Raw genomic sequence first — 144,179 nt, 5'->3', positions numbered from 1 at the left:
TGTCGTATGATAGGTTGGTTAGGAGACCATTTTGTCGTGCGAAGTCTAATAAAGTGTCATTTGAGGTTGTTTTCTTGTACGAGAGCCATTCCTGACTCGTACGAGATGTTGTTTAACTATGTTTTGTTGTTTGAAAAACAGTGACCATTTTTGAAAGTGTAAACATGAAATTTTGCTTTGGCATTTGACTTAGTTGGATTTGCATGATGTTTAACTTCTCTTGTAGGATTATTTGGAATGTTTTCTGATGTTTCATTGTTGGATTGTTGCAAGTTTGCTTACCTCCTGTGCTCTTCAGATGTGTATATCCACCCACGATGGCTTTATTTCAAGATTTGTCTGAGGTTGAGCAGGCCCATATTGATATGTGTGGCTTTACCCACCTGATGAGGTTACCTGATATCCGTGTGAACCACGAGATGCTCACAGCGTTGGTAGAGTTATTTCATTCAAAGCATAACACCTTTCATTTTCCAGTTGGGGAGTTGACTATTACTCCCGAGGATGTGTACAGGATCCTTCGTATCCCTTTTGCTGGGGATAAGGTGGATTATGATACCGCATTGTTACCTGGACTGCAGGCACTGAGGAACATTTTTCAGGGATCCAGATATCTTGACTCGTTCTATGAGTTGGGATATATTGATGAGCAGGTACAGTGAGGAGTATCCTTTAGCATGTGTCCTAGCAGGTTTCATTAGTTGCTTCTTGATGCCAAACAGAAGGCAACAGGGTTTTCAGAGCGGATAGGGTCGTATGCTGGAGAGGTTGATAGAGAGCCCTTAGAGACTTGGCTAGGGTTCTTATTTACTGGCCCACATGTATCGAGAGATGCATGAGATAGTTTATAGAGAGGGGCGGAGCATGGCTGCTAGGGTATATATTTTGCAGGTGTGGGCTTGGGAGCACCTTCCCATGTGTCGGTCGATAGTGACAGACAGCAGGGAGCCAGGACAGCCTATTATCTACAAGTATGTCGGATATATTACGCAGCCCCATCTGGGAAAGACAGACTTTTGGAGATGACAGCTCGATGATCTGATAGCTGTCGTATGGAGACCATTAAGAGGATTGGAGTCATGGGATTACTGGCGAGTGGTTCGCAGGGACCTTTTTGTTACACGCCCACTGATTGGGAGATAGCAGACTGTTGTGGAGCGATTCGTCATTTCATGAGTGATGAGGCAGTATGGCCGGCCTCAGGGGATCTCACAGGAGTTTACAGCATATGCTAGGTATGCTAACAAGGAGAGGCAGGGTTGGGCACCTAGGCTATCTTATGCCTTGGTTATGCAGGAGCTGACAGGTTTACACCGCCTAAGGTGGGATTACCTGGATGATATAGAAGATGCGGGGGTATTGCCCCAGTACAGAGATTATTTTCAGCAGCATCCATTCCCTCGGTTTACGGATCCTGGAGAGCATGCTCCTCATATTGAGGATGTTAAGGATGATGTCCCTACACCGGCACAGGGACAGGCACAGAGACAGGGTCATAGGCAGGGACAGGGCCAAAGACCAGATGCTCCACAATGAACTGGTGGTGATCCTGGTGCCAGCAGCAGCGGAGTGTGAGCCGACAGTGGATAGCAAAGGGGTGAGGGTGGATCCCTTGGGAGAGTAGGCATGAGGGTGGGTGGGGGAGAGGAGGAGCGAGCAGCTCTGAGGCAGGTCTGTCAGCGGCGAGAGGAGCAGGGTGGAGTCACAGGTGGAGATGGTGGTGGAGATAGCGGCGGAGAGCCTGCGAGAGAGCAGGGGGCTGACACGAGTTGGTCAATGAGAGCACGCCTTGTAGAGCTGCAGTCACAGTTGATAGTGGCGCAGACTCAGCTGGCGGAGCGAGACCAAGAGCTGGCCGAGGTGAGGACTAAGCATGATCGCTAGATTGCGGCTTTGAGAGCAGAGTCGAGAGCAGAGATAGAGTCTCTACGATAGGAGGTCTTTCTCCATAGCAGTAGGGCATCTTATTATGTAGCAGCGTATAGTGTTGTAGTTCCTGTTGCACAGCAGGTGCAATCTTATTCGCAGTATATGGCCAAATCAGAGGGAGCACAAGCACCTCGACAGGATCCCGAGCATCAGGCTCCTCCTCCACCAGGCAATGAGGGAGAGGGTGCTAGCTATATTTTTCCTTTATAGCTCAGATTTTTTTTGTAGACACACCCATATTTTTGTAGCCTATACAATTCTTGCTCCGATGGGAGTTGGTACATGTCATTGGACATCATTTTGTACTCTTAGACTTAAGATGATATATATATATATACGAGATCCGATTTGACTTTATTGTACTTGTGTCAATTCGATTATGAGATGTTTCTATATGCTTTATTCTACATGTATGTATTTCTTTCAGCATGAATGTATGTATTGCAAATGATTATGGATGTCTATGTTTTTGTTCCTTTTCATATGCAAATAAATGAATGCAAATGAGTAATAATGAAATGAATGAATCTATATAAGATGTTTATGTATGCAGCTAACATCTCAAAACACAAGTACTCGATCGAAGAAATGATGAAGAAGAGACCACTTAGCGAAGAAATGGTGAAGCTTCCAACTCTAATTCAGCAAATGAAGAGATCATTATTATTACACCCAAAATCACTCTAAAGTCACAAAATGCAAAAGGAAATGCAAAATGATATGCGAAATGCAACCTAAACCTAGTCACTGGATTTAAAATGCTTAAGATTCATCATTGAGCATAACGAACACAACAGGAAGGTTAGAGTTCCTTTCTTTTTCAATGTGCAATATTAATTATCTTGTCCGCAATGACCCTTTTTTCGTTCATATCCTTGGACAGATTTCGCAGGGACCCAAATTGCATCATAAATAAATTCCCTCAAAATAGACAAAGAAATGATATGGACCTCCCTGTAGCATACAAATAAAAGGGGTTGAGGTATGTGAGGTGATTTCACCTTAATGCGAAGGCTCTTATCACAGACACCTAGCTAATTTATATGTTTCCAGATCATCGGTATCATTCCTACAAGCAGAAAACAAAGAAAATATTATGTCCCCAATCCTTGCTTCTCTTAGTCACAATAGACTTCCTCGAGTTACTCAAAGGGACATTAATCAAAGATCAATATAAAAGACAGCATACAAAGAAAATTTTCATTCATAACTCAAACTGTTTAGTAATTGTTTTTCATTATGTTGTTTTGCTTGTGAACTTAGTGATAAAAACTCTGTAGTAGTTAGGAGACAGGTGATTGACTCGAAGTGGATGACCAAGTTTCACTGACAGAATAATGACTTGGTTGACACTTCTTAGGCTATGTAATGTGCCATGTCGAGTAACCTAAGACTAGGACATTGATCGGTTTCAAGTCATGAAGGTTCCAACGAACCAGGATGTCACAAAAGTGATTGAAAATATGTTCAAGTGAAAGGAAAAGATACTTGAAAGCGGGAAATGCCAACATTGTGTTGATAGATGGAGCACTTGAGTACAAGAGGCACCTATTTGTTAGGTTTTCACCTGCTTGGCAAAGATTCATCATTTTTTTTTTCTTTTTTTTTTTCTTTTCTTCTTTTTCTAATTTTTTTTTGGATTTCTTCAGGACTTTTTCCAACTGTACAAGTTTGTTGGAGTAGAGAGTGCTAAGAAGAGAATTTCTTCAAGTGGATGGTGTTAATCGGTTCACAGAGCTATTCTCCTTTCGAGTTTGAGAGTTGATAGGCACTAGAGCCGAATACTGCAGTAACAATGTAGGGACCCAGCCAATTGGGTTCAAACTTCCCTTTGTTGTCTCGAAACTGTTGATTTTTTGGATTTTCTCTTAGTACTAGGTCTCCAACCTGAAATTCTTTTTGTCTAACCTTCTTGTTATATCCTCTGGACATTCTCTTTTGGTACACTCTGAGATGATCAAACGCCACTTGCCGATGTTCATCCAGCAATTCGAGTTCTTGCAATCTAGATATTCTACGATCTTCATCAGTAACAAGACCTTGCAACGAAACTCTTAGAGATGGTATTTCTACTTCAATGGGTAATACTACTTTTAGGACCCATACACCAAAGAAAAAGGTGTAGCCCCAATAGGTGTTCTGATACTGGTTCTGTAAGCCCATAGTGCAGGATTGAGCTGCAAATGCCAATCCTTCCCAAACTTGTTCACTATTCTATGCAAGATAGTCAGTAGGTTTTTGTTAGACACCTCAGCTTGTCCATTACCTTGAGGGTAATATACTGATGACTAGTGTTGCTTTATTTTGAATTTCTCACAAAGTTCATCCAGGTCTTTATTTTTGAATTGTCCTCCATTATCAGTCACGATGGACGAAGGTATCCCATACCTACAAATTATATAGTTTATGATGAATAAGGTGACTTGTTTACCAGTTGCCTTGGTGAGTGGAACTGCCTCTACCCACTTGGTGAAATAATCAGTGGTCGTTATGATGAATTTATGTCTGTTGGATGATGCGGGATATATCTGACCAATGAGATCAAAGGCCCATTGCTGAAAAGGCTAGTGTGTAATGAATGGTATGAGATCCCTCACCGGGGCGTGTATGAGATTTCCATGAAGCTGACATTTCTCACAAGTCTTAGCAAATTTTATGGCATCTTTTTCCATATCTAGCCAGTAGTAGCCAGCCCATAATAGTTTCCGAGCTAAAGTAAAACCATTTGAATGAGATCCACAAATACCTTCATGGACTTCCGATAATGCATGTTTAGACTCTTCAGTTTCTAGACATCTAAGCAATGTACCATCCAAACCTCATCTAAATAAATCATTAGCTATGATAACATACCGCGAAGCATTTCAAGTTAGGTTTCTTTTCTCATTTTGGGTAAGATTTTCAGGAATAACTTGGTCACGTAGATAGGAGTAGATGTGGCTATATCTTGATGAGTCGTGTCCAATAATAGAACAGACTATTTGGGTTTCAAGGGAATCATAAGCTGGGTAACGCAACTCTTCCACCAGGAATTCAAAGTGAGCATTGAACTCTTGTAACTCAGGTATGGATGCTAGAGTGGCCATAGCATCTGCTGCTCTGTTAACGGACCTTAGGATCTGCTGGAATGACACAAAAGCAAAGTACTTCTTGAGATCGTCCACCATTCTCTTGTAAGGCATCAACTTCTCATCTCGAGTCTGATATGTGTCGTTGATTTGATTGACGACCAGCTGAGAATCTCCATAAATATGTAATTCAGCAACCTTCCATTCAACGGCTAGCTTTATCCCATTTACTAAGGCTTCATATTCTGCAATATTGTTTGTGCAGGGAATAAAATCTTGTAAGATTTTGGGATGGAGTACTTTTGAGGAGTAATGAATAATATGCCAGCACCTGAACCATTTTGAGTAAAGGACCCATCAAAGAACATCTTCCAAGGTTGTTGAGTAAGATGCATTATTGATTCATCTGGGAACTCGATGTGTAGCGGTTGAGTATCCTCAAGTGGAGCTTCAGCAAGTTGATCAGCAATTACCTATCTTTTTATGGCTTTGCATTCCACATATTCAATGTCAAACTCTATAAGGATCATTACCCACTTTGCCAATCATCCGGTGAGTGTTGCTTTATTAAGAAGATACTTGAGTGGATCAATTTTAGCCACCAACTTGACTGAATGTGCTAGCATGTAGTGTCTTAGTTTTTGTGATGCAAAGACCAATGCTAAGCATGCTTTTTCTATTATAGTATAATTCATTTCATAAGACACCAATGTCCTGCTGATGTAATAGATAGCTCTTTCCTTTTTGTTGTCATCCTATTGCGCCAAAAGTGCCCCTAGTGATGAATCTATTGCTAATATATATATATATATATATATATATATATATATATATATATATATATATATATATATATATATATATAAGATTAGTGGTTTACCTTGAATAGGTGGCATTAAGATCGATGGATTTGACAGATACTCTTTGATTTGTTGAAGATGTTGCTCACATTCTTGATCTCAATTGTATAATACGCCTTTCCTTAGTACCTTTGTGAAAGGTTGAGCCTTGTCTGCTAGCTGAGAAATGAACCTTCTAATAGACTGGAGACGTCCTTGTAGACTTCTCATTTGACTGATATTCTTTGGAGGCGGCATTTCCATTATGGCTTGGACTTTCTCAGGATCAACTCCGATTCCTTTTTTTGAAATAATGTATCCAAGTAGCTAAAGTATCATCAACGTAGTCTTCCATATTCTTGTGCATCATATCATGAAAGATAGTTGTAACTGCTCTTTGATAGGTTGCTCCTGCGTTCTTTAACCCAAATGGCATAACGTTCCAGCAAAAGGTTCCACATGCAGAGGTGAACGCTGTCTTTTCTTGATCTCCAGGAACGATTTTAATCTAATTGTAGCCGGAAAATCCATCCATTAGTGATTACATCTCATACCTAGTTGTCATGTCGACTATCATATCAATATTTGGCAATGGAAAGTCATCTTTTGGACATGCTTTATTGAGATATCTAAAATTTGTACAAACTCTAATAGATTTATCTACCTTCAACACAGGTACTATGTTGGAAATCCATTCAGCATAATCTATTGCTCTGATAAATCCAGCTTTGAGTAGTTTCTCTAGTTCAACTTTGACCAATAGTGCGACATGCGGGTGCATCTTATGAAGTTTTTGTTTAACTGGTTTTACTCCTGGTGTGATTGAGAGATGGTGCATAATGAGATCAGGATCCAAGCCTGGCATATTAGAGTACGTCCATGCAAAATTTATTTTCTTCTCTAAGAATAGCTTAGTGAAATCCTTCAATTCCTCTGCTGATAGTGATTGAGCTACGTGAATAATTCGTGGTGTCTCTTGATTCCTGATATTCACTAGCTGAGTTGGCTCGATCAATATGGAAGATCGCTCTTGAAAATGGTTGGGCAGTATACCAAGTATCTCACCTTCAGGCGCCTTAGAGAGGTTTTCACCTTTAGGTACGTCCTTTATTTTCTCTTTTTTAGATTCTGACACCACCACTATATGGTTTTCGCCATCAGATCTTTTATTTTTATTTTTCTTGTTTTTGCGACTAAGATACTTGATATCCTCTTCAGTCATATTTTCACTCCATTCACTGGTGGAAGAGTTAATAGGTTCGACTACATTGAGATAATAGGATAATGTATAGTCATTGGCAAAAGTAGGTATATCCATGGGTTGATTCTGTAAAGTACAATCAATCAATTTAGGATGTATTAAGGATAAATTTTGGATAGGTTCAAGAGCATTCATGGTATTGTTATCACAGTTGTGGATCGAAAAGTCGAGTTCCAGAATGATACCTTGCATAAGTGTCTCGAGACCAGGAAGAGTCAGATCATGATTATTAAAGTTCACGTTAATATTTAATCAATCTAATCCAATAGACATACTTGTAACGTCGTTTACTAAGTCGGACTAGACGTCATGTCGTGGTTTAACAGCAATAAGACTAGTAGGCAATTTTTCATTATTTGTATCAGATGATTCAAAATTTGAGGATGAGTGGGTATCATCATGAACAGGACTATTATCAGAGTCCTCGGAATCATCAGATTTATCAGATGAAGTTTCCAAGTCTCTGTCAGGTGATTTAGTAAGCATATGTATGGTATCAATACTAACATCTTTAATGCTACAAATTCCTTCATATTGTAGTTCATTTGTCATTTGTATCTGACGCACTTGTTGACATGATCTCATTGTTTCTATGATTTTTTTTTCGTCTACTCCATTCAGCTTCTTCTGGACTGATAACTGGTTCTTGTTCTACAGCTTCTAACTCTTCCTGTGTAGTGCTATAACTGATTTGTTCTATTTTAGGATAAGGATACATAGATGAGAAGCTTTCTAGTATTGTTCCTTCTTTCAATGCTTGTTCATAATTTGCTTGCCTCTTTTGTCTAATTTCTTGTATTTCCCTCTCTAGTTTTATGCGCATCAGCTCTTGAGTATCATCTATGACACCACTAGATTCTTCTGGAGTTTCTGTAGTAGATGTGTCTAAAAGATAGTCAGGACCCCATTCATACTCATTTGAATCAGTCTCTGAATCATCTACTTGTTGCCTGCCAGTATATGTGACTAGAACTTTTAATGGTGCAAACAATTCTCTGATTCTTACAAATTCATCTCTTATATCCTCAGGAACCTCAACTTCTTGTATTATCGTAGCTGATATCATCGAAGCTTGAGCACTGGCTATTTTTTCTTTCTTGACTGTTGATTCCTCTTTCTCTTTTCTACACTCTTCTTTTGTTTGTTTAGTGTTTGCTTCATGTAATGTTAAAGGCGATATCTTTTTCAAGCCTTTAGACTTAGAGACATGTTTTTGTTCTGATGTCTTTTTAGGATTGTATCCCAGTCCAGCCTTATCATTTGTGGATTTGGTTTGTAGCTGAATTGGTTCAGTAATACCTTCTTTTTGTTTGCCCAAAGGACCAGTGCCTAAGTACCCCATGCACTGAATCATTTTGTAACCACGACCATATTGGTTTGAGGAAATCTCACAATGTCATACCTCCTCATTTGGACTATCTTCCTTAAAGAGACAGTTAAGCACAGCATCCTCTTCTATTTCATCCGCAGAGGAGGTAGAAGAATGTATGAAGAGACCATCATATATAGTATTCGGAACTGAATTTTGTGTTCTCATAGCCTCTGATGGCTTGCCCAACTCTTTTGGTGATGGAGGGAGAGAAACTAATGATAGTACCAGTTCTATCTTGTAGCCATCCATGCCAGTATTTGTAATCTTCAATCTCTTTTCTAAGTCTTTCATCAATGTTTCTGGATCTTCATTTGGAGAGGTTGCCCTATTATGAGGCACAAAAGTATCTGCATCTTTTGTCAATGCATTACAGATGACATTTGTATCAATGGGAATATTGACTTCAGCTCCATTATAAGGAAATTTTAAGCATTGGTAATATGTTGACGGTACTGCCTTCATTTCATGAATCCATGGCCTGCCCAGTAATATATTGTATGACAATGGAATTTTAAGAACCTGGAAAATGACATCTCTCTCTACCAGTCCCACTCTGATTGGTAATGATACCAAACCTTTGGAGGTCCTCTCTTCTTCATCATAGGCTTTAATTGTTATTTTCTTGCCTGGATCAATGACATTTTCAGAGAATCCTAGTTGTGTAAGCAGATGATAAGTACAGATATTCAACCCCATGCCTCCATCTATCAAAACATGTTTAACTTTGTGTTTGTGGATCATGGCTTCAATATGCAATGGTTGGTTATGTGGATGATTTAATGAATAGTCATCTTCCTTAGAGAAGGTCAAATAGTGAGGTGAAGTCAGATGACCCACCATAGACTGAAACCGATAAATGTCTAAATCTTTTGGAACGTTGGTAGTGAGTAATGCTTTGACTAGGATTTCCTTGTGAGCAGATGAGAACTGTAGCAATTCAAAAATTGAAATTTGAGCATTTGTCCTTTTCAAGTGTTCAACCACGTTGTATCCAGAGGATGATAATGAGGTTAATCTTTTAAATTTGTCCAAGGTTGATTCCTTTTGTTTGTTTGGCAAGGTTGTTGGATTTGATGTTTCCTGGGCCGGTTTGGAAGAACTAGCTCCTTGGAGGGTAACTTTCTTTTGAGATCTGATCAGAGCTTTTGCATATCGTGATTCATTTGGTTTATCTTGAACTATAATCACATTGTAGTATTCTGAGTGTGAAGGTTCAATAATGTTGATAACATTGTCCTGGCTGGCATAAGCATAATTTACCTTGGCACCTCCTTTGGTCTTTGAGGAATCACCTTGTTCATAAGCAGGCAAAGGGTCTATAAATGCTTTATGATCAGCATTGGTTGGATGATTCCCAACAACAACTTTACCAGCGTCTATGAGATCCTAAATCTCATGTTTTAGCTTCATGCAATTGTTTATGTTATGACCCTTATTCCAATGGAAGTCACAATATTCATTTTCTCTCCACCATCTTGGTTTGACATCTAGATCATATGGTCTAGAGTTATCTGGTAGTGTTATCAAGTTGTTTGTCAATAGAGTTTTGTATGAGCACATCTTCCATTCGAATGGCATTATCTACCATTTTGTTAAATGATGGGTGTACTTGCATTTGTACGCTATATTTCAATTTGGGGACCAAGTTATTGACAAATATATCCATTTTCTCAAAGTCTGGAATAGGTCGTGGGTACCTAGAGAACATCCTTCTCCAGCGTTGGAGAAAAGTAAGAAAAGGTTCCCCTGTTTTCTATTGAGTATTACAAAGATCAATCATAGTCATAGGATGTCGAATGTTGTATGAGTATTGTTGTAAAAACAGTTGGATTAGTTCTTCAAATGTTTTTATACCTTTGGGTAAACTTGAGAACCATTCTATTGCTTGACCCCCTAAACTCCTTGGGAAGAGACGCATGAGGTACGTTTGATCGTGCATGAATTCCATACAAGCAGCACTAAATTCCCTAACATGATCTTTAGGATCTGAGGTACCATCATATTTATCAAATTTTGGGATTTCCACTCGTGATGGGAATGGAGGCATGTGTAAATTCTTGTCAAATGGGAAGGGACATATTGCTTCCAGAGAATATTGTTTCGGGGACTTGTCCTTATTCTTCAGCTCTATGAGCTCTGTTTGCAAAGCTAGTAACTGTTTGTGTACCATGATTATAGGTGAGTCTTCCCTTTTAGTAACAAGTGTCTAAACATCATATCCAATAGGAAGTTTAGCAGCTTGATTTGCTAGTTCAAAGAAATAGTCTTCCTTTTCTCGGGTCATGATAGTTTTCATCATTTTTCTAAAGTCTTTGTCTTTCTGATAGTCAAGGATTTCTTTTTCTGGAGGTTCAACAACTTCGTCAATCTCACTTGATGATGAGGAGTCATTATGATTTTCAGGAATATTATGGTCGTTTTTGTTTCCATCATTGTACTCTATCTCATGTATAGTGGGAGATTTTGGTTCATCAAAAATTGGTCCGTCTGATGACGATGGCATGTCAGTGAGGGGATCCTTCACATAGAATGGATTATCTTGATAAGTGAAGGTTTTTCCTTTGCCTTTGGCTTGTTTCTTATGAGAACTCCTGGTTTGAATAGGCATTTTTATGGATTAGTGTGACCTAGAGTTGTTTTTGATGCAGAGGTCAAGATCAATTTCAGTGCTAGTTTGTTCGGTTTAAGTATTGTTTGAGAGAAACAACTAAGATTTAGTCTGGTTTCAGGAAAGATCTATCTTGTATAAGAGGTTTACCTGGGTTGATTCTAAAATAGTAACTAAAATTCAGTCTGATTCAGGAATGATATATCCTATGTAAGATGTTATCTAAGTGACTTGAGTTTGATAGGTAGTTTGATTGAACTAGCTGAAGGGTGATCAACCAAATCGTGCAACAAAAAAATGGCAGAGGTACACTATCTTGATCTGTTTTATGCTCGGGAAAATTTGATAACCAGTATTATGTTTGCGGTAGATTGTGTTTTTGGCAAGTTTGACTGTTCTGTCTGACAAAACCAGAGACTCGTACGACTGGGTTTTTTGAACCGGATGACAATTTAGCAATTATAGGACGACAGAAGTTCTGTTTCGTACGAGTTGCTGCCTTGTACCATATGACTGATGGGCATGTGTAGGACAATAAAAGACTGAGGTCGATTCTACCTCGTATGAGACAGAATACAGTACAGGATGATGAATGATTTAGACTCGTACGACAAAGAATCTGCTATAGGACGATAATTGAGTAGATTCATACAACACGGGACTGGTGCAGCACGATAAATTAGCAGACTCATACGACTATTCATAGGGTAGAGACTAAAAATTCTAAGTTTTCTGACTGCTGAGTATTGACAACTAAGTATGACAAATTCTGAGATGGACTGATTTTTTACCAGGATATACTAGTTTCTAACACGGACAGAGTTTTGACTTAGGATGGACTAGTTTCTGATACGGATAGAGTTTCGACTTAGGATGGACTAGTTTCTGACACGGACAGAGTTTTGACTTAGGATGGACTAGTTTCTGACATGGACACAGTTTTGACTCACTGAGTTTGTTTCTTGTCTTCTCCAATTTTGGTATTCCAAGTTTTGTTTCAGGGATGAAAACATAGAAAATGGGTAGTATGTATAGTACCTCCAATCACAGCATGCAAACCCTAAGGAACTTGGTGAGGCAAGAAAATCTTTGCTTGTAGACTCAGGTACACACCCAATAGCTAATCAAAGTACGGTCGCTAAGTCTCACGCAATGGATTCTCAACATCATATTATCTGACTCCAAACGCTAATGGGGACACGAAATGACAAGTATCTTGGGAGAGTTACTATCTCTCTTGCACAAAGATTATCTCCCTTTCAAAGGTGAACCGGGTAGCTTCTAATTTTAATTGGATTTAGTAAGGGGTCCGTTCGGCGCGTTGAGGTATAAACTCAATTAAGAGGTCTCCCAGCCTTGAAAACCAAAGTTTAATATACCCGAAGGTACAAAGGAGAGCTATTCCTGAGCACTGTCGTTGACTTGATTTTCATCAAATCACGTTTATTTTATAGTGAGTTGGAGTACTTGGTGTCTAGCCGTTCCCACTTAGGTCGTTCCCCTCTCACCAACCCTAAAGGCTATAGAGTTATTAGCTCCTCAGGAGGGCAGGCATGCTAAAGATGTTGTAATCAATCTTAAGAAAACATTTCAAGGGTCTAGATTTCTGATTGTCTAAAAGAAGACAAGAGAATACTCTCCTACCTCTCAGATTTTTCTAAAACACGAAAGACAGATTTTGTTCATTAACCAAATAGCAAGTTAGGTGCCTAAAAATGAATTTAAAGAATACACGATGTTTAGTCGATTCTCCTTAGGCAACCTGCAAAGACAACGAATCAGTAGTCATATTGTCTTTGTGCGACAAGCATATTCTTCGACAAGCGTTCTAAAAAAACTAGTTAGGTTGTGAAAACTTCTGAGACAAACAGATAAACAGTCAGGGTCAGTCGTCAGAATAATCAAAAAAATGATAAAATCATGAAATTTGCCTTTTTACCAGAGAATACAGAATCGTACGACAAAGTCTTGACTTGTACGAGATAGGATTCAGTATCACATGAAAGAAGATTGATGATGATGTTTGCTCGTACGACAGAGGATTTATGCTCGTACGACAGAAGATATGCTAGTATGATAGGATATGGAAATTCATGCGACACCTGCAGTTTATCGTTCAAGCCTGTGGGAATTGTCGTACGAGATGTACGGATGAAAAACCAAAAAAAATTGAAAAACCTGAAAAATAACAAAAATAAAAAAATAAAAATCAATCTTGGAGGCCGAAAAAGAAGTAGTCTTCGGCCCCACGTTGGGCGCCAGAAATGTGTGTGTGAAAAAGTGAACCTGTAGCTGCAGGCACAACACTTCAATTAAGTCATTATATGCATGGTTAGTAATCAATAATCAATAAAAATAAACCATAGCAAAGCGACCCATTGCCTTCTAAATGATGTGAGTATAAAATTGCTCTCAGTTTGTTATAAGCAATACCAGTGACTAGACTACACCAAGACGAAGGATTTAATCTATATGATATTAAGTTATATGGATACAAGATAAATGAATAATTCAAGCAATAATAACCAATTCAAGCAACAATGGATGCAAGCAATAATGAATATAAAATAGATGCAAGTAATCTAAAAAAAAGCAATAATAATCAATCAATGACTCCAGAGCCAAAATCAGTATAATAATGACGTATTCTCAAAAATCTCTAGGGTGAATTGGAATGAGAGCTGATGACTGAATTTATAGAGAATTACAGAGAGATGATGAAAAAGCTCAATTTAGGATTAATTGAAATAATTGAGAAATCAGGTTGAGTTAACCTTGAGATAGATTCCAATTATAGTTCAATTGAAATGCATTCGAATTAGAAGTCCAAGTTGCATTGGAAAACAATAATAAATCAATTCCATGCATTTGTGATAAAAATAGATAATTCTTCAATTTAATCAAGAAAAGAGTCTTCTTAATGCAACTGAACTTCTTTTCTAAAAGCTTTGAGTTCCAATTTAAGAGAATAATTAATAATTCAATTAATTGCTTTTCTGATTTCAAGTTCTCAATTTAGAAAAAGAAATAATATCTCAAATTTGATTTCTCTCTTAATTCAATTCTTTTTTTTAATTTTTGTTTCAATTCAACTCTTTGTAATAAATTAATTCATCTTTTGTAATAAATTAATCATTTCGCGTGATTGAATGGCAAATTTATTAATTTAATTAAATATGCAAGGATATTTAATAAATTAAAATGGGATAATTGATCAAAAAATGATATTCTTGGAAATGATTTGATTAATTAAATAAATATTTAATTAATGTTGAGTGGTTGATTTGCCATGTGATTTTTGATAATTAAAGAATTAATAATGTGCTCAAGATTGATTTAATTGCCTTTGGTTAGGACCTTGGTGATGTTGTCGAGATTAGGGGCCCATGGTTTAGATGACCAATTTTAGGGTATTACATCATGAAAGGCCCTCAATATCTTTTCCTTAATCTTTGATCCTCGCACCAAAAATATCCTATTCTTGTAATAGATCAGCTCATCAATAACTTTGTATCTATTATCATCCACTAACTCATGCAATATATTAGTGGCAAAGGAATCTTTAGCATACTTTGAAATTACGGAAACCTTCCAATCAGCAGAAATAGATGTTAAAGAACATAGAGTGGGCTTCCTTGAAAGAGCATCAACAACTACATTTTTCTTTCCTTTTACATACTCAATCTCAAAATCATAGGCTTGCAATTTACTCACCCATTTTTGTTGACAGTCATTCAAATCCCTTTGGTTTAAAAATAACTTGAGGCTATTATGATCTGTCTTCCCAACAAATCTCCCACATACCAAATATTGTCTGAATTTGTCAAGTGCATGCATGATAGCTAGCATTTCCTTGTCATCGATGGAATACCCTCTTTCTAGTTGATTCAATTTTCTACTCTCAAATGCTATTGGATGTCCCTTTTGAGTTAGGACAGCTCCTATACCTTCTCCAGAAGCATCACATTCAACAACAAAAGGTAAGGAGAAATCTGGAATTGCAAGTACGAGGCATGAACTCATCACCTCCTTAAGTTTATCAAATGTTTTATGTGCCATTTTTGTCCATACAAAGGCTCCTTTCTTAGTCAAATCAGTCAAAGGGGTAGCAAGCTAAGAAAATCCTTTGACAAACCTTCTATAGTAGCTACACAACCCAAAGAACCCCCTCAACTATGTAAGACTAGTGGGTGGTGGCCAATCCAAAATTGCTTGAATCTTTTGTTGATCAACCTGTACTCCCTTGCAGCTTATAACATGTCCCAAGTATAGAATATCAGTCAAACCAAACTCACATTTGGATAATTTAGCATAGAAGGATTTCTGCTCCAAGATGCCCAAAATAGTATCTATATGCTCTAAATGCTCTTTCCATGTTTTACTATAAATCAAAATATCATCAAAGAACACCAAAACAAATTTTCAAAGATGCTTGTTGAATACCTTATTCATACAAGATTGGAATGTTGCTAGTGCATTAGTAAGACCAAAGGGCATAACAAGAAATTCAAAGTGCCCATAGTGACATCTAAAAGTAGTTTTTTCCACATCTTCCTTCCTCATGCGAATCTGATGGTAACCTGATCTCAAGTCAATTTTCAAAAAGTATAACGCACCATATAACTCATCAATGAGCTCATCTATATGAGGTATGGGATACCTATTTTTTATAGTCTTCTTGTTTAGGGCCCCATAATCTATGCACATTCTCATTGTACCATCCTTTTTTTTCACAAGTACCACAGAAGATGCAAATGGGCTAGAGCTAGGCCTTATGAATCCCATGTCCAAGAGTTCCTTAATAGTATTTTCTATTTCCTCTTTATAACCCCTTGGATGGTGGTATGGAGTAGTTATAATAGGTTTTGCACCTTGTTCTAATTCTATAACATGCTCAAATCCCCTATCTAGTGGTAATCCTAGGGGCAAATCATTGAAAACTAGACTATGCTTATCAAGAATTTTCTGAATTTCATAATGGAAATTACCTTGTCCCTTGGAAGAGCTCGTGGGATGGATTATGATTCCTACTACCCATGCTACTTGTCCTCTTCGAAAGGTCCTCTCCATCCTCTTTGCAGTGACCACCCTGGGTGCTCCATTTGATAAGCCCCTTAGTAGGACTTCTTTCCCATTGGACTGGAACTTGAACTCCATTGTTTGATGGTTCATGTAATAGCCCCCAATAGAGTGTAACCATTGAACACCCAATACAATATCTGTTCCCCAATTCCAACAACATAGAAGTCATCACAAATCTCATAGTCTCCCAAAGTCATATTGAGTTGCTTTACCACATGTGTGCAAGGCATAGTGAATCCATCAGCTATAGTGACATTGAACCCTTCAAAATCTTCTACTTTAAGTCCTCTTTTTATGACAAACCCCCCATCTATAAAATTGTGAGTTGCCCCACTATCTAGAAGGATTGTCATCCTCTTCCCTGCTAATACCCCTCGGATGCGGAAAGGATGATATCTTGGGACTCCTGATAATGCTGTCAAAGTGCCACCCTTGCTGATTTCTTTGTCTTTCTCTTCTTCTTCTTCTTCCTTAGTGTCATGAAATTCCTCATTCTCATCTGAATCAAATTCTGAAGCAACCTCAATATAGTGCACTTGACCTTTTCCCAAACACCTATGTCCTAGAACCCATGGCTCCCTACAGGTGAAACAAAGCTTTTTCCTTCGAAATTCACTCTTAGTCTCTTCATCTACCTTCTTGTTTTCTATATTTGTCACATTCTTTGATGGTGGTGTTGGAAAAGTCTTTTTCTGAAAATTTCCCTTATGTTGCCAAAGATTTGGAGGCTTTTGATTTGTCATTGGTTTCTTAGGCATGGAAGTTTCAAGCTGCAAACTTCTTTTGATAGCTTCCTGTAAAGTTGACGGTGAGAAAGCCTTAACCAAGCCCTTAATTGGATCTTCAAGACCATCAAGGAAAAGATAAATGATTCTCTTTTCAGATATATCAGGTACCATAATAGCCACCTTTTGAAATTCTTCTACATACTCATTAACTGATTTGGTTTGTCTCAACTTTGATAATTGTTTAAAATACTCTTCCTCATCCTTGAGATCAAATCTATCTATCACTCTTTGACTAAAGTCATCAAAAGTAGTTACCTGACCATGTTCTTGAGTAGCCATTCCATGATACCACCAATCATAAGCTGCATCTTCCAAGTGTAGTGTTACAAACTGAACAGCATCATGCTCCTTCATAGGATTAAGAGTGAAGAAGGTTTGTAACTTTTGTAACCATGCTCTAGCAGAAATTTTGCTTGTTCCATCAAAGGTAGGGGCTGTGAATTTGCTTATTTTATTTTTGAGTTCTCTTCCACTTATGTCCTGCTCTCTCCTATACTCTTTCTTGGGCAGCAAAGTATTCATCATGTCCACATATTCTCTGAAAGGAACTGAACCCTTAAATTCATCATCCAAGCCATTATAAGTGGCCCTCAATGCAACCAGATTTCTAGTAACCTCTTCCATAGGATTAATAGTTGCATTTGATACTAGTGTCTCATCTACAGGTAAGAATATACTTTTTTCTGATTTAGAGGATGTAGGTTTCAAACCTTTTGGCCCCTCTGAAGTTCTTCCTCTCTCATTAGTAGACCCTACTTCTTGAAGTTTTTCTGTCAATAACCGCAGGGCTTCTCTAGTCTCAGCCAAACTATCTGCAGTTTTCTTTTGGTTATTCTGGAGTTCTAAGAAAAATTGTTTATGCATCTTCTCTGGGTCAGCCATTATTACCTTTTCTTTAGATTTTATATTTTTATCCTCAACCAAATATTTGTACAAAATCTCCTTGTTCTTCTGTCGCTGCAAATACCTTTTTTCTCGTTCACTTGGTTGCATGCAAAATGGTATAAACCCTCAGGCTGGCAAGATATTGGCTCAGATACCACTGTAATGTCCTCTTACTATTTTTTACATCAGATTTGATATTCTTTTTTATTTTTAATGCAATACAACAAAATTTCCACCAAATAAAGATTTCTTTGAAAACCGCCAAATCGGGTATACCTGAAACAATGCCAAAAGTAACACAACTTTAGATATTCTTCATAAATCTGAGAATAAAAATTTCCAGCAAAATTTCGGTAGCATAAAGGCCTATAAAATGACACTTCTAGATCTGCAAAAGAGTTTTACAAAATATCTCCAAAAATGGAGTTCAATACAAAGCTCAACAGGCTCCAAAACAACACAAAAATAGCCCGGAAACACCAAAATCACTATCAAACTCACACAGCAAAAGAATCATGACCCAACACACTTATTCCACTCTATTTTAACAGAAAAATGGTTGCAATACAGCAGCAAACCAAACTGATACATAAAACTTAACTGAAAACACAAACCCTTGCTGAAACACACTTGCGAACACACCCAAAACACACACAAATCTACACTGTTTGGCACAAAGGCAAACTCTGCATGAGCTTGCACATGGTAGAGCCTCAAACTCTTGTTCTTAGCCTTCTTGGAAACCTACAAACTCCCATCTTTGGGTCTCCTTCTCCACAGGTTTAGCAACCTCTGAAGAACAACAAAGCAATGAGCAAAAATCAAGTCCAAGAATAAGCCCAAAATGTTTCCAAACCCTCTAAAAAGAGTGCATAACCCTAACTCATGACCAAGAGGGTAGAATAATTATATTTTCAATGATATTTAATTCCTCTCATCCCATTGGTTGCCAAAAATTAGACACTTTTCCAAAAAATTTATTTAAAACACCTCACCGCCATAGGAAAAGTTATTAATTTGAATTGTTTTGAAAAGGGGACATGACAAAGGACTAGTGCAAGAAAGTTTCAAATTGGTGACATGGTGTTGCAATGGTATGCACAAGATCAAGACAAAGGCAAGCATAAGAAATTTGAATCACTATAGATAGGCCCTTTAATTGTTTGTGATATCAATGGAAAGGATTCATACGTCTTGCAAAGAATGAATGGCGAAGTACAGGAATTTCCAGTGCATGGACAATTCCTGATATATTACTTCTCTTGATCTGTTTCAGTCCATGCACAGTAGTTGTAGGCTGTATATATTTTAGATTTTCTTACATTAGGGTTTTGTTGGTTTGCATTCCAGAGTTTTTGCTAAATTTTTGTGTTGATCTGGAGATCAACCATCCCCAGTCAGAGCCACTGTTCGGACTCATAAAAATTTGGTGAATTTGAGGTTGTTTGTGGCAGTTTTTGAATTTTTGCCTTATCGGAAAGACCTACCCCGATCGGCAAGACTTGCCTCAATGAGAAAGCATAGGCATGCAGTCATTTCATGTTATCCTGATGACCCAATGGAAAGGCCCAGGCGTAGACCATTTATCCCACATTGGCAGCAAGGAGGAGCATTTCAGTATTTAAATGCATAGCTGCATATATCCTTAGTGCCAAAGATTGTGGGCTTTTGGCAAGAAGTGGTTCGTGGCCCAGTGGACCCCGCGTGTGCACGCATCTCAAGGCAACCAAATTTTGAAATAAAAGGGCAAATTAACGGGCGATCAAGTTGCAGATGATCAAACAGCCATCGCTATACTGCCATGTGAAAGTGATCGATTGTTAATCACCGCGACTTGGCAACTGGTGAGGTGGTAGGTCATGTGGAACCGAGGTGGACTCTGAGAAAATCATAAGGTGCCACGTGGTGACACGTAGCAGAACAGGTGGCATGTCATCAAAATGAATTTCGAACAAACCTCAGTCGTGATGGATCTCTAAATGGTTTCGTCGAAGGCATCGATTCCATCGACATAAGGTACATCGAAGAAATCCGAATTGGTCCCACCGATAAAATAAAGGTATCGATGAAACTATAGGTTCGATGAGGCATGTGAACGGTTCATCGAGGGAGGAAGTTTGGCCAAAAGACTGATGTCGAACAAACCAAAATGAAATGGTGGGTCTGGTGGTGCTGAAGTGGCGGATGAGGTAGTGCTCAGGTGGATCAAGTGGCAAACCAGGGGTTGACGCGTGGAAGGCCCGGCAGACAGGTGGTGCCCTGGCAGATCTCATAAGCGAATCAGGGGGTGCCATGTGGTGACACACGGCAGAAGGGAGCAGATCAGCCAAGGAAAAGGTCGAGCAAGTTGAGCAAATTGGACGGTGATCAAGAAAGATCTGACGATTGTCTCTATGTCACGATAGAAAGATAATCATTGAATACTCACGGCGAAGTGGCGACAAAGCACGTATGGAAAATGTGAGTGGCTCAGGTGTTAAGGATCGAGCAGGTTGAAAGTAGATCAATAGTCATTGCTATACCGTGAGATGAAGATGTTCGATAGTTATCCCCCGCGACATAGCGACTAGCGATGTTGCACTTAAGGTGGTAAGCAGGCCGGATACTCAGTGCAAATCAAGAAGTGACACGTGGCGGGCCTACTAGAAGAAAGAGTAGCCCAGGTGAATTAACGAGTGGGCAAGTCAAGAAAGATCTGACAATTGGATGGATGATCTGACGGTTGTCATCATGCCACGATGGAAAGATGCTCGATGGCTAAGTGGCACGACTTGGTGACCAAGTGGTGGAACCCGGTAGGAGAGTAGTCCAGAGGAAAGATAAACAACGGGCAATTTGGAAAGGATCCAATGGTGGTCGTTGATCCGCTATGCAGAGATGCATGATGAATAATCATCGTGGATCAGTGACAAAGAAAAGAGAAGGAAGAGCTTCATTTTGACAGTGAGTCCAGGTCGTGCTGAGGTGGCAGGACAGGGACCCTGGAGCCAATCAGGGGATACCACATGGTAGAGTGTGAAAAAAGAACCAAGTAGTGGAGCCCGTTCTAAGTGGATTACTCAGCTAAGTTAAAGGGCGTGCTAGTTTTCCATGATTGGATGGTTGTCGCTATACCGCAATGGAAACACGTCTGAACTTTAAAAGTCACGACATAGCGACTAAAGGAAAAGTGCTCAAAAGGAAAGCCTTCTTGGACCGTTGGCGCCAAAATTTAAAATAATTAATGGCAGAGGTCTACAAGTTACATCCGACATTGTTTTGAAGTGAAAAGTTGTTGAGAGGTATCCAAGGAGATTTGCAAAGAACATAATGGTGTGTGGCTGTGTGTTTTCTTAAGTGAAACCCATCAATGCTCTGGCATGAGATAATACACCGGCATTATGAAGTTGTCGGTGGTTGTAACCAATTTTGGGTAATAGGAACTTACCCTTTCGGCCATTTTCCAAATGAATTCCCAATGAATTAATGAAGCACGCATCCCAGAAAGAATGTTAAGTTTCTCCCTCAACTGCAACGCAACAGCAATATAACTTTTGGAGTAAATGACAGTTAGGGTAAGAGTTTTGTTCTAGGTAATTTGAAGCTTGTTGCATCCTGATTTCTATAAAAGGATACCAAGGCTACCTAGAAAAGGGACACAAATTTTGTAGCAAAACTTTGGCAAAAATTTAATACAAGCCTTTTTCTTATCAATTCTTGAGTCAGATATGAAGTACTTGTAACCTTTCGATAGAGGAATGAAATATACAGTCCAGAGAATTTAAACTCATATTTGTATTGTCTCCATGTCATTGTAGTGGTGTTCATTCCTTTTAAGTAATCAAGGATTTCTTATTTGAATGATTTGCTAGGCATCTAATTAAGTTGTTTTTAGTCTTTTTCTTAAGGAGGAAAATTTAAATATACTTTGAACAAAGTCATTGATATCAGTACTTTGATGTGGATTTGATGATGAAGTTTGGTGTAGATCAAGACTCTGTATATGTCAGGCATATTCAGAGTTGATAGATCATGAACTTGTGATTTGTGTACAAATTTCTTTTGTCAGGTTGCAGTCTGTTGTAGATGACTCTATTGCCCAGATAAGGCATTGGTTTACCTATTGGTTTTTTGGGTGCATTTTGTGATCCTTTTCAAAAGATAAAATCAACTTTCCATTTATGTTTTAGATATACCAGTCAGAAAGGAAATTTTACAAGAATTTACATTGGTTTTCTGTAAATCTTTTGCTATTTTTGTAAGAAAATAGTCTTAAAAGGGTTCACTTGCCCAAGCTTTTAAAGGCTTAAAGTGTAGAAGGTTTCCTCATTTGGAACCTCATATTGTTGTTTGTATTTCAAACTTTTTGTTGTTCTCTTCCATTGCAGCACAGAGGTAGTAGCTTTCACTTTTAAAGAGAAGAAACAGAAGTTTTGAAAATGGAGAACAACATGACATATCACAAGTCAAACACCACAACGTTGTGTGTTGCAATGGTCATAAATTTCGCATAAAAAAGTTGGATGACACGAAGAAAACTTGTGATTCTAGCATCACTACAGTCTTTGAGGTGACAAATATTTCATCGAGAAATGGCATACATCCTCAACAGTCTCAAAATCGATACTATGGCATTTTGGATGATTTACTTGAGTGTGACCTTAATTCCTTCAAATTAGTTTTGTTCGTCATCAAATGGTACAGGCTACGATTGAATAAAAATGATCCTGATAGAACTGTTATTGAACATGATAATGGTTTTACAATGGTTAATACAAGGTCATTTGAACCAGTTAGGGATGAGCCCTATGCTCTTCCAAGCCAATGTGAGCAGGTATTTTACTCAGAGGTTCCACATAAACTGGGTTGGTCATTTGTTGTTAGACATGATCCAAGAGGAAGGTCGATAAAGTATAATGTGATGGAAGAAGAAGATACCGAAGAAGTAGATGATGATCACGATAGACAGTTTCTCGATGATGATGATGATGATGATGATGATGAAGAAGAAGCTGATGATGGTGGTGGTGGTGGTGGTGGTGATGGTGATGGTGATGGTGATGGTGATGGTGATGGTGATGGTGATGGTGATGGTGATGGTGATGGTGATGGTGGTGATGACGATGATGATGACGAAGACGATGATGGTGGTGGTGATCATGATGATGAATGAAATGTATGAGGTATGCGATTAGCATATTATCTATTTAATATTGATTTCTTGATAGAATTTTTTTTACATAATTAATTCATTGTTTTGAATTCTAATGCCATTACATAATTAATTCATAATGCACCTTTTAATATGGAGATGGAGATAGGGAGAGTGACTATTTATGTGACATTTTTTAAACTTTGTGTTTATTTATGGAATTTGGATTGTTTATTAGCTATGTGATGGATGTTGATTTAAAATACATATGTGATGGATTACATGTTTATGATGATACATGTGACATTTTTTGAACTTTGTGTTTATTTATACAATGTGGATTGTTTACTACCTATATGATGGATGGTGATTTATGATACATATGTGATGGATTACATGTTTATGATGACACATATGTGATGCTAATTATGATGCTCAATTACATATATGATGATACATCATGTGATGCTCATGATGCTTATGCTATGTATGTATTTATTGTTTATCAACTCACAAATGTAGTAATGCTTATGATGCTCAATTGATGGTGTTGATTTCATGTATAGCCCCTGTGTGATGTTGTCACCCTTGGTGGGAATAGGTCATTGACTACGGACATCATCAACCATTTAGTTGAGGATCTTGCATAGTCTACATAAAGTAAAGGTAAGGAATTAAAAAATTTAAAATGATTTTGATGACAACATCTTTTTATTATTTAATACTCTTTTTGTCTACAAAGTTCATGTTGATCATGTTGTGTACTATGTAATTTTTAGCTAACATAAGATAATTGAATTACATGTGCAGGAACCTGAACCCCTTTGATGAGGATCTTGCACAGTCTCATGGATGGACATGTATAACTAGTCAATACACCCTATAAAAATAGTTTATTTTTAAAAAATCACTTGGAAAACAAACTTCCTTAGTTTTTCAAACCACGACATTAGAAGCAAATCTAATACAGTTATCAACACTTGAGGCCCCAGTTGGACTTATTCAAATTTTAATCCCAAAATCAACTTTAGGGCTGACTTCATCAACATTACCCTCATTTGCAAAATTTATCTCTCATTACCAATTAACTCTCTCATTTGATGGAGTGCAGGTACCCCAAAATAGGTATTTGTCAGATGTGTCTTCCTCAAGTGAGGGAAATGCAGGAATAGAAAATGAAAGTGAGACATGTAGTAGGTCTATAATAGGGATCAACAATAGGTCAAAAGATTAGAAGAAAATTCAATAAACGAATGAAATTTTTCCTTTCTCAAGGGGGGTCATGTTCTTATGATGATGAGACCAAAGGCGACATTGAGGTGCCATTGAGGTACAAACATCTACAAAAACAATGGATGCCCAAGGAACTTCCTCCAATAAACACCGATTTTGTGTTAACGATAGGATATATCGCATAGCACCTTCATCGTTACATGGTTTCAGCCTATTTTCCATGGATGGCATAAAGGTCTCTTACAACAAAGTTTCTGAATTGATGGAATTTGTCGGACCTTGTTACAATTACAATAATTGGATGCAGATTGTTTGATATAAAAAAGTATGCGTAGGTATGCACTGTCAAAAAATTATATACAACAGAAAGATAATGATCAAACTAAACGAGTGGTTGTATACATTGATGGTCGGCCAAAAGCAACAGGGAATATTGCAGGTTTTATAAATAGTACGTGACCTGGGTCAACTAATAAACAACCCAATTGCATATTTGAGGCGTGTGAGGGAAAACATGTATTCGTATGTGCGATAAAATCAATAAGTGCAGGCGATGAGCTTCTAATCGATTACAGTTTGAATCGTATAGATACAAACAAAGTTAATATCATGGGGGTGGTACATACTATATACCATTTAAATTAACCAACCTCGAATTAATGTATCCAATATACCATTTTATTATGAAGTTTTTTTGCTAAGTCTATTAGTTTAATTTCGCTAACGTTTTTTATATTTTTTCTTTGACATAGGGCAACATGGATCCATCACATAGCGCAAATAGGGATGTAGGTCGCGACACTTCTACCGAGCAGGTAAACCTCATTGTAATTGTATAAATTAGATAGAAGCAAACTATTACATTATTATGTTCTTTTTTTTAGTGATTTAGACTAATTTGTAATTGTTAATGATATTCTTGACACAGACGGATGTTTGGGGAAAGGGAAAGGGAGCTACAGTACCTGAGCACCTCTCTAGGGATGTGGACTCAACAGGATTAAGCGATGATGACCCTAAATATTTTACATGCCCTATGGAATTCATAAAAAGGCCTCTTAGAAAAATTAGTAAAGAGATTGTTGTTTTGGCAGTCATGCATCCTATGACTGTTGAGATACAAGAGAGGGTGCAAGTATTGATTCAGATAGTAGAAAACTTGCAAGTAAGCAGTAATAAGCTTTAATTATAACAAAAGTTCAATAATGGTTTATATTTTATTCTCTTTTATGTCATTAACTAAAATATGTATGTGTTGTTTTTACAGCAATTTATGCGCCCTTATGAAAGTGGTGGCCATGATCAAGGTGTTGCAAGTACTTCAGGTGATGACGATTTTCTTGGATTATCACTTTGAGTACCCAAAAAACATCATACTTGATACTGTCAATGTTCATAATAAAGGTTCATCCTTGTTTACAATTCTTGCACTTTTCATATATTTAATGTTTGATATATTTAATGTATTATTCTTCAAGTGTTGTCAATGTTCCTGTCCAAATGTCATCGCCGCCTCATCAGAGGTTAGCCCCACTTGTATTGTCGACTGCAATGTTGTCAACACGTAGCATGCAGACATCCTCTACTACATGTCATATTGGTCTGCCCACTGTTGGTAGATCCCTCTTTTGCTCTATCTTCTGTTATGTGTGTATTTCCCTTCAAGCGTTCTTTCTTGGGGGCATTTCATAGTGGATTCATTTTCTGCAGAAGGAGATGCACATGAGGATGCGCTAGAGGCAACTACTGCTGATAACATACCATCATTTCCTAGATCTTCCTGTATTGCTAGTATGGGAACGTTGCAGGCCACATTGGTGGTGAGCGACGAAGAAATGATTCCCTTAAAGATACAGAAGGTTCCAGGTACTTTAAAATTATTATTATATATAGTCTAATTGTAATTTAGTTTATGATCCCTCGTTTTGGACTAATGATCCCATAATTTTTTGTAGGAAATGATATTTTCTATAAACATATTAGTGACATTGCATTGCAGATATTTGGGCCCACCATACGTAAAAGGTGGTACATCATATGTGAACTAACCCTAATCCACTATTTTGATTTCATATCATTGCTAGAATAGTTTTCCTTTGATCCATTTCTTGAACTATAATAAATGTAGCTTCGGTTCATTTCTGAATCTAACAGGTTTCTTTTTGCTTTAAAAGGTGGAATGACCAAGAAAAAAGGTTAAAAGATGAATTGACAAACCAAATGGTTGAGTGGTTTGGAAATGACAGCTTTGACAAAACCAAGCTCCTTGAAAAAACTGGCACATATCTAAAGTATGTGAAGGACCAATACAGGACCCATTTAGAGAAGAACCTAAAGTACAAGTGTCCCCCCATGATTCCAGAGAGGGAGTGGAAGGACCTGATTTTGGATGCCAATGAGAGAATTGAAAGGAAAAAAGGAAATACACCACCAAATGCCAAAAGAAGGTACGAGATACTATTAAGAATGTAATTATGTACTAATTAATTACTCTTTATATTTATATAATCTAACATATTTCAAGCTTTTTAAAGACTGAATGACACGTCAAAGTATCTCATGTAAATGAAATATTGCATCAAAATATTAATAAATTGTAAAAGAATTTTTTTTTTATCAAACAATGCAAGCAAAATTCACGATACCAAGCAAAAATGCAGGGCTCTGAATTCAATAGAGTGCCCATAGAAGATGACAAGAGAATTTCCTACCAGCAAGGCTATACAGTCGTGGTTGATCGGCTACGAGAATTGAGTGGGCATACACAATATTTGACTGCATCCGTCACACAGGTAAAAAAGCTAAATGGAAATTGTTTCAAATTGAATACTTTACCAATAATCTAATTGATGTTGAGTTCCAACATAAAGTGACTATATTTGTTTTAAATAAGCAAGCAATGATAACAATGTGCATGGCATTGGAATGTAGCCTGCTAATCGTGAAACACCACCTACACATGAAGGTTCAGATGTGCATCCCAGTAGTGGAGGTATTCATTTTCCATTCAAATTTATTTATGTAGTTATTAATACAATTAAACATCTTAATTTGTAATTAGAGTAGTAATTAATGTAACCTTTTTTGTTAATATTTTAGAGCATGTAGTCGGTGGTGACCAAGTGGAGCATGATTTGGGTACACAACATCAGGAACATGATGTTCCCAAATCAGGTAAAGAGGGCCATTGTTATTCTTTTAAACAAATATAATTGCAATTGGTGTTTAGCATTAATCTAACCTTTAGTATTTCAACTCCAGATGATCTAGAGGGTGTTCAACATGTTGAGGTTGAGGCTAGACAAAATGATGTGGCCCCATCATGTAAAGAGCGGCGCAACAGTTATGTTCTCTAAATTAATGAAATACTTGTAACAATAATAAAAAATGTTTTGAATTTAACCCATTTCTTGTTATTGTAGAGGACCCCGCTTTGCTTCAATGTCCTCATCCTCAGTATAGGACTAGGCATACATCAAGATCATGAGCAGAGGGCGGAACAACTACAGAGGGGGGAAATGATGAAGAAACAGATGTTCCACTTAGTCTTTTCATAGCTTCAAAGAAAAAACAAAAAAAGAAATGATTGTAATCTACCTTATTTGATAATGACTGATTTTTATGTGTTAATGAATGTAATTATGTGCTAATTAATGGTTATGAATGATATGTGTTAATTAATATTGATGAATATTGTGTTTTAATTAATGTTAATGAATGTTATGTGATATTAATGAATGAATGTTATAAGATGTTAATGGAGAATTTAGAGTGATGTTGGGGGGGGGGGGGGCAAATGAGCTTCCACCTTCACATGGTTGGCCCTGTTAAGTAGAGAATATTAAACTATTCTCAAAACCAAGCGAAGCTCAACAAGATAACACACTTTTCAATATTTCATTATGTTGAATAGTTAATCTTATTGAATAATGTATATTGAATCTTAATTGCAGGGTCCAACAGAGCCAACACAAACAACAATAACACAAGTTGTTGGGTATAATGAACTCCCATATTATCTTTTATGTACACTAACAGTATGAGTTGCTTCTAGTGTTGATATCCATGGTGGGACTGCAAAAGTTATGAATATGCCTCATCCTTGTAAGTTTTTTTATTACTTATCATTTTCTTTAGCATTTTGTTACTTCATGAATGAGATGTTTTCAGATGTCTATTCCATGAATACCTCTCTATTGTATGCTTCATGATCGATGTGTCTTCAGCATGTCCACTCCATGAGAACCTTTCTCATATATGTTTGTACCTTATGTGTATTTATGTATTACTTAATGGTTTACATGTATGATTCATGCCTTGCATGTATTCATATGTATGGTTTGTGCTTTACATAGCTCATTCATGCCTTATGAGCATTACTTCATGCCTTGTAGTCTTCTCAAAATATTGCAAAATCATTGAACAAGAAAAAGAGTAGTAGAGGCTACATACCAAAATAAATTAGATCTCCCTCTTTATTTCTTCACTTTCTTCCCTATTTTCTTCCTCCCTTCTTTATCACTTCCCTTTTTCTTTATTTTTCCTTAATATAACTAACCTTTTCTCCTTAATGTTCTTCATGAATCCAAAGACTCCTTTACACTCCCCACTTTACATCCATGGCAAGTACCTCCATAACTTCACTTAGTGTGAAGTAATTATTCTCCTTACATATATCTTTCATATATCCTTCATATATCCTTACATGTATTACCATCCATATATATATCGACCTCATTCTAAGACTTTGAATCTACCTCTTCTACCTCATTATGTGACAACAAAATGTGAGGATTTAAGAGAAGCTTCAAATCATAATAGCCCTTAGCATTGGTTCAGAAAGAGTCTCATATTATGCCTCCTAGATTGGATGGCTCTGATCCTCATCACACTATTCGGCTTTGTCCTCCTCACTGGATTGTTTGCACTCGTGATGACAGAATTGTGAAGATTATATTTCAACAATTTTTTCAATTTTTTTTCTCGCTTCTAATTCAACTCTTTATATGTCCTAAAATTGTATGAGCCTAATAGCTTCTACTCTTGTTGATAGTTTGGTGGCTCTGAACAATGGCTCCTTCGAAGAAGCGTGATCCTTATAATTTTGGACCTCCTTGTAATTTCGGCCTTCCATGATGTGAAAAAGAGGTTATGTTATGAATAATGGTTAGATAATTTAGTTATTTCTTATTATGTTGAGTATGAGTAAATTTGGGCTTCCTTGGCTATGGTCATTATTTTGTACTAACTATTGTCATTTAGTGCGATTTGAGCATGGACTTCAAGTAATCATGAGGGTGGAAACAATCTTCAAGTGTTAGGGGGTACTTAGCCTTGACCAAGGGATGAAAGTATCAGGAAAGTACAAGTGATTAATGTGTAGATCAATGTATCACCTATTAATTCCTAGCAACATTCTCAAATAAACAAGCAAAGAGGTATGTTGAGTGCATATATACATTTTAAGTTGCCATGATATAAGTAAGATATCAAACATGTAACTTAGATTGATTTGTAATTTCATTCATAAATATTAGATCTTCCTTGTGGATTTTTGAATGCATAATGTATAGTTGATTTCAATATCTTTATTGCAAGTACTCTTTTCAGCATGAAACTCCACTCATTGAGGTCTCTGACTAAATGCAAGTCAGTTAACCTATCAATGATGATACGTTTTGCATGCATTTTATGGGGAAATCTTATTAATAGCTATGGTTGGGTTGTTAATTGTTTTGTGAAAATATATATAAGTAGATTGGGACATTAGAGTTATAAACATCGTAAATTGTGTTTGAGATTACTGTCCTAATTGTAACAGTCAACCACCATTGGCCCAAGGCCACACCAACACCGTTGTGACACCAAGGTTTGTGCATATTGGTGTAAGGGCTACTCTTAGGACATTTCATTACCATTACATATACACACCTAGTGGGATTTCCAAACACAACTTGTTTGAGTAGGCAGTATCACTGGTAAACTTGTGATTGTCACAATTGGTACCCTTAGGACAGTCATTAATATTTGGTTGAACGACACTTTTTTATGGCTTCTAAATGCTTCTATGGGGTGTGCAGGGGTCCCACACATCTCTTCCAACATTCCATCCAAGGCACTTCACTCTCACCTATCTTATATTCCACTTTCTCTATGTTGCTATCCCAGAGGTCCGATACATGTTGTTAACATTGCTTTGATAACTCCAAATTCATATCTAAGCTCATCCTAAGGTAACATGTTCATAATCAATCAATAAGTTTTCTCTATGTGATTTCAAGTAAGATATTGATCTATATAGTTAATTTTGTGATTTATTTGAAGGATAAATTCAATCTCAAACCTTAAGAAAATTTTGTTCCATATCCTAGATTTATTTTGTTTTAATTCTCAGTGAGTAATTTTCAATGGTAATAAAGTGGTATATATCCTTATATTTCAATGACAAAAGATCAGTTATTTGAATAAATACATATAAACATAAAACATATTTTTCAAATTGCTTTAATATATTATGTATAACAAATTCCTATGGTTGCAAATTGCTTTGATATATTATGTATAACAGATTGCTATAACCGAATTTTTGTGCTATACTCTTGGATCCAATACTCATGATTTTGGATTTTAGATAGCATGCCTCGCTAGATTATTTTGGACTATAGGTGTAGATTCATTGTGGTTTATGCTAAAAGAATTCAAACAATTGTACATAGTTTATGGGTAACTTCACTTAAGAAACTCATGTCTCATCTCAATTATGTTCAATTACATTGTCAATTTGAAGATTTGGTCAAGTTTGAGGTAGGAACTCAAATTCCTTCTTTGTTTTTCAATTGAAGTGATTTTAGTTTGTTGCAAATGAATTGTTGAGTGAATTAAAGTATTCTTCCAATTTAAATCTCTCCATTTGGATGATTATATGATTTGTATGAACCAAATTTGGAAATTATGAGTATATATGAGGTTATGTTGTTCAATTCTATTTGGGATGTTAAAATGACAAATCGAGGGAGTATTGTATTCTTGAGTTGATTAGAATCAAAAGGCTATTCTTGCATTTTCATTTTATGCACTTTGAAATTTCAAGGTTTTTGAGGTCCATCAGTTAAGGGTGTTTGTCTTGGTCCCATAGACTATTTAGTCTCATGGACATCATTAAAATCCTTCATTCATTCATTCATCAATGGTAACTGGCCTCATGGCTGGTTTTTGGTCCAAACTTGGGAATTATTGAAAAGTGGTATTTGATGATTTTGAGATGATATTCTATTATGGAATCATGATAACATATATGTGAATTTTGATAAGGGATCAATTGGGATCCGTTCTCTTGGTGTTGTGCCCAATTGAGTATGTCTTGCTTATGTATGAAAATGGAATTTTGCAATTGAGACAATTTGATGTATTTGAGATGTCTTGCATTTAGATATGGCATGAGTTTAGTCCTAAAGTGTGTCTAGGGAGTAGCTCCCACTCGTGTCCCTCATCTAAAAGTGGTACACTTGGCATTCGTGTTTGGAGATTGATGTAATTGAACATAATTGATATGGTTTATACTAACTTCACTTAAGTATATTATGGGCCCATAACCCATAGGTCCCAAGATAAATTTCATACCTAGAAAATAAGATATTTAAATGAGTTGAAAATTTTTAGGAGCAAACATGTGGGCATGTTGAACTACACAGTGGGAGAGATGACCTTTAAAATTTAATTTTTTTATACCAAATTTTAAATTCAAATACCCTAGTTACTTAAACAAAAGAAAGGTTGGAACTATTTTATATCAAGTGTTTTGTGGGTGGTCATAATCCATTTCTGTTTTCTTTTAAGATGCTAGTAACATTATTTTTAGTATTATCTTTACCTATTGTACTTTTCTATTGGACTCAATCAACCCAATAACCTTGTACATGTGATTTATTTTATTAAAGAGGATATTCGTGTAGTCTGGAATGCATGATTATCGTCTTTGAATATATGTTGAATATATAATAATGAGTGACTACTTAGTATGAGATATATACATGTAATTCAATAAGTATATGTCATGTATTGACATAGGATGACATTTTATATGAGATTATTAATTTGGGATATACTTATAAGAAATATGTGTATATATAGTAGATAAATTTATTTCATGTATATATATAGTAGACAAGTTTTGGTAGCTCCCAAGAACAACTAACTTAGATAAGGTAGATAAAGTAATTTCATCTCCCCGATTGGCTTTAAAGGCTCTTGTATTTGGGTTAGCTAATTCCCTATCAGCACCATTTTTAATAGGTTTACCAGTATTCACTGGTTCATACAGTCCTCTTAGGAGTTTGACCATCTCAACCATGGTGCGCCTGATCATATTAGCTTGAAACCAATGTGCCTCATATTAGCTTGAAACTTATGCCCCCTATTGGTAGCTGATGGGGATAGAATATCATTCATTGTACATATCAATGAGGTGTTCTTTACGTCTAGATAATAATAATTTATTTTTTTAAAATAAATAGCCATCGGAATTACGACGGATACTAAACTTTGCACCGACGTTGGAATCATCGCACCAACAGCATTCTCGTTGGTTCAAAGTTTCAGGATTTCGTTGAAATTCAGACCCCAACTAAACAAACATCCGACGAGGATGTTGTATGTCTGACAGCATTTCCTTGTCAGACGGTCGTTGATGCATATTAGTGGACCGATAACAAAATCGTCGGACCAACAGCATTCTCGTCGGTGCAAAGTTTCAAACTTTCATCGAAATTCTAACGCAATATAAACAAACATCCGACGAGGATGTTGTATGTCCGATGACTTTTTTGATCGGAAGAGCAATCATGTCCGCCATTGGTAGAGTCCATGGTGTCGTTGTAATGCTGACCTTCAAAGGCATTGTCGGAAAGTCTGACGACGAGTTTTCAACAGCTACTTTTGTTGGTAATCCGACAAAAAGTAGTCATAATTCCAACAAACAGCCATCAAAAATTAGCCCCGAATGTACTAGTGTGAAATTCCTTGCATACTATATTAGAAGCCTTTACCAACTTAGGAAGATCTTTCAATGCTTGGGTAAATTTTATCTTAACCATGCAATCAAAATTCACATGACACATCCTTTTATGCCATAACCAACTTTCATCAATCTGAGCAATCAAACAACTTTTACCATCGGCATTCAAGTGAAAGATATTACCTTTATTCTTTCTCCCTGATGCAATCTCAATTCTGAAACTACTTAAGATTTAACACTTCCCATTCTTGAATTGCAAATCATGTCCCTTGTCAACAATCTATCCAACACTCAAAAGATTATGCTTTAGACCTTCAACATACAAGACATCATCAGTATTCTTACCATCAAGAGAAATGGAACCTCTACCATGGATTATACCAACTTTGTCATCACCAAATCTTACTACACCACCATCATACTTTTCCATACTCACAAACTTACTCTTATCACCTGTCATATGATGAGAGCAGTTGTAGACGTTCAAAATCAATTAAATTAAATATTTAATTAATTTTATCCTTTCTACATAAATAATTTATTTAATTGTGTCAATTATTCCCTATTCTTCTAAAGTTATCTAATTATTTATTTCTTCTAAAAACCTCTTAGTTAATTAATCTAAATTAATTAGCTAAATCAAGTGATTCCTACAAATCACTTTTCTAAATCCTCAATTGCCTTAATTAATTCTTCTAGAATCCCTCATAATCATGCTTAACATTATTCTCCAATTTTTAATTCCTCCACTCATTCTCTCTCCTCTTGTCCAATCCTCCTACAAATCTCACTTATCCTCTAATCTCTCATTATCTCACCTAATCATCTTTTTAATCATTTGCTAGTGGCTAATCCCCATGATTAGCCACCATGTCAACTAATAGCCATAAATGGCTAAATCCACTTGTCCCCTCCCCACCTTCCACCTTAAATGCACCCAATTGGGTCATTTCAAGGATTTCAAAGTTTCACATTCTCTCACGCCTCTCACCTTCCCAAGGAATTTTAAATTCCTTTTCTCATTCCCTTAACCCATGTATTTCATTATTTAGGAATTTGTAATTCCTCATCCATTCCCGAAGGAATTTTTAATTATTTTTTGTCTTCCCAATGTACTTAAGGATCTCTTCCCCATGTACATTGTGGAGTGTGGAGACAAGAAATGCTTTTATGGAAAATCTCTTGGTCTCCACACTTGTCACCTCATGTCCTCTCAATCCATGCGATCTCCCTCCTTCAATCTCCACCCTTGATTCATCTTCAATCTTAACTGTCCATTCATCCCCTCTCAAATTTATAAATTGGGATCTCCTCCCCTTCATTTTCCATATCCAATCAAGTAATCTCATGATGTCAACATAGATCTAGAAATCCATCAAAAAGCATCATCATTATAGGCAAAAACCCATAGCATCCATATCCATCACTTGAGCATCCATCATCCAATCCCCTTTATCCATCATTGTTGTGCAACATTGGAGAGCAATCCACATCCCATCTTGGAGCCAATTCAATCAATTGGAGCATTTGGGGTGCATTCCACTTCATCAAATGCTCAATCCAAGGAACAATAGATTGTCTTCATGAAGGTATAATGGTTTTTTTGTGTGTTTTATGTTTATCTTGATTTAATCTAACCATTAACCCTCTTGTGGATTTTTCCCTTGGTTCATTTTGGCAAGCCCGATGGGACCCACGTCCCAATTTCTAACCTTTTGTGAGTTTATAGAGTTTCTAGCTCACAGATTGCCACTTCAGCGCGTCCACCTGCACTCCAACGCATCCACCCAACTGCTTCAGCGTGCCTGTCGCAGTTCAACACGTCCAGTTTAAATTTTAAATTTTTTGATGGCCATTTTTGCAAGTTTTGCAGATCAGCGTGTTCGCCCCTGCATTAGCGTATGTGCCACAGTGTCTTTTGACACTTATTTTTAAAGATAGATTTCAAATTTTCACTTTCTACTAACCAAAAAATCATAAAAACACTAAAAAATGATCTAAAAAGAACTTAACTTTAGGTGATTAGTTAAGTTCTTAGTTTTACAGGCGAATTGACGCCTGTGCAGGCGAATCAACGCTTGCACTCTAGTTCAGCGCCTCCGCTGAGCCAGCAAGCCCACCATTTTTCAAAATTTAAATTTTTTAATTTGGTTAACTAATTTTCTGTTGAGTAGCCCTTGCACACGTGCATCAATGCCTATGATATAGTTCAGCGCATGCAGATTAAGCAAATTTTGAATTTAAGTTGTATATATTTTATAATTTCAAAAATTTCCCGCTTTTTGTTTTGATAGGTGCGCGGATCCGCTCTAACACATACTCAAGCACTTCAACGCGTCTGCCTGTGGATCAGCACCTGCACTATATGTTTAGGAATTTTTTTCTATTGATTTAATTTTGCGTGGTTGCAGGTACTTTCGCTTGTCCAAGGCATAATCTCAAAACTACTAATTTGTTTTCTTGCAACACGCTTGTCCAAGACATCTTTTTCCACTAAAGTAGATTTGTTTTTGTTGCACTTTTAGTTAGAAAACCTTATTCATGTGGGACTAAAATGAACAATTATCTTTTTTGTCTTGTGCACTTGCACACTTAGTGCTGGGTGGACCCACCATTGTACTCTAGTATCCTCTCCCCTGGCCTTCACGAATCTTGGGTGTAAGAGAACGAGTGATCAACAACACTCTCTTTTTATTTTGGTAGTTGGGGGGTATTTCTTGATTGGATATTTCATCACCCCACAAGAGTATCTCGAATTGGAACACGTCGGGAATATTAAATCTCCCAGCATGATCTCAAGTGGGTTTTTCGAGCCGCTATATAAATAAGTCGGTCAGGCGACTAAAGTGTTGAGTGAATTCAATGTATGTGGGGGCCTTCCCTGCACTGATAAGCTCAGTTAGAGTCGTAAGTGGCTTGCTTCAAGAATCCATCGTTGGATTGGTGATCCCTCATAAATTAAACTAGACACCATTTTTAGTAGCCAAAATCCTACATTTGATAGTGCAGGGGACGCGGATCGTGCCCCGAAGTTACTCCTCATGTATCCGCTCAGAATGAGACATAAAATCTCCATGTAATAGATACTTGGATATTTGGGGTAATAGAATCTAGTATGCCCGAGAAGTGAGTGCCATGGAGTGGAGCCAGTGCTACCAGAATCTCTATTTGTCCACCTGAGTGAGGTATTGCTTATGCGAGGGGCCTATTAAGTGGTTTCCACTCTCCAGCCTAAATTGTGTTGTCTTCAAGTGTCTTCATTTGTGCTATAACCGTGAAATTACTTTGGGCTAATCTAGGCCCCCTCATCACTTGCCCACTCATTATTGAGCAGTACACTTGGCCAATGTGTTTACTATGCTTGATGTTTTCTTGCCAAGAGTAGATTGCAAAGCAACTTCCTCATCCTCCACATTTGACCAACATTCCAAACCCTAATTTTTGCACTTGCATACAAGTCCAAATCAAGTCCACCTCATTTCCACCTCATGTTCCATAAGTCTAAGTTGTACAAGCATCTCAAGAAGTCTATCCATCGTCCAATCAAGAAGAAGAAGAAGCTCACCCAAGCCCAACTCATTAGATGTCAAAAGTTTTGGTACACCAATCGCAAACTCTTGCTTAAACATAACACCTTTTTGCACCATTTCCACAATTATGTACATGGTCATAGCAATGAGTTTGATGCTAGTGATGAACTAAGAGTTTGTGCTCTACACCAAGGATCGGGCTTGTCTTTCAATACCCACTATAGTAGAAATCAGGGTGGTCGCATCCCTTCATATAATTTATCATCTGAACCTATCACTTATTGAGTCATTTCCTTGACAAGGATAACCTAGTCATCACTATCATCCCTCTTTGATCTTTCATCATCAACATTTTCTAGGGACTTAGCACATCAATCAATCCAATAATCAAACCTTAATCAAATCAATCCTCAATCAATCAAATCAATCCTTAATCAATCATCCAATCCTCCAATCAATCATCCAAATCAAATCAACCTCACTCTAAGGTTTGCACCTTGTGAAGTTTTATTTAGACCCCATCTATAATCAATTAGTCATTTGGCTTTTGTGCTTGGGAAAGAATATCACCCAAGTACCCTTTGCCTTATCCTTTGAGTCGATCAAGACTTTCAATCCCACGTCTTTATTTTTCTTTGGATCATTAGTCAATCCTTAGTAGGAAAGACTTTGTGATCATCATTTTAAGGTCTAAATTTCACCCAACTTGGTTGACACCTTGTTCATGGTTTTCAACACCAATATCCCCCACCTAAAATCCTCATCCAAGGACTAAGGTGTCATCTTAATCGACTTCGTCCTAATCTAAGGACTCAACCCATCATTCAATCAATTATCCAACTTCGTCAAATTTAAATCAAACCAAAATCCAAAATTTTTGCTAAGTCCTTTCATCAAGATTTTTCTTCCAATCAATATTCCCTAAGGTTATTCTTGTATGGTCACAACTAGATCTTAAAAGAAGAAGATGTCCAAACAACAATATGGCATGCCAGAAATTAGTGTCCTATATCAAGATCCTACACAAGATCCCATGAAAGGTCAAAATTTGTAACCCGACATTCAAGATCCACAACCACAAGTGGACCCTAACATGGTTGATCAAGATGATCTCCCCCCAAAAATGCGAACATTCCTAGAGGATTCATACAACCAATAAATGATGGAGAAATTCATCCGACACAATCCTAGTGGTTTGTTAAGGACCCTCATTGAAAATGGACTTCGTCTTCCCCCTAATTTTGATAGATCCATTCTTGATCAACAACCATAGGGAGAATTTGCTACTAGTCACATCATTGCTCCTATTCTTCATCCTCAATCCATAGCACCCACGGTATCCATCCCCATGATTTATGTCCAACCTTCTTCTTCCTTTTTAGCATCTATTCCATTATCCACCCCGATCACGTCTATTACTCAACATGATTCTATCTCATCTTCCTCTACGTGACCACATGTCTCTATTCCTCAATCTTCTATTCCCCTCAACAATATCGCTAATTTCATCAATGCTTCTCTCTCTCATGCTACCACAATATGCAGGTCGCAACCAATCATCACCTCTCAAGTCCCCATCACATTGGTCATCACATCTCATATCCCTATTTCTTCATCTTACTAATTTATTAGTGGTGGTGGTGTGTCATCCACGACTCACCAGATCCCCAGGGCAAACACAATCCATCGTGTTCAAGATCCACAACATGATATAATCAAGGAAATTTAGGACATGAATAGCATCATCAAAAACATGAAGGAAGGGACTAACAAAAGAAAACCTTATTCATTTGAGGAATTATGTCCTTGTTCCTCTGATCCATCAATATCAATCGCACCTTACCTACCAGGGTTTGAGATGCCTAAGTTCACAAAGTATGAAGGCAAGGGTGACCCTCGAGAACACGTATATGAGTTTCACATCTTATGTCAAGAGGTCTCTTATAGTGATTTATATCTTCGTAGACTCTTCCCCTGGAGTCTTACAGGAAACGCGCTTGTGTGGTTCTTATCCCTACCTCGAGGCTCTATCACTTCCCTCCTGAACTTTGCAGAAACGTTTGTGGCCCACTATGCTTACAATATTGTCAATGATGTTTCCATGATGGAGCTTTGTAACACAAAATAGAGGCCTAGAGAAACCTTTGCCAACTTCTTGCAAAGGTGGCAACATCTCATCAAACATTTTTGGTGGGATATGCTAGAGGAACACCAAATTGAATTATTTCAAAATAATCTAGTACCCGAACTATCAAAACTTTTGACAGCTCACTGTATTAAATCTTTCCAAAAGTTGACTAATAAAGGATTATCCCTTGAACAATTCTTGTTAGAGGAAGGAACTCTAAAGCATTATCATAAATCAAACCAGAACACTTCCTCTTATAATAATGATAAACCAAAATTTTAGTCCAAAAAAAAGAAAGTAGTCAAAGATGGTGTCACTGATGTAAAGCGGGTCCAAAATGTGGCCACCCCTCTAAAACCCACCACCGCTAACAATCAATTCAACAATTGGTAAAATAATCAAAATTAATCTCAAAGACCCCCCAACAATGTCTCCGTCCAGGGGCAACTGCTCAGATCTAATAGTTAGACTCCAAGGGAGTATACTCCTCTTGCTGATCCCATCGGGCTTGTGTTCCAAAAGCTTGTTCAGGCCAGTGCAGTTGTCTTTTCGATAACCCACCTATTTGATCCTAACCAAGCCAAACCTAGGTGGTATAATGAGAATGAGTATTGTGACTATCACTGCATCAATGGTCATGATACACGAAACTATATGAAACTAAAGAACTACATCCAAGATCTCATTGATAAGGGTGATATTGAGGTAACAACGGCAAAACCTAATAATAATAATGATAAACTCAAGATGTACCAGGAACCCTTCCCAAAGCTTGATAAAGGAAAGGCCTCATCATCTAATGTTGTGAACTATGATTAAACCAATTATATATTTGGCTTTGACTCCTTGGTGGGTCATATAGAGCCTGCAAATAACCATGTCAATGTAATCACTGTTCAGGGAGCTAACCCTCCCCCTTCGCAAAATAAACCTAGGGTCACTATTCAAGGTGGTCCTCCCCCTTCACAACTAGAAAGAAACCCCAATCCTGCCAAAATAGTCATTCAAGGCATCGTGCCTTCCACGTCCCATCCTTAGAATGGTTGTAATGTAACCACTTGTTGCGAAAGAGTAATTGTCCAAGGAGCTCATCCCCCACCTAATCCTCCCCCCATTTCATCCACCTATCGATATGACCTTCTAGAACACCTCAGAAAGACTCCTGCACAGATTTCCATCCTAGAGCTCCTAAAGACCTCTCTTGTTCACAAGGAGATTTTGGAACAAGCCCTCCTTGAATCACGTGTCCCTGACAACATTAATGTTGCTTAGTTCCAAGCCCTTATTGGAAACCCCGTTGCCTAGCACCACCTTGCTTTCACCTCCAATTATGCTCCCCCTGATGATGATCATAATAAGCCATTACAAATTGAAGCTCTTAGCCAGAAACACAAGGTCAAAAGCATCTTGATAGATGGTGGATCTGGACTCAATCTATGTACATACAAGTTAATAAAACAATTGGGACTTATTGAGGATCTGGTTGACCCATCAAGACAAATCACAATCAAAACCTATGGTGATGTAGAAAGGGTTTCCAAAGGCATGATCACTTTACCTCTTCAAGTGGGCCCTGTTACAATCAAGACCCCTTGCCAAGTCTTAGATCTTGACCTCCCATATAACATCCTCCTTGGTTGTCCATGGATTCATTCCCTTCAAGTCATCCCCTCCACTTACCACCATTTCCTTAAATTCCCCTTGAATGACAGAGAAATCATTATCAGAGGTGATCCACAACCTTTTCAGTATTGCAAGCTCTTAGAGGGTAACATCCATACCACTTCTCGTTAAATAGACCCACTCTACCTCATATATCTGATACATCTAAAGTTGCCTCCACTTCATCTCAAGAAGAACCTAAGGTCAAGATCATGGACAATGGCTGCGGAGAGTACAAACTCGAGGATGTCCTACTTGTGGGCAAGCTCCCCTTATCTTCCAAGTCATTTGGCAAGCCTAAAGAAATTAAGCCAAATCAAAAACCCACTATACAATGTAAAGACACCACCTTCCAGTAGTGGGGCCCACTTGATGAAGAGAGTCTCGAGACAAATGTTTCCTCCTAGCTGTATCGAGAAGAAGATGCATCCAAAAGCATCAGCCATAGTGGATAAGATGGGTTATAAAGGACACGGCCTGGGGCCGGAAGAAAAATGAATAAAGGACCAAGAAATCCCATCTCATACAAGTATAATAGGGGCTTGGGTTACACTCCAGTACCTAAGATCATTGTCGTTGGTACCCCTTCAGATTCCCCTTTGGATGTCGAAGACTCTGATGAAGAGGTATTTCATGAAATGTCTTTTGAATATCAAGATGACATCTTCTTTGAAACCCATATCAACACCATCACCCTTGTTACCTCTTCTACTTCATATGAGTTGCAACTTGTCCATCCCGAGATTATAGACTAGGACCAACGAGACAAACCTGCTTTGGACGTATGTCTCGATGATAATGCTCTCATGACTCTCCTGACTGTGTATGACTTGGAAGTCTACAATAGAGTTCATGGGATACAACTACATGAGAACGGATACTTTGGTAGTCAGATCAATGCCCTTGGTCGCAAAAAAGACAATAAAAAGAAAAATCATGATTCCTTAGGTGAAAACCTTTTTGAGGCACCTATGGATGAGAAAAAGGTAAAAATAAAGGGTGTATCCTCAAGTGAAAACCTAGATCAGGCACTTGAGGATGAGGAACTTGACCTCCCTACCATGGTTCCTCTGGAACAAGACAGGTCAACCCTGCTTATAGAGGAAACAGGCACTATCAATGTGAGCACTGAAGAAACTCCTGAGAACGTGCTCATTGCTAAGTCTCTATCGGATCAAGAAAAATAGAACTTCATCAAATTTCTCATAGAAACAAAGATTAACTTTGCCTGCTCATATGCTAACATGTCAGGCCTTGATCCAAACTTAGTAGTCCACAATCTTGTTGTATGTCCAGATGCCAAACCTGTAAAGTAGAAATTACGCAAGATGCATCCACATATTGCACTCCTTGTCAAGGTATAACTTCAAAAGATGTTGGATGTCGGATTCATAAAACCAATGGATTATCTTGAGTGGGTGTCCCAAATTGTCTCTGTCAGCAAAGCTATTGGGGGCATCCGAATTTACACAGATTTTTGATAATTGAATAAAGCATGCCCTAAGAATGATTTCCCGCTTCCCAACATAGACATGATCATAGATCTCACAGTGGGACATGAAATGATGTCACTTATGGATTGATTTTCTAGATACAATCAAATTAGGATAGCAGAAGAGGACCAACACAAAACAACATTCACAACACCTTGGGGCACCTTTTGTTATCGAGTCATGCCTTTTGGTCTCAAAAATGTTGGAGCAACCTATCAATAAGCAATGACAACAATCTTTCATGACCTCTTGCACAAAATCATGGAAGATTATGTGGATGATCTCTTAGGAAAATCAAAGACAAGAAACGAGCATATCCCTATCCTAAGGCAGATCTTTGAGAGATTGGAAAAATATAGGTTACACTTAAACCCTAAGAAGTGTGTCTTTGGTGTTACATCTAGGAAACTGTTGGGTTTCATTGTTTCTCGGAGAGGCATAGAAGTTGATCCTGCAAAGGTGAAAGCTATTATGGAAATTCCACCCCTGAAAAACTCTCAGACAATTGTGCAACCTTCAAGGAAAGCTCCAATCCATGAGGCGCTTCATTTTGTAGCTCACAGATAGATGTCACCCATTTGCACACTTACTATGCAATGATACCAAATTCAAATGGGACTGCCTATGTCAGAAGGCTTTTGAGAAACTCAAGGAATGCCTAGCATCAACTCCAGTTCGTATGCCTCCTATTCCAGGACAGCCACTCCTTTTGTACATATCAACAACCGCAGTGGCACTGGGGTCATTACTGGAATTGACAGATGATCAAGGAAAAGAGCATGTCATTTACTACATCAGTAACACTTTAGTAGGGTATGAACTCATTTATACCCCTATTGAAAGGGCATGCTTAGCACTTGTCTTCAGCACATAGAAACTCAAGCACTACATGCTTAACAACAAAACAAAATTGATTGCTAAGATTGACCCCCTCAAGTATCTCTTACCAAAGGTTGCTATCACAGGGAGAACTGCTAAATGGGTCATGTTACTAAGCAAGTTTGACATTGAGTATGTGGATAAAAAAGTAATCAAAGGACAAGTGATAGCAAATCAACTGGCAGATGCTCCGCTTCAGGGAAATCACCCTATCCTCACAGAATTCCCAGATGAATCCATAATGATTGTCACTATGTCCTCCACATGGTAGTTATATTTTGACGGTTCCTGTACACATAACGGATCGGGGGCAGGCATATTGTTGATAACACCACAAGGAGATTGCATCCCTAAATCATATAAGATGGCCTTTTCATGCACCAACAATATAGCAGAATACGAAGCATTAATCACTGGACTCCGCTTGGCTATCCAATGGAAGATATTGGAATTACATGTTTATGGTGATTCCCAACTTGTCATTAAACAGGTCAACGATGAATATCAAACAAAGGATGACAAGCTTCTTCCTTACCATAGTATGGTTGAGGATCTCAAGTAGCACTTTACATCAATCATTTTTTATCAAATTCCACACAAAAAAAATAGAGCTACAGATACAATGGCCACTATTGGTTCCCTCCTTCAGATGTTGGTACATAGTCAGAAATGTGAGTTTTTGGTCGAGCAACTCTTCATACTAGCATATGATCTACATGTCTAAAATGGTGTGTGTACTCGTTGGTCCTGAATCTCCTTGGTATCAAGAGACCTTCACCTACTTAAGATATAACATCATCCCTCCCCACCTCACCAAAACCCAACAATAAATCTTTATCCGTCAATGCACTCGTTACACCATCCTTGGAGACACCCTATTCAGAAGGCATTTCAATGGTTCCCTCCTAAGGTGTCTAGACAAACAAGAGGTTGAATGGGCACTGTGTGAAGTGCACGAGGGTATCTATGGGGAACACTCAAGTGGTATCACTTTGGCTAAAGAGCTCTTAAGAACGGGATACTACTGGCCTACAATGGAAGAAGATGCATATAATTATGTGAAGAAATGTATCCCTTGTCAAAAGCATGGCGACAAGATTCACACTCCATCACAAGATCTGTAGCCTTTTATCACACCTTGGCCCTTCTCACAGTGGGGGCTCAATCTCATTGGTAAAATCCACCCTGCATCCTCCAACGGTCATAAATTCATCATCACCGCCACTGAATACTTCACCAAGTGGGTGGAGGCCATTTCTTTTACCTTCACCACTGGGAAGAAGATCTCTAAATTCATTCTAAACTACTTAATCTGTCGTTATAGAATCCCCAAAGTTATCATCACGGATAATGGAAAACCTTTCATAAATCAGGATGGTAAAATCTCTGCTAGAAGTTTGATATCCAACACCGCTTCTCCATCTCGTACTACTCGCAAGGTAACGGTCAAGCTGAGGCTTCTAATAAAACCCCAATCAAAATCCTAAAAAAGACATTCAATGAATTTGGTTGTGATTGGCATCTCCCTCTCCATCCTACTCTTTGGGCTTACCGCACCTCCATTTGCACACCCATAGGTGTCACTCCATATTCCCTTGTCTTTAGCACTGAAGTTGTCCTTCCTCTTGAGATCGAGATGCCCTCCCTAAGGGTATCGCTGCAAAATATTATTCCTGATGAGGAATACATAGTTGCTAGGATGCAAGAGCTAACATTGTTGGATGAAAGGCACCTCAAGGCCTTAAAACATCTCCGAGTGTATCAAAATCACTTGTGCTTGAGCTACAACAAGAAATTCAGAACTCGGGATTTTGAAGTTGGTGATCTTGTCCTTATGGAAAATCAAAGAAACCTTCAAGACAGAGAAAAGAAAGGCAAGTTTGAACCTAATTGTCTTGGAACTTATGCGATCACAGCAAGGTATGGATCAGGTACATATCAGATGGCTACTCCCGAAGGTGATCCCTTGGATGAGCCTATGAACATCATGCACGTGAAGAGATTCTATGTCTAGTCCTCAGAAGGTCACCAGTTGTCTAAAAGCATAAAAAATAAAATCAAAATCAAAAAATTGGAAAAAGCAAAAAGTAAAGAAAAATCAATCCGTCCATTAGTGAAAACCACTTTGTGGCACTATGGGCAAGTACCTTGGTGAAAACTTGTTTACAGGCATAAAGGTATATAATCTGGATCCATCGTCTATCAAGTCAGACTCTATCTTCCCCACCCACCCACCTGATATCCACATTCCTTAAATCAAATATTCTGACGCCTTTTGCACTTCCCCGCACAACACCCAAGGATAGGAACATCTGTGCAGGAGATCGACCTATGCTCTAAATTGAAGGTGGTGAATTGATATACGTGCAGACAATCAATTAAAATATGCAAAATTAATTGACATGACTCAAGCAGTCAAATTCGTTGTGTCATACATGGCCTTACATACTCCTCTACATTCCACCTGCTCGCATGTAGCCAGTCATCTCCTTCATTCTTTCATCCATGCCACTGCATAAACCTTCTCTAATAGAATTTGTCCCCCTAATCGTTGTCGATTGTCTCCTTCATTCTACCAAGAAAATTGATCTGATGACCCTGTCAATCATCCCCTCCCCCAACAAAAGGAAAAGTAATAAGGTGTCCCTCACCACCTCCACAGATGTTGCAATTCATTTTAGTATCCTTCGCAACAGCCCTACCCGCTTTTCCCACCAAACTATCCTCAGCAGGCCAGTTATTCATTCCCCCCCAGCATATGATGATGAGTCTCTACCTGAATTATGAATAAGGATCAGCCCATCAAAACTGATCTTTCACCCCCATCAAGTTGAGCTTTTATCCCATCAAACTGAGCTTTCACCCATCACGTTGAGCTTAATCTCAAGTCCTGAGCTTGAGATTCTTCTTGACTTGCACGTTATTCAAACATTCATCCACATGTACTCCATCAAGTCTTTGCAGTCAAGTACCACATCCGCATTCATGTGTCCATGCCATTTGCTCTATTGTTTGTTTTGATCCATCAGTCACTCCTGCCCATTGGGATGTATCCTTCCCCTGTCTGGTAGCCCATCCAAAATCCTAAGTCCTACTCTTGGCAAGAGATATCAGTTGGCCTTGTGCATTTTGCTTGCATGATTTGGTCTGTTTGCTTTGATTTGTATCACTTTGTCCTATGATTTCTCCTACTTATGGCTGCCAGGATAAATCTATATCTTGGTATGTTACAAGTTGGGGCATGCTGGGGCATTTTTTTGTGGTATGGCATGTTTGAAGGTATCTCTTATACGAACCTGCAGTCTTGTATCTACATCTATATGGTGTTTACACAGTTGCATGCTAGAGATTCTTGTTTGTTTGAGAGTCAGTCCACGCCTTGGATTTTTCATAACATCTTGGTTCCTATAATCAATGGTGTAGACTATCCTTGGCAAAATCAAAACTAGGTTTTCTCTCCATATTTTTCACAACAAATCCCTCCACCTCCATCATCTGCATTTCATCCCACCAATATGCATTTCGGAGACTTGAATTTATTCATTTTTCTTAATTTCTTCTTATCCTATATTGTTGTACTATGGTTGGCACATTCCAAAAAAAAATCACTTCATTATGCATTATCATCTAACATTAATTGCAATGTCCATTTAAGTTGCATAATCATTAGTTGCATTATCACTTTATTATTAGCATAATCATTTTGTTCATTTAGTAGCATTTAATTGCATTATCAATTTCAAACATGCAAACTGATACATACAATCTTGACTATCTATCGAAATGTATCTGGCATGCATGTTCATAAATCACACATCTTTAGAATTGCAATCATTAATAATCACACCATTCAATACAAAACATTTGAAAATAATCACAATTTGACATTTTACTCAACACATCATGCATTAGAATCCCACAACCATTCATTTTGGAACATTTAACAAATGACAAGAAATTTAACAACCTAAAAGGTAAAATTCACATCGACAGTACCAGGTCACATCTACTGTCAAATCCCTGGTCTATGAGCAAAATAAATCAGATATAAGGAAAAGATGGACATTCGGGATAAGATATAAGAAAGATACTTAATGACGAAAGAATCACCCTATTTGTATTTACATTACAGATTATCAATCTGGTCCCAAAGTGTGTAGCCTCGGGGATATCTTCTTCACATTTCATCACATAAAAAATCCAAAATATGCACATCATGTCATCCACATGCATCTTGCATCCACAAACATGTCAGCAACATCACATATATACATATAATCATCCATCTTGCATCACAAATAAGTCAAGTAATCGCATGCACCACATCAAATCATAATATCACCATCCATCATATAATAAAATAATAATCAAAGTCCATCAAAGTCCATAATAAAGTGCATACATGCATATACACCACCAAAAATCATCTCGTATATATCAAAAATCAATGGATGTGTCAATCATGGTACAATGATATAAAATACCCAAAGCGTCAAAATACAATGTCACATACACCAGGGCTAGCCCACATTCCCTGTCTCCTCATCCTCATCTCCTCTCCCAGCGGAACCTCCTGATGGTCTTGCACCCCCTCTATGTGGCCTCATAGACACTAATCCTCTTGTCTATTGACTCTGGGTTTGGTGCTAACTCTGAGTCATGTGAGATCACATACCCTCGGTATACGATGCAGCTCTCTAGTCTGCCAGCACCACTCCATGGTACAAGCCTCTATAGTAGGTTGCCTCCCTAGTTGATCTCTCTGTCATGCCCCTGTACTCGGCGTACTCACTGAACACCTGTGAGAATCCTATGGGCTCTAATAATCATCGAGTTGCATCCTGCTCTGCCTGCTAACTCCCTGCATCTGCCTCTACTCTGCTTAGCCGACTGCAGAGAGCATCCATCTCTCCATCCATCCTCTTCATCTCTATCCTCAGTTTCCCGATGGCTCCCCCACTCCTACCCTCATCTAAGAGTCATTCGGTCTCATCCCTCTCCTCCCTCAAAGCTTCCACCTTCGCCCAAAAGGCCTCTAAGCTCTCCATCGGGTCATCTGCCTCTCTCCTCGGTCAGGTCACCTCTGTCTATAGGCTATCCACCCTAGCTCACTCCACCTATATATCCTCCTATGCCCTCATGTATCTCTCCCTGGCAGCATCCAATCCCTGCAACTCATCCTCTAGGCTCCTAGCCCTCGCCCAAGCACCATCCCTCTCTTATACGACCCTGTCATACTCATCCCTCGGCACCTTGTCCTCTATTGCCCCCTGAACCTATACTTGTATTGGTGCTCCCTCACCCTATACCTATATGTATGGGATGTCCATTAGTTGACCACCACCATCCCCTCCCTCTCCCTCTCCTCCAATCTATGTGGCTGGTTGCTAAACTAGTAGTGGCACCAACTACCTCCCTCAGCCCTGTCCTCTCCTCACCCCTCCACTCCTCTGTCGTTGGCCTCCATCCCCTCCCATTGTCGCTATTGCCCTGTCTGTAGGACCCTCATCCTCTCCTCCTAAGACCTCATCGATTGATGGTCGTAGCTCATCCTCCTCCAAAGCTTCGAGAATAGTGAGTCACACTAGTAGATGAGCCTCCCACCAGCCCCTATACGCGGCAGTCATGCCCGCATCGTCTCCCACCTCCCTCCTCTCATCCCACACCCTACTGGTTGCACCCTCCCAACTCACTCAAACCTCCAAAGGGCTAATATCTTGCCCCCATGTCTCGGTCTCTCGAGTGATCCTCAGATATAGCCACTCAGGCTCCACTGTATCCTGAATGTCCCCAAACTATCAAGCCACCCGATGTGGTACATAGTGCTCAATAACATGCATAGATCTACCAAATAGCCACATCTCTAATTGTGCCCAATGCAGCTACCAATCTGCTCTCCACCTCTCACAACCTAAATAAGGTCTCCATGTGAAGAACATCGGCTCATCGAAGACCCTCCAAAACCATATCGCTCCAAGCCTAGTGTAATGGAGAAACCCCGTGTACCGGTCCACATATGGGAACCGTCGCCACTTGTCTTATACCCCCACTAGTCATCTCACCGCGATGTGATCCCAGGCCCATACATGCAAGAGAGTCACTCCTGCAAAAATACTTTGATACTCTCAATACAAAACCAAATGCATGTCATGGTACAACTACCCTAGCATAGTCGCTCCCCATGCATACTCCATGCAATCATGTACCATGTAGTACACACACCTACTCCATCCTATCGGGAAGCCATGTCCACCAAGATCCTGCAGCACGTGTCCACTAATCAATCCACAAATAATAAGTAATAGGTGTGGAATGTGCCTAATCAGTATCGCCAGCCCAAGATGTAGTTGTGTCCCATCCATAGGCAACCTGTCATACTCACACACCTAGTGAAGGTAGTATCATGTTGCATCTAACCGATACTCAGGAATAATGTTGCGAATGGGGATCTTCAAGATCCTCCAGACATAGAGTAAAGTGATAGAGGCCTCTCATGTAGGCAGGTGAAAGGTACAGGTCCTACTATCCCACCTCTCCACTAATGCAGTCATCATGGTTGTATGTGCCCTGATCCTCGGCCATCGGTCGACAAAACCCAACCCAACCACGCTCAATATCTCTCCCTCATATTCTCTCAACTGCCTATATAGCCTCATGGTGGTCAGTCAGTGCTCACGTGATGGGAGTGGCCCTAGATCCTCCTGCACCCAATTAGTCCACTTCATTAGCCCTCATATTCTATCCTAATCCTCTCTTATTCTAGCCAATTCTAACCTATAACCTACTCTTGAGGCATCTATGTACCCCATTGATCCCTTCAATACCTATTCCCCCTATCATTTCCCCCTCCTCTATTCACCAAACGTGTGCGCTGATTCATTCAGGCACATGCACTAAAACCGTTGCGCATGCACTACGCCATAATCGGAAGCATTGATCCACAGAACTTCGCCCCCTTTGACAATGTTGACCTCTACTCACACTGACCAGCGCGAGTGCACGTGCTTACCGTGCACGCCTACCCCAATCCCCCTCTATTTACCCTAATATCATGCACGCAGGCACACATGCTAACCTAGAGCGGTGGCATTGAAACGGCAATCAGTGCCTACATCACGCTACCTTGTTAAATCCTATTTCTAGCCCTAAATTTCACTGTAATCTACCAAATCATTGGGTCGATCGAGACTACATATTGGTGGGCCATAGTGTGTTGGTCTCCCATGTCGTCGGACCCTCTCTGCGTGGTGCTCGTGAACGGGAATGTGTGCCATCTCTCTCTCCAAGGGCTCTGTGCTCTTTATACTCCAATAGGTGTATGTGACAATGACCCTTCCTTGGGCCCCTTGGGCCTTATATGAGGCCCCTTGTAGCCCTCTTTTGTCACTTTTCTCTTCTTTCTTCTGCTTTCTTCACTTCGTCATCTTTTTCATTTTTCTTCTCTCATTTGTCATTCTTCATTTTTTCGAGAATTTTCCCAAAAAATATTTAAAAATCCTAACTAAATTCTCGAGGGGGCATATACCACTCATGCTTTCATGCTGGGGCATTCCCTTCTTCTGTCTTTTACCCACTGCCAATTTTGTCGCTACGTAAAAGAGGGGCAAAATGTAGACATCCAAAATTAATTAAATTATTTAATTAATTAATTTCATCGTTTCTACATAATTAATTTATTTAATTATACTAGCCTTTATTCTTCTCAGTATTAATTAAATTTAATCATGTCACTATAGTCCGGATAATTGATTTTTTAATAAATCAATTATTCCCTATTCTTCTAAAGTTATATAATTATTTATTTCTTCTAAAATTCCCTTAGTTAATTAATCTAAATTAATTAGCTAAATGAAGTGATTCCTACAAATCACTTTTCTAAACCCTCAATTACCTTAATAAATTCTTCTAGAATCCCTCATAATCATGTTCAACATTATTCTTCAATTTTTAATTCCTCTGCTCATTCTCTCTCCTCTTGTCAAATCCTCCTACAAATCCACTTGTCCTCTAATCTCTCATTATCTCACCTAATCACCTTTTTAATCATTTGCTAGTGGCTAATCCCCATGATTAGCCACCAAGTCAACTCATAGCCATAAATGGCTAAATCCACTTGTCCCCTCCTCACATTCCACCTTAAATGCACCCAATTGGGTCATTTCAAGGATTTCAAAATTTCACATTCTCCCATGCCTCTCACCTTCCCAAGGACTTTTAAATTCCTTTTCTCATTCCCTTTCCCCGTGCATTTCATTATTTAGGAATTTTTAAGTCCTCATCCATCCCCCAAGAAATTTTTAATTCATTTTTGTCTCCCCAGTGTACTTAAGGATCTCTTCCCCATGTATATTGTGGACTATGGAGACAAGAAATGTCTTTATGGCAAATCTCTTGGTCTCCACACTTGTCACCTCATGTCCTCTCAATCCATGTGCTCTTCCTCCTTCAATCTCCACCCTTGATTCATCTTCAATCTTGATTGCCCATTCATCCCCTCTCAAATCTATAAATTGGGGTCTCCTCCCCTTCATTTTCCATCTCCAATCAAGTAATCTCATGTTGTCAACATAGCTCTAAAAATCCATCAAAAAGCATCATCATTATAGGCAAAAACTCATAGCATCCATATCCATCACTTGAGCATCCATCATCCAATCCCCTTTATCCATCATTGTTGTGCAACATTGGAGAGCAATCCACATCTCATCTTGGAGCCAATCCAATCAAGTGGAGCATTTGCGGTGCATTCCACTTCATCAAAGGCTCAATCCAAGGAACAAGAGATTGTCTTCATGAAGGTATAATGGTCTTTTTTGTGTGTTTTATGTTTATCTTGATTTAATCTAACCATTAACCCTCTTGTGGATTTTTCTCTTGGTTCAGCAGCCATTGTCAATAACGCATTCATCCATCTCTTTAACTTTAGCAGCCAAGGCTTTCTCCTCATTAATGCAGCTAGAAAAATCAGTAGGCGTTGGATCATCTTCCTTGATAGAAATAAATACCCATTCATCACCTGAATCTCCTTTCTTAGATTCATCATCAATCACACCTTCATCATCAGTCACACCTTCATCAATGACATAATAACATTTCTTTTGATATTTAGACTTATATGGCTTGTATGGCTTCTTAGCAACTCTTTCCCGACACCTTGAAGCAAAATGTCCTATCTTATTACATGAAAAATATTTAAGAGGCAATTTTCCTTCATACTTACCGACTCCTTTAAACAATCTTCAAGCAATAAGTGCTTCAAGATTCTCAAGCTTCCTTTCTTCTTCTTTCATCTCCTTCTCATATCTAGATACCCTTCTAGAATAAATTTATCTTAGATCATATCTCTGCTTTCAGGAAATAGAAGCTTTGAATGCAGATTCTATCTTTGGAATAGAAACAAAGTCACCAAACTCACTCAACTCAAAGGCAACTAGCTTGCCAATCAGCATGTCTCTAGTCGCATTAGTCTCAATCTGAATCTCCTCAATGGAAGCAGCTTTGTGCTTGTAAGTAGGAGGCAAGGATCTCAACACTTTAGCAACAATCTCTCATTCTTCCAATACTCCACTGGCACATATGATATTGCACACAAGATCATGCATAAAACAAGTAATGTTCTCATCTTCACCCATCTTCAACAACTCAGACTTTCCCTTCAAGCTCTACAGCTTGGCAATCTTCATATGGTTGTCACCTTCATACAAAGTCTCCAACTTCTTCCAGATCTCATGAGCAGTATGCAAATCCATCACATTAGTCATTTCAGAATCAGTCAAGGCACTCAACATTCCTTCCTTCGCTCTAATATTGTATTCAACTTCCTTAATCTTATCCGGAGTTGTAGGACCATTCAGGGGAACATTATACACATTTTTAGTAATCTTCACCTATACATCTCAAGTGACACTCCATCCATCTTTTCCAAAGAGTGTAGTTTGTTCCATCAAATATTGGACTACCCTTCTTATAAGATTCCATCCCAAATCACCTCAAGTGGTCAACCTTCTTTGAAGGAACCGGCTCTGATACCAATTATTGGCAACAAGGTAGAAAACTGAGAGGGGGGGGGTGAATCAGTTTTCTCAAAATCTTTACTGAACTCAAACACAATTTCAGATCTGATGAATAACAATGAGAGCATAAATCAACACCACATCAATAACACACATAACACTAAGATTTTTGACGTAGAAAACCTGGTCAAGGGAAAAACCACGGTGGGAACCTACCCACAATATGATGATACCTTGTTAGAGATATATGAAATATTACAATGGGAATTGCACATCCATTCAGGCACACTGCCTAGAGCTCACTTCTCAAAAACAACAATAACAAGGGCTACAATCCTAAGGAAGACTCATTGTCTTACAACAAGATTTGGATTACATCCAGAAGATCATGAACTGATAGAATAACATCTTCTCATGCCTGGTTACGGTTCCGGTTAGGAAAATATACTTCTCCTTCACATTTCTTCGCATTAATTCGCTGCTTCCGAAAGATCAAAACATTATTCGCACACACACTCTTCTCTCACGTGATTATTAAATTTATTGATACATATCATCAACCTATCTTTCAAGGTTGGCTCAACACATCACAAATTACAAAGATAAAACCATACACAGTACAAAACAATATGCGGACCAAAACAATGTCGGCTAAGACATAGTATGGACCTAAATCACTACCTCGAACAAGAAACACCTCCAAGAATTATGCCTTGAACATCTGCAACACGCTACAAACATCATGTCGGCCAAGAACATGAAGAACATCAACGGGATAAGGAAAATCATCAATAAAATGCACAACAATCAATGCGGACCACCAACACAAATAGAACACGATCCAGAAACATCCACAAGAATCATGAATTACCACAAGAACAACCACACCAACACCACTTACTTGAATCTTCGTCATCATTATACCGAACTTCAAGAACACTAACTGCAATGACTATCAAACTAAAATATTCACTTATGGACCTCCAAATCACGAACCATTCCAATTGAGAACACACCAAAATGTCCCAAACACTCTACCAAAACTACAAACCAAGATATTGCAACGCGAAGCAATGCGGAGCAAAATCGAAAACATTGATCTACACAGAACAACTAAAAAACCAACCACAATACCGGATCTCATAACTCAATCAAATCTTCATGCGGACCACTAAAACTTGAGTTGAATCAACTAGAGATACTTATCTCAAAACCCTTTAATCCACAACAACTCATCTACAACATACTGGCCAAACCAACTCACTTAATCTGACTGCAACACTGGAACACAGAGAGGTATATATTGACAGCAATGACAACACATCACTCAAACACATATTTGCACATCATCCCAACAGTTTATAAGGTGTAATAATTATTAATTTGGCACCCTCTTGTAGCTCTATGACATGCTCTAATCCTCTCTCTAGTGGAACCCTATGAGGAATACTTCCATACACCATGTTATGCTCTAATAGCAACTTTTGAATGTTTGAATCTATAACTATAGGCACGATAAGAAACTATGCTTCCCACTCCACCTAATTGTATCTAATCAACCAATCCATCCTCTTGAAAGATACAACTCTTGGACCTCCATCTGATAGTATTGTAAGCACTATCTTTTTCTCATTAGATTCAACTTCATTTGCATTTTCTAAAAATTGAAAAAGGACTCAACAAGAGATAACATCCAATTCATCCCTAAGACCACATCGGTGTACCCAATATTAACCACATATAATTCATCCTTCAACTCATGATCACCCAAATGTATGCTAAGATTAGAAATCTTATGAGTACAAGAGAATGTGTACCCATCAGCTACCATGACCTTAAAACCATCATGTTCTTATGTCTATAATCCTCTCCTAGCCACAAAGCCCTCATCAATGAAGTTATGATTCACACTCGTATCAATAAGAGTTATGATTCATTACCCCTGTAAAACACCTCTCACCTTAATTGTAATTGTCTTTTAAACACTAGAGAATTGGTCAATGGTACCATTACTCTTCTGATCCTCTCCTAATGATTTTTCCCCATCTCTACTCTCTAAATCTGACTATTGTTCTAATTTTTTTGATATAAATTCTTCAACAACAAAAAGTACTCTAATTGCTTATCTTTAACCTTCATATTGCACTTGTGAGATGGATCCCAAGGTTCTTTGCAATGTAAGCACAATTTTTTCATTCGAAGGTCATTAAGTTGCTCAATATCCAATCCATTGGACTTATTATGCAGTTAATGTTATTCCCTATGAAATTGTTTCTCATCCTTATATATTTCTTATGGGAGAATATTTTAGACTAAAATTTTCTCCTAGAAGTAAAAGCTTTCATGTCCATAGCTTTCTTGATGGCTTCCTACAAGGTAGGTGGATTGGGGGCTTTAATCCAACGTCTCAAGGGATCTATCAACCCATGCATAAAAAGAACCATGATTCTCCTCTCTAAAATGTATTAACTAGCATTGCAAGTCTCTAAAAATCAGCTACATATGTTTCTATAGAACCTTGTTGATTCAACTACGCCAATTCCTTAAAATACAACTCTGGATTTTTGTTAGCAAGCCTCTTAGTCAATCTCTCTGTGAACTCTACATATTAGGTAACCTAATCATGGCCCATGGTGATCATCCCATGTTGCCACCACTCATGTGCAATGCCATCCAGATGTCTTGTTGCTTAATTGCTTCTTCTTCCGGTATATGATTGAGCTCAAAATAGGTGTCTACTTTCTGAACCCAAGCTCTAGCTGAAGTCTTTCCATCAAAAGGATTAAGCTTCCCAACCTTTTTCTACAGATCATAGTGTCATGCTCTCTTTTATGCAGCCTATTACCCTCTAACACAAGAATCCATCAAATTCAAAAAAATGTGCTTCTCCTGGATCTTTAGGATCTCTGTTAGGCATGTTACCTATTCTATATCCTTCTATTACCCTTTGTTCCTTTGCAACCAAATTTGTATTTGACAAGTTCCTGCAAGTCTTATAATGATGTGTGAAAGGTTGTTGGTCCAATCCTGACATATCGCTACTCTATCATGTTGAACCCTTCAAGATGGCAAGATACACTTCTTTGATACAGCTATAACATACACCCATTTTTTTGGCTTTTTTTCTAAATTTTGGTGTGTGTAAAAACTCAAGAAATGATAATATTCAAAAAAACTCCACAGAAAGATATAACTCAAATTTATTTTCAAAATGAAGAGTACAGTATAACATTAAAATGGGCAACACTTAGATAGTTGAAATGATTTACAAATACATTTCAACCATACACATTAACTCCAACAATACATAAGTTTAAATCTAATATTGAAAATACAAAGTGGCATCAACTAGCTTGAATGTCATCCTCTAAATACTCTTTCCAAGTGAACAATTTGAATGTTTGTGATCAAGCCAACCTTGTATGCCTTCAAATAGCCATAAAATCTTTGTCAAACCCTATCGTTCTCCACTCCCATCTCTCATGCCGCTACTAGGGCCATAAACCAACAAGAAGAATGTACAGCTTGCTCAAAATGACCTCTAAAAACTACAAATAACTTAGCATCCCTTCTCAATCTACCTCTATGAACAATCTCTAATAATACAAAGTTCCAAAACTGAAGAAGGCTGAATCAAATCACCATTCATGCTCCAATATGATTCCTGAATGAAACCACTAGAATCCTCCAAATTTGGTTTTTCACCAATGTAGAAGATGATTCTGGCAAGGCATTTTGTCCTCATAAAGCCACAAGATGAACAAATTCAACTAGCAAAGAAGAATTCCAAAATATCAAATCAAGCATGGGAAATATACTCCTCAAACTCAACTTTATATCTCCCCAAAAAGCCACATCCTTTTTTGCCTTCACCTTTTTTATTTAATTTTTAAATCACTTGTCTCTCGAAGTGGCATCTAACCTCAAAAAGGCCCATTCATTAAATTTTAACACTTCTACTTTAATATTGGTCACCCATATAGTCCTTTATTAAATATATTAAAACAACAATAAAGTTAAATCTTTAATTTAACTTTATAATTTAATATGTTATAGTTATTTAATTTAAGAGCATTGGACTATATCAAATATTGAGATTATCATTAATCGTATCCATCTACCATACTAAAAATAGCAAAATTGAAAACTAGGGTGCCCAAAATTGACTTACTAAAAATAGTACGAGAAAATCATCAAATCCACTCCAAAAAGGTGTGTTGCACACATCTCAACCTCCCGCGCTTAAGGAAAAACTTGTCACTATTGGATCAAATTGCTTCATGAGCTCCCTAACTGTAATGTCCCCTTTCTCCAAGTGATCACCTAGAGGAGATAATTAGCCTATTTTATTCCAATGGGCTAATTAGATTGATGCAAGTGATTAAATTAATTAATTAATGTTAAATAGTCTCAAATCATTGGGATTATTTATATTTAATTAATTAGCAATTGGTCATAGTTTATTTTATAAAGTGATTTTATGATAATGTCAATGACAAATTATAAAGTCACTTTTGGAGGGAAAAGTAAAAAATAAAAAATAAAGTATTTTTTTTAAAAGGAAAAGTATTATAAAAGGAGGAAAAATTTAAATGAGAATTCATTCTTGAGTTTTTTATTTTTAAAGAAACTTTTCCTTGAGAGCTTGAGAGCTTTAGCTTGTAGGTTCAGTATGGTAACCATAGGACAAAAACCCTAGAGGTTTTGGCTATTTGTGCGGAAACCCAAATTAGCCCACTTGGTGAATTTATCTCAGGATTCACAATTGCACATCATCAATCAGTTTTCATGGAGATTCGATGATCTATCTTGTAGATTTTCAGAGGGTTTGTTATTTTATTTATGGCGGCATTCAGAGTATGTGTTGCCTGATGGCATTAGGCATTTTCTGATTTTTAACATGTGTTTGTAAACAACAATACATTTCTATATCAAAAGAATACCATTGGCTTATTTAGATTCTTTGTATTTCATTGATCGATTTCCTTGAAAACCTATATTATTCATCTTGCATGTTCAATTTGCATGTTTGCATCTCGCCATATTACATTATGATGAAACAAAACATGAGTAAAAAAGAAAACCCAAAATAGTTTTGAAGCATTATCCAAGTCTAGGATATTTTAGTGGTATAAAAGCTAGTTTTCCTGCCAGCCTATTGGGTTTGTCAATGCATGTCAGAGATTCTAGTTGCATGTGAGATAGCCACTCTTGCATGTCAGTTTGGAGGTGACCTAGGATCTTGCATGTTGTTTCCTATCTATGCATGTCTTTTATTCAAACACCTAGAGAGTTGCATGACAGTTTAGATCGGTTTTATGAAGTGGGTTTCTTTTGCATGCCATTTTCGAGTAGTACAGATTTGTGAGTTTGATTGCTTGGCAACTATGATCAGTTCTAGAAGGTGGGTTTACTTTGCATGTTAGATTTGAGATTACCCAGATGTTTGCACGTCCTTTTGGATCCTTGTATGTTAGTGGGTTGGAGTTACATGTTAGTATTTTGACTCATGTATGATAGTGAAAAACTCAAAGGTATATTGCTAGGGAATAGAGGAAACAATTTAAGTGGCCTAAACCTTATCCAAAACATGGCACATTATCAGAGGCTATAGCTGCAAGGCAATGACATACTGAGATTGGGACATCGAGCAAGATGGTTAACAAGAGAGATAATAGACCACCACATGATGATGATAGGGAAGCAAGGGAAATCTTGAGAGGTCTAGCAACATGACAACAACAAGTAACAAATGTTTTACAACAACTTACAACAGTCATTCAACAAATGAACATGGGTCCAAGGAGACATAATCGGGAGCAAGCAAACAATGATAGTGGAATTGCTACACCACGTGTGGAGAGGGCTCCTACACTTACTTTAGATAAACCTATATTGCCTACCTTCTTGTCCAGGAATGAAGCAAAAGAGGAGGTTGTTGATGTAGATGATGAGGTGACATTTACAAATAATGTTATGACTATGCACAATGAGTGGAATACTCTACCTCAACATGTCAAGGATATTTTACCCTTCCATCAATATATGGGACAATGAAGAGGGAGTAGAAGAACAAGGTAAGAACAAAGACCATGGCATTGAAACGAGGATCTTAAACATGCTACAAACAAACTTATTCTTCCTGCATTTGATGGTAGTGGAAGGACAAGTGCTAGAGCTTGGATTCACACATTAGACACCTTCTTGACTCGTAAGCCAATGAAAGAGGATGAGGCAATCAAGTTTACAACCATGCACCTAGAGGGTATTGTGTATGATTGGTGGCATCATGGTTTGATTCATTCCTATGAGGAGTTTAGCAACAAATTCATTGCTTGGCTTGATCGTAAGGATGTGGAGGTGTACTATAGAGAGTTGGCACAAATGAAGCAAAGTGGGTACTTGGATTCCTACATTAATGAGTTCCGAAATATCGTTGTCACGGTACCTAATATGACTGGAAAAAAGGTAATAATGTTGTTTATTGAAAGATCGAATGATAAAACAAAGGGACTTGTTAAGGTGCTTAAGCCTATAACTCTACATGATGCTATCCAATTGGTTTTAGACCTTGATACATCATCTTCTATAAATCAGCCACCTAAGAAAAACTTCAAGAACAACAAACCAGACGACAAATCAGATGAGAGAGTTTTCAATCAACTTAAGTCTACATCACCTAATTTAAACTTTGAGACGAGGAATGAGTTGCGTAGGAAGAAGTTGTGTTTTACTTGAAAGGAACCATGGGAACCTAGTCATAGTTGCCTTGGGAAAGGCAAAGTACATTACATTGAGGTCATTTCTGACAATGATGATATAGTAGTAAACACTAGTTTAGAAAGTGAAAATGCGGGGCAGCCACCACCATTGGAGCATGCTTAGCACAAGATACACTTGCTTTTCTTTCTAGTGTTCCTACATATAATCCTTTCATGTTAAAAGGAATTGTCAAAGGACAAAGAGTTATGTGTATAGTGGATAGTGGTGCTACACATAATTTTATTGATGAAGGCTTTGTAATCAAGAAAGGACTACAAGTAGAGAACTTTCTCGAATTCAATGTGATGTTGGCAAAAAGATTTAAAATTATTTGCACAAAAGGGATACCAAGGTTGAGTATACAATTAGATGGCTTTACATTTGATGATGAGTACTATGTAGTTGGTATTGGTGGTACCGAAGTGGTATTAGGGATACAATGGTTGAGGTCTCTTAAAAGATACATCCAAAATTTCAACGAGATGGAGCTTGAGTTCACACATGTGGGTAAGTAAATTATTTTGAAGGCAATCCCTAATGAAATAACCAAAGATGTGGTAGCCAAGGGTATGCAAGTTCAATTCAATGTTGAAGGCTTCAAAGGCAACATAAGGGAAGGTAATAGCAGCCCCAATTTTCTGATTTGGGACAGAAACACTTTACTTTTGCATAATCATGAGTTAGCAGCCCATACTGATGAAGAAGACAATATTTTGAAGTACCCCAATGATAGCACTCAAGTTTGGGAAGATAGTCATGAGACATTGGTTGATAATGCAACTAGTAAAATGATTGATTTTATACATTTTTGCATAGCTGATGCATAACAGTCCCAAAGAATGTGTGAAGAGTGGGTAGAGAGAGCTAGGAAAGCCAAGTGGCTGGTTGGCCAAGCCAAACTTCATCTTCAAAGGATCAAGGATCCACACAACTCCATGGATCAACTAAAACAAGAGCACTCAACTTTACATGATTCGGAAATTTCAGTTGGTGTTGACAACTCCAATGATGAAAATAATGTTTTTTTGGAGCATACACTTAGTGGACCAACCACTAATGACATGTCTTTATGTGTAGATGAAGACACACAAAATGCAGATTTGATTGAGATGCCTACTTTTGATTGGTATACTTCATTATAGGAATCATGGTGAGTTGTTTTACACCTTTGTTTTGGTGATGATTACATCATAGTAGAGCAACAGAAGTTTGGGTACAAGTGGTCATGCTTTAGAGACTTGGATTTGTATGTCATTCTTCATATTCATGTTGAAGAATACTTGCCACTGGATGATACTTTACATTATGCAAGTTTGCAATTGCTTGTGGGCAAGCAATCTTTGGGAAGGGAGGACTATAATGTCCACTTTCTCCAAGTGATCACCCAGAGGAGATTATTCGCCTATTTTATTTTCATGGGCTAATTAGATTTATGCATGGAATAAATTAATTAATTAAATGTTAAATATCCATAAGTCATTGGGATTATTTATATTAAATTAATTAGCAGTTGGTCATACTTTATTTTATAAAGTGACTTTATGATAATGCCAATGACAAATTATAAAATAAAATCACTTTTGGAGAAAAAAGTAAAAATAAAAAAACAAAATAAAGTACTACTTTCAAAAAGAAAAAGCATTATAAAAGGAGGAAAAAGTGAAATGAGGATTCATTCTTGAGTTGTTATTTTCAAATAAACTTTTCCTTGAGAGCTTTAGCTTGCAAGTAAAGTAAACCCTAGGACGGAAAACCTAGAGGTTTCGGCTATTTGGACAGAAACTCAGATCAGCCCACTTGGTGAATTCATCTCAAGATTTACAATTGCACATCATTGATGATTTTTTATGGAGATTCAATGATCTATCACACAGATTTTCAAAGGGTTTGTTATTTTATGTATGAAGGCATTCCAAATATGTGTTACTTGATGGCATTAGGCATAATTTGATTTGTAACAACATGTGTTTGTAAACAGCAATACATTTCTATATCAAATGAATACCACTGACTTATTTAGATTCTTTGTATATCATTGATTGATTTCCTTGAAAATCTATATTGTTCATCTTGCATGTTCAATCTACATGTTTGCATGTCGCAATATTACATTACGATGAAACAAAACATGAGTAAAAACGAAAACCCAAATCAGTTTTGAAGCCTTATCCGAGTTCAGGATATTTCACTAACCCAACATATTTGCCTATGGGAACCCACTGAATAGGCTAAGGGTGTGGTCCCATGAGGAGGCTTAAGTTTCTATTTTCATGGAGCAAGAGGTCCCATGAAACAAAAAAAATTATGCTACAGGTTTATTTAGAATCTTTTCCTAAAAAATAGCAGCCCCTACTTTTTAGGACTGCATATTTCAGCGGGTGAAATTGGGGTGGGGCTATAAATTGTCCCACTAGCTTAGGGATGATATCTGCCACTTGTCACATATTTAAGTTTAGATTGCTGTTAAAAGATAATTTTGGAAGGAAAATAAGTTTTTTAACTTGTTTTTCTTATTGCAGAAAGAATAGAAGACAAAGCTATGTATCCATGAGACCACCAGCTTCCTTAAATTTGGGAGCTTAAATTTTTAAGCAGAAGTGTGCTACAACTTTCATGGAACCACCTGCTTTAAAAAAATCCTAAAAAATCTCTGCAACACCCGCTCTATTTTTTAGCAAGCGCCCCTCCATGGAACCCATCCTAGTAGACCACCAAACTGAAATACTTAAAAGGGGACATTAGACATGTTTGATACAGCAGTTGAACAAACTATAATGTTGTAGATTTTAAAAATTAGACCTTTATCCATTTCTCCCCGGATTACAAGAACACTCTTAGAATGGTTGACAACAAATCTATCACTTATGACCAATATTAAGATAACACATAAACAGTTCGTGGCAGGACTAATGCACATCTCTAGTAGATGACTGACTGGTCCCAAAGAGCTACGCATCGCAGTTTGATTATGAAAATCTTCGTTTTAGAATGTATTGACGAGTTCACAGAATACTAGGGTTGACTTTGCCTACATGGTTGTCCGTAATGCAAGAAATTGATCCAAGTCATCTTGAAAAATTCAGGTAAATTATGTAAAATAGTTAATATCAGAACATATATTGCAACAGTGTATAATTTTAACCCATTTGAATTAATCTGGCAGAGGCAGCATCCCATTTCTATTTCTACTAAAATTCAATATAAATATAGCTTGGTTTAACTAAATAATTTACGTATAGCTCAGATATTTCAACGGAGGTGAGGAATGCACAAAGAAAGAAAATTGCACACTAAAACAGGGTGACTTGTCAAATGCAGTGAATGCGTTCAAGTTTTTGCCCATGCATGCCCTTTCTATACAAACTTAAAGAATCTTCCTGTTAATGAGAATTTTAAATATACTTATTATGGGTAGTGGGAAGTTATCACAAAATAGTTTCTTGATATCAAAGTGGTGAGCTTTGAAATGCCTAATTAACATCCGGGACTTTGTAAGGAAGTGAATTTAACCCATTTTGTTATCCGATCATGAATTCGAACACATTTTGATTCTCAACGAATCTGCAAAAGATAACTAAAATTCACATGAATGATAAAAAATGGCAAGCAAGAATTTTCCAAGAACAGACTTCACACGACAACCATAATAATCTCTGAATAGCCTATAAAAATAATAACACATTTAATCAAATGTTTATGGAATCTGTGAAATATAGTAATATCACAAATCGGGAAGATTTATTTTTTACTTTTTCTGCCAAGTGATGGAAAACCGCAACCAACAAGACAAAAAGATTTCCAATTATCTTCCACTGAACGGTCCATAATAGATAAGCAATGTGTCACCTTATAATAAAAGAATGATAGCACAGCTCTCATCAGGAACCTAGAGAAACACCTTTAAAGTGATTTTCAACAATTTCATCGAGTAATGAATCGCAAGCATCTTTCAGAATGTCTAAAACCTGCACCGAGGATAAAATTTCTATTTAAATTCAAAAGAAAATCTGCAGTTGATGTCAGTACAATGTCAAATACTATATTTATGAACAGCAAATGTAGTAAGAGTATCAATCAGTTCATATTGCTTAATAATAAATCGTAGAGGGGCCTAATAATTGACTGCATTGGTCATTAAAGACGATATTTTTTACTTCAAGGCTATTAGTTGTGATCTATGTTCCATGGCATTTCGGATGAGGGTTGGAACACATTTTGGGATGGCAGTCATAATTATGATGTTTAAAATTAAATTTTGATGTCATAGGCAACTTATAAAAAAATTCCTCTCAAAAACTATATATATATAATAGTGTGTGCATGTGTGTGTGTGTGTGTGAGAGAGAGAGAGAGGAAGAGAGAGCGCCAAGGTTTTATAAGTATGGCCATATGACATCAAAATTTAAGTTCAAACATTCATAATTCATCCAATGTATCAAAAAGTATAGCAGCAAGCATGTTCATTGATTAAAGTACAGCAGAAATATAATACAAATATTTGATTTCAAAGTTTCATTGTCTGACATCAAAAGGAAAATGCATAATTATGCTTCATTTGGGATATCAATATCAAAAGAGGCCTCTGACTCTAACCCGTTATGTATATCAAGTTATGACTCATCCAATGGAATCCTAACTAATCCTGGTTGCACCTCCTCCTAGTCAATCTATCTAGTATCTTCATGATCAACATTCCAACATGCAGCTGGAGTTGATACCCAAAAGCATATCAATCTTGACGTTGAAATGCACTATGAATTGCAACTAGATTCTTTGCTCATTTAGAGGTATGCCCATTCCTCTTGACCAAGTAGATGAAGTTGTAGGTGGATTAGTTCCTCTTTACAAAAAAGAAAAAATAGCAGACAATGAGTCCATGAATGGCAAACTGCCTTGTCTTTAGTGTATCCATCCCATGTCATGTCCACCATTCAACTCAATCGTTTTGAGCAAGAATGGGCCTATCCATCCTTGCGTCTAATTTGTTGAATGAAAGACCCTGATGAAAAATTAAATCCACTGCTCTCAAAGTCTTTCTACATCCTCAGTTTTATAGATCTTCTGAAGGGCATTTATAAACCCCTCATTTATCTCATCATCATCAGGAGGAACTCTATCAAGTCTAGGTGCATACCACCTATGATTAAGGGCATAGGAAACCATATGAAGTGGGATGTTCATTGTGTCCCTCTTTGTGACAGTAGGCCTAATATGCTCATCATAAAAATGCAATTCAAACTCTCTAACACAAATTGCTTGCCTCATTTAGTCAAGTATGTTATCAAACGTCTCATAAATCTCTCCATGGCTAGGAGACTTTGTATTGGCATACTTTATTACCTCACAATAAGTGATATAATAGAGTAAATATATTTGTGAGCATCATTTAAAAATTAATGAACAATATTTTAGAAACAAGTAAAATTGAATGCTAAAATTTATCAAATTGAAATAACAAATTAGAAGTTATATTTTAAAACTAAAAGTAACTTAGCAAAAATATTGAATTTCCTACCTCATGGTACACCACCAAGCATCAAGTACCTTTTGTCTCACCTTCTTCCCTCCGTATCAGTTTGGTTTAGCTCAATTTTTGCACTCCAAAAACTATCATGGATTTTAAAGCCTACTGCACCTCCAACATCCCCTCTAGAAAAATAAAATAGTTAGCATATCTGGCTTTCACTTGCTTGAGGAATGCCTTCTTTTAAAAATTCTAAATAATATAAGTGATATTTGGTGGTTACATATAAATATTTGTATATCTCTAGCTTCAGCCACCACTATCTTCACCCAATTTATTTTTCTAATGTTTTTCAATGCATGAACACCGGGGTCCAACAAATATAAGTGTTCCTACTCTATCAAGCGAACTAGCTTATAAATAAGAGCTAAATTGATTACAATTTGCACAACATTAGAAAGATCAATCCCCTATATGGCCTCGTTCAAGATTTGAAATTCTGCATCCTTGCATTTCTTAGAGCGATCGATAGTTCTAAGAAAGTAGGGGCCATAAGCATGCAACAACAATATTAATCAATAGTCGATGTTGAATATCTATCCACCCATCTATGATAATGGAGCAAACTATACTAATCCATGTTTGTTTCATGTCCATCAATATTTTCACCTTGGAATATTGTTTGTTGAGGGTGGATGCACACAATCTCTGTTCTCAAGGGGGGATAAGAAAATCCAATTGTGTTTGTTTTCTTTGACATGTCTTCGAATTATGGAAAGCAAACCACATGAAATGGAATGGCATGGACATAAAAGAGTTTAGTTATTGAATTATTGATATCCTCTCATGCACGCAAATTTAATAAATTTTCCATTGTATTTCAACCATCAATAGTAGAGGCCTTCCTCTTTCCTCTATTAGAACCCTCTCCTCTCACATCCCTATTAGCAACAGATGATGCATTGGAATACTTCAGAACACATTCTACTAATACACCTTCCATTTTCACTTTACTCTCCCCTTGAAATCCAGCCATTTCAACCGTCTTCCAAAGTTATGTCCTTATAGAACCTGATTCCATGTCTAAGCTCACCTTATAAATGTTGCACAACTCTGTTGTAACTCCCTTAGTTTTTGAAAGGGGATTTTGCATTTCATTGACAATTGTTGAAGGGCATGAAAAAGGATTCGGTGCAATAGTGCTTGCATTTTCGAAAAAACCCCAACATTTGGTTTAGCTTCACCCACAGTGTCATTCATTTCCTCATTCCCATTTCATACTAATTACTATTGTTCATTTTAATTAAGACAACACATTGAAGGGAAAAAAGGAAAAAAAAAAACCTAAGATATTTGACGAAACCAAAAAAATATGAAAAAAAACTAAAGCGAGTGTGGCCTTCATTTCGATGATCCTAGATGCCAAAAATGACTGATAATCTTTTTCTTTTGACCTTTCCTCTTCTTTCCTCATATTTTTCCTCAGCTGCAAAAAAATAAGAAACAAACAAATCAGTAGCAAGATATTGTTTTAGGGTAGTGAGTTTAGGGGAGAGAGACCAGTAGTTGTTAGGGCTAACTTTGTCAACATGTAGCCGTCACATGGAATATCATAAGACCTCCGGTTTTTTTTAGAAATGTAAAATGGACACTTAACTATCTATAACTAAGGTTTGAAGGCATGACTCATCATGCAACTCGTCAAAATAACACGTCTACTGCGAAGTGTCCAAAAAATGACTTTTTAAAGATTCGACCAAAACTTAATCTAAAAATCTCTAATAGTTGAATAAAAAAATAGCGGGTAGGAGGGCTTGTGGACCCCCCACGCCCTTTTTTACTTTTTGTTATAAAACAAAAATCCTTTTTTTTAAATGTGATTTTGATGTCTGGTGTCCAACCATCCTCAAGAGTCAAGACACTCAAGGAAGGTTTCAAACATCCTCATCCCTCTCGAGGATGTATAGAAATCCCACCCCCATGGATGGCATCTGTTGTGCGTAGCCCTACACGCCCCATCCGCAACAGGGACCCCCTGCCATAAGTCTGCCAATCTGCGAGGAAGGCTGAAGTTTGCCCGAGGCCAACATTGAAAGGGTCGAGGTCAAAGCGCGCAGCTTGGCAAAATCGTTTCTTTATCTGCTATGTCATCCCATTCGCCTTCAAGCACCGAGAGATTTGCGATAAGGCAAAGTCGAGTCCAATGAAAGTTTGAAAATGAGAAATCATTTTCATATCGCCTCAAAATGCTGATAAAAAGCCTAGGTCCTTCGACATAAGCACTTAAAGCATAGAAGTAGAAGCACAAATAGGGGAAGTTCGAACTTTTTCTTCTCGCTGCAAATTGCGATTTTTTCATTTCCTCTATAAAATCACTGAAAATCCCCAAGCCAAGGCAAAGGGCGAGGAAAGTAAAATCTTGCGACTTTGTGGCCAAAATACAAGGTGCAGGTTTTATGAATTCGCCTTTCAACCCCAAGAAATACCTTAAAATGCTTCACGCGAGTGCTTTCAAGCCAACTAAGCCCTAAGATGAATCCCTAAGCTGCTGAGAGAGGAGAGTTCTCGCAATTTTTAGGAGGTTGATTCAGTTTGCCTTTCATCATGCCTTGCAAAGCCGAAAATACCCCGATAATATTCCCAAGTGATCGGTGACGAAGGCCGAAATCCAAAATGAGAGCTCAAGCATTCATTTTAAATGGAAAATGATGAAATCCTTTTATATCATCTTGCCTTGCAAAGCCGAGAAAAGGCCCAATTAAAGGCCTTTATTCAGCAAGGTGAAATAAAATGAAAGTGGGGGCATTTTAAAGTATGAGGGGTTTCTATTTGCACATGGGCCTTATATCACCTAAATTTCCCATTCGAGTGGTGATATGATGAATTAAACAAAGTAGAGGTGGGACCAATATAAAGTTCGAAGTTCATTAAAAGAAGTCGATTTGCCTCAGAAAGCTCGGGTGTTAAAAGGCCAAAATCACGTTGCTATTATGCCCTCCAAATTGGGCCACAAAATACCGAACTTTTCCCTATTGAAATAAGTATAAAACAAAAGAAAGGGGGGAGTCAATAAAATATGAAAAGAGGAAGAGCGCTTTGGTGCAATTTGCATTTTTTCTCGAAATGTCGGCATTTCCCCTTCAAAGAGTGAAAGGTGAGCCAAGTAAAATAAAGGGTTCGATGGCTAAGTAGCAAGTTAAAAGATAAAGATGAAAAAGCGTTTTAAAATGCAAGGGCTCGTGTTTGCAGTTTACCTCACAAGCTGAGTTTTCCCCCTTTTTTCAAATCGGCTAAGAAAAAGAAGAAAAGGAGGAGTTGACTTTTCACAATTTCTCTAAAATAACCAAAATTTTCCCTTAGTGACCAAGTAATGAAGTGATGAATAAAGTTTAAGTAGGGTGTGAAAACTGAAATTACAAGGAGATGTTTTTAAACTTAAATTCATTACAAGGAGATGTTTTTAAACTTAAATTCACTCATTCTCCCTTGCAAACCCAAATTTCTCCCGTAGTTCCCAAACAAGTGAAAAGATGAAATAAAAATTGTGGGGCGAAAAAGAAAATAAAAGAGCATTCAAACTCGCAATTTGGCTTGCAAAGTCGAGTTTTCTTCAACAAAGGGCTAAAGGGCATTTAAAAAGTTGGTAAGTGTCTTTCGCATTTTGCCTCTCAAAGCCTAGCTTTTCCCTTTAAGTGGCGCGATTTTAAATCAAAAAGTGAAATGAGGGAAAGGGGATTCAAATTGTTTGAAAAGCAAACATCTTTCATTTTCAAAGCTTGGTGTTGCCTTAACGACACTTATTTGTTAAATTTACTTAAATTTTTTGAGGTGATTAATTCAGATTGAACTCGCTTGTGCAAATCGATGTCACTGGAAAGAGCTTAGGTGGCAACCTAGAGCACAGATTGAAGACATGATTGTGATTGATGTCGGGAAGCAAAGATGTAGTGTGCAATATCAAAATGGTGATCACAAAGCGCTGCCAATGAAGAGCGCACCACAGAGCTAAAAACAAAGCATAGAGATACGCGCCACCACCGGACAGCAAGTTGAAGTGCACTTGCAAGATTGAAGATAGAAGAATACATAGAATGCTACAAATGTATGCATACTCAGAAATACACAACTGGAATTGATTCCAGAAAATCAATTTTGTAAAACTGAACTGTTTTAATGTAAATAACCACATGTGGGCCCCTTATTAATGCAAAATAAAACAAGGGTACACAGATCAGTTATTCCTCCGCTACTTGGTTGACCAAATTGATGTCAAATAGTTGTTGGTAGATAAGGAGGTAGTTGGGAGGACAACTAAAAGTTACTAGGCATGGGTTAAAGCTACCAGGCTTCTAGAAGGCCAATCGCAGCCATTGGATGTAGTCAATCCTGACCATTTATCTGAAATGTAAAATCTATAAAAGGCCAGCGCCTCTCTTTGTCAAGGGTTAGAAGGTTAGATTTTTTTAGGAGTTAGAGGTTAGAATAGTTATGCAATTAGCAAATTAGGAGTAGAATAGGACTGTTGTAATAGTTGTTGTAATGATAATTGAAATCAATATATGAACATTGAAGTCTGGTGTTTGTTATTTTGGTTTTCTTCCATTTGCATGGTTTCTTCAGCTGGATAAGTAGAGTTTAATGATTTTAATGGTGAAATGTGGGGGGGTATTTGATGCATTTCAGGTTCATACCATTGGGGGCATGTTGACTGTAGGCCACCATGTATGGTTAGTCTGAACCTAAAGTTGTTCTTAGTTCAACCGTAGTGTTGTGACCTTTTTCACAAATCGCCCCATTGCAAATGGGGACCCTCTCTTTTCCTACTTTCTAGGGTTTTTGTTAGTATCCTGTGGCCTTCCGCTTCAGTTTTGCCAAGCCTTGCCCAGTTTTGAGCAACTCAGGTCCTAAGGATTGAAAGTTAATTTTTGCAAACCATGTGATTCCAGAGTGTGAACACCGCCAAAGTGCTTAGAAAGGCCAAAGAACGAAGATCGCAATTGATTTGGACGAATTTGGACAACTTTCTATTTTTAGAAAGTTTGTTTTTTTGTTTTTTCCTATTTTTTAGGAAGTTTCGTTTTTGGTGTTTTTAGCCCGATCTCTGATATGGCTATTTTTAGAAAGTTTTTCCTATTTTTTAGGGATGTCTGCTTTTTGCTTTTTCAGAATGGGAATCTAGGGTTTGCACTGATGCCACTCACCTGCCGTGACCGGGACACAAAATTTCCAAGTTTTGACCTAAAAAGCCAGTTCCCTACATTTTAGGGGTCACATTGCTTCAGATGGTTTCCCTGAGTATGGATTTCAAATTTCAAGTTAACCTGGTTAAATTTGGTTAAAATGTGAAATTTTGAAATTTTCCCAAATTTTTTTTTAGTATGGCTAATGGATAAGGTTGAGTGTTATGGCAGGTGCTCAGAAAGTCCGCCCAAGCAAAGGTCCGCTATGTTGGGGAGATGATCAAGGTTCGCCATGATTGGAAGCCACCAAAGTCCGCCATGATCAAGGGAAAGCAAAAGTCCGCCCATGGAGAGGTCATTCAAAAGTCCGCCCTATCATGGGGAAAGCTCAAAGTCTGCCTTGTAGAGATGTTCCAAAACTCCACTCTATGCCTTAGGTGGGGTCACCTTCAAAAAGTCTGCCATGTTAAAGAGGCCACAAAGAGGGAGCTCTAAACTCCGCCATGCCTTGAGAAACATCCAAAGTCTGCCTTGAAGAGGATGGGGTGAAGGCCTTCCAAAGTCAGCCATGCTTGGAGGAGATGTTTGAAAACTCCGCCCTAGGAAATGCTTGAGGAGTCCGCCTTGGTAGCCATGTCTCCAAAACTCCGCCCTCCTTGATGACCCTCCTAAACTCCGCCCAAGGAAATAGATGCAACGTTGAAGACCCCTCAAAGTCCGCCATGTAGAGATGTTCCTAAACTCCGCCTTGGGTAGTAAGTCCAAAAGTTTGCATTGACTAGGATATGTATCAAAGTCCGCCCAAGGAGAAGCCTTCAAACTCCGCCCTTGTTAACAAGATGTCAAAGTCCGCCATATATGTTAAAGAGGCTATGAAGGGAGCATAAACTCCGCCCTAGGCCTCACTTAAGGTAACATTAAACTCCGCCCTCCTAAAGTCCGCCTTGGAGAGGGAGTTGGAAAGTCCACCTTGATGGAGAAGTGTCAAAGTCCGCCTTAAGAGATGCATCAAAAGTCCACCCAAGGTGCTAATTATGATTGAAGACCCTCTTAAAACTCCACCCTATGCCTTGAAGAGGTAATGAAAGTCCGCCCAGGTTTGATAAAGAAGATGGTGGAGCCATAAAAGTCCGCCATGCATGGTAAGAAGAAGAAAGGCCGCCCATGAAGAGAGCCTCCAAAAGTCCGCCCAAACATGAAAGTCAAACAAAGTCAATAAAATTTTGAGTGATGTCATCAAATCTTCCAAGAAAATCGAACTCCTAATCAAATTAGAAAGTTGAAAAAAAAAGAGATTTCAAAGATTATTAAATTGGAAAGTCAAAATGGAAACTCAAAATTAAAATTGGAAAGTAGATATTTTGCAAAATCAAGAGGATTTTCTAACTGAGTTCTAAATTAGAAACTTTGGAAGATATTCTTTTATGAGCCTAGTTCGAATTAACCAACTGAAAACAAATTAGAAACTTGTATAATTGAAGGATTTTCGAACTAAAGAAGATGACAACATTTTCCCAAAATGCGAGTTAGAATTAGAAATATGAGGTGGAGGATTTTGCGTGTTTCTAATTGGGAATTCAACTTTATTTGCATATACTTCATTTGTAACTTCACTTTTACACACCAAGAAGTACGAAGTTTTGAGGAGAGCATAGTAAAGTGTTGGCAGATTGGAGTTCATCTGAAGAAAATTTTGATATTGCTTGTAGTTGGGCGAACTTCGAGACAAAGCATTCACAGATATTTTAGTGAAGCCAGCTGGTATAAGAAAGAATAGCTAATCCTTTTTGAGTGTTCTAAAGAGTTTTCCAGCCTTACTTCAATCTATTCGAAGGTGAAATTGAATTTATGATGCAGATTTGTGTATTTTATGAGTATTTTCAGAGTTATGGAAAATGATTTTTAGTGAATTTATTCGAATTTCTAGTGGAGGAAAATCATTTTTTTTGACTAAGTATAAGAAAGTTTTCGAAGTTATAACACTTGGTGTTGATTTATGATCACAATCATCCTTAGGATTGAAGAGTTGGCAGATGAAAATCCAATTTTTATGGCGAAGTACGAGAATAAAATGAAATTTTCAAACACTTAGCCACTCGCAGCCCTTATTTTCTTCAATTCACGAATTAATTTCTAACTTAAGCTTCATTGTTTACTTGCAGATTTTAGGCACTATGAAATTTCAAGTGGATAAAGACGCTCCTCCTGAATCAAGGATGACTTCGAAGTGGAAAAATGTTAGCGACACCAACCTCGGACACATCAATTTGAGGGAATTTAAGAAGCGGATGTTTGGTCTGGACAACCTTGTGCCTACCATAACCGCACGAAAGATGATGAAGAGTGGCATCGTGCATGCTGTTGGTTTTCTCCCCACCATGCAATGCACCGAATTAGTAGTTGAATGTGCTAAGCATTACAACCCCACCAGTAAGGAGATTGTTGCACCTGATGGAAGAGTGTTGGCGAACATCAGTGATGAGGCCATCAGAGAGGCCTTCAAGATCCCAGAGTATCACAAAACGGTGTATGTGACAAAGGATGAAGCTGATAGCATGTATCAAGACCACTTGGAGGAGTATGACGCCACCGTCAACCATTCCTGGCTAGACAAGCCAAGGAAAGGCGCCTCCAAACTTCAAAGGACGAGCTTAGTGAGAGCATACTTCAAGGAAGACATTGGAGACATGATCATTCTGCTGAACAGGATAATGGGAAATCCTCAAGGTGCTCCATTCGAGCCCTGGATGTATTAGTTCATTAATAAAATAATGAACAGAGTAAAAATGATAGACTGGGCCCGGATGATAAGTGACAACTTGGATGGTCAGCTGAGGAACCTAGAAGCAAATAGGACCTTCTTCATGAGCTTGTACCTGTTTTATTCCTTGGCCAGAACTTACAGATACCGAGGTCTCACTTGCAAAGGAGAAGTAGGGAACAAAGAGAACCAATTTCCAGTCTATGATTGCTATCCCCAGCTCCACATGGAAGAAAAGTTCCATTTTAAAAGAGTGAATGATACCTTCCTCACGCACATCATGCGGACGCTGCAAGGTGGAATGCACCAGAGACTCTCTCAAGAGTCTATGGATTTCATCAGTCGATTCGGATATTGGTATATCCAATATCCAAAGTTCACTTACCTTAGAATTCAGGGATTCTCTGGGTCTCCCTATAAGCTTCCAGCTTACCCTACCAACTGAGTTGTGTTACTCAAGGTTGTGAGGCAATTGGAGGGGTATATGGCGATTCAAAGGGATAAACAGAAGAAGGCAGGAACTTCCTCTCTTACAATTGGTGATGGCCTGGAAACATGTCCATCGTCACAAGCTGCTGCGACTGCTGAGAAGGAGCTGGCCTGGTATCCCTTTTATCAGTACAAGGCAAGAAGGAATTTCGATCCATTCCACAGAATAAAGAGGGTCGAAGGAATGACATTTGAACACAAGGCTGATCTAGAAGATTATTGGGCTAACGCAGCCGATAGTTTCGAGATCAGGAAGAGATTTTGGTCGAGGATTCCTTTGAGCATGGTAAGAGCAATAGAGGTATTCAAAGTTGCTGACCAAGTAGAGGATAGCCTTGAGCTTCAGTAGTCGGGCTTTGAAAAGATGAAGAATGAACCCCTAGTTTTGATAGATTGGGCAGAGAGAGAGAAATCAGATCTAGCCGACCCCATGAGGACGGTGGTTGAGTATTCTAGGTGGTGGATATCTGAAAGGACAAGGCAATTAAAGTCCAAAGGTGTGGCCTTGACCTATGAATTGATGTGAGTGGATGACTCTTTATCCTCCAATCCTTGTACCTCTGCAGGTAATGCCCGGGATCCAGAAAGTGTTGGGTCTCGGAAGAGGAAGGAGTTAGTTGGAAGCTCCGTAAAGGTCAAAGGAAAGAAGATTGTAGGGGAAAGAAGGGAGTCCAGCAAAGGCCAGTCCATCCTAAGTGTTGCTTCTATCGTACTTGATCAGAATGCAATTGAGGAGCAGGAGATGGACATATGCATGGTTAATGATGAAGTAAGAGTGCCTTCTCCTTTAATTGAGGATGTAATGAAGGAAGTTGTCCAAAGTCCGGACAAAGAGCAAATTGAAACGCCTACATCTCCCATAGTCTTCTTAGATGGCATAGTTGCAAACCCAGGAGGGACAAATGATGGATTTGATCAGAATACTGTAGAGCAATCAACTATCCCTGATTGGCTAAGGGAAAGAATAAAGGCTAAGGTCCCCAAGGAGGCTTGTTCTGAAGAAATCATAGCAGCATTTCTGGAGAAGGTGAATGAGCCAGCTATAGCTAAACCACCCAAGCCTACCAGAAAGTTTTCTTTGATTCAGAGAGACAGTACAGGATTCAGGACAGTCCAAATAGCGGTGCCTAAAGAAGGAAAAACTAGGGACAATATTGTCGCAGATGATTACAAGATCACAACTATAGAGCTGGGTAAGCCCACCCAAGACCAACAGGTCCAGTATTTCGATGACTCTTGTAACACCCTGAAGGCAAGTTTAGCTCATGAGAGAGAGAAGAGAAAGAAGGTTGAAGAAGAAAATCAGCAATGGAGGAAGTATGTTCTCCATCTTACCAGACCACTTAACCATGAGATCTCGGTTACCCCTTCACAGCCTCTTCAGCAGGAATTGATGAAGGATTATGAGGATATGAAGGGCACGTTCACACAGACCAAGGAGTGGATTTCAGATGCTTCAACACATGCTGACATACTGGTGGGAAATTTAGTGTCAGCACATGAGTCAGCCTCTTCGCTGGTCGGCCGTATTCAGGATCTAGCTACCAATTGGGAGGACGTGGAGGAAATTCAATATGAAATACTTCCGCATCTGAAGGTTATCCGAGGCTTGTCGAAGAGAAGTCTAGTGGATGCAAGTGTCCTACAGGCTGGAGATAGGTATGACTTCAACACCTGGTACTATGCCTTGGTCACCCGAATTGAAGTTTTGAAGAAATCTAAGACCAAGTGCTTTGAGACAAAGGAGAGTGTCAGGGAGATTTTGAGCAAGGTGTTTCATGTAGCATCTGAGATCTGGAAGAAAGAGAGTATAAGGGAGAAGCATTTGCAGGCAGAGAACCTGAGAGCCAGGATTCAGTCAAGCTTCTTCAAGGATTCAAGGATGATTGACAAGGGCGATCTTTCGAAGATTGCAAACTTTCTCTTCATCGATGAAAACTTTCTTGCCCAAGCGGTTGAGTGGGAAAGCATCCTTGCCACATGTACTGATGATGTGGACATCATCGACTTCCAGATTAGCAGTTTGCCAAGTGTCACTATGGAGGAGGTCAAGCTTATTGTGTCCAGGTACATCGAATCTGCGAAAGAGGAAAGTGGATGCTCACCTCAGTGAGATTAGCAGTTGTGCCACATGTCACTTTCTTATTCATTCAAGCTGATAGTGTTTTGGGAAACCCTAATTAGGGTTTATAGCTTTCAATCTTGGCCCTTGATCACTATTTGATCTCGGTCGTTCATTTATTTTGAAAAACTATATAAGGCTACCTCCTCTCATTTGGAGAGTGTGAGGTTTTTTATGTATTGTTGCGTAAGGTCATTTCCAGATAATATATTGCATGTGCACTTTCTCTTAAGGCTTTGTAATCCCTATTGTTTGAATGATTTGCATGGTTTCAATTTCCACAACACTTGGTTAAAATTAATTTAGATTTGCTTTCATTGTTGTTAATTTGAATGAAAGATTTGATAAGTGTCAATTAATGGTGTACCTCCGCTCATACTTTTGGTGAATGTATGATTTCCATTTCACCGTGCAAAGTTAGTCTGAGCCCATCCTCTGTGCATCCCAACATCTTAATCACAAGCACAATCCATTGAAGATTGCACCGGCTTTGTGTAGTTGTCCCTAGTGTGGCGAAGCAAAGTTTGGTTTCTCGAGAGCACCCAGTTGATACCGTCTCCAGAGTTCGTAGGATTAGATTAGCTTTCTCAAACCCTATCCCTTTTTCCCTTTTTGAAAGTCTAAAACTCAAAAAAATTTAAAAAAAAGAGAGCCTAAAATTGCTAAATCTATCTAAGTCCAACAGTTCAATAGACATTTGTTTAATATAAGTCCCCCTTGAGATTTTCAGCATACACTACCCAAGAAGCTATTCCACTAAAGTCGCTTGTTCGCACATATAGACCTTGGAATCAACAGTGATTTTTCAGGAGAGGATAGAATACCTTCGGGTATCCTATTCTAATGTTTGGTAGATGATAAAACAGACACCAACACGTAGGTACTTGCCTTAGGCTGCACCAAAATTGGATGCCTAAATGAGTACCTCCAGTCTGAAAAATCCTTCATTCCCTTGGAGCTTGCACTATCCTTGTTAAGTTGTGAGTATATCTCTGGCGAAGCAAGGGTTGGTTTATTCGAAATCTGTCTACCCGCAGTGCCAGCCATTACTACCATTGCACTTTGGATCCCTAAACCCTTCTCTTTTGCTTTTATTTTTCCCAATCTGAGAATCAGCATCGTCAGATGCAAGCCAGCTTGTTGTAAACGTAAGCCCCCCTATGCTACCAGCAAAACACATCAAACCGTTGAGTCATCCTGCAGTCAAGACCTAACATTTGGAACCTTAAGGTTATCCCCTTTGATCATCTAGAACAACATTAGGGATTTCCTTATTCAAGAGAGGATAGGATACGTAGCATTCTATTCTGTGTTGACCGAAGAGTTGATAATCCGACTTTGGCCACGTCAATAGCATCTAGATAGCATGTTTCTAATTTTCTCCAAGATAGGGAATGTCTAGGGGACATCTCTTGCTACCTTGTCGTCCCAATGATGTGGAGAGCAAGTGGGAGTGGGGAAACATCTTTGTGTAGTGTGTAACATAGGACATGTAACTCCTATGATAAATAATTGAATAAAAAGTACTTTTTTGAAAAGTCACATTATAAAAATCATGTGCTACAACATAGGCATGCCAAAAAGAATTGAATTAATACACAAGTAATATGCTAACATTTTTTTTGGTATTTTTTATGACAACTTGACAAAACATTGTTAGCCCTAAAACGTATTTTTATGACCCTCAAAGCACTTAACTTGCAAAGTATGGTGGTGTGAAAATTCAAGGGTCGTATGACTTGACATGTAGGACCTTGATGGATACAAAGTTAGCCATAATGACTAAGGGGTCTGATTTTTGCGTGCACTTTGAACTATCTTTTCCTTTCAAACAATTTTTAATTGCTTTTGGAAGAAGTCTAATGTATAATAGAAAGTAGCAAATAATAAAAATCGAGCTAGTGTTGAGGCTAACTTGATGAAATCAAGAGCACAAAAAGATGAAATTGTCTATGCCATGGATTCACATAAGAATGAAAAACTGAAATTGATACTCACTTGAATTTCAATTGGATGTTTCATCATTACAATCAATTGGCTTTTAAAAGCCTTATTTTTTGCTATGAAAACTGCCTATGGAAATAACTTCCCCAAAACTAACCTACCTAATTTAAACTATAAACTAACAAACTTAATGTAATAACCCAGCATTCACCCTCTTATTACATGACTCCAAACAAAGGGTGGAACACTACAAGAGTTGATCGCAACAACCCTTCTAGAGACTTTGATGAAACTATAAACAAACAAACTTAATGTAATAACCCAACATTGCCCCTCTTATTACATGACTCTAAACAAAGGGTGGAACACTACAAGAATTGATCGCAGCAACCCTTCTAGTGACTTTGATGAAGTTCCTTCAACAATTCTCTCCGCTCCCCCAAGAAATGCTAGACTAACTCCATCAGCAGATATCCTAACTGTAGAACCTATAAATCTCTAACAACATGAGAGAACACAAAGTGTCCCTAACCTCCTTGCACAATGAGAGAACGACTTTCCTTCAAAATTCTTCATCTCCTCCAAGTGTGTCAAATCCCTCCTCAATGTTGCACATGAGAGAACAACTCTCCTCCAAGAGTCTACATCTCCTCTGAGTGTGTTGAATCCCTCCAATGCTATGGAAACAATTCCTCCTCTATTGTACAAAACCTCAACCAACGTAGATACATCAAGTGCACACACAAGAAAATCCTAGCCCACCTTTCTCTGTGAAGAAACACAAATAGAAAAGGTGCTTCTCGTGCAATGAATCATCCTTGTGCAAGAAGCTAGCTTGGGATGATAGATGTCCTCATGCCTCCATTTCCTCCAATCTTCAATCAAGTTTTTCTTAGTCTTCACCCGCAAAAGGTAATGTTGTAATTTCCAAAAGCCCAATCAACATGAAAAAGATTTTTAAGTGTATTTGTGAAACTCATAATGCAATAAGATGTCAAGTTCAACTGATAATGCATCACTTATTGAACTATATGTTATGAATATTGGTGAGAAAAGATAAATGATAGATTTCTCAAAACTTCGAAGAATGCATCTGCACCATATTTTCTTCATACTTTGCAACTAACTCTCTATTGGTTACCTTATTACTCATCACCAGTAAGCATTATGCTAACTCTGGGTGCACATTCCAGAAGTTATGTTTTTGTTGATATAAACTGGAAATACAAATAAAAAAATACAATAGCATGTGCAAAGTATGACATTAAATATGCATGATCAATGGCAAACCCTTCCTATATAATCTGAATCTCAAGACAATAGATTTTGTAAAAAAACATACTTTGAATTGGTCATAACCAATCATAACTGTTACAATCATAGTATTCCATGAGTCATCGATTTATTCTTTCATATGATCAAAAACTTAATAGTCTTCCATTAACTTCTGCACTTGACAAAATTAACTTTGCACCAACGCTAAATCTCCAATTTTTAGTTTTTATCATTCAAGAGAAACTGATATTTCCTTCATTGTTATAGGTCAACAAAGAGACAAAAGACCTAATACTAGTGCATTTCTTGAATATAATTTGAAGAATTGGTGCAATCTTGAAATGCTATGCCTCTGTACTGTGCTTTCTTTTACAGATAGAATCCCACCTACCATTCAATGTCAACAATCTTCACTAAAATGTGCATATATTAAACACCCTCAAGTTTCATGGAGTGAACTGCAGATTCCCATGTCTTCTAAAGTCTTTCTCAGCAATTTCCAATGCCTTGGGTGCAAATAATGCTCTAATGCCTCCACTTCAAGCCTTAAATGCCTTATTCATCTGGATATTTTAAATACAAAACCTTATATTGCTGCACAACAAATCTTCTTGTCAATCTGCACACTAGTTTTCACAATTTTCTACTTGTTAAAATGTTGTCGATTACACTTACCTAGGGTCCTATCCTAAACTCCAATAACATCACTTCCCATTAGTTTTTGGTCCCAATTCCATTAGCCTTAAACACAAAATGCACAAATCTCTGGTGATACTTCCATCCAAAGTTACAAATAAACTGTATACAAATATATACCTCCAGCGGCAGCCATCTAATGTTTACAATAAAAGCATGAATGCACTACAAAAGAGCATAAATGATTAATATACTGCTGGAACAAGTCTGATATAATATTCGGATTACAAAATCATACTGCTGCAGTAACATAAATGAATCCCTCAAAAAGAGGAAGGAATATCATACCCAGAATGTGTGTTTATCAACCCAGATCAAATATGCATTGAAAAGTTGAAGGGAGAGGCTGATATAGTGCTGATACAACTTCGTACAAATCAAAACTGATGCATACTGAAAATACTCTGTAATCACCTTTAGATGCTGAAACAGCAATCCATTGGTGAAAGCAAACAAGCCTAACAACTGAAAATGTATCCCAAACACACCAAAATCTTACTATCAAATCATTTGAAAACTCAAGTAAATATAACCAAGAAAAACGAGCAACAAACATCTGCTAAAACTTAAAACGCATCAAAAATCTCCATCTGCAGCACCAACTGGAACAAACTTCACTTGCAGCACAAATGTGATCTCAAGGTGAAAACGCCGTATGCAACTAGTAGGGGTTTTGTCCCTGAAACTAGTATTCCAAGAGGATATTTGTCCTCAAGAAATATGTAGAGCTCATGTTCTTGCTCAAAGTATATGAAAATGACAAATAACTCAGTAACCCTTCTTCTAAAAACCTAACCTCCTTTAATAACCCTTTGGCAGCTAGTTTAGAAGGAAACAAATCCTTTTGCCGCTTTTTTGAAAAAGAATCTTTTCCTTTTTTGTTGCCTTTTTTGAGAAAAAAAAAATTGCTTAAACTGTTGCTTTTTCAAAAAAGAAGATTTCCTTAATAGTGTCCTTGCGAGCACTTTTCATCACTTTGAGCCTAGCGTCAATTTATCTGCACACGCAAAACACCTTTTTAAATAGTTAAATATAAGTTGTCATTTAATTTTTACTTTTCAAGAATTTTAATATTTAATTATATTTTGCACAACCACCAAAGTTAAGGAAAATAAAAAAAGAACCCAAAATAAGAATTATGACCACACAACCAATACCTTAAATACATAGGATATAAGTCTATATGAAAGTTGGCACTCTCCAAGGAGTGTGAAATGCTCCCAAAATGTCAAATTCACATATGGAAATTACCATTGTACTCAAGGGACATAATAGTAAGCATGATTTGTATAGGAAAAATAAACTACATGGCTTGATAAGGTTTGTATCTGCAATTGTAAGAACCCCAGCTAGTTCTAACCACTGAAAACTGTTTGTTTTTGGGTTTTTATTGTATTTCTGATTTTTTGGGGGTTTTTTCTCATAAAAAGCAATGCAAATAATAACATAAGAAATTTCTAGAAATTGAAACTAAGCTGATAATGAAAACATCAATGGCAGGAATCATTAATTATATGCATCATTAATTTTTGTAGGCTTTGTATACACATGCATACCTGATTTGTGAAGTATTGAATTCTTTTATTTTCTCCTGGTGAAAAGCAACCCCTCTTGGATCGATTTCTCTCACAATGGAATGGACTAACACTTTGCTCTTGATGTCCAAGTCTTCTATACTGCTGACCGCCTCCTTCCTCAATCTCTCACAATTTTTAAAAGCCTCCACAATGAAAATCGCACCTTTATGCTAACTGCCCCTTTGCTGCAGCTATGGGGTTTGAAAGGCAGGCCGTACAATCCTGGGATGAAGCCAAGAGTCCTCCTTAATCACAGCATTCAAACCCTCTAATATGCTGATTCAAGAAGAGATGAAAAACTCTGTGAATATGTCTCCAATCTGCACAATGATGAATTATGGATGAAGCCAATCCTGTAAGCTATCCTCAGATGGTATTTCACAGCCTCAGGCAGCTCCGACAATGAAGAATGCATGTTCTCCAATGTCTAAATCTCTGAAAATCTGCAGGAAACCCCTGTCTCTCCACAAACTCCAAAGCTCACAATATTCAAGAGAAATGATCATCAAACATAATGAATCGAATTTCTCATTCCAAGGTTTATATAGTCTCCAAGAGAAGTTCAAACTTCTCCAAGAAGGCATTTAAAAAAACATTTAAATGAAATGACATTTCATTAACTCCAATACTTTAATAAATACCTTAGCTTAGGCTTCCATAAATTAATTGAATAATTGGCCCCTTCCAATGATGACTCGACCCTCAACTTTAAGTGAAATTATAAAGTTAAATTATAACTTTATAATAAGCCATTTAATGATTTAATATTAATTTGGCCACTAAAATATTAATAACTCCCAAAATACTTAACATTTTGATATGTCGTCATCCTATTTTTCCCCATGTGACCATATGCTCTTTCTAAAAATAGAAAGGTCCTTCTCGATCAACTTCTGACTTACTATAAATAGTAATTATAGCAAATGAAGTCCAAATGATGCCAAACGAAAGCCAAACCAAAGCATACTGAATCCTGGAGTAGATACCAACTGAAAGAGACCCTCTGTGCACACTCATTAGCCTACGAGGGTCAGAATTATAGGCTAATCTACCTGATATTGATGACTAATTAGAAGGGGACATCACAGCAATTTAAGTCTTCTAGGATTCATTATGCAAAAGGAAATGATAAGTATCTCATTTTGACCCAACATTCATTATGTAGGTCTTATTGTGTCCTAAAAACAAGGTCATGAGGCCAACTACAAAATAAATAATCCAAAGTTTTAAAACTCGGACTCAGACTCGTGAAAGACTCGCAAAAGGACTCCGCAAAAACAAAACCGCAGTTTTACAAAACCAACATAAATAAATTAATACATTTAGAGAACATAAGAGCCATAATTGAAACATTACACGTCATATGATCTCCAAACACTCAATATTTGAAATTTCATCATTCATACTCATAGTTTCAAACTTTTAAATGTATAATAGTAGCATAAGTTTATAAATGTTTACAAAATTAAATATAATGATATGTCCAAATGTGAAAAACAACAATGAACAAACTAAAGAGAAGACTACATCTTCCTCTTCCCAGCTCTAGTGAAAACCAAGGGAGAGATAGAACTAGAGGGTCTAGTTCTAGGAGTCTGATGTGGCTTCTCCAGCTCACCAAAATTGGGTTGAGGATAGCACCACTTGTTGGGGTCTGAGGGTGAGAGAGAGGGGTAGAGAGATAGGTCTAGATCTTGGGGGAGAGAGGAGAGAGTGAGATAGAGAGTGGTAGAGAGCGAGGATAGAGGAAGATTGATAGGGAGATAGATAGGTCTAAAATTTGGGGCAAATAAAGTGAGTGAGATAGAGAGAGCAAGAGAATTCTAATAGGAGCCTACTGATTACTAAAATTTGACTGTCCGTAAATTTAAAAGATCTTCTAAAACCTAGAATTTGCATTATAACTCCTAGAGATCTGAAACCACTCTCAAACATCCTGCCAATATATGCGACTTTTACTTAAATGTTATATTTCATGTATATATTCTGATGAAGAGAATGAGGTTGTTTTAAATTTCCTCTCCTCCTTCAAACCCTACAAACCTGTTTTCACCAAGAAACAATGCCAAATAAGTGAAAAAAGTGAAAAAAAACCACTTAAAATCATGGTTGGGCGTGTTCCCTAAATCGCACGAGTCCAAGTGAAAGACTCGCATGAGTCCACTCAAAAAACTCGCGAGTCTTTGGGATGGACTCGCCTCGTGAGTCCTTGGCGAGTCGACTCGGCCCACCAATGGACTCGCGAGTCCATGGCGAGTCCACGAGTTTTAAAACTAATAATCTATTAGAAACTCGTGAATATCTTAAGATTGGACATCTTGAAAGCCAAAAGAAAAGTTCATGAATGTCTCATAAATTTCCTATTGCCAACATGTCGAGTTAAATTCTAACAGAGATGGCCATTAAAATTTGTCATAAACAACAAATCTAACTAAGACCTAATGCCTATAAGCTAATCACAAATCTATAGAATAAAAATACTAAATACTCAATGTAATGGAGCATATTAAAAAGAGTAACATTCAAATATATAGGCCTCTTGGATGCATGCATTGAGGAGATAATACGTCTAAGAGGTATGAGTTTAACTCTCAATCACTCCCAATTAGGAGGTGAGTTAGCTCAATCTAAGACAAATTTGGTCTTAATTAAATAGAGGTAGCACCTAACTACCATCCATCAAGAATTGATGAGGCAATGGTGGCACTCGTGTACCTCAAGTCAAGGTGAAAATATCATTATTAGCAACCTTGGTGAGGGAAATTAAAAGTTCCTATTGTCCTAAGCAAACTTAACAACCAGGTACAATATTACAATTAGGATAAACAGTATCCCAGGCGAAGTGAAATACTCACATCAACAGTCATTTATGTGCATATAAGTGCATATTGGAGTTCAAGTAAATTTTATAAATAGTTCAAATCACTCCCCTAAGAATGATTTGATGAAGGATTTTATGGTTGTGTCCATTAAATATTAAACTTCCAGGTCCAGGAGTCAATTGGCTGTCTTGATGAGTTTGTCACTGGTACCTAAGGTTATTTCATGCAATTGATCAGATAATAAACAAATTAGAAGTTAACTGCCAAGTAAAATGATAGAAATCATTTACTTATAACATTTATTACAAATTCCCATAAGTTTCATTAATGACTCAAATCATGAATACACGCCAAATTAATAAAAGATTACAGAACTCCTCCTTCCTCATATGGGTTGGTTTGAGATGTTTTTACAATGTTTTGGGGGGCACATATGTCTCGTATCTTCCATCCTCTTAAGGAAGAATTAGAAGTTTAGGTGTAAAGTAATTTTGGTCTTCTAGAATGAAGGGTGTTTTATCTCCCCTTCAATATTATATACTGTAATCATTATTATCTTTATAAATATATTATAGGCCTTGGCCTTTTGTCAAATAAATAAATAAATAAATAAAAGATTACAGAAAAAACATCAATTCTGCACCTTTTCAAAACCTTGTGGTCCACCATAGTATGGATCGGGAACTTCTGTTTCCTTGCATTGCTTACAGTATGTGCACATCAACTTCACCTGCAAGCTATATTCCATATCATCAAGTACTAATAAACAAATACTACTATGAAAAGATTACATCGCTTGCTCAGTATACATAGACTTAAGAGCATTCAAGTATAACTGATGAGAAGAGTTCAAAATAAGATTTCAAAATCTACAGGCATTTTATCATTTTGAATTGACAAAATATTTGTATAACTTCAATCATTTAAGACAACACTCTTTGAGCACCACACAATGTTATTTGATCTTCAGACAAATACATGTTTTAAACTCCCATTGAAACACATTTGTTCTTTACCTAATTGCACTAGTACAACAGTGACAGATAAAACGAATTGAAAGAAAAATGTTTTTAATATAATTCTACTTGTAATTTCAATAAAGCTTCTTCAATTAGAGTTGCCATGGCCTAATGAGTACCAATATGATACTATATCCAATATGGACAGAGCAGAGTTTTAGAAAATCTTGATTATGACTCAATTAGTATACAACAGGTTTATAGCCAAATTTATTGGAGTTAGTAAAGTATTAGAATAGAAAATCCAAAAAAACAGAAATTTGATAAATCTGATAATTTCCAGACAACTGGCCTCAAAAAAATGTCTGTTGAACAAAAGAACAACAAAGTCAAGTGGATTTCTGCCTCTCTTCCTCCTCTTAATGAAGTGTGTTCCATTTTCCTAAGGTTCCAAGATAATGTCCTGGCAGAGCGAGCTGCAGGCCAGGACATTTGGAAAGGGTACTTAGAAGGTGAAAGTGATTTTTTATTGTAAAAGGGGAAAATATCTACTTTGGAATGATAAAAAGTGCATTCCCAAAGTTAGTTATTTCTCCCCAACTACCAAAGTACAATTTCAGTTTTGAGCTCCGTGCAATGCACTTTTTGGGGGGACAGCTTTATAGCTATTAGTTGGTTAGTTAGTTGGGAGGTATGCTCCTTATTAACTAGGTATGGGTGGTCATGTTTTTGGGGATGAATCTGGGCCACTTGTTTTAGTTAATCCTGGCCATTCATCCAAATTTTGGAATTCTATTTAAAGGGACTGGTTTTCCCTTATTTTTGTAAGAAGTCTAGAATTTTTGCAAAAACTCTGCTGAAATATTTACAGAATTAGTGGATCTTCAAGCTGTAAATGTTTCTTGTGAGTGCATGGTTCCCTTCTTCCATATTTAAATTTGTGTAATGCATTTATTGTCATGTCCCCTCCTTGGTTCTTATATATATATATATATATATATATCCTAATAAAATAATTATTATTAATTAATATAATAATTACCAGCAAATTATTTATTACTTACATGAAACATAATTTATTATTTATTAATAATCTTAAATTAATATAATATTATTATAAATTAATAATATTATTTATTTATTAATAATCCGCCTTTTGCACATTCAAATTACTCGATAGTAATAATCAGGCATAGCTATTAATTAAAGCTGCCAGTTAATAATAACCAAAAGCTCTAGAGACATTATCATTGATGTCAAAGAATTGGCATCTACTTATAGCAGCAAATTTGAAGTAGACTAATGATCAGTTACTATATCTGCTTGTAATATATAGAAGACTCAGCCTACAGTATATACAGGTCATATTATATATATATATATATATAGAATACATACACATCTTGATGAAGATATATTCTACAGCACATATAGACTTTGTATTCTGCGTACAGAATACTCATACACTTTGTTGAAGACTCAGATACATATTCTGAGTACACAGTATATGAATATAATCTGCAATGTATAAATAAATACAGTCCGAGTATTATACACTGATGCATGCGGTAACCCAGACATAGATATATGGTTCTGTGTGACAGCTACGTAGTGAATAACTAATACGTAGTTCACAAAGTAGTGGTTCTTCTCTACACGGGAAAATAAGTGCCAGATCATGAATATCGTATTTATAATATGGAAAGAGCAGTCAACGGATATTTTGGAGAGGACCAAGTCATTCCCTAGAGGGTGGGAATTCACGAATTTGTTTAGCATTAACAAATCAATATAATCAAGGCCGATTCCTTAGTAGTAATCAATCCACTTGGATAAGGTGCGTCTCTTATAAAAGGATGTGTCTTTCTACATAGACACCAAGGTATAAATAACATTTGAAGATCGTAGGGAGAACATATTGGGGAATATATAATATGGGCAACCATGGAAGAGATTGAGAATTATAGTCTGTGTGGATAAAGGGGGTCCAGTTGCATCATTCTGATCGCCGTCAACCAGATCAGAACAGATCAGATCTGTTATTAAATTACTGGCAGTAACATCTTCGTTCTTGATGGTATGCATGGGATGTGCTTAATATATGAAGCCTGATGATATTCTTATGCAGAACTGAGTAATAAACAAATGTATATATATAATTATAAAGGATAACATAATGATTATAACTACTATAATATATAGTATATTACTATCTACGAATAAATTAATTATATATATATATATATATATATATATATGTTTAGAAGTAATAAATTAAATGAACAAGTAAAATTGAGATTATAAATCAGATTAAATTGTCAATTCGATATAAGGGAAAGATTATGATCGAATTCATGTCAAGAAGGTTTGTCTCCTAATCAATATAGTTTAAGTGAAAGAGTGTTGTGAAGGCTTAATTATGGTTTAAACAGCCCTAAAATTACTAGGGGACATTACATTTATTTACAAATAGTGTGTTTGGGAAGGCATTTTGATAGAAATTTTAAGTTCATACCATTAAGGATTGACTAACTGTCAATCACTTTATATGGTTAGTCTGAACATATTTATGAATTTAGTTCGGCTGTTGAATCCTAGTATGAATGCATGTTGTAGATTCAGCACTTGTATTTAATAGTTTGAAAATCTGATTTTCCTTTGAAGATTGCACCAAATTCTACTTAGTTGTGTCTAACCGGCAAGGTAGAATATGGTAATTTTAATATCTCCATCTCTTTACCCAAATTTGTTGTTTTAGTTAAAAATAGTTTAGTATCTCTCCCACATTATCTTTTTCCCTTTTTTTTTAAAATCTGCAGTTAATATCTATTAAGCAGCATCATGTTCAATGCAAATCTGATGAAAATGATACTTGAAGAGTCTTAGGGACACCTTGTAAGATCTCGAAGCTTATTCTATCCATTAATGCAAGTCCCCTCGTGTCTACCAGCAAGACACATGAACCATTGAGCTATCCCACAGTCAAGAACTGACAAATATGAACCTTGAGGTCGCCTTCCTATGATCATTCCAGTAGCACTAGAAGCCTCCCTATGCAAGAGAGAATGGGATTGTAACAAAATTCTATTTTGTGTTGACCGGAAGGAGTTGAGGCACGACTTCCGCCACATCAACAGATCCTTCTATGGATTCTCTTCATAATGATTGTTCTTGAGAAGGGAACACCATTGGGGGATCCTTCCATGGATTCTCCTCATAAGTATCCCTTTCTAATTCTCCACACTCTTTCATGTAATCTTTGAACATTTGGGTTTGTAAATAATTCAATTTTTATCCTAAACAAGTTCATATTGAACATATCCCAATACAAAGTTGTTAGTGGTCTCATCTTGAAGATGTCAAGGGTTACCCAAAACTATTTTAGAATATGGTTCAGAAAAAATTCATGTAGTGCACAATGTGATGCACCTTTGGACAATATCTCTCATGGACAACTATCTCATGGAAAATGCAAAAATTGCTTGTGTTATCATCAAGAGCTGCCTCTAAATCAAGCCTTGTAAGTAGAGGTAGCCTAAGTCTATCATTCTTATTGGAAAGACAACATTTATGTGTGGATATTCTTAGTAATGTTGAGCTAGACATTTTACTGAAGTTATCTATTCATGTTTGTCACATCACTTACCACCCTTTGAGAGGAGCAGCTAAACTCTAAATCATCAGCCTAAATTATCTTTTCTAATTTTGTTGGTGGAAATCATTTTTTCTTCTAACGCAACCACTTGTTCCTATGCATTAATTAAACTCAATAGGATCTTCAGAAAAGACTTCACAGTAGCATTGGTTTTATTGCAATATGGTGGAATCATGTGATGAACTATTATTGGCTCCTTATTCTCTTTCTTTGTATTCAAGCGTTGTACAAATAAGATATGGCCATCTTCAACTGGCTTTAAACGTGACAAAATTCTCATGCATGATCTCCCAACTAGTGATCAGACTTTTAGCAAGATAATGGAACCACTTTGTTGCATCTCCAAGCAAACTCTTGAAAAAAATGTCTGACTATGGCATCTTCATGTGCCGCTCCCACAATACTACATGCTATGATGGAGGCTTGTAATGTCCCCTTTTTAATTGGTTAGTTGAGAAGTAGATGGGCTGCGAAAGCACGTAAATTGAATATGTTCATAGTTACTTTCAATTTCAGCTACAAATGTTTATACTTTATTGTATTTTGGAGTAAGGTGGTTAAGTCTCTATGTCTTACCATCAAAGTAGCTATTGAGTCATGTAGTTTCTACTAGTAAGTCTATTTGTCCTCCAATTGGGCATTTAGTGAGACTTTTAGTTCCCACTAGTTAATGCCACTAATTTATTAGTGGATCGATCAATTATTTGCTACTGGTTTTCGGTTGCAGCTTGCAGGAAGTAGAGAAAATAGGAAGTGCTGAGAGGAAAGGGAATGCATCTTTTTTAAAATTACAAACCAAAAAACCCAACATTTCTTTAAGTAATCATCAATAAATGTAAATAAATATGATGATTTACCCTTAAAAATTGTTTGCATTGGACCAAAAATGCTGACTGGATAACAAGCTCTCCATGCACTGCCTTCAGTGAAAAATTCTCTTGCATGTTTGTCTTTAGCACATCCTTTGTGCTCAACTTTTCTCAAACCATAAACTAATTCTTATGATGTTAGTAACTTAAATTTTGAAATCCAACTGTCCATACCTCAGCTACCACAACCAACTCTTACCTTCAAATATCATACAGATAAAGCTATTACTCCGGTCTCCAAACTTCAATGAAAGCATCCTATTCTTGACATAGTGACAACTATAACAACTCTATTTTCTTATTTTTGTCATAAATTGTACATTGCTTACCATCACACATGACCATAGAGTTATTTTCACATAGTTGTGTGACAACAAATTGTATTTTAAATTTGAAACGTAATAATTATTACTGACAAGTTCCTTACCTTCATTTGTGTTCACCTCCATAGCTCCTTTTGCTACATCCTCAAAAGATTTCTCATCACCAAGCTCAAAAAAACTCATCATTGCCTAGCATGTGATTGGAACAGTTGGAATCTAAGTACCAAATTTTCTAAGGACTGTTTTCAACTTTGTCATATGAAATGTTCACCCCTCGTTTATTTTTATTTTATTGTGTTTTCTGATGTAAAGTTTGGCATGCAATGGTTTACCAACACAAAGGAATTGCGAGAAATAATCTGATTGGATTGTTTCCAAGAATTCAAAGCAAACATAAATCTATAGAAAGAAACTTAAACCTCATAAAAACTGAAATATAAGAGTTACAGGCACTGTTATTCATAAAATCAGAATTTCTTTGTCTTTCAACTTTGTAGCACAAGAAGAAAACCCTTGACAAGAAAGTCTAAGCATGAAATACCTTCGAAAAGGTAAATTTACTTGCTGTCTTAGGTCTGATACACCTTCACAATCCCTTTCAAAATGCTCATAAAAGTAGCTACAGATCTGCCATGAAGTTTCCAACTTATCACCAATCATAAACGCAATAGCCAAGGTACAAAATACTCAGAAATGTATCTCAGTAAGTCTGCAACAGAAAGCTGGGAGAAAAAAATCCACAGGAGCAATTCACCAAAGTGAAAGTAGAGATCACACTCAACCACCAATTGAACTAAGCTCTCATGGGCATACTTAGAGGACCTAGACATCACCCTTTAAGAACAATTTGCAAACCACAATACTCAGAAATCTCCATAATCAGCTCTCATGTGCCAAGGTAAGAATGGTGCTTTTCCCTAGGAGGGTGATTTGCAACAATAATTCATCCCTTCATCAAAATGAGCATATTATACCTTGAAAAGGGGCACCCAACAATAAGAAATGCTATGAACAACTGCCCAATATTCTTTTCACCCGATGAGCTATGAGCATAAATAAGGTTTCCTGTATCACTCAAAATAACGACCAGCACACTGAAAAAGCATCCAAACACCACAAAACTCAAATAGCACTCTCAAATTGAGCACACCACACAAAAAACTAAACAGCCACATCAGAAAACCTCAAAGAGATTAATCATTTTGAAACCCAAAACATCACTTGCAAGCCAAAGTCACTAAAAACTGAATTTCTCAACACACCAACCAGCTAGGGTGGATGTTTCAACACTGAAACCAGCAACACCGTAGAGGGTTTTCGTCCTCAACCAGCAAAGAGAGAACTCTCAGAGTTCATTCCAGCAGCATCTCCTTAAGTTGTCAATTTTGAATGTGCAAATGAGAGCTCAAAACGCATATTTATAATGTGAAGGGAAGAATTAGTGCAGCACTATTCAAATTTGAATTATTTTCCCTCACTTTTCACTTTAATAAGATATTGAAGCATCCTCTCATCTTGGCATCCCCTTTTGAGCTTATATAATAAACCTTTTGAACATAAGTTATGCCCCTCCTTCCCTAGGCATAGCATCTACGGACCTTTTATGAACACTGCACTTTTTCACTTAACTCATAAAGTAATTTTATAAAACACTTAAGTGAAATTAAACAATAATTATTCATCCAACCATAGAAATCACCAACGCACTGATTTCGAGATCACTTCATTCCAAACTAAGAGGAAAGAGAGATTGAGACCAAATGCCCAAAATGACACTAAAAATAGAAACTCTATTGAAACACACTGAAAACGCAGGCTTGAGATCTCCACCAAGCACTAAGTCCCCTAACCAACTCTGCTTAGCCTACAGGAACCTAAGGCAAAGGCTAACAGCAAGTCAAACTAACTAGGTGCAAGAAGGGGACATTACATCATATGATAAGAACAAGTTGTTTGAAAAATGTTCCTCATTCCCACCTGCATAATTAGCACTTCTACCTTCATTATCAACTTTTAATCTACATTATCTTTTGCAATTATCATACATGTTGGAATAATAACATTAGATGTTTCTTTTTTATCAAACTTTCCTCTTCTTGCAGCTAAACCTCTTCTTCTTCCTCATTTTCCTCTTAAAAAATTTTAATTTTGATTTTTGCCTTATCCTTGGATGTTTTTAGTTTTTACTGCTAGTGCTAGCATCTTCTTTCTTTGTGATCTTCACTTTTGAGGAAAAAGATTTTCTTTGCTTTCTCCATTTGTGTTTCTTTGTCTCTACCCTTGGGACATCAATAACCAAATAAATGATTAAACTCAAGAGTTGTTAAATCTTTACATTTTTCAATTGTTGTGACAACAAGGTTCCATCTCGATGTTAGAGTCAACAACTTTTTCGCAACTTCTTTGTTCATGATTTCTCCAACTCATTAGCTCTTACATAATAACTACTTACAGCTTCAGCTACTTGCATTCTCAAATTTTCAAATTATCTCTTCAAAGCCTACAACTCATCCACTTTAACTTGATCACGACCTTGGTAATTTTCTTCTTGAATCTTCTAAGCATCCTTGGCTATCTTGGCACCTACAATTCTTGAAAATTAGCTCTTGTCTAGAGTAAGCTGAATAGGAAACAAGCTTGAGAGTTCCTCTTGAATTCTTTTTTTTCTTTTCTTTCATCAGCTAGAACAATGGCCCAATCAACTAGCTCTTTATAACCAATTTCAAAAATCTCCATAAATATTTTCCTGTCAAAAGAGTCATCATCTTGATACTCCAATAGTCATAATCATGTCCATAAAATTATGGAAAGAAAGAAAGAGTTTGTTGTGATCAATTGTCAAAGAGATCTATGAAAAAAACCTACAACACATAAAACCCAACACCTAACCAAATGCTTTACCAAACAAAGATTTTAAATTGATCTCATTGTTCCTTTATGACAATTGAAAGCTCATCCATAGCAATAAAAAACTACTACTTGTAGCATATATCATCAACAAAACAAATAACTTGTCGCCATACACAAAACTGAATTTTGGGCAACCAACATTAGCTGAATTAATTATGAAAATCGTCTCTACATAAACTCATTACAAAACAACAATTGGAGGTTCTTATAGGGTTCAGAACCCCCAAAAACAACTGATGAGAAACAATTATAATATTCATCTTTCATGCATTGAATATATATTTGTTAAACTAGGAAATTAAAACACACTAAAATTGAGCAACTATAACAGCAATTGTGCTTTCCAAAAATAGCTTTTAAAACACTAGAAAAAAGCCTATGCAAAATTCGGCAACACACGCTTCTAAAAACCTATGACTTGATTATAAAACAAAAACCTAAAAATAGTCTTTAAAGTGGTGGGTCAAATCTGAAAAAAATCTGCTCAATAAAAATATGACCAAACTTTTTCATAAAAATACGACAAACTAAAGATTGCATGAAGATATCTTCAGTAACATCTGTTCAACTTCAACATCACTTATCCAACAAAGATAAGGCAAACTATTTTTCTTTGCCTCTCTCAGCTGTTTCTTATGTGTTTTGGAGGGCTGTGAGATATTGTAACTATAGGTAGTGAGTAGTTTAGACCATACCAGTTTCAGAGAAACCATAAACCTCAATGAGTTAAATATTACTAATACAAGAGAGGTTATTGGCATGTATATCCTGACCTTCTTGTGAGCATCATTAGGAAGAGAATACTTCACTTTCCATTCTTCATAAGCCCTCAAGATGTCGGCTACAAATGATAGCCAACAAAGGGTGTTAATCAGCATTTGCATATGATTTAGAACCATATAAATATGTTGTGCTTCATGCTTGAACAAATTTTGAAAAAAATGCTTTCAATAAATCTAATAGTACCACGTGCTTGTTAGATATGGTTTAAAATTTAGCAATTAAGATTACAGATTAAAAAATTAGCAGCTTTAATTGTTGTTTACCTTTATTTTGGTTGTCCATTGCAAGTATAAGATCAAATTCTTTAAAGTCTGAAGGTGATATGGGCCTTGAAATAGAAGTTATCTCTATTCCACGTTTCTTGGCTGCATTCCTCATCCGGGGATCCGCAGGATTGCCCTTACATCATTTAAAAGTTGAACGTTAATGCCCATCTATGACTGTATATTGAGTTAAAATATCAAATGAAGTGATCTTCAACCAATAATAACTTCAAAGTATCTACCTCATGATAGTCAATAGTTCCAGCAGAGTCAATTTTAAACATTGATGTCAATCCCCTTTTCTGCACAGCATCACGAAATACAGCCTCTGCAGTGGGGCTTCGACAAATATTTCCTTCATAGACATGTGAAGAGAAAATTACATTGCTGGACAAATTAACTAATAAGATTTCAAGAGTGCATTACAATTTGTTTTATCAACCCCACTCAAGAAAAAGGAAAACTTCTCTTGATTTTTCACGAGTTTGAAATTCATTAAAATCACTATTTCAAATAATTTTCTGGCATTACCTTCTTGACCTAAAAATTCAAGCCTTGAAACAAAGACATAGTAAGCATGGAGAGCACTACAATGACTACTCTGTAAAGAACAGAAACAGTAAAATGACCTTGAACAAGTGTAAAGGGTATGTTAGCGCATGTGATCGTCCTTCAAGCTTTAATTTCCTGCTAAATTCAACCTTCTATGATATTGCAAAAAGTAATCATGGTAAACTTGAATTTAAATATCAAACTGAAACATGTCACTCCGTCATCCCTTGCCAAAGTAATGGAATCACAAGTTCCAAAGCTGTTATGACTATAGCTTCCACTTTTTAAAGTATCTGAGGTATAACTAATGATAAAAATCAGAAGCATGACAAGTCACAATCTAATATGACTCCAGACCAGGTTCCCACTCACAATTTGCTATGAAACCAACAGCCACACATTCAAAAAATATATGAAACCCTTACATCTAGAGCCTCTAATGTCATCATGGTCTTTTTTCCAATTTCACATTAATTGAACTAATCTAGATAATTACAAATTGGTAGAAAGTAATCTGGATCATGGCAAGCCCAGTTTACTGTGGTAATCGCTACATGACTTAAGCCAATGTAAAGAAAATAAAGGCACATACAATCAGCAGATCTGCTAATCTTATAGACTCCCCTATACACATTAATTCTAGTTGAGCTTAATCACCAGTAGATGCTTGATTTCTGGTCTCTTACCAAATACCTGCAGTTTTGCAGAGATGCTCTTGCAGCATTTTTACTCCTAAGTAATTCAATCAGATTTGTGTGGCAGCATTTATATCATAGGGGGAAAAAATATTCAAATTGTTTTGATAAAGAGAACCAAATAAAAGTATAACTTGTGACACCAATCTCTTATTAGCCTTGTAGTTTGTGCAAGGATGAACTAAACATTCAAAATGACCTGTTCGGGGACAATTACGAAGCAGTCTTTTACATTGCACCATGCTCATCATTTTCCGCCACAATCTTATTATTATTATAAACATAGAGCATCTGATTCTAGATAATATTAATTTTTGACTGCTTATGGCACAAGCTATATCAATTTAATGGATCTAGAACTCCTATTAGTGTTGTATCACAGACCAAGGAAGCATAGTGAGAAAAGGGCCTCAAGTTGTCCAAAACTTTGGGAGAGAAAATGATAGTAAAGGTGGGTTTCAGACCCAGTGAAGCAATCTTATTATAATATGCAGATAAACTATATAGTGAGAAAAGGGCCTCAAGTTGTCCAAAACTTTGGGAGAGAAAATGATAGTAAAGGTGGGTTTCAGACCCAGTGAAGCAATCTTATTATAATATGCAGATAAACTATGTCCAAAGAAGGCAACCTGCAAGAAAACATTGTGCCTTTGTAACCCTAATGAACAAACTGGTTGTTAGTGATCAATCTGAAACTAGTCTTGTTATAAGTAAAAATAGAAACTTTCTTTGATTGTAACCCTAATGAACAAACTGATTGTTAGTGATCAATCTGAAACTAGTCTTGTGATTCCTTGGAAACATAAGGCTCTAGTTCTTTTAACCAAGTACAGTTACTAACAGGTCAGCCTCTAGCTAATATCTCTCCTACATAACTGGTATATCAAAGATGAAGACCTAAGCTGACTTCCAATCTAGATATGATTCGTTCATTATAGGAGTTTCAGGTCATGCAGCAATGGAGACCCAAGGGGTATGTAAGGAAGGATTGAATTCCTCAATCAGATGTGTAGCCCCACTAAATGGGGAAACAAAATGTTGGTTCAAATGAGAATGCTCATTTTGCACTCTATTCTAACATGTTGAAGGAGCCTGAACCACAATGGCATGCAGAAGTAAAGAGTGTAATTAAATGGGAGGATGCTAGGTAGATTGAATATGGTATCTTGATGAAAAATCATCCCTCTAAGTTGGTTGAATTGTCATCAAGCAAGAAACCTATTGGATGCAAATGGGTATACAAGATCAAATATAAAGTCAATAATACTTTGAACAACTACAAGGGTTGTCCTGTTGCAAAGGGCTAATCAGAATATGAGAGGATAAACTACAAGGAGACTTTTGCTCCTACAAAGAAGATAGTCACAATTTGGTTGCTTTTCTCCATATAAGCATAATTTGGTTGGAAGATATATCAAATGGATGTGAAGGATACATTCTTGAACATTGATTTGGATGAGGTCTACATGGGGAAGCCTAAAGATTTAAGGTGCTTGGTAGTGATTATTTGGTTTGTTGGCTTATCTTAGGTCTCTATATGGACTTACACAGGCTCTACAAGCTTGGAATATAAAAATTAATCAATATTTTCCTGATTTTGGATTTAAACTGTCTTTTTGAGCCAAATCTCTATGTGAAAGATAATGGTGATGACATTGTAATTCTTGTTTTCTAAGTTAATGATTATGCCATCACAAGTAGCAAGGCCATTGCACTGCGACGCATGAATCTAATCTGTGTTATGCTTTTGACATGACTAATTTAGACCTCCTATAGTATTCATTAGATGTAGAGTTCTTGCCATGACCATTTCATTTTCATAGCTCAAGTCAGGTAGCTACAAATCTTTTGAAATGGTTTTGTATGCTTGATTGTAATCCTTCCACTACAGCTATGTAGGCTAGGCTGACGTTGTCAACCTATGATGATTCATCACCAGTTGATGAATATTCTATGGATAATTGGTGGGTAGTTTGATATATCTTACATCAACGGGACTGGATCATTGTTTTGTTGTTAGTTGTCTCCCAAATTTTAGTAGCAAAATGAGTGTTGTGATATTCAAAGATACTCTTGACTTTAGTGTTCTTAATCTCTTGATCATTTGTCACCGTTTTGGAGTTCTTTTTTGTTGGAATCTTGTTTTTTGTGATTACCAGGCATTGCCCTTGGGTTTGAGGTCTGGAAATAGTCATTTGTTCAATCTATGCCCAAGAAAACAACATTTTTTTTGGACTACAATGAAAAATAGGACAACATTGCAGTATTTGGACCCCAATCCAATTTTCAAATGCCAATGCATTTTCAGGGCTCTAACGCATTTTTAGGACACGAGTATTAGCGTGCTAATGCCCTTCTAGCAAACTAGTGTCCTTTAGGCATGCCGTAGTCCTTCGCTTCAACAAACAATGGGAATTTCTAACCACTTTCCACAAAAACTTTGTATATGAAAGGTGTTCCCCTTAGCCTAGTAAGTTTCCAATGTTGTTAATTCATTGATAAGGGTCATAATTTGAGAGTTTTCAAATTTTGTATTGGGAAGCATATCATTGCACAAAAACATGTTCTCATTCTCGTTGTTGGAAGGCTTGTACTTCCTAGTGATGCAAACTCTTGTGGAAGTTTGTCCCTTGTGTTTGGGAGTTCTTGCTGCAAGATTTCCCACCTTTGCATTTGTAAGTGTGCTATGTCTCCAAGGAAACAGTGGTTGTACCGTCTAGTCAAGCTATGATAGCTCCTAATCGACCCATCTCTTGCTTAGGTTTCCTATAGTGTCATGAATGTCATTGTGTGTGTGCAGGAGATGTACTTGAGATAGCTATTTCCTTCATCCTATCCTTGTGTTGTGTTCATAAGAGAACACAATCCTATAATTAGGACTCAGTTGTCGTGTTTTAGTTCCACTCTCTTATAGGATCATCATAGTGATTTCATCCGCTGATTGGTAAGTCTTCCACTTGTGCCACCTTGCTTGGTGCAATGGTGAGATCATCCATGTTGTCAATGTCCTTGTGTAGTGCTTTATAGGGCACTTGTGTGTGTTAGTGTGCAACGTGACATGTTAATGTCTATCATGAACAATGAAGTCGTCTGTGTTGTTCTTTCAAAGGAAAATTGTTCGTATGGTTAATGTCCTAGGTGTGCAGCTTGGAGCATTACATATATCGTGATAAGGATTTGCCTCCTATCAAACTTTAAATAGTTGTCCTCATACCCCGGAAGGCATATGAATAGAGAAACTTTTTTAGCAAATGTGAATGTCAAACATTAACCTAATATATGGTATGTTCCCACTTTGAAGAAGAAGCCCCTTTCTTTAATCATAATCAAGAAGCTAGAGCACCAAATTGTATTGGAAAAGGGCCTTGTTTATTTCAATTTGATTAAAAATGGGTGCTAACAGTGTATACAGGATATGAAGATGAAAATCTTGCTCAATTGCATTGCAAAGTAATCCCCCAATATCAAGAAACTAATCACATGTCTCCACTAACAACTTGTAAATTGTACTATAAAATCCTAAAGTGCAATGTCGCTTCGAATCGCCCCGTGGGCTAGGGCTTCTTCTTCCCCTGGTCGAGAGGCCCAAAGTTGGGCGTCTGTAGCGAAGGGGGGTAGGTTTCGTTCCCGACTGGGTGTGGAGTCATCAGGAGGATCTACGGCGGCTCTAAACCAAGATCGATTCGCTGCTCGAGATGAAGGGTTTCGTTAGGATTTTGGTTTTCATTCCTGCTCTCGGCCCATTCCAGAGAATTCTCGGTGGGTGGGGGGAAGTAAAAGGCGAGCGTTGGTTCAGAGGGATTACCATCAACCGCCGAGAGGTGTGTCTCATAGCACGGGTAACCCAGCCCTTGCTGCAACGACTTTGGTTCCCACAGCCAAATCCGCTTTTGTTATTCTATCGGAGGAGGTTGAGAAAGAAGTTGAGCATAATGAAGTGGTTTTTTCAGAGTTGGGGCTTATTGGGTGCTTTATAGGTAGATGGCCAAGTCTTGGTGAGTTGCACAAATGGATCTCAGTTAATTGGGAACCCTTGGTGGAGGATTTTGTGCAAATTTACCCACATGCTCGTGGCTTTTTCGTTGTGGTTTTCCAAAGTATGGCAGATAGAAACAAAGTCCTCAGCGGTGGTCAATGGAGTTGGGAGGACAAACACATGTTGATGCTGAAACCGTGGCATCCGGCTTTCAACCCTGAATCGGAGTCCTTCGATCAGACTCCTCTTTGGATCAGACTTCTAAACCTTCCAATGCAGTATTAGTTTGACTCCTGTTTTGAAGCTGTCGGGAACTCCTTAGGTACATTTTTAATGGCTGATGATGACTCTTTAAATTTGTTGCATACTACTTTCGCTCGTTTGTTGGTTGTGGTGGATGTTTCCATGGGCCTCCCTTCTGAAATTTCTATTACATCCTCCAAAGGGAGTTGGCTTCAATCTGTGGATTATGAAGGGATTCCTTTCAAATGTAGGAGATGTTTTAAGACTGGGCACAATGTTGATTCTTGCACTAGGCTTAGAGTGAAGCGTACAGCGTCTTGGTGGAAAGAGGTTACTCCACATTTTTATACGGTGGATAAGGAGGTAGGAGATCATTCTCCCCCCCATATTGTGGGGGATCTTTCCAGTGATAAGGGTTTGGACCCAACTAATATTATGCAAAGGGCAGTCGGAGGTTTGGGTTGTGCAAAAATGGAGGCTCTCATTTGGGTGGTAGCTCTACACAGGCTGGTTGTGCGTCCGGTCAGAAGTTGGTGGGTGAAGTCGTGTCTGAACTAAGGATGGAGGGTGGATCTGGTTTTCAAGGAGATCGTGTTGTAGGTTTTGGGGATGAGTACCATGCAATTCAGAAAGTGGAGTATGCTGGGGTCCATAATTTGAAGTTACTAGAGAATTCTCAAGCGGATGGATGGATTGAGGTGAAACGGAAGAAAGGTAAGAAGGGTTTGGTCGGGAGTGTATGTATTGACCCTTTGCTGAAGGGTGAAGGTGTTCCTGGGGAGGTGGCTCCCTAATTGTAGCCACCACTGATTCGGGCCAGTTTCAATCCCGGATCTATTAATAAAATAATCTTATTACCGACCAAAAAAAAAACTTGTAAATTGCCTTCCACCACAAGCTTTTGAACACCCAATTACTTAGCTAATGTACAACTGCCTTCCACTAGATTGTTCGTTTCACAACTGAGTGAGTGAGAGAGAGAGAGAGAGCACCATATCATTCCCTCAAACTTCAATTGATAATTTCTTCTGTCCCAACAAGACCATGATTGTTCTTTGACAGCTCATCAAAATACAACTTCTTGAAGCAAAAAGGAGGAGTTCACATGAGAAGATTATGATCCCTGTGTTTACCTTTTCCATTACGATTAAACCTTTTATCAGGGCCATGTTTGTTATCTTTTTCTATTTTCTGCAATTTACATTTGAGTACTGAGCGTTACAGAGTAAGACGTACTGGAAACCATTACTTATTGCAAGTAGATTTTATTGTAATGCAAAAAAATTCTGTTGGTGAATTATCTAGTGGAATATTCAAGGAAATTACAAATCATATTGGTAGGAGCAAGTTGTCGCAGTGGCTTGTAAGTAGTATACTGAAGGTATATGCTTAGCAGAAAGAAGAAAGAACATGAAGGCGCTGTTGTTTTGCCTAGATAATCTGAAGTTGGGACAAAGAAGTGGAAGCCTCTGTTTAGAGTTTCACTTACAACTGTACAGATTCTAGTTTGGATCCTAATGAAGTATGAACGATGAGTTTGCATGGCTTCATTTACTTAATCCTCCCTAAGCAATGGCTTTACTTTTATATTCTATCTTTCCTCTAAAAAACTTAAGCTTTATCCTCATCCTATGACTAGGCATAGACTTTATTCTAAACATACGTTCACACATAAAATTCTCTTGTGAAGCATATTGGGCTAATTAGATCAATGAATTCATTTTCTTAACATTGTGCTAAGAAAATTCCAGCATGCAAATATACAGTCTCTGTTGCAAAAGAAAAATGCAACTATTATGTGGTCAATACTGTAATCAGTAATTTGGCTTGAGTCAGCCTGGAAGCTTAAACCCTGAAACAGTACACTGTGTATAGGTCAACCCGTAAGAAATAGTTCCAATGCCAAGCTACAAGATAAACTATAATTTTTTGGACTCTTTTAGTTATCTCAAACATTGACATATTATAGAATCCCAAAACGTTCTTACGAGATGATTTCCAATGATTTTATCACAATACCATGGTGATGTTGATAATTTCCTTCAATCCCTTGAGCTTTGTTACCAGAAATAGAACAGGGTTGCTTTGCACCATCTCATTGTTGTTTCCAATGTGAAAGCAGACTGAAAAGGTCACGTCCTCCATAATTTATAAATTGAACATAGGTTTGTTAGATATTGTTGGAATTCTTCTGGGTTATGCATTACAATAGTCTAAAGGGAGTGTATATTGTAAAATTTCTAAATTCACAGAAGTATCACAGAAGTAGATCTCTGATTCTGAGCTTAGGATGGTCTTTCCAATTAGCTGTCAAAAAAGAAATATTTTAGCATAGGTATTATGATTGCAGAGTTTTCAGAAGGAAAGGTATTGTTGGTAGAGAGCTTCTGAGTAGTAGTTGAATCTTCTCCAATATAATATACTCCAACATCATTAACAGTTGTCCCTGTTCTTTAGCTTCTGTGAGTTCAGCAGTATTTGCATTTTGTGTGAATGTCACTGAAAAGAAAGGGACAAATGAAATCTCCATTAAATATGTTTTAACAAATCTATGATGTCAACTTGAACCAAAGATATAATTTTTAAGAGAGTCTGAGGAATCAGTTATCTGAGGCAGTGGGGTCATAATCTGTAAGGTGCAAAAGAGGATTAAAAGAGAAAACTTCAACTACACCATAATACTACCTGTTTAGAGAGAATTTTGTTCCACTTTTCCAGCTATCATGACCAGAGATAGTATTATGAAAAATAAGAACATTGAATGATTACCAAGATATTCAATATTTCCAAAGGAGCGAAAGTCTTCTTAAATAAGAGTTAAAAAAGATCTATCCGTAAAGGATAAGATCGACAACTAATAAAGCAAAGGATAAGAACTTAAATAAAAGAGTAAAGAATATCGCTAAAGTATATCCTAACAACTTAATTGACCATTAGCAACTATATATTAAATTATTACTTTAACACACTCCCTTAATGGTTAATCTACTAACTACAGCAAGTTTATCCTGAAATTTTACAATTTATCAGGACTCAAGGACTTGTTAAGAATGTTTACAATTTGATTCTCAATTAGACAATATTGCAACATCATGGATCCATCTACTACAAATTGCCGGATGAAATGACAATGAAGCTCCACATGTTTGGTAGGCTCATGGAAGCCTAGATTCTTGGCAAGCTTTAGCATCCCTTCATTGTCACAAAACAAGGGTGAAGTCCCTGCTTGAGACATATGCATGTCTGAAAACATCCTTCAAAGCCATATTGCCTCACATGCTGCTTTGCTTGTTCCCTGATATTCTGCTTCTACTGAGGAAAGAGCTATTGCTTCCTGCTTCTTACTAGTTTGTGTGACTACACCTGTGCCAAGAATGAAAACATACCCACAAGTAAATTTTCTATCATCAATAGAACCTGCCCAAATTGAATCTATGAACCCAACCACTCTAGGATCTTTGCTTTTGTTGTATAGAATGCCAAAATCAAGTGTCCCTTTCACATATGTCAGCACTCACTTCACTGCAACCCAATGTTCTTCCTTTGGTGAGGGCATGAAACAAGAAATGTAACTCACAACATAGCTCAAATCACATCTAGTGGCTGCAAGATAGATAAGGCTGCCCACTAGTTGCCTAAATGCTGACTCATTTATTACATTTGAGTTTTTTTTGGCTTAAAGCTTTAGCCCTTCTCCATAGGTGACAAGATTTTGCAATCTATCATTCTAAACTTGTTGAGCAAATTCCCGACATATTTAGATTAAAAAATAAAAATACCATCACCTGTTTGCCAAACCTCTGCACCTATGCAATAATGAAGAAGGCCTAAATCTATCATGTCAAAAGCGTTACTCAAATTACATTTGATTTGTTCAATCAATTGTGCTTCTAATGATGATATCATCTCCGATGACCAATACAATGATCTCATTGCCAATGCTTTTGTAAAATAGATTTGGATCTTAAGGACTTCTCTAGAATGATGAACCAAATACTTGTCAATCTTAATGTACCATGCCCTGGGTGCTTGCTTCAAGCCATATACAGCTTTCGTTAGTCTGCATAACTGATGCTCCTTTCCTACAACCTGAAAACACTAAGGTTGAGGCATGTACAATTCTTCCTCGTAGTCACCATTGAGGAAAGCACTTTTTACATCCATTTGATGGACTTTCCAACCAAATTGTGATGCCATAGAAAGAACTAGATGGATGGTTCTCATCTTTGCTATAGGAGCAAAGGTTTCCCCATAGTTAATACCTTCTCTTTGCGAGGACCCTTTTGCCACCAGCTATGCTTTGTACTTGTCAAGTGTGCCATCAACTTTGTAGTTGACTTTGTACACCCATTTACAACCAATGGGTTTCTTCCCTAGTGGAAAATCTGAAAGAGCCCAACTCTTATTTTTCATTAGACTCTAATGTTTGGTTTCCATGGCCTTTGCCCATTTAGGTTTACATTTTGCTTCCTCAAACACCTATGGCTTGTAAATTTCCTAAATGCTAGAAAGAAGAGCAAAGTTAACTATGTTCTACTTCCTTTTGCTTCTGGATGATCTACCCTCAATCCTTTCATCATCTAGAACATCACCAATGAGTTTTTCCCATCATTTTGGTCTCTTTTGAGAATCCTCTCCAGCCAAATCATGACTTGGGATGCCTAGTTCTATATCATTTAGATGCTGATCCATGTTCTCTTGAATAAAATCTTTAGGTATTGGTACTTGAATGAGAGATTCTAAACAAAATGAGGGTCCTCATGTTCAAAATTGTCAAAGTACCCCCTTCAAGTGCAGCTATTAGAAGTCGTACACCTAAATATTTAGCCTTCAAAGGCTAATCTTCAATACTCTTGATCTTTGAAGAGAATTGAAAAGGCCCAACTTCATCAATCACAAAATCCTTGTTGAATGTCAAGTGGTCAATGTTAAGATCAATCAGCCTATAGGCTTTTGATTGTCATTGTGCCTTGTTAGCATCAACTTTTGACTCTTTGAGTCCAACTTGGTTCTCTTTGCATCTGGAATCCAGACAAATGTAGTAGAACCAAAAACCTTAAGATGACTCATCTTCAATTTCCTCCCAGACCAAGCTTCCTATAGGGCCTTCTCCTTAACTGCATGTGTCGGAGACTTGTTGAGAAGATAACCTGCAATGTAAACTGCCTCAACCCAAAACTTCTTAATTACACTTAGTTCTCCAAAACACACCGGGTTATCTTTGGAATAGTACGATTCCTTCCCTCAACTACTCCAATCTACTGTAGAGTATTGGGTGTTGTGTATTGTCATTTAACAATGTATTTAGCACAAAAGTCGTTGAATTCATTTTAATAGAATTCACCTCCATTATCAAATCTAAGAGTTATGATGTCAAATCTTAACTCTTTTTCAACTAATGATTTGAACTTCCAAAATGCCTTAAACAAATCTAATTTTGACTTCAAGAAAAACATCCACATTTTCCTACCGAAATCATCAACAAACAAAAGAAAGTACTCGGCACCAATGACTAATGTCATATTCATTGTTCCACAAACATTTGCATGAACTAGCTATAGGACTCTTGAGGCTCTCCAAGCCTGTCTATCTAAAAACAGAGTTTTGTACTACTTCCCTACTTGGCAAACTCTATAAACACCATATATCTATTAATGTATATTGTTACCCTAAAAATTTTGAAATTTTTGGTCACCCTCTTTATAACGCAAGTTCTCGTTTGAAGATTGTCCTTTAGCATAGCCTCACCTTCATTTGCCACTAAGTCATGTCTCCTAATCGCCCCTATGTCCAAATGTTGTACCAAGTCGGCAAACTTTCAAACAAAAGTTCACAAAAATGCCGACCACCCGATCGCTCTTTGCTTTAAGTCCTTATTATTGATCATGTATGCTAAGAAGTCTTTGTGTCGATCAAGTGCGTTTCGAACCTTTACCTCCTTTCATTTATATGGTTCATGAGCTCTTAAGTCCGCCATCCATCCGACTACTCTTTAGGATATCTTGACGTTGGCCCCCTACATTGGTCTTGTCTCTCTAGTCGACAAGTTGGCAGCTTCCCAAACCCCAACACCCATTATCAGTGATGGTTCAGGAGTTCAAAAATTCATCGACGTCCTGACTTAAGAGGTTTTTCATCCCCCCAAGGAGCGGTCATTCCAAAGTACTTACAAGTACGAGGCATTAATGATTGGTTAGGTGGCGAAAGTAATGCAAGTATGTTTGCACAATTTTCAAAGGAGAATGAAGGTGCTCCTGCCACCAAAATTAAATGAATTTAATGCCCCTTCTTAAAAAGGGTGATATCATTTCGAAAAATTCATTTCGACTCAAGAGCTAGCAAGAAGAAGCTTTGAGTTTTCGTGGTAGAAGAAAATTGCAGGTGGACACGAACAAGTCGAGTTAAAAGATTTCTTTTCTTTTCCTCTCTTTCTTGAATTAAAGGTCAAGCCTCCTCAGAAGTCTAGCCACTATGGTAAATTGAGAATCCCCTCATGAGTCTACTTGATGAGACTCTAGTATATGGTCACCCCTTGCCAACCAATGTTGCAGAGCTTTTCCTAAATTGCCTTTTATATCACCAGTTCCAAACCCTTGTTTCCTCCATGTCTCCTAGTATAGAAAATGGCTTGGATGGTGTAGCAAACACAAAGCTAGGTGATGTGAGTCTGCATGGCATTCTAAGAAGAATGAGAGAAGAGTGTGCCTTTCCTATTGCCAAGAAAGTTGTAGAAAGTGGCCTCCTCAAAACCAACAATTTCCCACATGTTGTCCCTTGTCTTGAGTTAATTGTCTCTTGTGCTAATCACTACCACCCTGAATCCCACAAAATTTGAACCTTCAATGGTTCGGTGCTTGCCGAAATTGATTTTGAAATCATGTCTCAAGTGCTCAGGCTTCCTGAACGGGAGCAGTTTGTGAATATTGCCGTGGCATCCAGGTGGGATTATTTTTCAGATAAAAAGCAATGGTACCTGAACCGAATTGTGACCAGTTTGTTAAAGGTTAAGAAGAAAGGTAAATCAAAACTCCCTTCATTGCTAAAAAACCAGGTTGTGGGAAGTGCTGAAGCAAAAGAATTTGCATTCTGGATGTGCCAATTTATGATTGTTATCTGTGACAATAATTCATACATTGATTGGGCAAGACTTATAAGCCAGCATTTACATGAGCAGCTGGTCGGTTATCGACAAAGGGCATCTTTTCATATGTGTTCATTATTGATATATATCCTCGCTAGCAGAAAAGTGTCCTTGCCGAGATTGCAAACCCTAAGCTCCCTATTGGCAGATGTGCCCGTATATGATTATTTCCTAAAGTTGCAAAAGAAGTTGGGGATGAAAGATTATCTCTGTGTCAATGACGCTTTCTTGTGGAGCGTGATTAAAAGAATTAAAGATTTGCTTGAAAGAAGATTATCCTTGGAAGCTGCAGCTCTTGTAACCCAATTTGGCAACTATTTTAGTCAATTTGACAATTTCTCATATCTAAGGATTGGGGGTTATGAAGATACCCCATACAAATTATCCAAGTGTGTCTCTGATTATTTTGTGCTACTAGAAGTTTGTCGCCAAATGGCAAAGGTGAATGTTAAATATATAAAGCACTTGAAGAAGAAAGTGTATTCTTTTCCCATTTCCTTGTCTGATTTTTCTTGTAGGAGAAATGAGGCTGCCAAGACAGTAGGTAAAATTTTAGCTAAGTTCAATTTTCAGTTTCTATCACATAGACCTCATAATGACACAAAAGGGGCTCATTTTCATAGAGCAAAAACATATCTACATCTACCATGATTAGAGGACTACTGGGAAGATTGTCTGGATATCAAAGAAGTACAGAAGCAAGACTACATGAGGTTGACCCTAGCTCAAGTCAGGGCCTTTGAGCTACCTTTGTTTATCCCCAAGGGTTTGGTTGTCAAGGCCTTTGAGCTACCTCTATTTATCCCTAAGGGTTTGGTTGATGACATTTTTGAGATGACTGATGAGATTTATCAAAATGTTGCTCTGGTACCCCTTCTTTAGTCATCCTGGTCAAATAAGAATAACATAGACATTAAGAAGAAAACCTTGCATGTCTTGGAGAGAACAAAAAGGTGGATTGAGAAGAAAACAAGGGAATGCGTTCGTTCCTCCACACAAAAAGGGGCACCAAACCCAAAACATAGTGCATCTCAAATTCCCAACACCTATAAAACTGCAACCATCTCAACTCCTACACCCCAAAGGAGTAATTCTCAATCCAGAGGAGATGGAGAGCAACCAAAGGATAATACGAAGCTGAAATCTATGTGTGAAGAAGATGCACCGACCTCCTCTAAGGGAAAGGTGGACAAAGAAGCTTTTGTCCTTGTTACCCCCACCTCTGACAACCTGTCAACTATTGTAGGCGATGCCCGAGAAAATGTTTCTCTTATCTTCAACCAAATCGAAGGAGATAACATTGCCAATACTTATTTTGATAGTACTGATTTCTCCTTGGTGATTCTGCCCCTACTAATTTTGTACTTCCACCACCAACGAATGCAATAACCAATGTTCCTAGTTCATCCACAGTCGCCTCACCTCCATGGTTGAAGAAAGTCATGGAAAAGAAAAAGAGATATACATCTATGCTTGATACAAAAATAGACACAGTGGCTAAATTATTGCAAGGAAGTCCCAAGCCTAAAAAGGCTAGAAGAATGTCCAGAAGGATTGTCGGCCCTATTTCAGGCCATAGACTTTTGGAGATTGCAGACCCCATTGATGACAAAAATGAACAAGAAGTCACGGAATTGGACTTCAACTTAATTAGAGTGGATATGGGTCCGGCTACAATTGAAGGAGGCATTTATCATGCCAAATTCTCTATAGATAGGAGCTCTATCAAAAAGGGTCAAGCTTGAAGTACAAAAGACTTTGGTGCTACAAAAGCAAGTACTTTGACTTCATCCAATCCATTTTGCAAACAAATGATCAATCTACTGGCCAAATTGAGAATGTTCCTATTAAGGGGTTGGATCCCAGTAAGTTAAAGCAAATTAAAAGAAATCAATTTGTCACTTTAGCTGTAGATAATTGGGCCAGCAAAGTTATATTGGATGGAATAGCATGCATAGAAGAATTTATGAGAGCTTATACTCTAATATCAGAGAAAATGAAGGCTTGGAACAATGAGTTAGAGAATGTGAAAAGAAAGAAAAACAATTTGTCCATGATCCTTCATGAGTTGCAGGAAGTTTCAAAGTTTGCCCCTGGCCCTTTTGATCAATGAAGGGATAATCAGCAATCAAGGCAAGAATGAATCGGCCTCATGGGTAGATATGCTTGAGTGGAAAATCTCCATAATTGATGAGTTGGATACCCAAATAAGATCAATCCTAGCACAATTCAACCAGACATCAAAGAATTAAGGAATCACTTGTTAACTGTCAAGGTAAACATATTTGAGGAAGATGGAGATAAGCTACGAAGGAATACAAATGTAATCTAGAGCTTTAGGGCAAAAATAAATAAAGAGTTGACTGCTGAAAGAGTGAGTGAGAAGACAATGGAAACTCTAAAGAACCTAGCATCCTACCTCCTAGGTTTTAAAAACTAGATTGATGATGTACGTTCGAAGGTTGTAAAGGCAAATCGAAAGTTGGGCAAGTATAAATTAAGGGTGAATATTATAGGCAACCCAAACGCTAGAACAACCACACCGATCATTTCCAACTAAGTTACCGATTCTTCTCAGAAAATCCTTGGTCCTAATTCTGATTCTGCCCCGGTCCTAGTCCAAGCCTGATTTCGGGTGGATTCCTCCCGGGTCCTTCCCAGGTGGCTAGGTCCTCTGTGGGTCCCCAGCCACCTATGAAGGACCCGGGAGGAATCCACAGGGAACCCAGGTGGACCCAGGTGGAGCAAGGCCTATGGGTTCCCCAAAACAGGACCCACAAGCCATAAAGATGCAAAAAACAATAAAAAAAACATTTTTGTATATTTTTTTAACATCACATATATTATGGATTTATGATTTATCATTAATCATTTATGTATGTGTTGATGTGTCTTTTGTACACGACCAAACACAGAATAAAATACCCAGAGGTATCTTATCCTCTCTTGAATAAAGCTCCCCGAATGCTGAAGATTTCGCAGAAGGATCAATCAGAGCAACTCCAAGGTTATGTTATGTAGGTTCTCTACTTGTGGATAAGCACCAGGGCAAGTGCAAGGTAATGAGTTACAAATTCGCGGAAGTCCATGCATTGGAAAACGCGCTCTTAAAAACGGGGCCCCGTTTATGCTTCAAGCTCCCGAGCCGAAAGGTAATGGGGGCCCGAAGCGAAAATAAACGGGCCCCCATTTTGTTCTAAAACGAGGGCCCACTTTTAAACAAAACGGGGGCCCGCCCCCGTTTCTAAATCATATTTTACCCTTTTTTTCCACAAGCCGCCCTTGTTTGAAAACGGAGGCCCGTTCTATGGAAGTTGATTCCACAACCTGCCACTTGGCTCAGGATTAGGCCCGGGATAGGCCTGGGATGGCCACACTTGAGATATGGACCTGCAAATTCAAATCTCCATGAATGAAAGCACAAATATGAACTTCTGAAATAGTTTACGTGCCTGTAATTAGAGAATTTTTATACGAAATTAAAACCCATTTCAAATTATACTTGTCTAGATTCTAAATATGTAAATTTATTTAAAAATTGATTATTTTAACTATTTTTCATTTAATTTATACTAAATCGGGTCCATAAACTTGAAATATTAACTAATTTTGTTAATTTAATAACTTTTTTATTTTAATGAATTTTGAAAAAAAAATTATGTCATCAATCTACACAAAATTCTTTTCTATTTAAAAATAAAAATAAAAATAAAATGTTAAGTTTACGTCAAATTATGTGGGCCATACACATCAAATTTTTAAAAAGATAATTACGGTCATTAAAAAATTAATTAAAAAAAATATTTAAAAAAAAATACAGAAAAATATGCTCATCAATCTTCAGTGTGTTACAAACCATTTCCCAAAATGGTTTGAGAAAATAATTTTAATTGTGTCAAAAAGTGTGGGTCATACACATGCATGGTATGGTCCTGAAACATGCATTTTTAAAACATAGTTTTTAGAACTCCATTCCGAAAGTTATTTTTTATTATGTGGGTATTAAAATAAATTACATATTTGGAAAGTACACTCAAAGGGCTATCTTTTGTATTACTGACTTTTTCCAAGGTTCAATCTCCAAGTGTTTCAAAATTTAAGCTCAAATGAGAGAAAATCTGAAAATCAGGGAAAACACTTCCACTTTTTGGCCAAAAAGTGGACTCAGCTTCTTGCACTGACCCACCAATGGTCGTTGTGTTTTCTGTTTTACAAGGGGCCTTACGTACTTTCTAAGAAAGCTTGTTCTTGCAACTACTTTTCAATGAGGAAACTAAATTCTCCTAATACTAACTAATGTTTCAAAAAAAAAGGCAAAAGGTAAGGGTTTTAAGGAGGCGATACTAAACTAATCCTAGGAATGACTAAATGAGGACTGGTCTTGATAAAACTTCACCAATTTCAGTATTGCCAAAAGATTACAACTCTATTGGAATTGGTGTGATCTTCTAAGGGGATTCAATGATTTTCGAATCATCAATGGGATAGATACTATCACTAAGATACATATCAATATCTCCAATAACGATTGAACTCTTAAACAATCTTAATATCTCCAGTTGACCACACAAGGCGTGCTTACAATCAGTAAGGAGCTAGTGATTTGGACTGTGAGTTTTACCAAAGATCAAACACAACATTCATCCTTCAATCTAATTCTAAAACTTAAATACTCTCTCTACTAAGAGTGATTCAAGAAGATAAACCACCATGAAAATAGCCACAAGGATTGCAATAAAACACCATAACTTCAATATTTCATTGATCTCATAGCAAAATAAAACAACAATTGTTCAACTTTCTTTCTTCGCTACTTCTTTCTCTGCTGCTAACAATCTTAATCCTTTTATCTCTTTTTCTCTAACTCTAACTTTTTAAAATGAATTGAGTGAGGGCTTATATAGCACTCTCAAATACAATGAACAGCCTGGATCTAAAGAAGATCAAAGGCTGAGATTTTGACACCTAAACCCTAATTAGGGTTTGTTACAAAAAGGACCCCGTTTAGATAAACATTATCAATCCATAGCCAATAGAAATTGGCACAAATAACAAGGAAACATAGCCCAATGGGAATAGAGTTGCCACATCATCTTATAACAACTTCTCATCTAGAATTTTGTTCCCTTTTCTATGTTCTTTTATGGCATATTCAATGAATCTGGACGTAATCCCCTCTATCTCAGCAATGGGAATCTCATGTCGGTTCTTCATCTGTTCTTCCAAGTGAAGGACTTGATCAAAAGCTGCAAGAAGGGTCATCTCCCATCCAGGCTCCAACTCTTTTGTTTTCTCGATCAGGAACACAGTAGCATACATCTGATCTCGCTGCTTTTCTGTGACCATGTTTTCCTCTTTGCAAAAAATAATCTTGATCCTGTCTTCCAATTCTTGGACATCCACATCTATTTCGATCTCTATCCTTCTATCAAGGATTGTACATAATACATCAAACACCTTATCGTGAATAGGATGGATGGTGCCCTCAACTCGGCTGCATCTATTATTGATGTCTTCGAAAAGAACTTCCTTCATTTGGAGCAAAGTTGACCGTTGCAGAAGGTTATGGGTTCTTCCATCCATTATCTTCTCTTGTGCTAAAATCTGCCTTGGTGTCCTTATCACTTGTAAGACCGGGATGACAATGTCTCCAGTGTGAGTAAATGCATCCACAGTTATCAATAGATTATGAATGATCTCAAGGACTTGGATAGCCTTGTGGACTGTCTTCATCATTCTTGCTACAAATTCAATGGCTACCTTGTAAGATTCATCAATCCATGAACTCATGAGTTGGGCTAAGTTCTTCATCTTTTCTGCCTCACTTATTGATTCAGGAGGAAGTGCATGCAAAGGTGATATTGCTGGATCTTGTCGCCTTAATGGTTGATTAAGGTGGCTAAAATAATTCCTCCAAGCGCTAACCTCCCTTTCTAGCCTCTTATTCTTTTCCATTTCTTCCTTGAGTTTATCATTAAGTGCTCTCACTGAATCAGTCACTTCTTCCATAGCCTGCTCGGAGGTAAGTGGACCAAGATCAAATGTTTCTAAATCATATTCCTCTGCCATAATCTCATCCTCATACTTGTCCCCTATAGGTGTGGCTACCTGTATCTTCCTGGATCCTGCATCATCTCTAATTACCTTTGACATCTTTGTAGCCTTCTTCTTTTCGATTTCTTCTTGGGAATTCCCTATGAGACTTTCCAAATCAAATACTTGTTCTTCGTCTTCAACTACAACTACCCTCGTCAGTCTTTCTTTTAGCCAATCCGAAATGGAAGACTTTATTTCCCTTACCTGTATTTCCTTAGGCAGAGGTCTATCGTCTCTGAAAGGAGATGTTGCTTCATCATCATTCTTTTCTTCTTGTTGTTCATTAGCACCAACCTGGAGAGGGAGAGATTGACTTGATGAGTGATGAGGTGTTGGTCCTCTGCCTTGTTGATCATTCTGCACCATGGATTCCATAGACTCATCAATTTCATACACTATCTCTCTTTTTCATCCTCTCCTTGACTTATCTCCTTTTCGTGTCTAGAAGAAGTACTCGATGGACGATCAGGATTCACCTTTTGTTTCTTCTTGTAGGGTTCTCTCTTCTCAAGACATTCTTTTCTCTTCGACCCTTTGGAATGAGAAGTGTTCTCACTCACACTTGCTTCTCCTTCTTTTGTTCTTGTTTCTAGGGTGAATGTCATGGCTATATTCTGCTCCTTCAATTTTTGATGTTGTACGTCCACCCATCTGCGAGTGCAATTTAAAACAGGGTCCATCAATGCTCTCAGGTCTGCAACTTCTTGCTTCATTCCAATCTATCTTCACTTCTTTATCTTCCTTCTCATAGGATGATTGGAGATATCTACCACTGTCCTAGGCTTGATCGGCTACTCTATAAACTTTACATTTCCTGATAAGATCCAAGGGTAATCTAGAATGCATCTTTCTTTTCACCTCCACATCATCTTGAACATTCATCCAGAAGTCCTCTACTTGAAACGCATGTATGTACTTCTTCCCAACTGTCTCTTCCATATGACCATGAGGATCGAAATTCTCTCTTGAGGCAAAGGATGTGAATGAATACAGAGATAATTCCTTTTCTGCATCTTCGGTGGCTTGAGAATTAGGACACACTTCAATTGAATTTCCCAATAAAATAGGTACGAGGATACCATTTCCATGCTTATGTCTTGATGCTTTAGCATAAGCTGCCAACTGTCTAGTCACTTCAAGTAATGTTATTTTGTCTGTAGGATACCTTGGCAACATATAGGGAGGTGAAGGGCATCCATGGACCCTGATGTAGGTGAATTTTGGAAATTGAATGAACCATGCACCATGTTTCTTCACGAGCTCCTGTGCCTCCGAGACAGTCGATGGTGAATCCCTCCTTGCAATGTCCTAGTGATATACATTGTGAAGGTGTCATTGACTAGCTTGTAGTCATTCTTAGGTGGATGATGCAATTGAATATAAGAATCACATGCTCTTATCTCTTTTGTCCCTCTCCCAACAACTCCTCTGTGGTAGCCCTGCATACTCAAAACTTCTGACTAAAGAATATATAACATACGAACTCATGTGGAATGACTTAGTAGGGACTAGCCTCCTCAATTGCACGTCTAGGTTGTTGCTAATGATTATAATCCAATTGAGCATTCCTTTTCCTTGGACGATCACTTGAATAAAGAAGAACATCCCTTGTCGAAGAAGAAGGCCTGAGAGGCACCTATAACCCGATTGAGCATGGTTATCAAGTCCCTGAATTCCTCTTGGAAATCAATTCTATGTGGCGTATCAGGTATCTTGTTCAAGCGAGGCCTACTCTTGAGTAACCAATTCTTATTGATGAAGTTCAGACAAGTATCAGGATCATCTTCGTTGATAGACGTAGCTCCTTCCAAGCTCTTATAGATCATATCTCTCGACTCCGGGAGATGAAAGGCTTCACTTATAGCTTCTTCTGAAAGATAGGCTGGGACAGTTCCATCCTCGGCTATGATTGTCCTTGAATGCGAATCATAGTGTCGGGCACATTCAATCATCAGCTCGTGACATTTGAGTGCGGGAGGGAAGCCTACGGCCTTGATGATGCCACTCTCAATTATCTTCTTGGCTACGGGTGATGGCTTGCCTATGTAGGGGGCTTCTCGAAACTTCTTCACATTGAAGTTCTCTAAGTTGGTGTCTCTGATATTGCTCCATTTGGACACGATCTTGGTCTCCAAATCAACGTTCTTTTGATCTTCTTTGATGAGAGCCTGCCAAGTAGCGGATCCGCTCGCCTTGGGGGTCACAATTTGCTACCTACAAAAAGGGACTTAAGTTAAGTTTAAGTGTAGAATCTTAGCTAGGTGATTTGAGATTCCTTAAAAATTAAGAATTTTCAAACTAGGGACCACCTAGAAATTAAACTAGATATAGAAGACCTAACCTTAAGAAATTTTAAAAAGAAACTTGAATTAGATCTTCAATACCTTGCCTAAAAAATCAGATTAAACACCTTACCTTCGATTTCCACTTATTAATTTGAAAAGATGGATAAAAAATGAAGATTTCTGTTGGGTGAAAGGTCTTTGATCTGCACTTAGGTTCGCCCTTGATGATTTAGCCTTTAATCAGCCTTTAATCAGCCTTAATGGATCAGAAATTCGCCTTCCTTTTTGCAATCTGCTCTGCTATTTCTGCTCCTAAAATTTGCTTTAGGAAAGACACAAATGAATGAATGATTAAAACTTCACCAACCTCCTTCCCTTTATATGGCGACTTCCTAATTTCCTCAAGAGGCCGACCTCTTGGAGGAACAAATAAAATTTAAAAAATCACCTTCAAGGTGGCCGACCTAGCCATAAGATTTTAAAAAATATATAATTGGGCGGCAAAGGATAATTTTTTTAATTTTAAGACTTAAAAATCAATTTACCCATTTGATAAGTGTCTAATTTAGGCGGATTTGCATTACTTATCCAAATGAGGTTTGATTGGCAATTAATGAGAGGGAAAATGTGTCTTGAATATGGCTTAATTTGCGAATTTCTTGAGAGGGTATAGGCAAGCCTAGCAGATATTGATGCTTTTTAATGTTTGCCATTTTCTCCAATTTTCATTATCATTCCACCATCTTGATCCTTCTTATAATGTTTTTGCCATCATGAGTTTTGCCTTTAATTATGATGAAAAATGAGGATCTCTAAAGACTTCGCCCTGGACCCTTTGGAAGGGTCAGGAGCGATTTCCATGATTAGGTCTCAATTGTCTCACTCCTTCACTCTGAATTGCTTCTCAAGGTAAGCATATGCTAGTCTTAGCTCTTCCAAAGCCTAGGGATTCATTTTTTAGCCTCCATCATGGGTGAATTAGGTGATCTTGAGAATTTCGCTCTGGACACCCTTTGGAAAGGTCGGGAGCGAAATTCATCCCTTAGACTTGATATTTCATTTCCTTCACTTCAATCCATCTTGCAAGGCAAAAATTCATCACTCTTCCTCCAATCATGCCATAGGGATCAAAGTTTTGGCTTCACTCAAGGAGAAAATAGGTGGTTTGAAGAATTTCGCTCTGGACCCTTTGGAAGAGTCAGGAGCGAAATTCATTCCTTGCTTGTCTTCTCTTACTTAGCTCCATTCTTCTCACTTTGTTTCCTCTTGACTCCCTCATTTGGATCCATCTCTCATCCTGACAATATTTGCTTGACCCCCAAAAGGCCTTAAAGGGAAAATTCACTCAAAATCATGGCCAAGGACAGGACCTATCTAGGATTTCGCTCTGGACCCTTTGGAAGGGTCAAGAGCAAAATCCTTGTCCTAGCCTAAAATCTTCATTTTTGGTGGCCAAAACCCATTCAAGGGCAATCCTAGGGGCATCTCCCAACTTCTCTCACCTTTGTCTAGGATTGGCTTGGCACAAATTTTGGAAGATAGAATAGGTTTTAGGATTTTTGCTCTAGACCGTTTGGAAGGGTCAGGAGCGAAATCCTTGCTCTTGAGCTTATTCCTTCATTCTTCCATTTCAATTCACCTCAAAGGCCAAGAAAACATTACCCCATTCCTATCTTGGCCATAAGAACCAAAAGTTTGATTTGTTTTGAAGGGGAAATAAGTGATCTTAGGAATTTCGCTCTGGACCCTTTGGAAGGGTCAGGAGCGAAATTCTTGTCTTGGTCAAAAATCCTTAACTCTTTCACATTCCATCACCTCAAAAGGCAAAGATACAACATTTACTCCCGCCATGTCCAAGGAACAAGACTTTTAGTGCAAACAAAGAGGAAAAAGGTCTCTTCTAAGAATTTCGCTCTGGACCCTTTGGAAGGGTCAAGAGCGAAATTCTAGTTTTGCTTGATTTCCTACCTCTTTCATCCAATCCATCTTCAAAATTTGGTCAAATTTGCTCTCCTCTCGCCACACCCAAGTCCATTTGCCATCCACTTGGCTCTAAAGTCTTCATTTTCAATGCCTTAGTCCAAAATTGAGGATCAAATGAGGATTTCGCTCTGGACCCTTTGGAAGGGTCAAGAGCGAAATCCTAGTTTTAGGCCAGTCTTTCACCTCTTTTCTCCTTTCTACGTCTTGGACACACTTTGTTAGGCTTCCTTCCATCATGATCATGCAAATTTGCTCTTCAAGTCAACATATAACTCAAGTTTTTTTGCAAAATAGGGTTTTACATGAATTTCGCTCTGGACCCTTTGGAAGGGTCAGGAGCGAAATTCAAGTTTGGCCATGATCCTGACTTTATTTTTCTCATTTCCTCATTCAAACAAGTGTTTTTACCTTCCTTCAAGCCTAGGAATGGGCTAGCTCAGAGTTTGGGTCAGGATGGAGTGTCTTGTGGAGGAATTCGCTCTAGACCCTTTGGAAGGGTCAGGAGCAAAATCCTAGTCTTGGCATGATTTCCTCCAAGATTGACCTGACTTTACCTCCAGACTCATCCCTTGATGCATAACTTATCCATTTCCTTGCCAATTCGCTCAACAATTCTTAAAATCGCCTCCGGAATCTTCACTTTGCCACTGGCTCTGTTTAATCGACTCCGACTCGACAGAAGACAAGACTTTGACTCGAAAACCAACAACCCTGACCTATCTCGACTTACGACTTTTATCCCTTTTGCACAATTTATCCATTTTCTATCTCCTGAAAGGCAAGACCCTTCTAAGATAACACTAGGGCATTGGCAGACAACATATGACTTCTCCAAGCCCAGGTTAAATTTAGCTCTGAAAGAAACCCTGGATGAGTTTTTTAGAAGGAAACCCTAATCTACCCAGCCCAGGCGACCACTAACTCACTCAAAACACCTAGCAAGCAGAGAAAAAACCTAGCTAAGGGAAAGCAAAACCCAAGAAAAAAGAGGGGGTCCCCATCCTGATGGGGCGATGTGTGAAATGGTCACAACAGTATGGAAAGTCACATTGTATATTTCATATTTGTATGGATCGTATCATTGTAATAATCAATAATGGTAGTGATAGTTTATAAATTATATAATAATATTTTATAATTTTGATGTTTGAACATATATATAATATATGTACGTATATATATAATTAAAATATATATATATGTGTACGGACATACCCATACCCGTACCCAAGGAAAAAAAAATTTGTCGGATCTGTGAATCTATACCAGATTCTACCAGATTCTATATCCATATCCATACCCGAATCGGTAACTTAGATTTCCAAATACAGAGCATATAGATCAAAGATGCTAGGGCGAACAACAAAAGAGAGATCTGTGAATAATGTTGCAGACGAAGCGCCACGTGGAGGAGCTGAAGATGGAGGGGCCATTGTTATTTCATGAATCTTGTTTTATTGCTTTTTCCTTATTTCTTCCCTGATGTGGTGCTCAATAACTATTGGCTCTGGAGGGTCATTATCTTGTTTAATTTGCATTATGAGTTTTAGTTGCTTTTGAAAACAGTCGTCTTTGGAAGACCGTTGGTTTTCAAGGTTATGAGGCTATCTTTATATGTTAGATGGGTGCTTGTAAAAGGGATCTTTTTTTCTTTTTGGGTTGTTTTCCCATATACTTAAGTCTTTTGAATGGATATGAAGGAAAGGAAATTTGAATACAGATTCATGGATCGTAAACTTTGAGTTATAGTTGATGAATTAGATGATCTTCTTACGTTGAGTTCTTTGTTATTTGGATCATCTACTCTGAATATTTGTTATATGGTTTATGCAAATTAGTATGTGCACATTACTATGGATATGTTTGGCTTTGAACAAATGGAGCAATGATGGTTTGAATATTATGAATCTTAGTATTTTCAGGTAGAATCTTTGCATTCTATTCAATTATAATTTTGTTATCATTACATCTGTCTCAACTGTTAGTTTTTAGTTGCCACTTCCATGGGCAACAGAATATAGAGTTGGGTGGCAAATATGTCAAACAACATAGTAGCTCGTCTACCAAATTCTTTTGATCCAACTAAGAGAGGCGGGTTAGGTTGGGGTGCCCATACCGCCAATGCCATGATGCACTCTTGGTTGCCAATGCACACTCCATAACCTCTCCAATATCAACAAGCCAATACAAAACATGATCTTCCATTCCAACAGTGATGCTTTTCTTGGATTCTACATTTTTGGTTGCTAAATATGACATCAAAGTGGGCCAATGGCGCATAATCTAACTCATAAAGAGCAAATTGAGCTCCATTCCAAGTACATAATAGTTAATAAACATTGAGAAAAATGAGATTTTTCCCTCCAGAAGTAATTTGCACATTCCCTCTACCAACAACTACTGTGTACTTCTCACAACCACTGAAGATCACTAGATACGAGCAAGTCGTGTACTTCATGAACCAATCTTCCCCGATGAATGAAATGTCAATATGCTCCATAATAGATGTACCATGCAGAAGACTTGATTGATCTACTAGTCATTTGGGCATGAAAACATAGAAAGGTGATTCATTTTGCTCAAAATGATCTACGACATGAACTTTTGGTGGAGGCCCTCCCAAGTTGGATTTCTTTTCAACCAACCTCTTCCTACAATGCTTCTTCATATGACCAAGTTTACCACAATAGTGACGCGATATCTTTCAAATTCTTGGAAGTATCTTCATTATTCCCTTGACCTTTTTTTTGAGTCCACTTGTCATTGCCCTTGTCCTTGGCTGCAAAGGCCTGTTCCACACTCAATATATCACTATTGCTACCAAACTACTTCTCCCATATGTCTTGCTACAATAGCTTGTTGCACAAGTCTTCAAACTTCAAGTCAAAATTGAAAGATGTAATGTTGAGTGTCTCAATAAAATGTTTATAGGTCCATGGAAAGCTTTCAGTGTAATAACCACCATATCTTCTTCTTGCATCATGCAACCTATGGCTTGCAATTGATTGTGAAGGTCTTGGATCTTCATCAAGTGATCCTATAAAGACATCTTCTCATCCACCATGATTGAGAACAGAATATTCTTCAAGAAGAAGGCCTTAATCTGATGTCTCATACAAATCTTGCAAGTGCTTCCAAATTTCCCCAAAGGTTTTTCTTGATGGAACCTCCAAAAGTATTTTATTTGTTATTGATAACTTGATGGGTAATGTGGCTTCTCAATTACGCTCATCAAATTTGTCTTGGTCTTTACCTACAACCATTGATCGAGTGTCAATACCAAGGACAATCTTGTTGATGCACCTCTACTCGAAGATCATGAGCATGTGCTATTTCTAGATGTTGTAATTCTTGCCAATGAAATGTTGGCTGCCTTCCAACATGATGTTAGGTAATGAAGCTATCCCTCCCACAATCCAAGTTACAAAGAATAAAGAAAAAGTAGCTGCCTTAAAAGAAAACCGCAAAAAAAGTTAAAGGAAAAAAATTCAAAACCATAGGCAGCAACACCACCCACAATTTTAACATAAAATCATCAAAACTTGCAATAAAAATTCTGGAAAATTCTAGAAAAAATTTGGCTGAAAGACTAGCCGCCCATATTTTTTGGAAAAAATTCAAAAAATCTTCTATAATTTGCCAAGGGTACCCTTTCCCATCATGGATTTGGCAAAGACAGTTAAAATATCACACAATTTTATAAAAAATCGTCCCAAAATCTTCAAAAATGCCCACCTTAAATGTAGGCAAGTTACAAATTCTGCCCTAGCAAAGACAACTATAAAAGAACCATGATTTTGAATCAAAAATTGCCAAAAAACACTATGAAACCTTCAAAAAACCACACATTTTCCAAAAAACTAGGCCACATGATTTTTACCAAAGAAAAAAACTGCATTTTTTTAGTAAAAAAATGGCATGATTTAACAAAAAATTAACCCGCAATTTTGCAGAAAAGTGACAATTTCACCAAAAAAACCCACACAAATCTCCAACAAACAGTTGGCACAAGTTTACTAAAATAAACCCACGATTGCAAAAGAAAAAAGAAAATTATGATCTTAACATATTAAAAAATCCTCAATTTTCTTCCCTAGCCGATCCATATGACATTGTACTGTGTTGTACAATGTCCTTTTGGTACTTTTTGTGGTGTGTATGTGATTTGCCACTCCAACAATTTGTAGAATTTCATACCTTCACCGATCTCAAGAAATTTTCATAGACGCTCTGCTACCATATTACAAAAAATAAGAACACAAAATGATTACCAAGATATTTGATAATAACAAAGGAGTGAAAGTTTCCTTAAATAAGATTTACAAAAGATCTATCCATAAAGAATAAGATCGACAACTATAATAGCAAAGTATAAGAACTTAGCTAAAAGAATAAAGAATATTCCTAAAGTGTATCCTAATAACTTGATGACCATTATAAACTGCATATTACAATATTACTTTAATAGATAGGACTTGGAAATCAAGTCAACGACGAATTGAATGATATCAGATTGTTGGAACTACATCATATAGTAATAAGTAGGGTCTCCAAGCCTATTAATGGGCTTTCTCAAGTTAATCCTGAGGAGCAGACTGATCTAAAAGAGCAATGGGAATGTCCAGATTTAGGTTGGACGAAAGTGAATTTTGATGGAGCATCCAAGGGTAACCCTAGCCCATCAGGTGCAAGGTTCGTTGCTAGAGATTCGCAAGCGAACCTTCTGGCTATTGGCGCGAAACAACTCAGTGATGGAACCAATAATGAGGCAGAAGTACAAGTTGCTTGGGAAGCCATTCAAATGGCAAAAAAACTGTTGGTTGAAAATTTTGTACACTTAGGAAAATATACAAAATTGTGGTTTCAACCACAGTGTGAGTAAAACTATCCTAATTAAGGGAAGGCTCCCCCTATCTATATCTAATCTAAAACTAAACAGGATGAGACAGCAATCTTTCTTCTTTCTTCAAGAAAGCCACTATCCTTTTCTCTTCACAGAAAAATGATAGCAAGTTAATTTAAACCAGCAATGACAACCTTTTGAAATAAGATGAGAGAAAGGAAATGAAGTTTCCTGAAAGCTCAAAGACTTCCGTCACTTCCTTCAAGACGGGACAGTAATATCAAGCTCAAAGACTTGAATATATGAAGTCTTATCTACCCTTTTCTATGCTAATGATATCAAGAACAAATTATAGCAGCACAAAGTCTGAAATATCTTATTCCCTTCTACACAAAACAGTAAGAACTAGTATGAGCTCAAAAACTCACAACTATTTCTTATCATAAAATCTATTTCTAATCTCTCTCTCAAGAATAAGTGTGAACACAAAGACTTACAACTCTTTTGAAGAGAATATTTATTTTAATTTATATTAACCTCCAATACTTGCAGCACAAAGACTACAAATCAAATTCGATTAAGCTCTCTAAAAAACACTTGCAAGAAAGATAATATGGAACATAAACTCAAGAATGTAGCACAAAGACTCAACATTTGAGTAATCTTCTTCTATTTCTTTCAATTCTTCAATTTACACATAAAAGCTCAGAGACTTTCTTGCTACAAACTTGGCAGAGTTTTTGCATGCTTTCTCCAAGATAAGGAAAATACAATAGACCCCTCAAGTATTTATGGGAGAGGAGTCTTGAGAAAAAGGTGGGAGGATCCTAACTAACTTGAGAAATTCTCTCAACCACCAAGACTTATTCAACAACTAACTATGACTTATTCAAAGTTACAAGTCCTATTCTAAATTGACTTGTAACTTGTCTACTTGTAATTACAAAAGTGCAAGTAATGACTTAACTTGCAAGTTACAAAAATGGTTTTACGAGTAAACATGTCAAAAGAGAAACTGCAACTGAGAAATTACAATTCTGAAAATGCAACTAAGTGTTGAAAAAGACTTATGTTGCAGCATGTGTAGACATGAATCCTTCAAACTTCTGGATGATCATTTGCAGCTCATCAGGATTCGGTTCATGGGTATTCTTTGTCACGATCATGGTCTTCACAATAACATCGCTGCAACGAAGAATTGTGGCATTATTCTTCTCAAAGGAAGACTGAATTTCCTGTAAAAAAACTTGGTATGTAACCAAAGCTTGAATAGATACAGCTGAAAATGGTTCACTCTTCCACACATGATGAATCTTCAACTGTAGATCTGAGAGAACCCTTTCTTCAAATAATAATTCCCCATTCTGATTTATGATATTACAAGAAGCTTTCTCACAACGAAAAACAATATCTTGAAATATTTCCACTCGCAATCTCATGGCATCATCAATGTCTTCAACAAGTGACTTGAGAACAAGGACTTTGTTCTCCAAGAGCTCTTGGTATTCTAGATACACAACCCTCGAAGGAATAACCTGATGTTCTAGAAGAACACTTAACTTTTGTTGAAGAATCTTGAGCCAAGTTGTCAAGCTATCTTCCACCTTTCCCAAGTTCTGTTTGAAAGTGTCAGAAACCTGGTTCAATTGTTCCTCAATGGTCTTCAATTTGACCATCATTTGAAAAACCTCCTTCAAGACCTGTGCACACAAATCATGAAGTTGATCTACCCAAGATTCCAATGCTTGTACCTTTTGAGCCACTCTCTCAACTCCTTGAATTGATTCTTGTGGGCCGGAAGAACTTGAAGGATTGCTCCCTTCACTAGTGGATTTAGTGATCTTTTGAACAGCTGCAACAAGTTGCCTATTCTCCTCTTCTAGCTTGTCCTTCTTCGCTAGAAGCTCATCATATCGATGTACTAGTGAAGCTACGGACTGTTGGGCATCATGCTTGACTACATGTGTTTGCTTACCCAATTCTATCCTTGTGACCCTGTAATCAGCAGCTTGCAATTCCTCATGTGGCTTGTCTATAAGAGGTTCAACAATTCCAGCCACCTTCATTTTGTTGTTGTCAACAATTACCCTTGAAATTGTCTTGGCTCTTTTTGCAACCTTGGGCCTAGATTGCTTAAGCTGTTGATAATCAAAGACATTAAGAGAAATTTCCTGCTTCTTTCTCTTGGAAGTGAAAGAACTGAGGCATGGAGGTAAAGCCATTAGCTCTCCTTCAGTAGTAGCTGAAAGCAAAGGAGAAGCAATTTCTATTTGAACAACCGTGGTCACCCTGGGGAAAGTATCTGTCTGGATGGCAACCATGGCTTGCTTAGTAACCAAACGGCATGAACATTGTCTCATAAACTCCTCAAAGCCGGAAGTAGAGGTATCAATTTCTAACAAATGAATACATGCAAGAGTATCCTCGAAGATTTCCAGCAAACTCTCTTGTTGATGATCAAGAGGTGGCTCAACTGCTGAAATGGGAATGGCGTTTTGAGGAGACTCATCCACTACTATAAGAACATCATGAATAGTGGAAGAAGCATCCACATCTATGTCAGGAGGAGATAAAGGTAGCTCCATGGGGATTGAGGAAGGGACCTCATGAAGTGACTCTGAAGCTGGTGACTTAGGAGCATCATCTAAATGTTGTTCTTCCTCTGGATTTTCAGGATCATCCACATGAATATGAAGCTGGGATTTTTCCTTCCACGAATTGTCTCCTCCTCAGGAGGAAGTACCATTGCTCGACTAACCCGCTACTTGATTCTTATGCCCGAAGATGATGCACCTTCCTTGTTATCTATCTAGATATCAAACTTACGTCCGAGAGGTCTTGTAGAATCATCTTCTTTTCCAACCTTGATCTTGATGAGTCTAACACCGTTATTTTTGAGCCAAGTGTTAGTGTTAGCTAAGATGCGCTGAAATCTGTCAAGAATGGAAGTACCCTCCTTATGTGACCAATGAATTGATGAAAGTAGTGCTTCATCAACTCTCTTTTCAACATACTCTGAATCGAGTACATTTCCATCATCAATCATTCCTTGCGGAATGTCCACCAGGTTTAGATCAACAATTTGCTCAAGGATGAGCCTGCAATAATCCATCTTACGGACTTCTTTCTTTGTACGGAGATCCACCCAAATATCCTCTATGCGATGCACATGTATGAAGGACTTTTTGATCCTCTCCTTCATACCCCGGTAGTCGAAATCTGCTCTTGACTTGAACCTTTTGAGTTTTATCTCCTGCATTTCAGTCTCCATGGCTTTGGCTTTGGTGGATGTAATGAGGGAGTACCGGCCAATCTTCAATGGCTTAGTTGTAGAAATCCCCATCCCAACCTTATGCCTGACAGATTGATGTGCATGAACAGCCATGATCTATCTTTCCAACTCCATAAGAATCATCTTATCAGTTGGGAATCTAGGAAGCATGTACGGCTGCCCACTGTAACATCCAACTCTCATGTAAGTGAAAGTCGGGAATTGAAGGAATAAGCAGCCATATTCATTCACATTTTCCCATGCCTCATCTAATACTCTTCTATTCTTTAGTGTCTTGTCGAATTGACACATAAAATAAACAAAGAATGCATCCTGAACCCTCCTGTAATGCAATCTACTGGGTCTCAAAAGCAGCTAATCATAGTAATCCCATACAGCTAGGTATAAGCGAGCGATCACCCTTGGTAGAAAGACCAGGGAAGTGTCTAAGTGATGCTGCTAGATACACCAGATATGGTTCATGTAGAATATCATGGTGATAAGGACTGACACAATTTGTTCACACAAAGCATCACTGATGATTTCACCCCATGAGATGTGATGGGACTGCCTTATAAACATGATAAACTGATACATCCAAGGTTCGAACACATTAGAATGCTCTAGACCCAACATCCTGCTGAGGAGAGTAATGATGTCTCCAATTTCCCACTTGAAGTCGCAATGGTATAACTTAGCCCACCTTGTGAAAGTGGCTCGTGGCTCATGGCTCCACCTGTTAATGTGGCGTTTGCAATCCTTTTCCCTTGAAACATAATATCCAGGTGCACTATCTTTGGAAATCTCCATATACACAGGCTGATGGTATTTTGAAAACTTTCTCAATGGTATCTGCATCAAGACGGATTATCACCTCCCCATCATCATTTTTTATAGTTCTTGTCTCTTTATCAAAATGGTGAGCACAAGCAAGAACAAACTCAAGTTCTAGGGTAGCCACCGGAAAAGAAGCATGGTGAATGTGGCTGTCCAACAATCGCTGCATATTGCTATCCTTTGGATCCTCCACCCTTTTGATGAAATCTAACATGTCAACATGCCCTATTTCCCTATCCTTGATATGATCCATAGGAGAGGAAGCTTGTGAAGGGGAGACCTCATTCTGGTACTTATCAAATTTGTATTTCATCTTCTTTGGAATGGAAGATGATGGTAAATCTAACATTGAAGAACAACCTAGTATGCTGCAATGAAGACTAAAAGTGTCAAAGCAACATCAAGATCAGCTGCAACTATCATCTTTCTTCTTCAAATGGGAAAAAATTCTAACTCTTGCACTTCACAACTTTGTGAGAGAAAGATGGGAAATAAATAGGGATGCTTGGAACTTGGCTTTTGACCAATTTCGGATCTTGGGGAACGTTTTACAAGTATACAAGTAGGGAAGAACAAATGTGCAATCGGGCTTTTGAAACCCGAATGCAAGTATACTTGTAAAAAGGAAAATGGAGTAGTGGGTGAAAAATGAGATTTTGACATGTAGCAAATGGTGGGAATGGTATATACGGATGGTAGCAATGAATATGAGTAAAAATCATCTTGATGAAAATGGGAAGAACTTTCTGTTGGCTTTATGGATGAATTGATTATGTGTTGCATTGATGTTTTGTCATTGATGTCAACAATAGCTGATATGGTTGGTTACCGGCACCGGTAGACAAGTTTTGGCTACTGGCAGAAGATCTAGTGTTACCGGCAGATGAGACTATCTATTGGACACTTCCGGTATGTTTGGATCTATGGGATATGTTTTATTTCATGTGGTACGTGCTCCTGGAGCATGTCTTGGTCAGTTGGTATGGACTTGGTAATCGAATGCTATCATACACTCTGGTAAACCCTTACCGGCATTGGTTCAAGGCTTTACCGGCAGAACTTTCACTGAGGAATCTTGACAAGATGCATAAGTGGTGTTGGTGCAGCTTCTAGATGGATTTCAGGATGCTGAAGAAGTTCTTTGATCGTGCTTCAACTGCTTGAAGATATTGCTTTGGCATGGTGGACCTAGAATAGGTCTGGTACCTATCTAGGTTATGGACCGATATCATGATAACGTGTTCTCTACACGTTACCGGGATGTTTTATGGATTGGTTATTGTTGTTTTGGTCTTGAGCCGACATGGCATATTATTGTAAATGGATTTATGTATTGATCTTATTGTAATATCTTTTAGGTGGCCGACCTAATTGGTTTAGGCCTTAGGGTTTGTAAAAATAAGGGGTAGAAACTCTTTGTAAAGTATCATGGTTATTGGAAAGGTCATGGTCAAGGATTGTAATGTGTGAATATTGTAATATCATTCAGGCAGAGGATTTGGTCGATCATTGGTGATCGAATTGGGATCAAGGAAGAGGATTTAGTCCTCCGGTATTGAGCTTAACCAGGACTAAAATCAAGCATGATAGATGCTATCTCTGGCAGTTCACTCTATTGGATTGTTGTCCATTTATCTTGAGAAGGTTGTAGCCTCTCTATAGTCAGTGAGACTCTTTTTGTAATGAGCAATACGCTCTAGGCAGTGTACCTTCCTGCATGTGCAGGCCCCTCATTGTAACACATACTTCCCACTGTGGTTTTTCCCTTTCCAGGTTTTCCACGTACAAATCATGGTGTTATGTGGTATGGTTGCTTTGCATTGATTATTTGTTTATTTGTTAAGTTGCAGAGTTTACCGGTATCTGTTTCAACTTTTTGCCTTACCGGTACTTAATTTGGTTAAAGGTTATTGAGTGGATTAAATGCTATAATCTGTTAACAACTGATTCACCCACCCCCCCCCCCCCACCACCCTCTCAGTTGTTCACCGGTTATCCTAACACTTTCAACTTGTAATCAAGTTTTACAAACACGATTTTGAAAGGATGAGTATTTTTTCAACTTTGAAACTTGGAATTTCAACAAAAGATAGTTGAGATTTTTCAACCAAAGGGGTAGATCAACTATTTTCATCTCACTTGCAATAGGGTTTTTTAACCCCGAATGCAAGTAAAGAGGGAAAATGGGGAAAGACAATGTGATTCACAAATTGCTTTGCAAACTTGGAACAAAGGGGGAAATCTCTCACAAAAACCAATTTTAGGCAAGAGCAAAACAAAACTAAGATATATACAACTTGATCAAGGAAACTAAAACAAACTAAAACAAGAAAGGAAAGCAAGAACAAGAGAAGAAAGCATACCTTGATCAACAAAAACGACCTCCCAAGAACAAGAGGCAATCCTTGAAAGAAGAGATTGAATCTCTTAAATAGAAAAAAGAAGAAGATTCAAACCCTAGCCACGTTTTTTCAAAAACGCCATATGTAGCAAAATGCCTAACAAATTCATGAAGAATCGGTCAAATGAAGCTTCCAATCTCCACACCTAGGTAAGAGAAGTCAAAACGACTTAGGAGAAGGAAGATTCATGGCTTTTCATGAGGTAAATCATGGCATTTCAAAAACACGTGTTTGTTGTTTGAATGCCTTTAAATCAGCAAAATGACTTCCAAATGGCACAAAAAGAGTTTCAAAATGCATGAGAATAGGTTAGGAATCAAAACGTTTTTCTCCTCCTAAAATTTCTCCACAAAAATCATTTGAATCCTTCAACAAATTTCACTTCTATAGTTGGTCGGGTTCTTGAAAAAGGGCAACAAGTTTAAAATTTGCAAAGAACATGATATTGGGTTTTTAAAACCCATTTGCAAGTTTTAATATGTTCACTTTTCATGCATTAAGGCAAAATCGGGTTTGTGAGAGAAAACTACAAGTTTAAAATGCATGTAAAAGGGAAATAAAACTCTCTTTACAAGTTTTAAACAACTCAACAAAAGACTGGTAAAGAGAAAATAAAATTCCTTTAACAAGTCATAAATAACTTAAAAATAAAATTTGTAATAGAGAAACAAAATCCCTATTACAACTTCAAGTGACTTTATAAAACTTGTAATGGAGGAGAAAAACCCCTACCATAACTTAAAATCACTTAAGTGAAACTTTTTAAATAAATTAAAGGTTTTATTTTAACTTTACAATTTAAAGTTCACTTGTAATATGTTCAAAAAGTTCCTACAATGACTAAAAAAATAAAAAGCAACAAGGGGGGAATAAAAAGTAAGTTACAAGTTTAAAAATTACATAAAGTGCACTTGTAATTGACTTAAAATTTCTCTACAACACTAAAACAAGAGAAAATTAAAACTTGCAACTTAAGGAAAATTTCCCACCTGCAGTCAGGGAGAAAAAACCCGAAATTGAAAGAAAAACAAAGCAAACGAACTCGAAATGCGATTAAATTTAAAACGTGGTTTGAGGATGGACTGAGGATTAGTCTAGTCCAGGGGTAGAGCAATATTCTACCTCAAGAAGCGTGCCTTAGAGTAAAATTTTCATTTTTTGACAAAAATTTCAATGTAATAGTCCGTATTTTTGAAAACAAAAATGAGGACAACAAAAACTAAGTGTCAACCACATCCATTTGGAGGGGGACTCGTTAATGGTGATCAATGCAATTGCAAAAGGGAAAACAAGTGCCTAGAGCTTAAATAAATATATTAAATTAATTTCATTTGCCCTTTCCTCTTTTGAGGATTTCAAAATCTCACATGTGAGAAGGAGTGGCAACCAGCTGGTTGACACGTTATCGAATATTGCCATGTCATCAGTAAACTTTAGTTGTCCAGAGTTATTTGAAGATTTTCAGGAGATTTGTAATCAAGAACTGGAGTTGCATTTTGGCAGCTTATAGTACCATCATTAAATGGTATGACAGGCGACTAGAGCTAGTTAAATGCCTTGTTTTATACCCCCGAGTGAACAATTGTCTCACGTCATTTGTAAAGTCCCCATTTTAGCATACATGGTTTTTGGGTGATTAGCCTTCATTCTGACCTTCGTAAGCTAACGAGTATGGATAGAGGGTCTCCCGAGGCTTGTATCGTCTCCAAAGTTCAGTGCGTTTCGATCTGGCTTTCGTTTGGTATCATTTGGACTTCATTTGCTATACTTACTATTTATAGTAAGTTTGAGATGTTAGAGATGGACCCCTACTATTTTTAGTAAAGGGGTATGGTCATATGCAGCTTCATCATGTCAACTCCCAGTTCAGACGGCGTTCAAAAAAGTTCAGTATTAATGGAGATATTAATGTTTATTTAGTTTAAATAAACAGTAATGTTTTGAGCTTATATTATTAAGTTATAATATAATTTTATATTATAACTTAAGGGTCCAAGTATCATTAAAGGGGACCATTTAATTAATTAATTGTGGCTCTTTTACCAAGGTGAAATATTAAATGACAAAGTGAAAATATTATATCATTAAATGTCATTTAATATCATTAATGGATTTAATGCCTTATTGGAGAAAATCGAACCTTCATGGGAAATATATATAAGGCTTTTGAAAAGAAGAGGAGGGATTGATCATTGTTATTGTTGATGAGAAGACTTGTCTCTTGGCTTTGGAGAAGAAGTTGGGGTTTCTGCAGCTTGTCCAGAGTATCGGCATTGGAAAACGTGAAGCCTTCATTGCATCAGCAATCTGAGGCTGTGAGATATTCATCTGAAGTTGCTCCTAGGGTTGGCTTCATCCAAGAGTTGACATTGTGCTGATTGGAGATTTATTTTCAGATTTATTGGCATAGCTGAGGGCATATGTATATGACAAACTGAGAACATCATACAGAGGGTTTATTTGCTGCTACAGTGTCGTGAACAGTGCTCGTGAACAGTGTCCATGAACAGTGCACATGAACAATGCGCTATAGTGGTTCGAATTCTATAGAAGGGAATTTAGAAAGGTGAACAGCTATATATATTTGACAAGGGCTTTGCATATGAGGAGAATCAAACCAATATATCAAGGCAGCCATTGAAATTCCAGGTTTTCTATCTATGGTCGTCGTATTAGAAAATCATTACTTCATTGCATCATTTGCTATTATGATTATATCATGAAATACTTGGAGGTTGCATATGTTTAATGGAGATATAAGTTGCATATTCCACATTTATGGTGACATTCAACATTGATCAGCCACTTAGCTTTCATACCAATCGTTTGCTTAAACGCCTAATGGCTGTAGGTGTACTTTGGGATGCATGACAAGTGTTTGTCTTAATGTCTACTAGCTGTACTAGTTAATTTCAGTCATTACATGTGTGTGTAAAGGTCTAAAACAGCCAGCATATCATTTCTATAACAACTTTGCATTGTTAGAAGCTTTCCATAACTTCATTTGCAGCCTACAAACCCAAAGAAGACAAATAACGAATTCACCACAGCGGCTTCAAACATTGTATGCCACGTATTGGACAATATTCCTTGAGGTTCAAATAAGCTAAACAGGGTCAAATTAGCCAAGGAATAGTACATCATTGCCGTGAGTTGATGCTTTCAGCTGAGGGTGGGAGACAGGTGCCATGGAGGCGAATTTTACACTGGTCACACTGAGACAGCAGCAATGCTTCCATGGCAAAATTATAGGGAAGCGACTTCTCAGTGCTTTTACAATTGATGAACCTCTTTTCTGGCAGATTATAGAACTAATCTTGGGTGACAAATTTTTTAAGTCGGAACATTGCTATCGTTCTTCAGCCTTTATGGCTTGGGAACTGGAATTGGAATCCAAGGAGGAAGTGTTGAGAGCAATGAAGGAGTGTGTGAAGCCGGAGTGTTGTGGTGGGATGACTGTAATTCTAGCAATGGTGGAGCCTGGTGTAGGTTTGTGGGCCCGTCATGGATATTGGCAGCAATTCGGCCATGTGAAGACACCAATGCGACCGTTTCTTATTTGTAGCATGTTTGGCAACCAAGACGAGCGTCAGGCTAAAGCCCAAATGGGTTGGGAATTGTTGAAGGATTTCTTGAACGCTTGGGAGCTGGAACAAAAGACTTTGCAATTGGAATGGGACAATGTGCGTGGAAAAAAGAAAAAGGATGGCCCAGAGGACCAAGTGTCTAGTGGCTCAATGGGGAAGATGTAGAAGACCTAGCTGGTGTGGCCATTTTGGATTGTTCCTTTGTTTTTTTGGTGTTTCAAAGTTGAATGTCATTGTTTAGGGTTCGTTGAGGAACCCATTGAAATCTGAATATGGGGATTTTATGTTTATATGTATGTAATTTTGGGGCTTAGTAGGTTCATGGGCATTGCACGTTTTGGAGCCTGCCTTTTTTTGTTCTCTGCTCTTGGGTAGTCTGTGTCTGGTGCTGCAGTAATGGCAGGCTTAATGAGACGAGGTGGTAGGGTTTGCCTCAGACTCTTCTGTTATTTTTATACTTGAAATGTACCTCGTTTCAGCTAATTAATATAATACCAAATATTACCGATCAAAAAAATAAATATGTAGGGTCTCCAAAAACATTTTAGCTTCCATATCTCATATTTGGCCTGGATGCTATCATCTAGAACACAATCAGAAATCCCAAACTTGAAGTTCATATTTGTATATTGAAATGACTTTTTCACTTGTCCATAAACATTGTTAGACATAGACCTTTTTTTTCACAAGAAGATTAGTACAGCTTGTTCAGGGGAATAAATGGAGTATTCAATGGCCGCTTGCAAAGGCAAGAACAAAAGGTTACTGCAGAAACGCTCAAATTTAGATGAAGGCATGACTTGGAATGGAGAAATGCTAATTCATAGGCCATGGAACGGTTGGGCTTTAAGCTGAAGAAGGAAGAACATGTGTTAAGGAGAAGCAGCAGAGATGGTACCTCAAAAATGTTCCCCCAATCACCTTGGCAATCATTATATAGATGCAATCTCTACCAGAACTCGTTATAAGAAAAAGACAGGAATACTGGATAACTTAGACGAGTTAGATGGTAATGCCTCTATACTCAATTTTAGTTGAATGGGCACTAGTTCTAGTTTAACAGTGAAATGTTATTTCAAAGAATCTACTTGCAGCATTTAAGCATAGGGTTCACACAGCCTGTTGCAGAGCCAGGAAGACATATACGATTAAAGGAGATAAAGAAATGAAATTAATAAATCCACGGATTATGGCCAAGAAGTTTGCCAAACTGAATTTCAGAGAGGTTGGAGCCCTGGCTTCAGCCTGTGAAAACTTCAAGGAGGGTGTTGTGCGCGTTGCCAGACTCAGCTTCCTTTCAGTACGATTATTTTGTATATTACACATAAGGTAGACTCTAAACAGCCTAGCTGTTTAATGATTGATGCAACTAAGAAAGTTGGGCCCTTGAATTATAAGCAATATTAAATTCATGGCTGTCCTACTGATTAGTGTCCTATTATGGACACACGACACTAGATCTGCTATGCTCCAGGAATTGATATCAATATTACATTAACATGATTATCATTTTTTAAGTTATTAGATTGTGTAATGCGGAATTATTTAAATCTTTTATTTTATGGTTCTAGGTGAAATATTGTAATATTCTAGTCATCGCTTCAAATAATATATTCTATGATTAGCCATTGCCTCAATGACCTATAGTAATCCCAAGTCAGGGAATCAAGTATTAAAATACTCCATATAGTGAAGTCATGCTTACATTCAATGTCAAGTTTTATCTTCTAGTGGACACTAAGTAGCAATATGTTATGAATTTTATTACTGAAGAATTTCCAGCCCAAACAGTATCTTGCAATATGATCTAAGTTGATTGGGAATAGAAAAATGAGTTTCTTATAGCCCGTGTGTACTCCAGGGGTTTACTTAATTTTAATTATTTGATAATAAGAATTCTGCTGCGTGCGTACAGAAATCTTGTACAGTTGAATTAATTGCTGCCCAAAAACTAAAGATAGAAAAAGAAAAGCATCAGAAGAGAATAAAGTAGTTACCAAGGCAAACAAAGAGTGTTCCGAAGGGCTTGGAGGAGGCAGATGATTCAGAAGCCGCCATTGGCACCACTGCTAATCCACCTCTTCTTTTCCTTATCCTGCGATTCTTCTGGATTATACTGTCCCAGCTTTGAATTAAAATGCAGGCACTTGTGCTAAATTGGAATGGTTTTAGTATGATATGGGTCGCGACTGAATGCGTCGAACACAGCAAATTCCGGGATGGGCTATGACGAATAATAGTGTAGCTATGGTGAATTGGAGTGCCCACACACAGCCTCATTTCCTTAACACCCCCACCAACTGATGGGGTTCCCACCTTAATGTTTCAACGCAAATAGAAAATTCTTCTATATAACTAACATCAGTATAGATGCATGAGTTACACAATGTGTATTAACTAGGATTAAATATGTTTCTTTTAGGTGATATATGTATATAGTGTTGGCATTTTTGATGTTCATGTTGTGATTGTCATTGATGGACACACATTTGATTAAGATCATTTTCATATGTGTGAGTTAGAGCACAATCGGTATTTGTTCCAACCGGTATGTTGTATTATAGTCTTTAGACTATTGATGTTTTGCAGAATGTGTTTACCGGTTTGAAGCGGCATGTCGACCCCAAGCGGTTCGTGGATACCAAGCGGTATGAGGGATTAAAGCGGCATAACACATTTTTACCAGTCTTCATTTTGACAAACCGGCAACCGGTATTTTGTATGAACCGGTAATACTCTGTGATGAGTTACCATCCACTGATCATTTGATGGTGCCGACTCTCTGGCGGTGTTTTTTGTGTCGTGTTACCAGATATGTCCAGATGCATTGAACCTAGGAAATTGTATTGTAATCCTATTGGACCTACATGAAATCAGATTCATTTATAAGGACATCATGTCTAGGATTCTAAGGTTGTTGTTGTTGTTGAGGTTGATGTTGTTGCTAGGGTTCAAGGTAACTGAAGAGTTAGAGAGAGTATGAATGTGTAGAAGATTGAAGTAATGATGTAATGCATTAAGATCGAGCTCTTAAGGATCTAACCAAGCAATCTGTGCTATTTGCTAGATCACTCACTTGTTGATTACTCACATCTTCGACAAGTCTGTAGCCCTTAACTGGGTAGGCTCAAAAGCCTCTTGTAAATCCTCTAACAAGGTGGTTCACATATGTGGATCTAAAATCCTCTAGCAAGGTAATCTTTAATTGGACTTATCTCCTAACAGAGATTGAGATTCCTAACAGGATCTGTTCTGGTGAAGAACGTTGTAAGACCTTAGCCGGTCTGACCTTAACCGGTCTGGTTTCTATTCTGCAGATAGTTACTTGTGAGTTCCATCTCACCGTGGTTTTTCCCATTTGGGTTTCCACGTCAAAATCTCTTGTGTTATGGTGTTTGTGCTTCTGTGGGTGAATGTATTATTAGCTATTTGGTTTGCATGTTTGTTAATCGGTTTGTCTGCTAAATTGTTTTACCGGTTTACTGTCAGTCTTGCAAAGTGTTTAAGTGCAAAGATTTTTGGCATACTAATTCACGCCCCTCCCCCCCTCCTTAGTATTCATCATAGAGATTGATGGTGGTGAATCCTACAATTTATAATGGATATATAATTGTGATATAGAATCTTTTTATTTTGTAATAAAGTCATATTTATAATATATTTATAATGTATTAAAAATATGTAGATTATTATTCTACAAATTGATATATAATAAAATAAAATATTTGATTTGTAGCAATTGTGATATCTAATTTGAAAAAGTCAAAAAAAAAAAAAAAAACTTTTCATATTTGATTTTCACAGTAGGAAGTGAAGATTATGTTGAAGGTGTGGTTGGGTTTGTGATAGTCCTGCTGAATATGGGTAGAATTTATCATTTGCTTGTGGTAAATTTGTCAAGTAATCCAACCTAGCATAGGTACCTATTGAGTAATCAAGGTTGTATCGTGTGAGAGATAGAACACACCTATCCTCTAAAGAATCAAATCTAGCTCATCGCGGCCTAGTATGTCATCAATTATTTTGAGCTTTGGATATGGTAGTTAACATCATTAGTATAATTTTATCAACTATTGGCTATGTGTTTTTCTTTTAATAAAGTGAGAAAATATCAAATATCTTTGTACAATTACCTAATATAATTTAGTGCATGTGGTGCATTTTAAAGAACATAAGGCCATTTCTCTTTAGTTATGGATTGCTTCTATGAAAATATGTGAAGTCATACTCCCTTATATAAGATTGACTACTACCAACAATGTCTTTAGAAGGTCCAATTGCCTTGTGTTTTGAAGTACGCCCTTGTTTTGTATTTCAATGCTTGTGTGTTCATGTTTACTCCAAGTAAATTGACTTGACACCCTACACCATGCCCTAAAACTTACCTCTCCCATGCATTTTGCATAGTGGGATTTCTTGAACACATTTTTTCATTATATGTAAAAGCCCATACCCATAATTATAATAGCTTAATCTTGGCAATGTTATGGTACCATCCTCTATATGTTCTTCTTTGAATGTTGACTATGTCAATGAAAGGATCGAAGCTATGGAAGTACATGGGTAAGGAGAAAATGGAGAGGAAAGATATAAATATTTTGATAAACAAGTAGTGAGAGATTTATAACAACTAGAGGGATGTGATTTCAAGTGCCCAACTTTGTCTTTTTTGGGACAAGTGACAAAGAATTTGTTATTGGTTCTCATTGTATTGATGGACCCTACCTTAAGGTCTCTTCCATCAATTGCATAATTGCTTGTGAAGTATCCAATATGTGTAAATTTTGATAAATGCCTATATTTGTATATAAATGCTAAAATTTGTACTTGATGAAGCAAAATTGGATAGTTATGTAAGTCATCTAGTCTAGTTGTGTGATGTTTTAATTTATTTAAAGTGAGTTGTTAGTTAACTACTATAAATGTGTGAACATAAAATTGTTGCATGTGGAAGTAAATGGCCTAGATGGCCAATTATCTCTACTCTCATCTCAATTATATCTAGTCCTTTTCACAAAGAGATTAATGAAGAAGTCATTTATGAGCTTTACATGTAAACTAAAATAAAAACAAGTAAAGAACTAATAGGAGATTTTATTGGTGGGAGGCATTACACAAAGCAACGTTTTTTGTAGTACCTATTCTTGAAACTTGGCACAAATATGTGATGCTAGTTCCACCCAAATTTATCATTCAAGAGTCTCATTTTTGCTTCTAACTGCAAACATGCTTACATACACAATAAATAGATTAATATATAATAGAGCTTGTGGAGGGAAAATTATTCTACAAATTTTGGGTGATAGCCACATAGGTTTCTAAAAGGGGAGAAAAACAATTCAAAAGTCTAAAGAGAAAAAAAAAGTGTTCCCAAATGTACATAGTTTTCTTAGAATAGAAGAAATGTGAATTAACGCTTAAAGCCACAATTAGAATTACTATAATAGTAGCATCTAAACTCAATGGATCAATAATTTTAGAGACGACAATTATATTTGTAAATGATCTAACAAATCTAAGAAAGTTGGAGGAAGAACGTGCACTTAGAATGTAATAATGACTTGATATTTATTTGAATGCATTTATGTGTATCTTAACAAAGATGATGAGTGTAATTATGTTTCGAATAAGAATATATAGTTCATTCTCAAAAAGGGATTGAATGTTTACTTACTAATCATTTAAATATGTTGCAAGAAAAGTTTGGCAAGAAAGAAATGGGCAAAAGCACGAAGTTGAGTCCACTTTGTTGAACATTACCGAAAGTTGAGAGGGGGGAGTGAACCAACATATACATTTAAACTTGATCTCATTTAAGCTATTGAACAATAACATTCACCCAAACACTTATGCATAAAAGTAAGCAACTAAATCATCTAAAGCATCTGTTGGTGTAATTATTTATTCTTGTAGGATATAATTACACTTTTCTTAAGTTGACTTAGGATAATGCATTTCGTCATAGTTTGGATATGAGACATTTAGGGAAGTGTGCACATAAGGATGTAGCTTGTAGGAGAAATTCCACCTTTTATGGTCTTATCTTGCTGTTACAATCTACATTCGGTGGGTCATCCACCTCTCGTGAAATATTATATTATTTCTCCTACCCACCCCTACTTTTTCTTACCTACCCTTGTTTCTCATTGAGTCACATGTCATGATTGTGTGCTCACATATCCATTTGGCCTTGCCTATATATGCAGGCCTATATTCATTGTATTGGTTAATCCAGTTGATCATTTGTATATTGATGAAAATACAGTTTGTTCTTGTCATACTATTGTCTCTCTTTTATGATTTTCATTGTGCCCTTGATCTTGGCAAAATCTCACATGGTATCAGAGCCATTGGGGCTTCATTGATTGGTTTTGGGAGACATCTTGGAAGACTTCTATTTTTGGATCTGAGATACTGCACATTTTGGAGGCATCTTAGAGCGTTTTCGACCTCACCATTGCGTCCGGGAGGCTATTTCCATAAAAATCGAGTATAAACTCGACCTATTTTGGCGAAAGTCGAATTTTGGGTGTTGGAGGAATTTTTTGTCCAATTTGGGCGGTACGGTATGGATTTTCGGAAAATATTTTTTTATTCTGCAAAAAGAATTTATTTATTTGAAAAAAAATAAAAATTAAATTGTTGCATATTTTTTGCTTTTATTTAAAAAAAAAAGTGGGTCGTACCCATGCGCAGCACGCAGGGTCGTACCACCTGGAGGCATCGTGTCGCAAATTATACCTCCTTTGTGGCAGCGTCCTCTTCACTCAACGGCATTGACTACACCTCTCATCGGCTCCCCAGTCTCCACAGCTCGCCGCGACCGTTTCGCAGCCCACCACGACCATTCCACCGCCCACCAGCTCCGACTCCCAGCAGCTCTAGCCACTGGCGACGGCGGCCCCGGCCACCGACTCCGACAACCCCGCTCACCGTCAGCCAGTCATCGGCCAAGCCACCGACCGCTGGCAACCTCCCGCCAAGAAACACCAACAATTCCCTGGCGAACCCACGTTTGCCACGTGGCAGGAGGCCACTGGCCCGTGGAAAAACCTTTTGACACGCCATCTTTGTCGTACAGCACGGTCATCGTGTAGTCAGCCATCAAGTCAGCATTTTCGTATAGTCAACCAGGGGGTGCGACGACCATTTTGACGGTCATACGACCGTCAAATTTAACATAGTGTTTTGCTGACGTCAGCTTGCGTTAGCACTTTTTTGAAAATTTTAGACCCCTCTACGTTGAGCAGTTTGGTTTTTTGGGTCAACTTTGGAGGCTCATAACTTGCTCAGTTTTGCTCCTTTTTGGGTGCAATTTTTTTTTATTTTGGCTAATTTTTCGTCCTCTCCGCAGTGGTGTGGTTTTTTTTTATTTTGGTGAATAGGTTTTCATAATTTTCATATTCTCTCAGCTTTACCTGTCCAATCCTCGATTTTGCAACTTCAAAGGCTTCGTTTGGGCTCATACGACCTCCTTTTCAGGTGTCATTTTTTTTTTAAGTGCATAATTTTTTGTCTACTTTCATAATCTATCATCAGTTTGAAGAGATTTTGAGTGGATATTGTACTTTCAGATATTGGTCTTTTTTGGCCTACTTGGTACTTGTAATTTGCTTGGATCTTAGTTTAGATCTCTTGCATTATCAGTTTGAGTCTAATTTGGCCTCTTTGAGGCAGTTGTAAAGTTGAAATCAGAAGTCCACTTTGCCATTTTTTGCAAGCGGCCCATTGTACACGCATTAAGTATAAAGTGCCAAATCATCATATTTTTTTTTCTTGAGGGGGGGGGTTCTTTGATTGAGTTAATTTAGGGGGGTGTCTTGTGTGGTTGTGCCTCTCTTTCCTTGTGCTCTTTCATTTTTGTTGCTAATGAGTCCTCATAAATTTCCACCTTTAACTCCTCATAATTATGCATCTTGGAAAATTAAAGCATGGAGCAAACTAATGGAAAAATGACTCACACATTACATAGATGGAACAATAGCAGCACCACCAGATCTTGAGGCTGGTTCTAATGCTTAGTTAGAATGGCTCACTAAGAATTGCATGGCTTTTGAAACTTTGTGTAAGTATGTATCAGATGACCTCATTTTTCACATTGAAAAGTGTTCTACAATCAAAGAGGCTTGGGAAATATTTCAGAAATTGTATGATCAAGTTGATGAAATCAAAGGTTACAAGATTGACAATGAGCTCACCAACTTGGATCCCAAGAGTTTTGATACAATCCAAGATTATGTCACCAAAGCAAATGAGCTAAGAGAAAAGCTTAAGGATTGCAGAATTGACAAAAAGGATGCTCAGTTGATATTCAACTTGTTGGACAAGCTTTCACCTGAATATGCAACATTTGTTTCTAGCTTCCAAACTCATCATTTGATAGTGAGGAGTTCCTACACTATGCCTTCATTTGATGCTTTCACAGAAATGTTGATGCTGGTACAATCTAAGTTGTTGAACATGAGGATTCTCAAGTCTTCAAAGTCCAAGGCTTTGGTGGCTAATCAAGGGAGTCAAGGGAGTCAAGGCAAAGATTCCAACAACAAGAAGAAACAATCTAAGTCAAAGCCACAACAGGAAAAAGGACAATCATCCTCTCCATCACAAGGCGATTTTTCATCCTCTTCCAAGAAGGGAAATCCACCTAAGAAGGATAAACCAACTTATGCTTATTGCAAGAAGTATGGTCATGATGAGCATCGATGCCACACCAAGCAAGTTGATGAGTTGACACATCTCCTTAAGAAGAACAACGTCAATTTGCCATCTACCTACAATAAGAAGGATTCATCTCCTTCTTCTTCCTCATGGTCTAAGGGAAAAGGGCAAGCATTTGTGGCTACAACAGGTTCTTCACAGCAGTGGATACTTGACTCGGGTGCCTCTTATCACATGGGTTCTACAAAGGAGCAATTTTCTTCATTGGAGCTATCAAAGGTACCTCACATTTACATAGGAGATTATACACAAGTTGAGGTTGAAGGGAGGTTCGGTTGACATGGATGATGGAACATTTACGAATGTTCTTTATGTTCCTAACTTGTCTACCAATCTTCTCTCTATCTACCAAATCACTCACTATGGGAATGGGAAAAAGGTTGAGTTTACACCTGATTCAGTTGTGGTAAAGGAACTTGATAATGATGCCTTGGTAGCGGTGGGACAAGTCAATGATAACTCAAGACTTTATTCATTCTCCCACTTTGTGCCAAGTTCTCCTTCTAGGGCCTTGCTTACTCATTCAAATTCAGAAAGTAAGCTATGGCATGAGCGGTTTGGTCACCTCAACTACCGCTATCTTCAGCAGCTTAGCAATAAAGACATGGTCACAGGTCTACCTCAAATCAGTTTTTCAGCGGGTGTATGTTTAGGACGTTCCATGGGCAAGCATCCCGAGGAGAAGTTTGATAAGGGGAAAGCTTAGAGAGCTTTGGAAGTTCTTCAACTTGTTCACAACGATGTAGCAGGTCCATTTCCATCACCTTCATTTAGTAGGGCCCGCTATGTCCTCACCTTCATTGACAACTACTCCCGCTTCACTTGGGTCTATTTTCTTGTTCTTAAGAGTGAAGTGTTTGACGGATTTCTAGACTTCAAGGCTCATGTGGAGAAGCAATTAGGGAAAGTGGTCAAGGTTCTTCGCATAGATAATGGAAGGGAATATGTGAACAAAAGACTTGAGGATTTTTGTACATTTGAGGGGATTGATCTTCAGCATTTTGTTGCTTACACTCCACAACAAAATGGAGTTGCAGGACGTAAGAATATAACTCTCAAATAAATGGCTAGTTGTATGATACATGCACATTCTCTTGATCCCGCCTTTTGGGAAGAGGCTACCAGTTGTGCCACACACATCCAAAATCAGGTTCCTCACAAAGGTTTGACGGGTATTACTCCCTTTGAGGCTTGGGCTAGTAGGAAACCGATTGTGAGACATTTGAGAGTCTTTGGGTGTCCAGCATGGTCTCGCATTCCTCCGCAGAAATGCAAGGCATTGGAACCTCAAAGTCGGCCTTGTATTTTTGTTGGATATACTGAGGGTGTTAAGGCATATCGATTGATGGATCTTGAGATACATGAGGTGTTTATTGAGAGGAGTGTTCATTTCGAGGAAAGCTCTCCTAGCTTAGCCTCTCTACCTCCTCCACCTTCCTCCATTATGGATAGTGATGTGATTGATTCAGATGATGAGACTCCTTCAACTCCGACTCGTAGGGTTACCCCTCCACAGGGTCCACTTGCAGTTGAGGAGCCTCATTCTCCACCTCCACCTATACCTCGTTGGGCTTGACAAACACTTGAGTCAATGGGTTCTCTTGTTGGGGATCCTTCAGATACACGATAGACTCAATCACAGCATCAAGACCTTCCACATGCATACATTGCTACCGCTTTCGATCCACATACATTTCAGGAAGCATCAGGGGTTCCCGAGTGGGACCAAGCTATGGAGGAAGAGTATAGTTCCTTGATGAGGAACAAAACATGGGAGTTAGTCCCTCTCCCTAAGGGGAGAAAGATGGTTCTATGTAAGTGGATCTATCGGACCAAGTTTGCAGCGGATGGTAGTGTGGATAAGTATAAGGCTTGACTTGTTGCGAAAGGTTTCTCTCAGGTTCCAAGTGTTGACTATACTGGGACATTTAGGCCTGTAACCAAGATGAACTCCATTCTCTTGACACTTGCTATTGTTGTAGTTCATGGTTGGGTTGTACATCAAATGGATCTGAAGAGTGCTTTTCTTCATGGGGATCTTGATGAGGAGATATATATGGAGCAGCCATAGGGTTTCATCCAGGATTCTTCCTTGGTTTGCAGATTGAGGAAATCCCTCAATGGCCTTAAGTAGGCCCCTAAGGCTTGGTACGCCAAGATGGATTCCTTTCTTCTCTCAGCAGGGTTCAACAAGTGTCATTTCGATCCGAATGTCTACATTTTGCAATAGGATGACTCACACTTGATACTTGTGCTCTATGTTGATGATTTGATCATTACAGGGAGCACCGCATCTATCATTAGTAGTGCCAAATATGCTTTGCATGACAGAGTTGCTATGACTGACTTGGGTCTTTTGCACTACTTCCTCGGGATAGAGATTACACAGTCATCTTCTGGGATTATTCTTTCGCAGCTCAAGTATGCTCTTGATCTACTTGCACGCTTTCATATGGCTGATTGTAAGCTTGCATCGACTCCCTTTCTTTCAGGAGTCAAGCTTGAGGCTAGGTGCTCTTCTCCACTAGTTGATGCCACACTGTATTGTTAGCTCATGGGTTGTCTCGTCTACTTGACTCACACACGCCCTGACATTTCATTTGTGGTTGGCATGGTTTCCTCCTTCATGTAGGAACCACATGAGCTTCATTGGAAAGCTGCCAAACACATCCTACACTACATCCAGGGTACACATCATTATGGGATTCACTATGCAGCAGGCACAGGACTTCGCTTGGTTGGTTACACAGACTCCGATTGGGTTGGCAATCTTGATCATCGTAAGTCTACTTCTGGTTACAACTTCCACCTTGGTTCGGGCCCCATTTGTTGGCAGAGCAAGAAGCAGCATGCTATTGCTCTCTCTTCGACTGAGCCTAAGTATCGAGGGGTTGTTAACGCAACAACTAACACTTTTTGTCTTCAGAATATTCTCACAGAGTTTGGGTTCTCCACTCCACAGCTGATAGTTCTGCATTGTGACAATCATAGGGCTATTGCAATCTCAAAGAACCCGATTTAGCATTAACGGACCAAACACATCGAGATTCATATGCACTACATCTAAGAGCTAATTCAAGAGCAGGTCATTAATTTGCAGTATTGTCCTACAGCGGAGCAGGTTGCAGACACCTTCACCAAACCCTTCACTAAGAGTAAGTTCCAATAGTTGTGAGCTCTCTTGGGGGTGCAAGATGTTTCATTAGGGGGGGTCAGCTGACTTCTCCTTCCTCTCTTATGGGGGGACTTTTTTTCCTCTTCGAGGTTTTGTCCTTCTTCTTTGAGAGTCTTTTGTACATTTATCTCTCTTTTTTTTTTTTTGGGGGGGGGGGGGGGGGGGGGGGCGCAGTTTTTTCCCACATGGTTTTCTCCCTTTCTCTGTTTGTGAGAGATTGCATTGCATAGGTTTGCTTGCATTTTCATATTGTACATGGGTACCTATCATGTCCTAGTAGCCAGGACCCATCTTGCATTGTTGACTTGAGTCTTCATTCCCCTAAATTGCACTTAAGGGGGGGTGTTGGTGTAATTATTTATTCTTATAGGATATAATTACACTTTACTTAAGTTAACTTGGGATAATGCATCTCATCGTAGTTTGGATATGAGACACTTAGGGAAGTGTGCACATAGGGATGTAGCTTGTAGGAAAAATTCCACCTTTTGTGGTCTTATCTTGTTGTTACGCTCCACATTCGGTGGGTCATACACCTCTTGTGGAATATTATATTATTTCTCCTACCTACCCCTACTTTTTCTTACCTATCCTTGTTTCTCATTGA

The 144,179-nt window shown here is 37.7% G+C and overlaps 1 protein-coding gene across 5 annotated transcripts; it reads right to left on the bottom strand.

The window, feature by feature from the left end:
* Window positions 1-63,305: 63,305 nt before the first annotated feature.
* Window positions 63,306-134,028, bottom strand: LOC131049994 (uncharacterized). Of its 5 annotated transcripts, none has more exons than XR_009106826.2 (6): window positions 133,677-134,026; window positions 94,011-94,123; window positions 93,769-93,904; window positions 93,496-93,563; window positions 84,650-84,743; window positions 63,306-63,641 (listed from the first exon to the last, which is right to left on the bottom strand). XR_009106826.2 is itself a non-coding variant. In XM_057984115.2 (6 exons), exons 1-6 carry the CDS (start codon window positions 133,957-133,959, stop codon window positions 63,555-63,557), a joined length of 774 nt encoding a protein of 257 aa, XP_057840098.1. In that variant the 5' UTR covers window positions 133,960-134,024; the 3' UTR covers window positions 63,306-63,554. The 5 variants fall into 5 exon arrangements, 3 of the variants coding, with proteins under 3 accessions (XP_057840098.1, XP_057840100.1, XP_057840099.1); XM_057984115.2 differs by having other exon boundaries at window positions 84,650-84,736; window positions 133,677-134,024; XR_009106827.2 differs by lacking the exon at window positions 63,306-63,641 and adding an exon at window positions 80,211-80,604 and having other exon boundaries at window positions 133,677-134,027.
* Between the last annotated feature and the right edge of the window lie 10,151 nt (window positions 134,029-144,179).

Source organism: Cryptomeria japonica, chromosome 9, assembly GCF_030272615.1.
Source record: "Cryptomeria japonica chromosome 9, Sugi_1.0, whole genome shotgun sequence".
NCBI lineage: Eukaryota > Viridiplantae > Streptophyta > Pinopsida > Cupressales > Cupressaceae > Cryptomeria > Cryptomeria japonica.
The sequence above is the reverse complement of the archived record's forward strand: the minus strand, read 5'-3'. Positions and strand labels throughout refer to the sequence as shown.

Coding starts and splice junctions, on each gene's coding strand:
- LOC131049994 (XM_057984115.2), bottom strand. CDS start 133,959: ATGAGGCTGTGTGTGGGCACTCCAATTCACCATAGCTACACTATTATT. Junction 93,564..93,768: donor AATGGACAACCAAAATAAAG/GTAAACAACAAT, acceptor TATCATTTGTAG/CCGACATCTTGAGGGCTTAT. Junction 63,642..84,649: donor GACCACAAGGTTTTGAAAAG/GTGCAGAATTGA, acceptor TCCTCGGTGCAG/GTTTTAGACATTCTGAAAGA.